We start from the raw sequence: 144179 nt of genomic DNA on the forward strand, positions 1-144179 counted from the left end.
TTTCCCTTTTTTCTGTTCCTTTGAAGGTTTTGTCCTACCCCATGTTTGAGAATTACATTGACCTTGTTGAGTTTTAATGCCTTTTTTAGGGCACACAGCTTTAGGAAACTGAGGAGTAAAAGAATTTATGAAAGTTGTGCAGGCAAATTTTGCTGAAACTAGAGCTTTGGGACCAGGAGTTTGTTTGCTTATCTCATTTGGGATTTTCTGAGGATTTGATGGTGAAATATACTTTCCTTCTACTCCTAACCTGATTGCTAGAGTGTCTTACATTATTTAGCATTTGAACAATGCCCCATAGCCTCCTTCCCTCCTCCCTTTTCTCCTTTCTTCTTCACTCTATCCTTCACTTTCTTCCTTTTCTCTTGACTATTTGCTTCACATTTGTCTATAACATTTTGGTAATTTAACCTCAACCCTTTCTTAAAATCCCTTCTTGACTTTCAACTGTGCAGAAAGGATTTTAGTCATGAACATTTAAAAATGAAAAAAAATATATGTACACACACGCACATACACATGTATATACATATACATATGTACATATGTTTGTTTGTGTGTTTCAAGACAGGGTAAGTCTGTGTAATTCTAGCTGACCTAAAACTCACTCCGTAGACCAGATCTCAAACTCAGAGATCCCCCGGCCTCTTCCTCCACAGTGCTAGGATTAAATGCATGCACCATCACTGCCCAGCCTAATAATAATTATGAATATAATTTGTATTGATAGGGAGCTAAAAGGTTTAAAAGCTACAGCACTGTCATATCTTTTATGACATATCTACATTCCTCCAGTTCAAAATTTCTATTCCTTCCCTGTGGTTGTTTGAATGAGAATACCTTATAGGCTCACATATTTGAATACTTTTTCCCAGTCAGTGAAACTGTTTGGGAAGGATTAGGAGGTATGGCCTTGTTGCAGGAGGTGAGTCATTAGGGTGGGCTTTGAGATTTTAAAAGACTCATGTATTTGCAGTATGCTCTCTCTCAGCCTCCAGCTGTTCTTGCTGCCGTGCTTGCCTTCTGCCATCATGGACTCCAACCCTGGAACCAAAAGAACAATTAAATGTCTTTGTTTGTTTGTTATGTTTTTCTTTAAATAAGTTCATAAGTCACTTTTGGTCATAGTGCTTTATTCAGCAATAGAAAAGTAACTAAGACACTCCCTTAACTATTGCTTATAGGTAAAATTTCCAACCACCCTAGGGTGTGTCACTTCACAAATACTTTTGGAGTAAAAGTGAAACAAAGTGAACGCATGAGTTGATACTAATGTAGTACAGACTTTCTCCTGACCATAGGGCGTCTCTATGCTCCATGCGAATAGACACATTCAGTAGGCAGAAAGTCCATCCTCTGTGCACTGTAGAATAGACTGCAGGTGAGTCTACTTGCTGTGACATCACATGAAGACATACTACTGTTGGATTAAAAGATGGTAGGAGTATAATAGATTGGCTGAGCTAGCTGTAAAACAGGTGTGACCTCATCACATATTTTGTTCTCACTGAAACCTATGCATATAACTCATTCTTGTCCCTTGGAATCCTCATTGGTGCTTCACTTGTGTTAAGGCTCATTAGATTATCATCTCTCCTGAGAAGGAAGGGCGGTTGTTTCCAAGAGAAGATGTGGCCATTGCTGAGACACACTTAGCATTTCTAGATGTCTATGTAATGGGTCTTCACTTCTCTGGACACTTTCTGTGTTGAATGTAGAACTTCCTTGTCTTTGTGTCTCTTGTTTCATAATGATAACCAATTCCAGATACTGGTCAGCCCATAAAGGAATGTCTGTTGAGACAGCCTCTCCTAAGATAGCCTGTCTTGCCTTGGACAAACAATTTCAGGAAGGAGAAATTGCAGGCGAGACACGTAGTGCCCTACGCTTGCAACAATTTTCTTATTCTCAAGCCTTTCGCCCTGCCCGTATACAAGTTTATAACCAAAATTTCCCCCTTGCGGATCCCTTCATTTCTCGAGAGAGAGAGACTGCCCTCACTGTGTATGCTAATAAACCTGGTTCAATCTGTTGAAGTCAGACTCTAGTCTCCTTCCTGCCTTCTGTCTTTTTATTCTGCACTCAGAAATCTCAGCAGACATATAAGCTGGGCATAGAGGCATCATTTTCCTTCAATCCTAGTGCAGAGTAAGGAGGGTGCTTGGGATTTTGCTGGCCATCTGGTTTAGCTGAATCAGTAAGCTCTAGCTTCATTGAGAGACCTTGTCTCAAAAAGTAAGGTAGCAAGCCACTGAGGAAGATATCCAATGTTGACATCTGAACTCTGCATCCATGTTCCCCCGCAACGAGAGAGAGAGAGAGAGAGAGAGAGAGAGAGAGAGAGAGAGAGAGAGAGAAGGAAACTATTTGAGACATTTCAGCTATGGTTGCCACTACAAAGCATCTGGTCTCTACTTACTTTCTTCTTTCATTAACTAAAAATCTCACAGATTGGAACTGACAGTGGCTTTACTTAGGAGAACGATGTCTTTGTGTTCTTCACAATCATTGGAAGTAAAGCACTGATGAAAATGAGGAGGGTTATAAGTGAGAAAGGACAGTGATACACACACACACACACACACACACACACACACACACAGTATAGGGTGGGTGCCAACAGGCTCAGGGGTAGGTAGTTACAAGTACTTGCCCCACCCAGTGAGGATTACAGATCTTGAACCTGAGCTGCTCCTGATCTGGGCTCCAGTGTGTTCATACCACACTTCTCTTTCTTCCTGTCTAACTTGCTCTGGGAAGAGAAGTTACCAAAGGTTGTCTGCCCACACTGGGATGAATAGACACTAGGTAGTCAGGGTCAACATTTCTAAACAATGCTTCTGGTTCTCAATCTCAACCCTATTTTCATTTCATATTTTCTTTTTAAAGGCGAAATAGTACATAAATGGTTCAAATGCTTTTCTGCAAGATTTCAGACCATTGGCTGAAAGCATTTAGAGAAGTTGGTTGTAGGTGACATTTTAAGTAGAAGAAAATAATTTAGAGCAGCAAAGAGAACAGTGGTGCACACTGTTATCCCAGCACCAGGGTGCTGAAGCAGGAGAAAGAATTGTGAGTTTGAGGCTTACTGATTTCCATAGTGGCTGTTCTAGTTTACACCACACCCTCTTACAGCATTTGTCATCTTTTGTTGTCTTGATGATAGCCATTCTGACTCTCAATGTAGTTTTAATCTGTGTTTCCTATATAGTTAATGATGTTGAAAACTTAAAAAAAAAATCTATTAGCCTTCACATTTCTTCCTTTTGAGAATTTCATTCAGTTCTTTTTCCTGGTTTTGGATTTTTTTTTTCTTCTCCTTCTTGTGGCCCTGGCACATTTGGACTATCAAAGCTTTGACTATCTGAACGAGATCTGCACAAAAGTGTGCCGTCAACATTCTGATATAGGACAGAGAGAAGGGTTCACAAGTTGTTGCTGCTCTCTGAAGGTTTATAGGCAGTAAGTGGCTGCTGTGTGTGTGTGTGTGTGTGTGTGTGTGTGTGTGTGTGTGTGTGTGTGACTTTTTGTTATTGGTTAAGTTGCCCATGTTCTTGTAACCCCTTACCTGAGTTCCTGAAAACAACCCCTTAAGTCACTGGGAAACACACAAAGGGACATGAGGGTCAGCAGAAGGGGGTAGACAAACGAGGGTGACAGGTGGTGAATTCGATCGAAGTATGTATGAAATGAAAATGTCATGTATGCAGATGACACGATAACATCCGCTACTACACATAACATACCTTAGCAAAATAACTTTTAAAAGAGAGGGACTAAAGATGGCATTACGCACTCAAGGAAGTGGAAACCACGACTTGGTTAACTAATATTGCCATTTATGTAGAATTTGTAAATCACATATTACATATTATTAAGTTCATATGAATTTAAATGAATTGTTTGATCAAATACGGAGAAGCGATTCTCACGTGCGGCAGAAGGATCGTTTGTTTTAAGTTAGTGTTCACACTTCAGTAAACTGATGCTTCATACTGAACACCCAATGCTTAAAATGGAATCTTCAGGAAAGACTATGGGGTGGGGGGTGAGCAGGAGCCATCTCCCCTTACTGGCTACTTTACCCCGTGCTACTCTCAAACTCCCCCACCTGTGCCCAATGAGGGGATATAACAGAATTTTAGAAACTGAATATTTATACAGTCTGGAGAAAAAGGAGGCACAGACGGTTTGTTGATATACTACAAAGTTGTCTTCCCAATTAAAGATGCTCTCTGCAGTGCCACGAGCTTAACTTTACGCACCTTACCCTTTCAGCCGAAACCTTTCAACTAGATGATGTTCTCCCGAAATTTCACCACAACACTTTGATAGAGAAATGCCTTTGTTTTGCCTAAAGCTGTTTACAAGAAAATGCGTTAGGAAATGTTTATGGAATAAGAGATACAGGCACTTTCTCCAGGTAAATTTTGTAGATGTTTGGTTTGATTTTTTTTCTACTTAACTAAAAAATTATATTTTTTCTTGCACGTGTTCTTGGATGTGCTACACATGTGTGCCTGGTACCCACAGAGGCCAGAATAGTTTCGTGGACCCCATGGAACTGGAGTTCCAAGTGGTTGTGAGCCATTATGTGGATGCTGAGACTCAAACCCGGGCCCTCCAGAAGACCATAGCCAGTGCTCTAAACCGCAGACCACCTCTCCAGCCCCCTTGGTTTGCTTTTGAAAATCTAAAGAGAAGACAGTTAGACAGAACATGTCTGTACTTGAATGTCAGGATTCTAAGTATTGACATTGCAGTAAGAGTCTAGAGCAGGCCAAGAAATGACTGTGTACTCTTCATTCCGCCAAGATCCAAGTGCAAGCAAGGCCGGCAGCGTCAGTGCACCTGCTGGCGCCACTACTAATGCGCGGTTGCTAATTTAAAGTAAGTCGCTCCATTTCTCAGGAGCTCCTGATGAGTCCCCTGCTCCTTGATTCTTCCATTTTGCAGAACGACGATCATATCTGCATTCTGTATTGTGGAGAGTCTGTGAGCCACTACTAGGCAGGTCCTCCCTCTCCGGGCTTTGTCGAGGGCCTGTTGAACCATCTGGAAGAAAATAAGGACCAAGTGACTCCCAGTCTGGGGCAGATCTTTGTAAGCATGCCTAAGCTCAGTCATTATGGTAACCTAATGATGCTCTTTTGCTCTACTGCCTGGGTTCGGGAAATATCCACTCTGCCAGATAGAAATGGGGAAAGAGTACCGAAGTAGAACTGGGTTGAAAGTGCAGGTACGACAATGTGTGTGAATGGAATGGTTAATCAGGTAAGGAGATGGTCCCAAGGTAGAAACCAAGAACCTGGATTTCAATTCCATGTCCCCTCACCAGCTCACTTTGCTCTAGCCACAGGAAAAGTCTAGGAAGGTAGACTACGAGGACGTTCTCCCTGCATCAACTTCCTCCTTCACACGTAAACTCTTCCTTTACTAGATGATTTGGCATCAATGGAAAAGAACAAACTAGAAAATAACATTTCCCTGGGTTTTTCTGACTGGGCAGATACTTTCAGAATTTGGATTCGTTTTTCTAAGATGAATTCAAAGGAGAAATACTTTTCAGAACCTGGCTGCCCGGCTTCAACCCTCTCCCCGCCACCTCTGGGCCTTCATTTCCCCAATCTGATCTTGGTCTTTGTGATACTGCACACTCCCATTTGACTCGAAGGAAGAGGGTGTTTACCTTCTCGCTCTCATTGTCAAGGGCTGAAGTGGCCTCATCCAGCAGTAAAATTTTCGGCTTCCGGAGAAGAGCCCTTGCAATAGCCAGTCTTTGTTTCTGGCCGCCAGAAAGGTGCATGCCTCTTAGTCCCACTTGGGTGCTGTATTTCTGTCTCAGAAACATACAGGTTAACAAAGCACGTCAGCAACTGTAGGAGAGAGACATCTAGAGAGTTCACATTTCAATACTCTTGAAAGGTGTGTCCCGACACACCTGAAATCTATTCTCCTATGAAAGAATATGGTCATTATTCTCCTATGAAAGAATTTCTTCTTTCCCTCCCTCCCTTTCTCTTGTTTTCTCTTTATTGAGAGAGTGAGCCTGGGCTGGGCTTGGACTGATCCTTCTTTCTTACCTCTTGAGTACTGGGATGATTAGCACGTGCCAGCATGCCCCACTTATGTGATGCTAGAGATTGAAACCTGGACATTGTGCACACCAGCAAAGCACCTTACCAACTGAACTACAACGCCTTCAAAGGAAACCTCAGAATTATAGCACAAGGGGAAAGTAATGAAGAAAAGTTGTTAGTAAACACAGGTGAATTCATACTCCCTGCTTCTCAGTTCAAAACAATTAAGAATATTTAAAACCACTAGGCAAAGAATGACGTTTCCACCTCATGCTAACTCTCTGTGATATATATCACCAGAGAGCTGGATGCAGTCTTCACTAGATGCATGTCTTCTTCTCCCTGGTCTAAACACTTATCACTCTGTATCTCTTCTTATTTCAGACATTTTTCTTGAGATGTTGTCCTGCTAAGTACCACGGGGGGCTTCAAACAGTCCCTCTGCTTCACTCTCCTGAGATTACAACTGTGAGTCACCACACTGGGCAGCACTTATTCTGTGAACACATCTATAGTCTCTGTTGCCATATCTTTGCTCACATAATATCCTTGGGCTCATTACATAGAGTGTTCTTTGTAACAATTGTTTCTGTAGGCATGGTATTGCATTTGATTTGTCATAAGCAATAGCTCAGTGGTGTACAAAGAGCAAGGCTGCTGTGTAACTGTGTGTTGAGTAAATAAATTTATCACTGTTTGGATGAGGGTGAGGATAGGAGGTACAGAATCTGAGCCATCAGGACATGGCAGATGGGTGAACCCATAAAGGTAAAATAGGTCACCAGAAACTGACAGGGTGGCAGCCATTAGATTTGCTAAATTGTTCCTGGAGAAATTCAGATTGATACTATCTAGATGTTGGGGAAGACCCTGGGGTGCCTGCTGTATGCGCAGCTAAAATTATGGGCAAATATATCAATTGTTATATTGATAATTATGGGCAAAGCTGACCTCATCTTTCAGAGTTTTACATGAATATTGTACTCTCAGACTGGGACGAATGTCAAGATCAGTTTGTTTGCATTAGAAAATTTATTCTTGTTGGATGATGGTAGGTACAACCTTAATCCCAGAGTATGGGAGGTAGAGGCAGGTAGATCTCTGAGTTTGAGGTCAACCTAGTCTACAGAGTGAGTTCCAGGATAGCCATGGTTTCACAGAGACCCTGTTTTGAAAAACTAAAAAGAAAAAAAGCAAAGAAAATCTATTCCTGGATAGGAATGGTGGTACATACCTTTAATCCCAGCACTTGGCAGAGGCAGAGGCAGAGGCAGAGGCAGAGGCAGAGGCAGAGGCAGAGGCAGAGGCAGAGGCAGAGGCAGAGGCAGAGGCAGAGGCAGAGGAGGCAGAGGCAGAGGAGGCAGAGGCAGAGGCAGAGGCAGAGGCAGAGGCAGAGGCAGAGGCAGAGGAGGCAGAGGCAGAGGCAGAGGCAGAGGCGGCAGAGGAGGCAGAGGCAGAGGCAGAGGCAGAGGCGGCAGAGGAGGCAGAGGCAGAGGCAGAGGCAGAGGCAGAGGCAGAGGCAGAGGCAGAGGCAGAGGCAGAGGCAGAGGCAGAGGCAGAGGCAGAGGCAGAGGAGGCAGAGGCAGAGGCAGAGGCAGAGGCAGAGGCAGAGGCAGAGGAGGCAGAGGCAGAGGCAGAGGCAGAGGCAGAGGCAGAGGCAGAGGCAGAGGCAGAGGCAGAGGCAGAGGCAGAGGAGGCAGAGGCAGAGGCAGAGGCAGAGGCAGAGGCAGAGGCAGAGGCAGAGGCAGAGGCAGAGGCGGCAGAGGAGGCAGAGGCAGAGGCAGAGGCAGAGGCAGAGGCAGAGGCAGAGGCAGAGGCAGAGGCAGAGGCAGAGGCAGAGGCAGAGGCAGAGGCAGAGGCAGAGGCAGAGGCAGAGGCAGAGGCAGAGGCAGAGGCAGGTGGGTCTTTGTGAGTTAGAGGACAGTGCGGTGATCTATATGGTTAGTTCCAGATCTACTAGAACATAGAGAGATCTTGTCTTAAAAAAAAAAAAAATCTATCTGAAAAAAATGCAGTGAACTACAGGGTTCATTTTTACTTCTTCCCCAAATATTTACTTCAGAGTAACACTATATTTTTTTAACATCATTTCTGCACCAAGACAGATGGCAAGCACCTAAAGACATATCATGCCAAAGTTAGTCCAGTGCATTATATACGAATGGCTATCATGCTTGAAAAAAAAATACACGAAAATATCAAGTTTGCTTTTTGCATCTATCTTTATGCGAGACTGCATCAAACTCAGCACTCACTTTGTAGCTCAAGATTTCAGCTAGTTCCTTACCCCGGGGAGCCCTTCAATGAAAGAATGGATGTTGGCTGCATCTGCGACCTCTTTGATCTCCTCTAAGGGCACCATGCGGCTGTTATCACCATAGGCAATGTTCTCAGCAATGCTACAGTTGAAGAGCACAGGCTCTTGGGAGACGATGGCTGTCTGGGAACGCAGCCATTGCACGTTCAATTCTTTCACATCGACGCCGTCAAGCAGCTGCCGGAGCAGAGTGGAGACTAGTTTGTTAACAATCGTGTCATGTTACACTTCATGCTGTTCATCCATACACAAATCATAACGAGCGACCTAGGAATTCAAGCTATTTTTTGAAGTATATGTTGCCAAAGGAAGGATCATAAATCACCTGTTAGATAGGCGCTCCCGGATTACAGCTTACTGAAAGGCTGTTACATATACTTCTAGAAGGGCCACAGGTTCCGGGGATATGCCCAGAGACTAGCGTATACATAGTATTCTGTCTTGAAATCACGTAGAAAAATAATTGACCTCCCCATCAAGTAAAACAACACTTACTGATCCCCAATCCATTACTGATCTCCAGTGAAAGAGTTGGCTGATTGATACAAAAGTCTACATGTAGAGATGGGCACTTGGCTCTGGGCCATATGTATTCATTCACACAGATGCATAGACTTCATCTGCTGTTTGACGAGCTTGCCTGCTATGTGCCTGGGACTCTAGGTACTGGGGAAGTGATACGATGCAAAACTCCTCTTTACCCTAAAAGTTTGCACTAAAGCTGACAGATACATGCACCCCAGCAACTCAGAAAGAGATGGTGACATGAAGACAAGGTAATAGAACAGAGAGGGATCGAGGCAGAGGGTGTCTAGGATGCCATGGGAAAGAACTCTGGAACTAAGCCAGATGATACAGGAACTTGAGTCATAATGAGCAACAAGAAAAAAAAAAAGGCATACAAAAGCTGTGGACATGTATGTTCAGTACACAGTGAGAGGGAGAGAGAGGGGAAGTTTGGAGAGGGAGGCAGAAGCCAGATCACAAAGGGCTTTGGTAGTGTTAAACCATGTTTTTGCTTGGTGGGGAGTCATTCCCCAGTGGTTTCAAGGAGGGAGTGTGTATGCTGCCTGAAAACAGATAGATGCCACCTAGGTCAAGGGAGATTTGTGAACAGCTTTTCCAGATGTTTGTTGAGACTCTATAATGGAGAAAGACTCTACATTATGGGAGAATAAGGTTAACACGACAACCTTTAACTTTTAGGGAACTATAGTTTTTATTGTGTAAGGGAGGGCGTCAAGATACAAGCTTTGTGCACATAAGAAGGGAAGGGAGGAGAGGAGAGGTGCAGTGTTGGGGAGGGTAATAGGAATACAGAACATGAGCATATAAGGTATCAAGATCTAAGATATAAACAAGGTCAAGATGTAATCCTTGGGTTCAAAGGAGGAAGAGACTGTTTCTTTTCAAGATCAGATCAGGACTCTCAGCTTAGTGGAGGTTGATTTGGAGAAAGCCTTAACACCACCCCACCCCACCCCCCAAAAAAAGAGGGCCTCAACAGCTAAGGGTGTGGAAGACCAGTGAAATCAGCTAAGGGGTGGGGGGAGACCATTTGGGTTTTGAGCCAGAACAGGTAGGGGGCAAGAGATAGGTGACTTGTCCCCACATCCATGCTCCAAAAGAATTATACAACTTCTAAGTCAGGAAAGCTCAAGATTCTGGGTCACTGTCAATTTCAAAGTCCTACCCACCAGTTTTGTTGTGGGGCTGCTGTTTCTTTAGGTAAGAGTTGGACAGAGTTGCTTTTTTAAAATTTGTTTGGCTTTGTGTTCACTCTACTAGGCTTACCTGCACGTTTAAGGGTTTGTCATTAACACCGAGCTTAGGTGTTTTAAGTCCAGCTTACCACTTGTCCTTTCATGGGGTCATAAAATCTTTGTAGCAGTTGAACACACGTGCTTTTCCCACAGCCACTGCTCCCAACAAATGCTACTGTCTTCCCTTTCTCAATGCTGAGGGACATGTCTTGAAGGACAGGAACTTCTGGCCGACAAGGATAGAAGAACGAGACTTCTCGAAATTCTAAGTTCCCTTCACAGGCGTCCTGTGAAAGGAAGAAGGCAGTGTTTACAGTGGACTTAGGAAGGCCCCACCCATGGCCAGGCCCTGGGTAAGTGTTCACTGTAAAATGTTCGTGTTCCCACACCATTCTGAGGTCAAACACATTCCTCTCCAGAGAGCCACTGACTCAAGGCTGGCCCTCATCAGCATTCGTATATGTGATTTTTTTATGTGCGCATGTCTGGCTGCCTTCACTGCTGGACTATGTTCCTGCCAAGCCCTAGACACCTTCTGTTTGTCATCGCTGCCTGTTCTGCTGACTAGCTGACCATATTCTCTAAATAAATGTTGTTGTTTTTTAATTTAGTTTGAGCTTTAAAAACCATTTCCTGCTTAATTCAGAAATGTCTTATAAACTCTGCCCACATGTCTTTAAAAATCAGACTTTTACAGTTAATGTACACTGCTTTGAACTATGAGCTGTCTTCATTTTCAGTTAACCATTATTTAGCAGAAAGATTTAGCTGAAAGTTTACTTTTCTGTGTTTTTCAATCCCCTTAGTCATTGGTGGTTTTTATGTAAGTGAATACTTTTCTATGTTAATGATACTCTTTTAAAAGTTTTTTTATAGTTTATTTATTTACTTGTTTGCTTGTTTATTTATTTTTAATTTTATGTGCTTTGGTGTGAGGGTGTCAGATTCCCTGGAACTAGAGTTGCAGACAGTTGCGAGCTGTTATGTGGGTGCTGGGAATCAAACCCAGGTATTTTGGAAGAGCAACCAGTGTTCTTAACTGCTGAGCCATGTTTCCAACCCCAACTAATGATATTCTTTTTAAAAAAGGTTTATTTATTTATTATTTATAAGTACATTGTAGCTGTCTTCAGACACACCAGAAGAGAGTATCAGATCTCATTATATACGGATGGTTGTGAGCCACTACGTGGTTGCTGGGATTTGAACTCAGGACCTTTGGAAGAGCAGTCATTGCTCTTAACTGCTGAGCCATTTCTCCAGCCCAACTAATGACATTCTTAAAAAACTTTCTAGGACTATAACTAAATGATGATTACTTATTTTATTTTATTTATCTTTGGTTCAAATATTTGGGTTCTTTTGAAATTCACAGTTGGTCTTTCTTCTCTCTCCCCCTCTCCTCTTTTTCTCTCTTAGTACCTCTCCTCTGTGGTGTGTGCATGTGTATTTCTGGAAGTCAAGGCCAGAGCTTCATACATGCTACCACTGAATAACATTCTTTAATACATTAAAGTATTTTTTGGCTTTTGTGATCAAGGTAGATGCAGGCTAAAGTTGGACTTTAAATAGACAAAGACCTTAATAGTCATATTTAATAATCATGTGCAGTCTTCTGAGCTTAGGAGAAAAAGTACAAAGCATGTTCGGTGGGGGGTAGGTGTGGAGCTCAGCGGCGGAGCATTTGCTTAGCATTTGAGAAGTTAGTTAGATCCTGAGTACTGTGCATGCTAGGTGGAGTGACCGTGGCATTTGGGAGATGGAGGAATATCCGATCCCCCCATCAGACATTCAGAAATCCCTTTTGGCTACATAATGAGTTTGAGGCCAGCCTGCACAACAGATGTGCATTCTTGTCTCAAACGCGAGCCTACAAATACAAACAAAACATGTTTGAAGCGATCAGATGAGGTTCTAGCAGCAGAATAAAACATCCACCGTGTGATGTGCACCAGATCTAATAGGGGAATAGAAGCCACTTATTTTCGGTTTGTTTATTTTCCCTTTTGCCCCTACAAACATACACTATTGCTTCCGTGTTAAAACAGCAGAAAATGGATAGAGCAATTATTTCTGCACGTGTTCTGGTGCCTTTGGAAAGTCACAGAGAAGTGTCCTAGAAAAATCCTTAGCTCTTAACACATTTCAGAGTTTATTCTTCTTATTTTTAATTACGATATGGAAACTTTCAGCCTTACATAAATGGGGAGAAAAATGTAATCTGTCAGCTAGCTTTAGTCTGAGCTACTAAAACTCAGTAGTTTTGTAGTCTTCATATGAAATATTTGCGTTCTGTGTCACGCATATAGTTTATCCCTTCTTCCCTTTCTCTTCCATTTCCTCAGCTTTTATATGCCCATAGTTCTAAAGGAGACATATCTGTGATATACTCAATTTCTCTTGGAACTTTTAGAGAGGAGCAAAAGTGGCATTATACACTTAGAAATCCCAAGATCTTAAATAGTCTTGTGTTCTTTACTTTCCAATAAGCTTGCTTTTTCTGTGATGTAGCTTTGAGTATTCTACTTTGAGACTTTTAAAATATTTTTTATTTCTGTTACCAAATATTCCCACAAGCAGCTCATTAATTTTATACATCCACTGAAACTTTGTCATCTTAAACTGTCATATAAGCAAATCTACTATTAGGGATAAATAGTGTAGTTTTTAAATGAAAAGTCCATACTTAACGATGATTCTAATTTTTACATATAAGATTCCTAGGAAGGTTTTGATACTGAACATGTACTTAATGTCTATACGTTAAAAGACTGTTACCCAGAAGTGTATTTTCAAATTATTTAGCGCTCTGTTGTTTCTTTTTCAATACTCATGGTTTCTTAAAGTTAAAAGTGTGTACAATAGTAAATGTACTCAGTCCTCCTCTTCCTCTTATGCAAATATGTTTTCCATGAAAAACTGTTTGACACAAAAGGCGCTGTTTGCCTTGAAAATGTGATTAGAAAAAAAAATGGATGAATTCGAGACCAAAACCACCGTTATCTAAATACATTTTGGCTTAGTAGTCAATCTTTCATTGAGCATTCTTATGGTATTAGGCATGTAAACTTAAACATTTCTTTTTTAAAGAACATAAAACATATTTTAGGTGTAGAGGCAAGAATCTGACTGCGATAAGGTACTCCTCCTGGAGAAGCTAAGATTCTTCTAGACGAGCTTCTGGCACCTGATCTTAGCAGAATATTCTATGGTGTGCTTACTGGTTTTTCTCCATTTTGACTGCAGCTGTCTATACTTGGCTTATTTTTCAGCAAAGCAAACAGATGTGCAGCTCCAGCCTTGGCTTTGGAATATTCAGGAGCCCAAACAAGCGTTTCTCCAATGGCCATAGCCCCATATGCAATGGCAGTAAAGACTCTGTTGAAAGATAAGACAGTCAGTGTCTCAGGTCTACAGTAATAGCAGAACTTGCAGAATAGAGGGCATGTGTGAGCAGAAGTCAGACAGCACCACTGATACCGAAGGCTCAACAATGGCATCTCCTTACAGCCTTCTGCCAGGTGATCTGTACAGCAAAACAGTCTTTGGGTTATCTGAAAAATGCCTCTAGTGATTAATGATCAAACATTCCTGCCAGTGAGCATGAAACCTTTGATAAGGGTGAGATTGTGGGAGATTTGACCGGGAGCCCACTAAAAATAGGGAGAACGTGCCTTTAGTGGTGAGATCTGATGCAGGTTCCCTCTGTTTACATGCAATGTAGTTAGAGCAGGTGACTGAAACTGGGTTAGATTAATCCTCTGCCGTAAGCTTTGCACTCTTTGGAGAGCAAAACGTGCACTTACACTTTCTTACCCTTCCTTGTGCTTCAGCCAAGCATAGAGGAGGAACTGTGCTCCTGTAGTTTGTTGCACATTCTGACCTCAGTTTCGACATGTTTATTATAACCTGGCAAGCAGGCCAATGGTGTTTGATAGCACACAGGGCATTCACAGTGTTGTGACCTAACACTCATCTTCTTCCTATTTTTTTGTTCCATTTTATATATACAAATAAAGAATAATTCAGACACAGTGGGACACACTTCACCACAACATTTAAGCACTAGGTGAAAGGGCATTTTGGACCCCAGTACTTGTTTGCCTTGGTCTATCATCAGCATGTCCAGGGGACTGGCAGCATAGTGTACCACTGTAATCCCTGCAGTCAAGAGGCAGAGACAGGCAGATCTTTGTCAGTTCTAAGTCACCAAGGTCTTCACAGTAAACCTTGGCCAGCCAGGGCTATGTAGAGAAACCTTGTCTCAAAAACCAAACCAAACCGAACCAAAACCCAGATATGATTGGATTCCTCGTGAATTTCATTCTTTGTTACCCTGTCACCTCGCAAAGGTTGGGGGCTGTGATCTCTCCAGTGACTTTGACTTGGACACCAACACCCCCCCACCTCCCCACCCCCACCCCCGATCTAGTCCTGCTAGTTTTATAAAGAAAAACAGAAGAAAATACACAAACACACACTTTACAGGGTATTTGTAGCTAAAACTACTGTTGTCAATAGTTCTTTGGTACTTACTAACAAATTTTTATTACTCTTTAAAGAAATTGTTTAATGGCTCAAAATGCCATGTAGAAACTAGATATAAAGCTGTAACAAGAAGAACTGTCAAATTTAGGTAACATGCTAACTTGCTTGTTGTTATTTGATACAATGTCTCTCTATGTCACTTAGGCTATTCTTAAGTTTACTATACAGGCCAGGCGGTCTTGAATTCCAGATCCCTTGCCTCAGTCTACTGAGAACTGGAATAACAGGAGTGTCTCTGCGCCCTGATGTATTTGTTTTAAATGCAAGGGAAATTCAGGCTGGATCAAACTGAGGTCTCAGTCTGACCTAAGATCAGGATTCAGAAGGTGAGATGGGAAGACAGATGTACTAGGAGTGTGGTGACCTGGGACCTCAATTATAAGGTGGAGCTTTACAAGTTCTCAGAAGTCAGCAACTGAGAAAGCCTAGTGTGTTTCTTAGTCACTGCTTTATTGCTGTGAAGAGACACAATTGTATTGGATTTATGTGTCAACTTGACACAAGCTGAAGTTATCACAGAGAAAGGAGCCTCGGTTGAGGAAATGGCTCCATGAGATCCAGCTGTAAGGCATTTTCTCAACTAGTAATCAAGGGGAAAGGACCTTCTGCGTGGTGCCAACCATGGGCTGGTAGTCTTGGGTTCTACAAGCGAGGAAGCTGAGCCAGTAAGTAACATCCCTCCATGGCCTCTGCATCAGCTCCTGCTTCCTGACTTGCTTGGGTTCCAGTCCTGACTTCCTTTGGTGATGAACAGCAATGTGGAAGTGTAAGCTGAATAATCCCTTTCCTCCCCAGCTTGCTTCTTGGTCATGATGTTTGTGCAGGAACAGGAACCCTGACTAAGGCAACCATGGTGACTTTTATGAAAGAGAACATTTAATTGGGGGCCTGATTACAGTTTCGGAAGCTTAGTTCATTATTATCAAGGTGGGGAGCATGATGGCACACTGGCAGAGATGGTACTGAGGAAGTAGCTGAGAGGTTCACATCCTGGTCTACAGACATTAGTGAGAGAGACAGGGCCTGGCATGAGCTTTTGAAACCTCAAATCCCTCCCCCAGTGATACTTTTCTTCCAGTAAGGCCACATTTCCTTATCCTAATCCTTTTGAAAAGTTCCACTCTCTAGGGACTAAGCATTCTAGTATATGAGGCTATGAGGTAATTCTTACTAAATCTACTATGATGTGGTTTAGTATGTGCCTAAATATACTAAAATCCATCCATCTTAAAATTTCTACTTTTAGAGTTCTTTTAAGCATTAGGCACAGATAATCTGAGCTTCCTGCCCTTGCCAGTTTCCTCATTAAAATGGGAATGTTACTCAGAAGGGCTTTCCTTAAAGCCTTGTTCTTGTAGGAGGGCAATGACCTAAAACATGGAGATACCTAGATACCTGGTTTATGATCTCATCTCCCTAGATTGACTTAACTAGCAGTGAGCTGAACTGCAAATCTTTACAACTCAATAGGCATTTAATATACAGCGTCCAGGGCTGAGCTCTACAATACAGTCAAACCAGATCCTTCAAATCCTGCTCAAACTCCTGGGGCATCTAGATGGAGGGTCCAATCAGAGAAATGTACCCTCAAACTCCATGCCAAACTTGGCTTTGGGCATCTCACCCAGGGGTTAGCCATGAGACTAGTCAGATATATTGATAGATACTTAAAGTTACTAAAGTACACTCATGACACTGAACATGAAACACACCACAGGTCGTAAGTGATTCTCCTATTGAACTAACTCTTGATGCACAAATATGTAAAGCAGGAAGTAAATAAGGCTCAAACAAGAGTTCACTGTACAAACTGATTTGAACCGGATTCCTATGTAGCTAGACAAGCATCCCACTCTTGGAGCTCCACTCCCAGACAGTCTTCTCTTTTAAAATTATTTTTTTGAATTGGCACACAAAGTAATGGGGTTTATGATGAGTTTTCATACATTCTCTGTCTTCATATACCTGTGTTGTCCTTGGGAAGAAATTTTAGTACAGCATGTGCCACCGAATCGATCATGAAACCCTTGGTGTTGGCAGAGTGAGCGAGAAGGGTGAGCAGGGAGTTAGGAAGGAGCAGCCTGGCACTCTTAAGCCTTGTATCTTACTTATGTGGGTTCTCTAATGTGGACAGCACTGACATCTTCTTATCACTGCAAATACCAACACCTACTATAGCTGTTAAATAGAAATAAACCCCTAAAGCACAGACATAAGCGATTCCAGTTTTAACCCAGCTGATCCAAAGAGGGGTAAGTAGCAGCTTCACCAATCACGTGTCTCCCCTGAGCCCCGTTCCAGTTTATAAACCCTGAGTGATTGACCTATCCCAAGAGGAGGTTTAATGTTCCTCAAACTGGTTCCCAGGATCACATCTAAATTCGGGCTTATCTGCCCTGCATGTCTGACTCCTAATTGTAAACAGGAGCTGAGAATTTCTACAAGTTCCCTGGTGGTTATCAGAATTAAATGATGTACAGCACCTGGAGTATAAGTGTTAACAAAGGAATCTGTGTGTTGTTTCTTTCATGCAATGAAGAGTTACTGGGAGCTTTCACACTTTTAGAGATATAGTACACAGTAGGTCTCATTATAGGAGTCAATACCCCAGAGTATAAAGTCCTCTTTGGGTAGAAAGTAGAGTAGCTGTCACCCTGGAAGTGTTCATTCAAAGAACTGGCTCATTATCCTCTTCCTTCTTTCATCCAGATACAAGTCAGAGGCCCTCTCTTCCCACTCCACATCCTATTCATGATGGATGAAGGGATACCACAAACCACTGAGATTTACTTGGTTCTCTGAAGCTGGTGAATGTTTTCAAACACATGATACAATCTGACCACCTAGGAGATAATTAGGCCAGGAACTTCCCAGTTCACAAATTAGGAAACCCCAGCTTGTGAAACTTACACAGTTGGCCCAAGATCACACAGAGTGCAAAGTGAGCAAATCCTGCTGACTGTGTTTCCGTCACATGCTGCACTTTCTGGTGGTAAGCATGGTGTCTGCCCTCATGCTATGTTTCATTAGCCCTTGTCTCTCTCCTGGGATCTACACAGGACTTAGACTTCCATTCTATTTTTACTTCTTTCTGCAGATCCCTTCTCTGTTTATCTGATTGACTTATGTGGTCTTTCTTATAACTCCTGGGAAGGAACCAGAAGGAGTGGACAGTTGTCATGCAGGGCCCAAGAAGTCACTCCTGTTTGCTAACTGAGGTGGCTGTCTCAATTACAAAGATCAGTTCTCCTAAGCAAAGATGGCCAGGAAGGCCTACAGAGCTTCTTTCTAGCCCTTAGTTGTTTCAAAGTATCAGTCTGCCATTAGTATTCATTTAAAAAGAAGCTGTGCTGCTATAGTTTTGATAGCTACATTTTATTCCGAAAGTTCAGGGTAGCTGTCTGTTGAGAACTGTATTTAGATTTTGAAGGAGGGAAACACACACACACTCACACATGCATGCATGCACACACACACACACACACACACACACACACACACAATGCATGCATGCATTGACCTTAGGAAGTTTCCAAGCCCTTATTATTACTATAGTGTACTGTCTGGATTTCATTTGGGGGGATGGTGGTACAGGGCTGAGCTTTGTGTACCACAAAGAGGAAGGTGGCTCACAGCTAGAGGAAAGCCTGAAGTAGTCATGGTGGGACGGTCCAGAAGCCTCTGCTGGTTACCAACAGTTTCTGGCTTCTATTGTGAAGACACATGAGCCTAGTGGCACCAGTACCAAACCTCTCAGATTTTGCTCTTGGATAGTCTTGTTATATAGTTCCTGCTGGCCTAGAACTCACTGTGTTTCAATCCTCCTGCCTCAGCCTCGAAAGTGCTAGTATAACAGGATACCTAATTTATTAATGCAGAATGAGACAGGGGAAACTAAATTTATTTTATATCCTCAAATTCTGTACATTCATAGTGAAGTAATCAACTGAGCACTATCAGGCTAACAGTGAGGGGGATATTTTACTACCCTCCTCCCCCAGTTCGAGGAGCCTACACAGGGGGTTTTCTGCAATCCCCAATTGTTGGCATTTTGTCTAGGTTATGCTCCACGTTACCTGACAATAGCCAGGTGTGTCTGACTCACTATAAAAAGGGCTGCTTGCCCCCTCCTGTCTCTCTTGCCTTCTTGCTCTTGCTCTGCCCTCTTGCTCCTGCTCTCTCTCTCCCCATTCCTCTCCCTCCTGTCCACATGCTCATGACCGGCCTCTACTCCTCTTCTCCCTATCTCCCCCCACACCTTTCTCTGTCTCTACCCCCTCAACTCCCATCCCCATGCCCTGAATAAACTCTATTCTATACTATACCGTCTTGTGACTGGTTCCTCAGGGGCGCCCCCTTCCCCTGTACCTGACATTACATCCACCAAACATATTCCTTCTCTATTTTTATAAAACACAGCACTGATCCCTAGCCCAAAGTCAACAGAATAAAAATCTTATTATCCTATTGAAATGCTCACCTCAGGGAAACTTCTACAGCGGTGCAGGTGACACTGGTCAGTTCTTGTCACAGACATGCATGCTCCCTTTATCAAGAGGCTCTTCCCCTCATCAACAGCACGACAGACTCATGTGACTGCATGAGGGGACTGCGCTGTGGTACTGTCTGTACACCTGCACTTCTCAGCACACTGACACGTTTAAAGAGACAGTTTCCCCACACCCGTACTTATAAGTCTTGAAAAAAGCACACTCATATTTTATTGGGCAAAGTATACTATTGTCATTGTCACTATTGTCATTATTTTATTCGTTTTGCTTGTGTGTTACAGGCTGTGGCATGTGATGTAATGGAGAGAGGGACATGTCACAGCATGGATGTGGAGGCCAGGGAAATACTATAGAGTTGTTTTTCTCCTTTCTCTGTATGGGCTCCTTGGATTGAAATTAGATCATCTGGTTCATGCAGCAAGTGCCTCTACCTGCTAAGTCATTTCATGCTCCATACATCATTATTTTAACAATAAGCTAAAACATGACTTCCCCAACTTTTCCATAGTTCTAGGAAAGTTCCTGGTAGTAGACTAAGTAAATGAATAAAAAAATTTATTCTGGTGTGGAGAACAGAGTAGACTATAGTTCTGGTGTTCATGTTTCTTAAAAGCATGTGACCCTGGAAAGTATGTGGGCCTTGGGATAATCTGGGATGTTTAATTAGAATCCATATTTCTGTCTCTATATCAGGTCTGTAAATCAGGGTGTAAATTAGGGTGAGCTCTAAGCACTACCTTTTAAAACCAACTCTGAGATTGCTGACTTGGAAAACCATCCAAGAGACCAGTACAAGAGGATTAGATTTATAGGAGGAGGAGGAGGTTTGTTTCCTTTTTGAACTTTTTCTATTCAATTGGGTGATTAGAAAGAAAGTCCTCTGCCTCTCTAGATTGGGTAAGGTGCATAGTCTCGGTATCCTAAGGGACACTTGAGACACATGGGTATGTTAGACACATGGGTATATAGTAGAGGGTATATTAGCCTCTCTCTCTCTCTCTCTCTCTCTCTCTCTCTCTCTATATATATATATATATATATATATATAAGCTTTAAAACAGTTCTCAGTCTACAAGTCTATATCATGTTATACTACTCTGCCTCTAGCTTAGACGGTTGTTCCTTCCTGGCTCTGGGAAATATCATCACGGCACTATTCAGAATTACTAGTGTGTGTGTGTGTGTGTGTGTGTGTGTGTGTGTGTGTGGAGAGAGAGAGAGAGAGAGAGAGAGAGAGAGAGAACGAGCACTGAGAGAGAGAGAGAGAGAGAACGAGCACTGGTACCACATAGATGTGCTGGTCATATTCTGTGAACTAGAACTAAGAAAGCTGAGCTTACCTGTGACTCTACCTAACTGGTAGGTCTGTGAACTCTACAGCCCTTCCACACACAGAAACCCAGAGCCATGAAGAAAGTAGAGAAACCGGGGCCAATAACTTAGAAAAGCCTAGAGAAACAGCAGGAGGAAATTCTGGAATGAGCTGGTCGTGCTGCAAAGGCCTGGATGAAGGGGCGGGAGAATTGAGGGCTCATGACTGATAGAGGAGGTCAGCGATGACCTTGATAATGCCTTTTTCCTGATGTGGAAAGAGGCTTGGCCTTGGGATAGTTGACAGAATATAGAAACACTGACATGGGTGAGGGGAAGACTCTTTTCTTTTTCTTAGGTGATTAAAAAGCAAAGAAAGTCAGGCATGCCGGTGCATACCTTTGATCCCAGCACTCCAGGGGCAGAGACAGAAGCAGGCAGATGTCTCTAAGTTCAAAGCCAGTCTGGTCCACACAGCAAGTTCCAGCCAAACAAGGCTATGAAAGAGGTGGAGAATTTGAAAGAGAGGGGAAAAAGAGCACACGGGAGAGTTTAGAAAGAAGTAGTAGAGAGAAATGATGTAATTATATTCTAATCTCAAAAAAATAAAAGAAACAATTAAAAACACAAAACAAATCAAAAAGCAAAGAAGAGTAGTGATAAAAAAACAAAACAAAACAAAACAAAACAAAAACCAATGAGAGGATGAACTGTCTGCTGTGAGAGTTAAGGATCATTCCCGACTGTGTTCAGTAGGCTTGCCAGATATCCTTCAGGCACAGTGCCCTGGGCATTTACAGGGCTTGGAGGGTTACAGAGGGCAGCAGCTCTAAGTTTCTAGTATTTGTTTGAAAATCAAACTTTGAAAGACAATGAACTTTAAATCCTGGGAGTGGCCACATGACCCCAGAACCAGAGCAAAGAGTTAATTTAACCAAACCAGTTAAATGAATCCATGTGATTCTGGGTTTTGTTTCTTGTTAATTTGACAAACTGGTCTAAGCAATCAGAATGAAGCCCAAGGCAATATGCCTTAATTGTGTTTTTACAGATTCGCACTAACAGCAATGGCCTCTATCTCACAGAGATCTGCCTGCTGGGATTAAAGTCCTGCGCCATCAAGCCCTGCTCTGTTGTAGTTTTAAATGCAGATATTTGTTTGAAAGGAACCCATCTTTAGGGACAACTTGTGAAGCACAGTTCTTGTGGACCCACTGTTTACAGTTGGCTGGTAAGATTCAGAAATGCTGATTTGGTGACTTGCATATTGTTTCTTACTGGCCTTGAGCAAAGAATTGTCCCGAGACATTTATAAACAAAGATATTTTTGTGTGAGTGGAAAATAAAAATTATTTAAAACTATCTCAACATTACAGAACATCGAATGAGTTTCGATCATTTCTTTTAGTTGAACATGTCCTCAAACTACAAAGAAGTCCCAGGGAGGAAGGAACAGGGACTATCGAGCTGTAGGAGGCCAAGACCCTAGGAGGAGCCCTAGTATTTCCCAAACAGCCCCAGGCTTAGAACAAAGCCATTATCATTAGGGACTGAGCCTTGCTTTAATGTGCAGGCAGAGGTGGGAGTGGTGGGGGGAGCACCCTCTTAGAGGCAGGCTCCTGGAGGGGGTACTGGAAAGGGGGGAATAACATTTGAAATGTAAATAAATAAAATAATAAAAAAATATGACTTTTCTGTAGCTGTAAATAGCTAACAATGAGAATTGCAATATAAATAGCAACTTTCCTGACACTTTAGGTTGGGGCAACTGAAAAATAACATTCAAAGCTTTTCTAGTTGCAACAGTTAGTTGTTCCTATCCAGTGAAGAAGGTCCTCGCAGTATAAATAGGATCTGACTGCAGAAGCTGCCACAAACCACTTTGGGAGGAAGCTGTAACAATGGCTAATTCCTCATTCCTGACTTGTGCTCTAACTGGTGAAAGCCATCTTCTCTACATGGGGAAACTCCATGACACCTCCGAGTTCCCCACGAAATGAGATTTGCTCCTGTAACCCATACTGTGATGGACTGAAGCTGAGAATAATTTATTTGGGCGTTCACTACAGATCATTTGCACTGCATCAGTGTGTACGTGGTGCATTTAGAGTTACCACACCAAGTTTAGTTACACTATGCTTCTTACAGCTAACAAGTACCACCAACAAAAGAATCGACCTTGATTTAATCATTACACAGTGTAAGCATCTGTCAAACCATCGTAGTTTGCCCTGTAAATAGACACAAATGTTATTTATCGATCAAAAGCAAAACGACATACACGTTATAGATACACTTAAATGTTTCAAGAAGCCCTCTTCCACGTGGGATCTAGGTGAGAATCCTCCATAAACTAGATATGTGTGCATAACCCACTTTCAGTCTTTAAGTATTTGCACAACTTACATGAACATGCCTTCGGGCGTCATCCGTCCAGCTTGAATCAAATAGGCTCCAAACCGGAAACCTGCTGCGTGGGCGAAATGCACAAAAGCATGGCTGACCGCATAACAGCTTCCAGTGATATGTGCTCTCTTCAAGGCATTTCTGAAATACACAATTACCAAATGACAGGGCATGGATGGTAAAAGGTCAATAGACTAAACTCAGAGTGATAAACGTTGAGACCTTTGAAAAGCTATAATTCTGTGGATATACATTTTTCTAAGGATTTCAAAGTTATTGCAGAGAAGACAGGCGATTCTCTCTATTTCTGCAGATGGCTTACTGTACCATGCTTGCCTTTACTTTCAAATGCGTGAGCAGGTGTCGGGAAAGAATAACTAACGTAAAAGTTAAGGAGAGGTGCTCAGTAGTTAGAAGTATTCTTTAATTTCCATCACGGCCTTACATTAGTAGAATACATAGTGGCAATCAGTGGAAGGTGCAGACCACAGACATCAGCTCAAATGAGAACAAAACTATCTCTGATTAATACAGAGCCAGAGGCTGTGTGATAAGGGCTGTTAAAAAAGCTCGGTACACACATCTGTTTCACATTTAAGTTCTCTTAGAGATCTAATGTAAAAGGATGAGCCATCCTATTTTTTTTTCCTTCCACTCAACTTTCTTTCAGAAATAAGTTGACATTGTGCCCTCACAGAGGATCGGGTGATTATGTGGGGACCTACACTTTCTTGTCCTGCTAGCACTTGATTTCCTCTTGGTGAAGTCACATGAGAAGTTAGGATGTGTTGGTTTTGGGAAAGATTAGCATGGAAATAGATAAGTGAGCAAACCACAAGGGTCACCCTGAGCATGAAAGCCAGTAGAGTGGGCTTGAGTTATAGTCACCTGTGTTGGGTCCGTAGCGTCTCCTCATACATGTGCTCAAAGGCTTTCTCTCTTGTTAATGACACTACCGTACGTATGTTCTCCACAGCTTCTGTTGCTATCTTATAAGGTGGGAAAATAAAGTACAGACATAATGTTAGTGATGTTAACCTCCCTGGTAGTGAACCAGTCTAGGGAATACAGTATTTCAAGTCAATCATTTTTTTTTTCTGGCAATTACTCCTGCCAATCACCCCAGAGGATGAAAATGTCTTTGGAAAGATTTAATACATCTAGTTTAGGGCCCTTAAGTCTTTACCAAATATCAGTTTTGATTGTTTCCCCAGCAGAGAAATCAAACATTGGAGAGCGTGTTCACTTGCAAATAAGCTCTTATAAATTATGAAACAATTTTTTTTATCAAAGATAGCAGGCAAAATCAAATAAGTAATTATTCTGTCACAGAATTGCAAATCATAGCCAAACAGGACAAGGCACCACACAGAGTGACTGTAAAATTCTTTGTAAGACAAAACCATTTCTCATGTTGAAGTCTGGAAACTTAAAAAGGTATGTAACTAAAATATGACCAATGTTTCTTTATGTTGAAATACTCTTCAAAAAGAATACAGTTATGTGAGTTTCAGAATGTGGGAGGCTTCTGGCTAACATCTGAAGCTGAGAATGCACTTTAGCTTGAAAGATAAACAATAAAGTGTTGTAACATTTTGCTTCAGACTGCCTCCGTGGAAGGTCATACAGGAGACCCAGGTGGAACCCCTCACATTTATTAGAGGACAAATTTAGGCCTCAGACTCTGCTCTCAGTGTTCATGTTCTCTTTAACTTTATAACTTCGTTAATCTCAAAGAACCCCTCACTTTTTACAACAGTTGTTTACAAGGAAAATAGATCAGACTGCTGGAGTCTTGTTTTAGGGGAAAAAAAGGAAATGAGCATCATTAAGAAACTTTTTTAAAATTATTTTTCACGATGGAGAGAGGAACATCACTAAAGAAATCTGGAAAAGACTCCAGTCTCTTAAACATGTATATATATTTTTTCATATGCACATCTTGCCTGCATGCACGTCTGCGTACCATATGCATGCCAGTGCTTACAGAGGTCAGAAGACATTGGATCCCCTGTAACTGGAGTTAGCCACTGTGTGGGTGCTGGGAATTGAGCTCAGGTGCTTTGGAAGAGCAGCAAGGGCTCTTAATTATTGGAGCCACCTTCGAAGCCCCAAAAAATACTACAAGCAAAACTAATAAAGCCATTTTACATTAAAAACCCAAACATTTGATGATTTCTTCTAGTTACATAAGCAACTAAAAGGAAGATGTACTGCCTGGCTTTGTGTGTCAACTTGACACAAGCTGGAGTCATCACAGTGAAAGGAGCCTCCCTTGAGGAAATGCCTCCATGAGATCCAGCTGTAAAGCATTTTTTCAATTAGTGATCAAGGAGGGAGGATCCATTGTGGGTGGTGCCACCCCTTGGCTGGTAGTCTTGGGTTCTGTAAGAGACCAAGCTTAACAAACCAGGGGAAGCAAGCCAGTAAGCAGCAACCCTCCATGGCCTCTGAATCAGTTCCTACCTCCAAGTTCCTGCCCTGTGTGAGTTCCCGTCCTGACTTCCTTTGGTGATGAATAGCAATGTGGAAGTGTAAGCTGAATAAACCCTTTCCTCCTCAACTTACTTCTTGGTCATGATGTTTTGTGCAGGAATAGAAACCCTAAGACAGAAGGCCAGCATCTTTTATTATTAAAACTCTAAATTTACATTGATTGATTGATTGTGTATGTGTTTGTAGATGGGAGATGGTGGGGTGTGCTTTTACATCCATGGGGAAGGCAGAGAACAACTTTGTGTGATAGTTTTTTCCTTCACTGTGCAGGGTTCCAGAATAAAATTCCAGTCATTAGGTGTGGTAGCAAGTGCCTTTATCTGCCGAGCCATCTCACTGGCTGCTAAATTGATTTGTTAAAAGCTACAGGTACAGACTCGGATTGCCTAATTTAAAGGCAATTACTAATTGTACAGTGTCAGGTTAATCTTATGACAAAAAAATGAGATAAATATCTAATTAATGTCTTAATAATTTAGAAAATTTCCAAATTATCACCATTTTAAAAGCATACGGGGAGGGTGAACACTATCCCTGAGACAAATATTTGCTAAGTAGTTCAGTTTACCTAGCATAAGCAGACATTCCAAGGATCCATATTCATTTAAGAAAGGTGGAATGGTCCAAGGGTCGGGTGAACTGGATCACTAAGAAACTGTCTGCACTTAAGAGTATTTGTGATGTGTATGCTATGCTAGCTCTAACCCAGTTACTGTACTGTGGACTTGACATTAAAGTCATTTTCATACTTAGAGGAAGGCCATCAATGTGGCAGTGCTCAGAGCCATGTGAAGAGAGCAAAAGCCTAAGGCCGGGAATGGGTATCTCCCATTTGCAGGCTGCATCTTCTAAAATGTTGTCCTGATAAAAAGGAATGTGGTATACAAAGTTACCTAAACCAAACCAAACCCAGAATATCTCCTTCTCCCCAGACCTAGCATTAAAACACAATGTAACAGTAGGCACCCTGAGATAACAATGCTTTGCTAGCCACTAAAGGAACAGGTAGGTAGAAGATGGACAAATGCTTGACACCACAGCACTATACAGGGAGGATGCCTGCATGAAGTCAGTCATTAGGTCACATGACCCTCTTTCATCACAGATGGTTAACTTTATGGAAGGGTTTTCCTAAACCTCAAAAACCGTGTTCATTGTTTTTCTTTTACTGTGGTTGATCCTGAGGAACTCCAATGAGTCAAAGAAGATATAGTTGCATGAATTGTTCATTTCAAATATTGATGATTAAAAATAGAGTTATTTAGATGTCAATATCAATGCACTCAATATCTTGTACTCAGTAACTGTTAGACTTCCTGACATTATGAAAAATAAAATGCCCATAATTATTATTTGAGACTTTTTTAAATTAACTTGAGTATTTCTTATTTACATTTCGAGTGTTATTCCCTTTCCCGGTTTACTGGCCAACATCCCCCTAACCCCTCCCCCTCTCCTTCCTTATGGGTGTTCCCCTCCCCATCCTCCCCCCATTGCCGCCCTCCCCCCAACAATCACCTTCACTGGGGGTTCAGTCTTAGCAGGACCCAGGGCTTCCCCTTACACTGGTGATCTTACTAGGATATTCAATGCTACCTATGAGGTCAGAGTCCAGGGTCAGTCCATGTATATAGTCTTTAGTAGTGGCTTAGTCCCTGGAAGCTCTGGTTGCTTGGCATTGTTGTTCATATGGGATCTCGAGCCCCTTCAAGCTTTCCAGTTCTTTCTCTGATTCCTTCAACGGGGGTCCTGTTCTCAGTTCAGTGCTTTGCTGCTGGCATTCGCCTCTATATTTGCTGTATTCTGGCTGTGTCTCTCAGGAGAGATCTACATCTGGCTCCTGTCTGCCTGCACTTCTTTGCTTCATCCATCTTGTCTAATTGGGTGGCTGTATATGTATGGGCCACATGTGGGGCAGGCTCTGAATGGGTGTTCCTTCATTCTCTGTTTTAATCTTTGCCTCTCTATTCCCTGCCAAGGGTATTCTTGGTCCCCTTTTAAAGAAGGAGTGAAGCATTCACATTTTGATCATCCGTCTTGAGTTTCATGTGTTCTAGGCATCTAGGGTAATTCAAGCATTTGGGCTAATAGCCACTTATCAATGAGTGCATACCATGTGTGTTTTTCTGTGATTGGGTTACCTCACTCAGGATGATATTTTCCAGTTCCATCCATTTGCCTACGAATTTCATAAAGTCATTGTTTTTGATAGCTGAGTAATATTCCATTGTGTAGATGTATATTTGAGACATTTTAATTACTCAGTAAATAGAAGATGGGGATTCATGGCTTTAGAAACCTCCCCTTGACAGTAACAGTATTAATGAAGGACATGTTATAGGTGCTTGCTATCTTCTGGTTGCCATTCCAAATGTTTTGTGTAACAGGGATGTTTTGTTTAATGCACAGTTCTGTAAGTAGATACTCTTATTGCCATCGCAAGAGTGGAAACAAGAACCTGTTCCTTACCTTCCCGGCACGCTTAAGCTCTTGCTTATCCTTGTTGGCGAAGCCAGCCATTGCTGCAGTTTGAATCATTCCTGTCACTGCAAGTATAGGTGCAAAGCTGAGAATCAGGAGTGTCATCTCCCATCCATAGACGAAGGAGATAAGGATGGACAAACTCATGTTGGTCACATCTTGTGTTATGATACCAAGCCTTGAAGTTGCTGCCTAGAATCAGACATATTTGGAGTGGGGAGTTAAATATAGAAGAATTTTTCTCATGGTTTCCTATAAAACAAGGTGCTTTTAAACTTTCAGTTGGATTTGGTCTCTAAGACTATTTTTAAAAATTAATGAGGACACTTATTTCTTGAAAACCTGGCTAAGGAATCCTTTCTTTTTTTTCCAACCATACATCCAGTATTGAGACATCCATATGAAATGTCTATTTTAACACTGTATGTAAAATGTAGACGTATGGTAGATGTTTTATACTATTTGAAATTAAATGTAACCTGTTTCGTTTGTTTGTTTTGTTTATCTTTTGTTTTTCGAGACAGGGTCTCTCTTCATGGTCTTGGTTGTCCTAAAGCTCACTGTGTAGACCAGGCTGGCCTTGAACTCCCACAGGTCCACCTGCCTCTGCCTGTTGAGTGCTGGGATTGAAGTTGTATACAAGACCTGCAAATGTAACCTGTTAAAAGGTCACTACAAAAGTTCTTTTTAGCTGTATGTGATTTCACATTCTGATAAAAATTAAGTGTATTGAGAGTTGAAGTAACAGAACTTCTTTGTCTCCTTAAAGATGTTCTGTGTTTGCTTACACACACATTAATTCATGTGCATAACCTATCTCAACCCAAACTTATAAATTACTGCTACACTGTGTCTGTCTGTGCGTGTGTGTGTGTGTATGTGTGTGTATGTGTGTGTGTATGTGTGTGTGTGTATGTGTGTGTATGTGTGTGTGTATGTGTGTGGGTATGTGTGGGTGTGTATGTGTGGGTGTGTATGTGTGGGTGTGTATGTGTGTATGTGTGTATGTGTGGGTGTGTGTATGTGTGGGTGTGTGTGTATGTGTGTGTGTATGTGTGTATGTGTGTGCGCATGCACATGTAGCCTATATGGAGGGGTCAGAGGAAAGCTCTGTGAGTTATTTCTTTCCGTCTACTTTATGTGGGCTCTGAGAATCATTCAAGTTCTGGCCAGGCTGAGTGATCTCACCAGCACCCTAACTCAGAAACTTGTGAAAAAAACCCAGTAGCTTGAAAGATTAGCAGAATAGTGAGTACTATGAGCAAGAACAACAAAACAAAAAGTAAGAGTGAGTTAGTCTTTTGTGAAGCATTTTTCAGTGTTTGCTGTTATCAAATTGTTGTTACATTCAGTGGGAAAATAAATCTTAATGTTTAATGCCACTAAAGTGCCACCTTTACAGACTTGCATAATGTCATGCACTTAAAATTGAAGTGCCTGGAAAACATATTTATATGAACTTTCACAAAGCTTTCATGTATTATATTTGCATAAAAAAGAATCCTGTGCCATAGCTTACATGTTTATTAAAATCCACTCTTCATCTCTAAAAAGATCCCAAGGTGAATTGTCAATTTCTATTTTAACAATATTTCCTTATGAAACCTGCAAACCTTTTCGCATAGATTTACAGTTAACCTGTCACACAACTTCCATCAGTCACTCTTGCTCATCTCATAGCCGTACTGAGCACTAGGCACCTCTGTGAGTCCTACACTACACGTGACGGAGCATGGAGAGACAAGAGCTCTTGTAGGAAAGTAGATTGCTACACAGATGTGTGCCAGTTGTGCTCATTGTGCTTGGACTACCAGTGAGCAGAACTGGGTGGCAGTGTGAGTGTGAATGTGTGTGTGTGTATTTGTGTGTATATACATATATGTGTGTGAATATATACATGTGTGTGTACACAAATATGTGTGTGTGAGTCTATGTTCCTGTGTGTGTGCACGTATGTGTGTGTATGTGTGAGTGTGTGTATGTGTATATGTGTGTGAGTATGTGTCTGTGTATGTATGTGAGTGTATGTGTGTCTGTGCATGTGTGTGCATGTATGTGTGTGAATGTGTGCATGTGTGTGTATGTGTGTACATTTATGTATTTATCTCTGCATTTACTTAGCCAAAATTTCTTGACATCTAAGAGTCTCTGCAGTTTTTCCAATTCCCATTCAAGGCTACAAGGTTGGTTTCAGTTTTCTCCTTTCCTTATTTGCTCTCTTTCTTTCCATTCTTCCATCTTCCTCCCCTCCCCTCCCCTCCCCTCCCCTCCCCTCCCCTCCCCTCCCCTCTCCTCTCCTCCCCTCTCCTCTCCCCTCTCCTCTCCTCCCCTCTCCTCTCTTCTCTCCTCTCCTCTCTCCTCTCCTCCCCTCCCCTCCCCTCCCCTCTCCTCTCCTCCCCTCCCTCCCCTCCCCTCCCCTCCCCTCTCCTCTCCTCTCCTCTCTTCTCCTCCCCTCCCCTCTCCTCCCCTCCCCTCCCCTCCCCTCCCCTCCCCTCCCCTCCCCTCCCCTCCCCTCCCCTCTCCTCTCATCTCCTTGTTCATCTGCTCCCCTCCCTAATCCACTTTACCCTACCCTACCCTATCCGTCCCTACCCCAACCTCCTCTCCCTTTACCTATCTGTGTTTTTAGATGAGGTTTCACACTTATTCTGACTGGCTTGACACTTGTGGAAATTCTCCCGCCTCTGTCTCCCAGGTGCCGAGATTACTGGCATGTGCTGCCACATTTGACTTCTAATTTTTCTTAATAGGTTTATCTTTCCATATACAATTCATTTGTTCTCACAGTGACTACCTTTCCATGCATGGCACCGTTCTCATCTTGCTCTGGCTGCTCCCCTCAACTTTTTTGACATAATGCCTGCATGCCTGATTCATCATATCTAGTCTCTAACACCTGGCCCTGTTCCTTCTTCCCCAGTGATAGAAGACCAAAGCTTGGCGGAAAGACCAATAGAAAGATTGAAGGTTCTCTTTCATTCAAGTGTGTGCTTCAATATGATATTTATCATTTTCTTTTTTACACTTAACAGATTGTGTCACATGCCTTTAATCTTAGTCCCTGAGAGACAGAGGTAGGAGGATCTTTTGAGTTTATCTATCTATATTGAGAGTTTCATACCAGCCAAGGCGACTCATTGAGAATTTCTCATTATTTTTCTTCATAGCACTAAAGACAGTTAACATTTTAGTGCATTGCCTAAGTATCGAGCTTTGCACCAAAGGAAGATTCATAAGACCTGTATCTCTTTGTTTATGCATTTTATTTGGGGAAGGGGGTCTGAGACAGAGTCTCACGTAGGCTGGCCTTGAACCCATGACATAGACTAATCTGGCTTTGAATTCACAGAGAACCACCTGCCTCTTCTTCGTGAGTGCTGTGTCTGAAAGCTTTAGTACCATGCCCTCTGTAGGCAAGTAGTACTTATATAATAATTGTAAAGTCAGTTCTACTTTTTCAAAGATCACTCTTGGAATATTTTCTGGCTTTGGACTACAATGTCTCCTCCTTTCCTGGCTTGATATTGCCACTTACACCTTCAGTTAATGAGACCAATTTGTTAACTTGTTTTCTCTAGCAGTGTGCTTTTCGTGGAAAAGCATAGAATTGACCATGAGTTTATCATAGATTTGGATGTCAGATTTTGGTACACACTTGATAACCATTCTTAATAAACTTAGCCTAAAACCCCAAGGCAGGATTATAATTATATGTCAGCTTATACTGTGCTAAATAAAGTCATTTCAATAACTGCTAATGTTGCCTTGGCTCAAAAGGACTATCAAGTTGTTTTATATACTTCCCATGTCAGAAATCAAGAAATGAGATCATCATTGCCCAAGTTAATATACTAGCACCAACTGATCAGCTCGATGGCTCTGAAATTAATAAATGATGTAAGCATTTATGATTTCTCCAGGCAGCATAATTATAGCTTCAATGAGCAGAGATCTTGGCATTAGCATTGGGTCTGCTGGTGGCATAGAATGTGCCCCATGGTGACGGTAGGATTTTCTTGTGTGAAAATGAAGTAAGAGCTCTGGTTGATGACAGCATTATTAGAATATACAGAAAGAACAATAACTTGTAATCTTGTGGAGTCTAGACTCCAAAAGAATCTAAAGTGGACTTGTACTTTTATTAAAACTACTTATTATATGAGAGTCTGCTGACAGACAGGCGGGCAGTAAGCCATTACTCTGGGCTAAAACAATACCAGTTAAAGAGGCTATGCTATTCAACTTTTTAAAGAAAGGTGTTGTGACTGCACTTCCCCAGTGTGTTTTGATCATAGTTCTCCAAGTATCCTAGCTTCTAAAAGTGGCAGTGAGAATATTTGTTATCAGAAAAAGAATTTGTTGGACAAACTCACAAGAGCTGACTGTGTATGTACACATATAATATAGAAGATTATATATTTTGGGCCATTAGTTAAAGGTTTCTAACTAAGACATTATTATTAAGGGTTTGTCTTGTGAACATTCACACTCACATACTTGACAAACTATAATTGAAACTGTATAATACAGGAACTGGAATATGGTTCATAGGGTAGAGATACGACACTAAATTATTTCTAGACTTTTCTCTAATACCTTTTCTTGAGACCGGGATTAGCAGGCAAATAAGACTGGCAAGTCATTCGTTGTCTGACATGAAGATTACTCGTCACACCAGGTGTGACATCACCCTATGTGGCCAAGCAATCATTTATGTGAACTTCCATTAGAAGAGTAGCAGACTCCCTCACACTTAGAAGTCTTTTCTTACTTTACATCTTAAAGTCATCGAGTTCAGAGTTCAAAGTATATATGACTTGAAATTTATTTTATAGATGTTGCTTTTTGAAAAAGGATTTATTTATTTGAATTTTACAGGTATGGGAGTTTTGCCTACATGTAATGTCTGTGTACCTTGGGCATGCTTGGTGTCCTTGGGGACCAGAAGAGGACATTAGATCCTCTGGGATTGACATTACAGTTAATCCTAAGATGCCATGTGGGTGCTGGAAACTCAACCCAGGTCCTTTACAAGAATAATAAGTGTCCTTAGCCACTGAGCCATCTTTCCAGCCCATCACAATTACTTATGATTGAGGTTAAATGTTTCAGCTCATTCAAAAGCTGTTGTAAGAGCAGCATTTTCAGTTACAATAGGGGAGTTTTGTATGATTGCCGGCACTAATCAAGTACTTATAAAGTGTCAAGCTGGACAATGTTATATTTTTCAATTTTATGTTTTATTTGTGTACGTGTGTGTTTCTCTGTGTGTGCATACACATGCTTGTATAAAGGTCAACTGTGGAGTCAGCCGTTTGCCTTGACCTGGGGCTTCTGGGGGTTGGAACTCAGGTCACCACACTGTTCAGCAAATGCTTTTACCTGCTGAGCTCTCCAGGACCATTTTCTTTCTTTCTTTCTTTCTTTTTTCTTTCTTTCTTTCTTTTTTCTTTCTTTCTTTTTTCTTTCTTTCTTTCTTTCTTTCTTTCTTTCTTTCTTTCTTTCTTTCTTTCTTTCTTCCTTCCTTCCTTCCTTCCTTCCTCCTCCTCCTCCCCCTTCTTCTCTCTCTCTCTTCCTCTTCTTTCTCTTCTTCCTCCCTCCCTCCCTCTCTCTTATTGACACAGTAAAGGAAAAAAATACCACTTTTTGGGAGTTGGGGGGTTTCCATGGATTACCAGGACTGACATTTTCTGCTTAAGGTTGTAATTAGCATTTCAAATGTACTGTCTGTTCACACCAACCTATTGCCTATTAGATGAACACCGTGTTCGATGCGTTTTACATATTTTTTTAACCCATGTATGCTCGTAAGATGAGGTCTTTGGCCCTATTTTCGAATTGAAGTCCTACCTAATAAAATCTTAGAGATTCTCAACTCTTCTACAGTTCATATTCCAACAGAACTTTAAAATTCTATCTTGGAATGGAAAGGTGACTCAGTGGATAAAAGCACTTGCTTTGAGAGCATGAAGTTCTCTAAGTTCTGGTCCTTAGTAACCACATAACTTACGCTTAGCCATATTCCCCTGTAACTGTAGCACCGTAGGAGACAGTAGATTGCTGGGGTGTTCTGGTACCAGCCTAGTTCCATGTTCATCCTTGTTTCAAAGGAATAAGGAAGACAGTGACAGAGCAGGATGCCTCATGTCCTCCTCTGGCCTCTGGCCAAATATGTATGGGCCCACCCATCCACATGTGTGCATGCACACACCCACATCCACATTAACAAAAACAATCTCACCTAAATTAAGGAGAAGACAATTTGCTGTGTGCTCATTTTCTCAACTAGATTAAAATCTTAATTGTTTTATAAAGGTTAATTTTTTTATTTATATGAGTACACTGTATCTGTCTTCAGATACACCAGAAGAGGGCATTGGATCTCATTGCAGATGGTTATAAGCCACCATGTGGTTGCTGGAAATTGAACTCAGGGCCTTGGAAGAACAGTGATCTTAACCACTGAGCCATCTCTCTAACACTGAAAATTAATTTTAATAAAATAATTAGAAGAAAATTGATATTTGTCCCACCATCTATCTGTCATCAATCTATCATGTATCTAATATCTATTTTATCTATCTATCTATCTATCTATCTATCTATCTATCTATCTATCTATCTATCTATCATCCATCCATCCAATCTCACCAAATAGCCCAGGCTGGCCTTCAATTCATTATGTGAAATGAGCTACGCTGGAACTTGGAGCAATTCTCTTGTCCCAGTTTTCCAAGTCCTGAGATTGCAGACATAAACTACTACACCTGGCTGGCAAGTTGTTCTTTTCCTCCTGCACACAACCCTATTCCTACTCTTATTCAAGCATCACGTTCAGTGTGCTGCTACTCTACCAATAACCTGCATATGATGAACAATTGTCTTATTTACTTGCGATATGACAGGCCATGGTTATATACACAGCCTAACATGATCTTTAGAGAGCACACCACTGAGTATGCCTCAATAGATACCCATTTAAGCGAGATCTTGGTTTCTGAGGAAATTAAAATTAAACTCTTCCCTTCATTGACATTTCTGGAGCTTGGTGAAGCTCAGGTCTTTAAGTCTAGCATTTGGAAGCTGAGAAAGGAGCCTTATGGGTTCAAGACCAGCCTGGGCTACTTATTGATGCTCTGCCTCAAAACAAAGCAACGGAAAAATCTGTGCTGGGTGTGTTTTCTTTCCTCTTGCTTTTTTTTTTTTTTTTTTTGCTCCACTATTTCCTCATGAACTCTTGTCTCTAATTCTTAGAATCCTTTTTAGTTTTAGATTTATTCTAATATATGTACCAAAACTTCTTTATTTTAGGCAAAAAATAGCCCGATCTCAAAGATATCCTTGCATCTTTCCTTAAGAATTCCTTGCGGGTCATGATACTACTTAATGCTTAATACTTAATGCTAGGCCATCTCAGCATAAGCCACAGATAGGCACAGACACTTATGTGTAGGTACACATGCATACCAGACAGAGTGCTGTTTAATAAAAAAACAACAGATGCGGTAAGATGAGGTAAGATGGTTCAGTGGGAAAAGTCACCTCCCACCAAGCCTGGTGCCTGAGTTCGATCCCTAGACCCCATGTAGTGGGTGGACAGAACCAACTTCAGGAAGCTGTCCTCTGCCCACTGCATGTGGGCTGCGGCTCAAGCTCACTCACCACCCACTGAATACATAAATGTAGAAACAAATTTTAAAATCACAATATACATACACCCCGGATCTGTGCTACGTCCACAGCTAACGTTGTGGTCAGGGCTCCAGTGCTGTTGTCTTTCTCATCATACCAGGCCATATCCTAGGGAGGAGGGAGTTGACAAATGGTTAGAGAGACATTCTCCCTAGGTTGAAGAATGTAAGACTGACTCGTAGACTCCTTACCATATTATAATATGTAGAGTGTAGAACTACAACTGTAGAATGGTCATTGCTAAAGTGGCTATTGTGAAGAGTCACTTGCAGTTTTGTTCCACAAGTATTCTGTGAGGAGAAGACTACTCATTTATTTATTCATTTGCCTAAGGTTTTGGTACTGGGGATTGACTCTAGCTCTCAATGCATGTTACATAGCCATTAGCAGTGAGCTGTATATCTAGAACATTCTATTTGCACACTGGAGTAATGTGCAGTACAACTTAGAAATATCTTCAAATCTTTTTACCTAAACAGATCAGTGACAGAACAAAACAAAAACCAAACCAAACCAAACCAAAAAAAAAAAAAAAAAAACCCAAAAAACAAAAAATAAACAAACAAACAAAAAAAAAACAAAAACAAAAAACCAAAACCAAAACCAAAAAACAACCTATTTTCTCTCCTTTAGGATTCACACAGGCAAGATTTTACCTGGCACCTTTTATTACTCCCTCAGTTTGGTAACTTGTTGGCACTGTGAGGTAAGAGGTGGAGTGTTGGACAGCTGTTGCCTAGAAGCACAGAGTCTAAAGAGGACAGGTAAAAAACAGGAGCGATTAAAGGTAAGAACTGGTAAGAACTGGTTCATTTTCAGCAGCTGATAGAGACAGCTCTTCTGAGCACTTAGCCTGAGGAAATGATCTCCTTTTATTGAGTGTTTCCATCCACTTACTCTGACCACACTTGTGGACTAAAACCCAGTAGAGACACCGATGAACATGGTTTCTATAATAATTAATAATTGATAATAATAATAATAATAATAATAATAATAAAAACAGCTGGCTTGAGCTTTGAGGCCCAGGTTACACAGTGCTGTCAAGGAAACAGAAATTAAACAGAAGCAGAGCATGAATCATGCAGCATGTGAGAAGAAAGATCTGTGGAGGAGTGTGGAGGAGGTGGGTGTAGCTTTGTAGAGCCATGTTCTGTGAGCCACTACCATGGGAGGCTTTCCCAAAGGAGTCAGGGTTTTAGGTAACCAAAGCTGAGATGACCCTCTTTGCGTGAAGCAAGGAGAATGTTCGGGAGTGATAGCTACAGTTAGGATTACAGCACTGGAACCAGAAGCCAAGCACTTGTTATTCTGCGGCACTTGTCCTCAAATTAAGAAACTCCAGCTCCTAACCCAATCACAGAAAGACATACATGGTATGCACTCATTGATAAGTGGCTATTAGCCCAAATGCTTGAATTACCCTAGATCCCTAGAACAAATGAAACTCAAGACGGATGATCAAAATGTGAATGCTTCACTCCTTCTTTAAATGAGGAAAAAGAATACCCTTGGCAGGGAAGGGAGAGGCAAAGATTAAAACAGAGAATGAAGGAACACCCATTCAGAGCCTGCCCCACATGTGGCCCATACATATACAGCCACCCAATTAGACAAGATGGATGAAGCAAAGAAGTGCAGATCGACAGGAGCCGGATGTAGATCGCTCCTGAGAGACACAGCCAGAATACAGCAAATACAGAGGCGAATGCCAGCAGCAAACCACTGAACTGAGAATAGGTCCCCCGTTGAAGGAATCAGAGAAAGAACTGGAAGAGCTTGAAGGGGCTCGAGACCCCAAAAGTACAACAATGTCAAGCAACCAGAGCTTCCAGGGACTAAGCCACTACCTAAAGACTATACATGGACTGACCCTGGACTCTGACCCCATAGGTAGCATTGAATATCCTAGTAAGATCACCAGTGTAAGGGGAAGCCCTGGGTCCTGCTAAGACTGAACCCCCAGTGAAGGTGATTGTTGGGGAGAGGGCGGCAATGGGGGGAGGATGGGGAGGGGAACACCCATAAGGAAGGGGAGGGGGGAGGGGGATGTTTGCCCGGAAACCGGGAATGGGAATAACACTTGAAATGTATATAAGAAATACTCAAGTTAATAAAAAAAAAAAAAAAAAAAAAAGAAACTCCAGCTCCTTCCTAGTTGTTTCTAGACTTTGACATAACATGGGACACTTGAGGAAACTTCAGGTGTGCTATGACAAATATAGAAAAGTGAAATCTGAGTCTTATGTACCAGATTCTGTAGTACTCACTGTACCACACAATGAACCGTCTTAGTCACCCGTCTCTAATCAGCAGTAAGGCAGAAACTGCTTTCTACAAGTCAGCAGCTGTACAACCCTAGAGACTGTCTTCTTGAGTATTCAATAGATGCCAAAATGTTTAGCAGATTTTTCTGGAGTTTGGCTGGTCCTGAGTGAAAATTGACTTGCACTCTGTCCTCCCAGAGGTAAAGTAATTTATAGGTAGAGTCTATCAGGAATTTTCATATACCCTTCTCCTATCAACCGTTTTACTAGAAATAAAGGTAAAATCACACTTGAAGACGAGTGTGGCAGGTGTTTTTCCTGTAGTTATTACAACAGCTCCATGAGGTAATCTACGTTTGTAGATTGGGGAAATAGACGCATTGAGGGAGGAATGGAGGGAGTAAGCCCAGGACGCACAGTTGGCAAGTGCTAAGGCCAGGATGTGAGCTTCTTAAGAAGCCGTCTTGTGGGGTTGGGGATTTAGCTCAGTGGTAGAGCGCTTGCCTAGCAAGCGCAAGGCCCTGGGTTCGGTCCCCAGCTCCGAAAAAAAAAAAAAGAAAAAAAAAAAAAAAAAAAAAAAAGAAGCCGTCTTGTTCTGCCTCTCATCTGGCAGAGGCATCTAGCTGAATTTTATTTCTTGCTTCTCAAGCTCTGGGATTTGTTACCTCACAACCTTTTGGAAAAAGTTCCAGTTCTTCTAAGTGGCTGCTGTCGCTGTTACTATCTAATGGCTGAAAGATTTCTTTTTACCTAGACTCCCCCAACAAACAGTTGAGAGGGGAAATTGGGGGGGGGGCATCCAACCCCACCTTCCCCCAGTTCTGTATATCAATATTGACCACTAAAAAAATGCGACAAACAATAGTTTCAATCGTGGAATTTAGCAACAATCAGAATAATTATTTAGCTGAAAGGCTCTTAGGTAATCACATAAAAGATAGATTGTATATCTACAGAAAACCACACCCAATTCTATAAACATGTCTACTTCAGTGAGATTCCAAAATGGTTGTAAAAAGGCACTGCAAGCCTCAGCATGCTTTCTAAGGCTTCGAAGTTTTATCTTAGCACAGAAACCCAGGCAATAAAAGTTAGGTAAAAGTCTCACATTAGCTGTCTCCCTTGCCACAGACAAAGCAACACTGTGAAGGCACTTACAAAGGAAAGACTAAAAATGCTATACCCACCCACCCCCATCCAAAAGAGCAAATATAAGATGCAAGAATTCTGAAGAACAATCAGGAATAAGAAAAACAAAAGAAAAATCTGCTGAAAGGGACCGAGTGAAACTATAGCGGAAATGAATGAAGTTGATTAAGCAGTACTTGAATTCTTTATTTATCTTTCATGGCTTTTGGCCTGGAGAGTAGCAAGTCCTTGTTTAAAAGTGTTACTGTGCTGGTGGTCTTCACATAGTTAAAGCTAGAGAAGCATATTCGTGGCAGCAATCACCAGAGCACTTGATAGCTGTTCTGTACACAAAAGCAGTTCAGTTCTTCTGCGGGACAGGGAAAGGCACCCTGGTTCCCAGTTGTGGAGGCTCAAACCCCAGAGACCCTGAAGGGATGGTAGGCGTTTCACCTGACTCCCAGGAAACCAGGCGGGTCATTAGCCCCCAGCCCTCCATAGGTTTGTGACCATCAGTCATGTAAGGGCAATGCCCAAAGCCCCTTCACAGGTAGAGGAGGTGACCATAGGTCACATATGTTCAAGACAGATCTCCATTATAATGAAGTACCCAAAGGCCTGGAGGCTTAGCCAATAACCTTTCCTTCCCAGACACTCCTCCCTGCAAAAGGTATTTAATTTCAGGCCCACTCTGAGAAGTGGCATATGGTTTTACTCACCCACTTTCCACCAGGACAATAAACCCCTTGAAATCATGGACTGTCTCTTTTCATGGGGATTCCCGACTTCTTTGCAGGCCCTGGCTGCGTTCCCTACCTCAGATTGTGCTTCCCCACTTCTGGAGCACCATCCGCATTTCCCACAGCCTGACATCTGTCCAGCGGTGGCACTGGTTGGTGTGGGGTAAGCATGGTCAGCTTCCCAGGAGCGGACTCGGGACCTGACCATCAACCTACATTCTTCCTCTTTAAAATTTTGTGAACAGGGTCTGGAGAGATGACTCAGTGGTTAAGAATACTTTTGCTCTTCCAGAGGACTTAAGTTAGGTTCCTAGCACATAAGTCAGACAGCTCAATGGTCTCTAACTCTAGTTCTAGGAGACCTGAAGCCTTTAGCTTCCTTTATTACCTGCATTCATGTGCACACACCCGCATGGACATACATGCATACTAATGATTAAAAATAAAATAAATTGGGGTTGGGGATTTAGCTCAGTGGTAGAGCGCTTGCCTAGGAAGCGCAAGGCCCTGGGTTCGGTCCCCAGCTCCGAAAAAAAGAACCAAAAAAAAAAAAAATACATTTTTAAAAAGAATATTCTGTGAACAGGAGGGAGATCCAAAGTAAACATAAAAATTGACTTTTTTTTCTGTGTTAAATATTAAGATATCCAGGAAGCAGTTAAAAATTCTATGGACATAAATAGATCTGAACTAGGGAAACAATGAATTCATGAAGAGAGAAACGGTGAGTTCAGTAGGTGTGAAATATAGTTTTAGTTAATTACAGTCTCACATTAATTAAGATTCGAGGTGGAGACATAAGGTGTTAATAAGTAAAGAAATAGAATTTACCAAGTTACATGCAGGGGTTAGATCTATTTTCTTTTAAACTATCTAAGATTAGAGGATGTTTCTATTGTGGGGAAAGCTCTGGGCTAGGACCTTTCTGTACAGAAAGCATGATGGCACCCACTGCTGGAAGCTGCATGCTGCAGTACAAGGGCTGTGGAATTCATTGGATGGCAGCCCCAAGACTGCTAAGATGTAAAAACTGATTTTGACAATTGCTGGAATGACAACAACTCCATTTCTGAAAAGCAATGGCAGAACGATTTCCCCATGAGCTCTGCTGACAGAAGGTAAATCAAGTCTTCAATGATTATGGGCTCTTAGGGGGACACCATCACCTCAGATGCCAGACTTCCTTCTGGCAGGAGATTAGAACTTGATCCACCTAGCTCAGCTATTTCCAAGAGTGATTGGTCATCTGCATAGTGTGGCCTGCCAGGCACACAAATGTCATCTGAATAGATGGCTTTCTCCACAACAGCTGAGAGCCTGGGGGACTTTTGAATGGGGAGAGAAAAGCCTTCTCTGGCTCAAGGATGAGACCTTAGGACATCAGGGAGTCCTACAAGGGTATTCTGAGGTGCCTGAGTTCGCATCTCTTCTTTTCAGTTTTAACATGTGGTCTTCCTTTCTCATCCCGACATAACTTTGTGCATCAAAGGGACGCTGAACACAATGAATACTAGCCTCAGAATTTGGGTTTTTAAATTTTTAATTGTGTGTATGTGTGTGTGACTGTGCATGGTTACATGCATGTGAGTGCAGTTCCCTCAGAAACCAGAGATGGTCACGTTCTCCAGTCAGAATTACAGGTGGTTGTGAGCCACCTGGTGGAGATTCTGGGAACTGAACTCAGGTTTACTAGAAGAGCAGTATGCCTCCTTGATTGCTGAACCATTTCTCCAGACCCAGGATAGGCTTTTATTAGAAGAATATGCCCATAAGAATTCTAATGGTAGATTTTGCTGCCTAGAGCAAATAACAAAAAGCATGCTTTTCAATGATCTGATATGAAGATTATGTCAAGAAATGAGAAAGAATTAAAGGTTAGAATGTTTGACAACAAATCTAAATTAAAAGAAGAAAAATTTTTCTCTGTTCACTGACCTGATAGAGCATGGCTTTGAATGCTGAGTGTCTTAACCTCATGGCTAAAATTTCTTCTGCTCTGCCATAAAACAACCCCTAGGAAACGAACAAAAAGTTCTACATTTATTCTTAATTCTCTTTGTAATGTTTCGGTTATTATGTTTTAAACCGGAACGGGGAAGATAATGTGAACACGTGATCCTGCTCAGGGCTGTTTAGTCAGTTAAAGATTTACCTGCATCAAGTAGGTGACAAGAGCCACTATGCCCAAGACGACTAACATCATAGAGTAGAGCTCTGCATCCTGCTTTAATGTAGTTTTATTTTTATCTTCGAACATCTGAGAAGGAGCAGAGTTTCCTTCAGAAGCTTGGAGGAAAGTGTAAACAGAAAACAAAACCAACCTCGCTTAAAACATCTATATACATCAGGGTTTTCTACAGGAATTACAATGTAAAGAAAAAGCTATATGCATTTCTGAGCAAAAGAAAAGAAAACAAAACAAACAAAAAACAAACCAAACCACTATTATTACTCTCTCCTCTACTTTTAATACACATGATAAAAGCAGCTTACTTTTAATTTGCCTGCATTTGCTTGGTAAATATATCAGACAAATGGGTCTTGTATTACAGTATGTCTTCCTTTTTTTATTATTATTTGAATTTTCTTTCCTTCCTTCCCTTCTTCCCTCTTTCCCTTCCTTCTTTGTACATGTTTGTGTGAATCTTTGGGGTATTCGTGTATAGGTCAGGGTTCAACTTTGGCAATAGATTCTTTCTTGCTTTGCAAATTGTTAAGACAGAGCACATCCTGTTTCTGATGCACTGCACGTTCTAGTCTGCCATCCATACACTTCCTGCCTACGCTCTGTCTGTCTGCCACCTTGCCATAGAGCACAGACGTACATGACCACATTTGGCTTTTTATGTGTGTTCTGGGGATCAAACTCAGGTTGTCAAACTTGTGTGGCAAGTACTTCTAGCCACAGAGACAGCTTTCTGACCTTATAGTATTTTTTTCAATTAGTTCAGCAGTTTGAATCATTGTTTCTAATAACTTTTAATAACTCACATTTCTTAATGTTTTTCTAAAGTGAGGCATTTGTATGTGTCCCTAGACGTCGTTCACAGAGCTAGGCCTTAGACCTACACATTGGCACGGAATGCATCTGTGCACAGGGGGTGCTGAAAGCAGTGTTGGTCTAGTGAGATCCTGAACTAGTCAGCTCTCAAGGGCTCTGGCACAATCCCAAACTCTATTCCCTCTCCCTGAGCTGGCTGGTAATAAAAGTCTGTCATTGTTTGGACAGGTTGGGAAGAGAGAAGCTGTACCTGTCTCTTTTATTGTTTCAGTGCTTAGGAATGCTGATACAACACTGGAGTCAGAATTAAAAAGCAAAGCAATTTCTTTACAGATCACTCAGACACCAACAGGAGCTACCTTTCCAACAGGGACTCTGTCCTGGGGTTGACCCACTGAAAGTTCTGGTTCCCATTTGGCTGGTCAATACACTACAGCTCTGTGCTCTCAGATTATGTTCAATTTAAGTTGTTGAAGGCATAAACACGTGAGTTTTACTTACAGTGACCAATTTTCCAAAGATGATGGAAAATGCTGGGTGAACAGACCCATTTAAAGCAGAAGCCAAAGTTCCCAGAACCACAAAAGGCCACTCGGACTTGCTTAATTTAAATATTTTTAATAGTGAAACTTCAGGAAGAGTTGTCTAAAAAATAAAACAAGTTGGTTAAGAACAACATCAGTCTGAGGGCATCATGGAGCCCAGAGAAGTGAGGCAGGACACGCAGAGGCGCACTGGAACTATCATATATAACAAATGTCAGTGTACAATTGTATTTTTCTTAGAAAAAAATTTACCACTATCATTACTAATAATGAGTCTCAAACATAAAAGAATCTTACATCAAAGTGACGATTTGTATGACATTAGTTTTTGGAATTTTACTTAGTTGTACTAAGAAAGTACAAAATTGGACTCAAGAGATGGCTCAGTGGTTGAGAACCAGGATTTGATTCCCAGCACCTATATGGGAAGCACATAACCTGTAACTCCAGTCCCAGGGCATCTGATGCCCTCCTCTGACTTCTCAAGCATCATACACATGAGATGCACAAACAAGAAAAAACAGTCATATACATAAAGCATAAAATAATAAAAAATTTAAAAAGAAAGCACACGGTAGGTCACTTGTTTAGGTACCTAAGGTCACAAGAAATAAGAGACTTGATTTTTCTTACTCTTGTCAGATTAAATTCCATAATCTAGGCAGGGGTTAGGCAGGAAGTCAGCAGAGAAAGTACAGGAGGTCAGTGCTTTACTAGAATTTTAGCCCTGGAAGTGTTCCAGTTCGTTTGTGTGGTGTGGTTTGAGGGCACACATCCTGTAAGGTGCACAGGCTGTGTGCTCACAGACTACAGGAATGGTGTCCCATGCAGTACAGGAGAGACAACCAGGAACACTGCTATGTTCACCGAGTGATTGATACTGAGTTAACGGTCAGCCATCACACATTCAGGAACATTTAACTGTTGTCAGTTCTTTTACTTTTGTGATGCCAGCATTCAGTTGTGACGCCCATGTATGCAGTTGTGAGTCACAGTTTTAAAAGACGTGGTTTTATTTTATTTTATTTTATTTTATTTTATTTGGTCCCTATGGATTTAAAAAGCCCAGATTTTTTTTTAAAAGGAGTACTGCTTAAATAGTGTTAACAAGACAGAAAAGCAAAACATAAAATAAAGCAAAATAAAAATGAAAAAAATCTCTGTAAAATCGTGGGCAATGTCATGAGACATTAATCAAATGCAACGTTACCTTATATTACAGATTAAAGAATGTTTAGAGTCAACCTGATGTAGAAATATGAAAAGGGCATTTTCTATACAGGCACAAACCAATCTGATGAAGTTAGAAATCTCCTAAAGAGTTTCAAATTTCCTCTGATTATTTTAGACATTTATTAAGTTGTGATTTGTACAGAGCCAACTGAACATGCATGAGTAATTTGGGGGTTTGGAAGCCTCTAGTTATTCATGAGACCACTAACATAGTGCCATAGTTAGTACGACTGCTTCCCCAGAAGGTTCCTCTTGCGTTTTGCAAACCCTCTCCCTCCAGTTTCCAGGCCAGCTCCTTCAACCTTTGCTCATCCCTGAAACTCACATTATTTATGGTTTTTTTGTTTTGTTTTGTTTTGTTTTTCAGTGTCAGGACATAGTTTATTTTCCATAATCTCTCCAGTGTTTACTTGCTTTTTTAGATTTTTCTTTCTCCCTTCCTGGTCTACTCATCCATCTACACATTTTTTTTCAAGTCAGTACTATTGTTTTTTATTATATAATTATAATCAAGTAATGAATAACAATAAACAGTTCTTTATACAGAATTCATAAAGTCAAAATATTTTATCATATCTATTTACATCTCTGTTTAATATATTTTCCTTTTTAAACATTTTTTATTAATCTCTTTACATGCATTTCTTTTTTTAAATTTTTTATTAGATATAGTTCTTTATTTACATTTCAAATGTTATTCCCCTTCCCGGTTTCCTGTCCATAAGCTCCCACTCCCCTCCCTTCCCCCTCCCCCATACGGATATTCCCCCAATACATCCCCCTCACAGCCCCCCATATTCCCCTGCACTGGGGGTCCAACCTTGGCAGGACCAAGGGCTTCCCCTTCCCCTGGTGCCCCAACAAGGCTATTCTCTGCTACATATGCAGTTGGAGCCCTGGGTCAGTCCATGTATAATCTTTGGGTAGTGGTTTAGTCCCTGGAAGCTCTGGTTGGTTGGCATTGTTGTTCTTATGGGGTTGCAAGCTCCTTCAGCTCTTTCAGTCCTTCCTCTAATTCCCCCCAAGGGGGTCCTGCTCTCAGTTCAGTGATTTGCTGCTAGTATTGACCTCTATATTGGACACAGTCTGGATATGTCTCTCAGGAGAGATCTATATCCAGTTCCTGTCAGCATGCATTTTTAAGCTTCATCAATCTTATCTAGTTTTGGTGGCTGTATATATATAGGCCACATGTGGGTCAGGCTCTGAATGTTTCTGTCTATTTTTTTTCCTCTTTTCCCCCACTTTGTAGTTTGGGCGCTGCTAATTTTTTTTAATGCTTTGTTTGGAAGTTTTTAATATAGCCTGATTCAAGTACTACATCAGATATGAGGTTTACAAATACTTTCAGTTTATGGTTTATTCTGTTGCTTAAATCTGTTTTATAAATGGCAATGTTCTTCACTCTGGTAATACCGCATTTGTTGTTATTCTTTTCTTATCAGTATGTTTTTGGTATTACAGTTAGGAAACCTTAAGGTTGCAAAGATTTCCTATTAGGTATTCTCACATAAATTCAACGTTTTTACATTAATTAAGAGTGTGTGTGTGTGTGTGTGTGTGTGTGTGTGTGTGTGTGTGTGTGTGTTGTGTATCTATGCACATGCCACTGGATATATGTATAGGTCAGAGGAAAATTGTAGAAGTCTAGTATTCTACCATGCGGGTGTGGGAATTGAACTCAGGTTACCAGAAATCTTCTCAGTCGTTTTATATTTTGTTTTGTTTTACTATTAATTTTTTATTAAATGCTAGATGTCATAAATTTTACTCTATTGGTTACTTGAAATAAATGAAAATCCCTATGATACCCACTGATGACATCTATAGTTACCAACAAGTGGCAGTGTTGGATAGGGTAGCAGAAGGGTAATTCAGAGCCCAGGCAGATAACTGGCAAAGCACAAGTACAAAGTATCACACAGGGGTCAGGAATGTGGGGCTGGGGAGAAGGAGAGCTCTGGAACTCAGGGAACAGGGAAGATGGTGAGTGGTGCTCATGACAAGGCATGCTGGGCTTTGTTCTTTGTCAACTTGACACAAACCATAGCCTTTAGGGAAGAAGGATCCTCCATTGAGAAAATGCCTCAACATGGCCTGTTAGGTAAATCTGTGGGGCATTTTCTTGATTAATGACTCACGAGGGCAGTCCCAGATCCTGTGGGCACTGCTACTCCTGGGCAGGAAGTTATATAGAAAACCAACCTAAGTGAACCATGGGGAGCAAGTTGGTAAGCAACCTCCATGGCCTCTGCTTCAGTTACTGCCTCTAGGCTCCTGCTCCCTTCATGATGGACTACAATTGTACGCTGAAATAAACCCTTTCCTCTCCAAGCTGCTTTTGAGTATGGTGATTATCATGGCAATAGAAACCTGGCCAGGAATGGTACTGAGAACATTCAGTTGTAGGTCAAGAGCCCAAGTTATGTTAGAGGAAGGAGTTTCATTGTGATACAGAAGTGAGACAGGGTAGAATGGTGTGACTGAAGAGAGTACTGAATAGTATCAGGGGCACAGAGGGATAAAGCGAGTGACCTTTGTGTTAGAAGCAGAGAACATACTTGGGGACAAGAATCCCTGTTCATGGGAGCAGAGGGTACTAAAGGGCTGAACTGTGCAGGTGGCTTGTCTGCATCCAGGCTGTTGTAGCAGCAGTGGCAGGCGAAAGAGACATTGAGATGAACTAGAAACCCCTCTCTACATGTAGGGAAAGCAGGGAGTATGTAAATGACCAATAGGGTCAAGATACTATGGCCTGGGATTTAAGAATCTTGAGTTGGTTGTGACTTCCAGGCTCACCTCCATTCTTAGAAAAGCACCTTTTCCTTCTTTAATAGTTGGTTTGGATTTCATGACTATTCACTTGTTGTTCATCCAATTCTTTATTTAAGACACGAGGAAGTCCCATTGGATGCCCTCCAGACTCAGATCCACAACATCTTAAACCAAATTAAGCTGGTGGTAGCCATGGGGTGGCATGGAGTGGCTGCTGTTTTAACCCATAGTTTTCCTTGTAGGAAGGAACACCATGTTTTCATGAAAATTATTTTCCTTCCCAACAAGGGACTGTTTTGGCAAAAATGCAGTTCATTGGATGCCCTCCCCCACCCTTAGCATCACAGGGAAATGAGAGCAAATGTTTGTGATTTATCAGCACTGTACTATTTTATTGTAAGTCTATTCTAAATTTCACAAGGATCAATTGGACTCTGGAGAACATGTACGCAAGCATGTTGATAGGTGAACCATTACCTTTTGATGGGGTACAGCTTCCTCAAACTGGTCAGTGCAGGGGGACTTGGCGCTATTCACATTGCACAGAGAACCATTGCTGGCATTCCCTGCAGCGGAGCATGTCCTTGACTCCATTTGTTCATCGACCTTTTTAATATCCTTCAAGGAAGAATGCACAGACTGTAATAATGATGCCTTCGATGAAGAACAGACATGCTGATGACTTAAAAGTAAAAAGGCAGGGATAGGGAGACAGCCCAGCTGCCAAAGTGCTTGCCCAGCAAACACAAGGACCCGAGTTTGGTTCCCAGGACACAAGTTTTTAAAAAGCTGGGCATGGTGGACTATACTTAGCATCCTAGTGCTGGAGAAGAAGGGAAGAGGTGGGAGATGGGGCCAGGGAGCAGCTGGAGGGTAAGGATATGGACAGATAGAGGTAGATCGATCCTTTTGACTTGCTGGCTACCAAGGTTAGCATAATTGGTGAGATATAAGCTACTTAGATTCTTACATAAAAAAGCAAGCATACAAGGTGGATGGTGCTTTCATGCACACACATGAATACACACATACACACATACACATTCATGCACACATACATTTGCACACACCCATGCACATACATGCACTCATGCATGCACACACAGAATATATACACACACATGCACACACACATACACACACACACCAATACACACAAAGGGAAAGAATACAAAGGTATTTTATTGTTGTCACTTTAAAGTTTATGTGTGTGTGGTGTGTGGCCTGTACCTGAGACAGAACTTAGGAGACAGTAATACTTTCCTGGACTGAGATTTCAAAGCAAAGTGGGTGTTTATTGGTGCTCCCTAAGAATAAAGTGATATATATATATATATATATATATATATATATATCTGTTAAATTCTAAATTCTAATCTAGATTGCACTGTACCTAGTTTTTTTTTTACCTTTTCTTTTTTTTTGTAATTCAGAAAGATGAGGGCAATTTTATTGAGACACCCAAGCAGTATTCTCCATTGATCCAGGAGTGAGAGAGTAGATTTGTGATTTTACCAGACGTCCCTTCTAGTACAGAGAGTTTACACAAGATGATGGGAGCCCAGATAGGGTAGCAGCTGAGAGAAGGGCAGGTGGACAATGAGGGTGTGCACAAAGACCACATTCCAGGGATGTTTGGATTCTTCAATAATCTGAAGAATAGCCAATGAATCACAGAGGTACAGTGAATTTTAACCAGGCTGACTTGTTATCATCTGTAATCAGACACTCCTATGCTATCCTCTTTCTTTCTGTTATTTTTCTACCATGGAAGAAATCTTTTATTGGCTATCATTCTCTTTCCTTCAGGAGTTACTCTGTGGAAAATTTAAAATAGAATCTGACCAGCTCTCATAGTACAGTTTTCTGAGAAAGAGTTCTATTATTGGTCAAAGACAATCCATTTTCCTAAGGAGCTTGCTAGACAAAAGAGAATGAGAATGGAGGGAGTATTAAGTGTTTTAAGTAGAGATGAGGAAAGGACCAACCAAAACTAAGGATGGATGAAAAGTTTTTATGGAAAACTATTTACTTTGTAAACTAACTAAAAAAAGTATAATTTGAACATAGGTACCCTGCACGAGTAAATGCAAACCCTATTGCCAGGCCTCGGATACCTTACAACTTAAGGAGGCCCCAGAGGCCTCCAACACAAGACAGGCTGTTGTCATTGCTGTTAGCTGCTCACCAGAACTAGAGAGAATGTAGGATCCTATTGTTGAAGAGAAAACACAGTTTGGTTGTAAGACATAGAGAAACCAAGCTGAGATTGACCTGAGAACTTCTTTCTTTCCAAGTGCTGGGAGACTATAAGGGAAGCTGGGGGAGTAAAAGCAGAGTAGTCTTACCTAGCACTGGTCCCCGAGTACAACAACACTGATCTACAACACACCTGCAAGGTGATACCATAGTTGCATGAAGGTTACTGGGATAACTGCTTTCTTATTAAATCTGATGCCTGGACACAGGAAGAAATTGATGTCTAACTGTAAGTTTTACATGACTCTAAACATTGTCAAAGCTCATGGATTTTCAGAAGGTCATAAGTCCTGGGAGGGAACATACGTTGTATTGTTAAATGAACGTGTCAAATTGTCTTCTAATTATTTACGCTTATATTCATAAATTAGTGTTACTCTTCAATCTTGTCCAGAGAAGCTACTTTCTGCAGTGAGCAGCAGTTAGTACAGAGACTGAGAGCTCCATAAGTGCTGAGAATAAGTGACTTGTTACCAACCTGGACACCTCAAGGCTCAAGGAACATAGTGGGGGGAAAGGCCAAGGATGGGAAAGAAGAGTGCTGTGAAGTACTGTCTTCTGGACACAACATGGTCACTGTATCCACTGACTCACCACAGCCATGATTACCTGAGCAAGATCAACTCACACAGTCATGATCACCTGAACAAGATCAAGCCAAGAAGATCAGTCTCCCAGCAGACAACACTGATTGGACTCAGTGAGTTACAAAAACAGAAAGATAGAAAAGACGACAAAAAGAATAGTCCGTGAAGGTGGAAGGGGGATGTTGTAGGGTAGGTTGGAGAAGTTGGGAGTAGGTCGGAGATCAAGATGCATTGTATACGTGTATAAGTTTGTCAAGGTACAAATATAAGATATACTAGGAAAATGCATCTGTACTTGGTTGATTTTTTAGATTTATTTATTTATTGGTTTCTTTGACTGAATGTATGTATTTGTATGCCTGGTGCCATGAAGGTCATGAGAGGGTATCAGATTCCATGGAACTGGAGAGGATTTTTTGGTTTTGTTTTTTGTTTTGTTGTTTTGTTTTGCGATATGGCTTCTCTGTGTAGCCCTGGCTCTCCTGGAACTCACTATGTGCATCAGGATGGCCTACGATCCACAAATCCACCTGCCTCTGCCTCCCAAGTACTGTGATTAAAGGTATGTGACACCACTGCCTGGTGAAATTAGGGTTATGGATGGTTATTAACTATTATGTGAGTACTGGGAGCTGAACCTTGGTCCTTTGGTGGTGGTGGTGGTGGGGTTACCACAACATGAGGAACTGTATTAAAGGGTGGAAGCATTACAAAGATTGAGAACCAGTGGTCTAAGGAATGAAAAGTCATGCAAATTCAGTTGTCAAATAACATCTCCCTTTAATTTTAAAGGAAACACAGACTGTAGACAAATATGAAATAAAATCAAGTAGTTAATCAAGTAGGTTGTACTTCCTTTTCTTCTTTTCATTTTTTAGTGTGTATATGTGTTGTTATACATAAGTACGTGTGTGTGTGTGTGTGTGTGTGTGTGTGTGTGTGTGTGTGTGTAGGACAGAGGTTAAAATTGAGTGTCTTCCTCCATTGCCCACCATCTTACTTTTTGAGGTAGGGTCTTTCGTTGAAGCTGGGATCATGATTTTGTCTAGATTGGCTGGCCAATGAGCTCCAGAGATCTACCTGCCTCTGCCCATCTCAGAGCTGGAGTTTCATGGTGTTCCACAACAGTTCCACAGTTCCTGGCTTTTACGTGTGTTGGGGATCTGAACTTAAGTGCTCATGCTTATATGGCAGGCATGTTATTGACTGAGACATCTTCCCAGAAACTTCCCCACTTTAAAAACAAACAAACAAACAAACAAACAAACAAGCCAACAACAAAAGCAACCTTACTCTCATTATTTGTCTGGAACTCACAAGAATCCTTATGCTTCTGCCTCCTGAGTGCTGGGAATACAGGCCTGAGTCACCATGCTCTGTTGAAAAGGATCTAATCCACATGCAGTCACCAAACCCAGTTACTATTGGGGATGCCAAGAGGTGCATGCTGACAGGAGCCTAATATGGCTGTCTCCTAAAAGGTTCTGCCAGAGCCTGACAAATATGGTCAATGCTTACAGCCAACCATTGGTCTGAGAACAGGGTCCCCAGTGAAGGAGTTAGAGAAAGGACTGAGGAGGTAGCTAAGGGGGTTTGCAACCCCACAGGAAGATAACAATATCAACCAACGAGAAACCCCAGAACTCCCAGGGACTAAACCACCAACCATTGAGTACACACGGAGGAACTCATAGCTCCAGCTGCATACATAGCAGACATCAATAGGAGGAGAAGCCCTTGATCCTGTCAAGGCTCATGCCCCATTGTAGGGAAATGCCAGGGCAGGGAGTGGGTGGGTGGGTGGGTAGGGGGAGCACCCTCATGGATACAAGGGGTGGGGGGATAGGATGGGGGGGTTTCTGGAGGGGAAACCAGGAAAGGGGATAACATTTGAAATGTAAATAAAGAAAATATCCAATAAAAGAAAAGAAAAAGAAGAAAAGTGTATTTCAACTTTCTGTTTTGTTATCATTACCCTTAGGTTATGCTAAATAACACTAACTTAGTGGAGTGGACAAAGTTAGAACTCGCAGTTTTATTACCAACTTGGTGAGGGGATGGAGACTCACAGCTCTCTCTACTTCTTAACTTGTAAAACAATAATGTGAACATTGGAGATAGGACCAGACAGTTGAAGTAAAATAAACAGAAAAAGACTAAAGCTATTTACCGATATAAGAGCCCTTAGGAAGACGTTGGTTCTCTAGAGTAGGAGAAAGAAGCAGGAGTAGAATGAAGGCGATGATGAGGGTTAATTTCGTCTTCTTCTACTCATGTGTTTAAGGAAAGAGTCGTGTAAAATCCAGCAGGCTGGATCTCAGCACAGGCAGATATGAGTCCTGAAAACTGGGAGGTGGTAACTTTATCCCCACCCTTTTGACTACCCAGTAGGAGCTCTGCATTCCACCTATGAGGATGCATATGTATGGAGCAGAGTTTGCGTGTGTGTGTTCATGCCACAGATATTTAGTAAGTTCCACTGCATGCCATGCACACTGTCTGCTGCACTGCACATTTTGACACCTGCCCCTGGCCCTTCTAACAGGCTTCTAAAAATGGCTGATATCTTTTTCTCACTGTCTCTCCCAGCATTCATTTTTCTTCATGAAAGGCTAACTTTTATCCTGAAGGGCACAACCAATTTTTTTTTGTTTGTCTTTTTAATCTATATTGCTGTCTTATCCCTCTGACTTTCTTCTCGGCATTATCCCCCACCTTGTAGTCTTTGAAACCCTTCTGTGGGGAATGTAACCCTGCCCTGCCCTGTCCTGCTTCTTGCTTTACAAAGAAGTATACGCATGGAACACGCAGTAGTCTACCTGTGCCACAGCGAGGGAGTAGTACAGTCCCTGCTTTGCCATTAGTTCAGCATGGGTCCCTTTCTCCACCACCTCGCCATCCTTCATCGTCACAATCAGGTCTGCCCCACGAATAGTGGAGAGCCGGTGTGCTACCACAAGTGTAGTCCGGCCTTTGCTTGCCTACGAACAAAAGACACGGAAAATAAACAGGAGAGTGTTAGCAGTAACTTCTGCGATAGTCAGGGCTACTTATTTTCACAACTATTTTATAAAGAACTCACCCTGGGATACAGAAACTCAGAATACTTAGCAGATTAGAAGGGCTAGTAGAAATTAGGATATAAAAAAGTAATATGTTCCAAATTGTTTTTTTAAATAAAAACTATATATCCATAGTATCTTAGATCTAGAAAGAAACCTAACAAGAGTTTTTGGACTATCTAACCATTACAGCAAAAGAGATCTAAGGTTTAAACTATTGTCACCTCTCAAATGAGCATATTCTTTGACAAGTTATGTGCCGACTCAAGGTTAAATATGTTTTAATCTGACTTACGACAATCATTAGTACTTAGATGGGTACACATAAGGGCGTTGATACATTTCAAACTGAATCTATCCAGCTCACATGGGCATGTCATTACTAGCATTTAGAAACCAATACTTGCCCTGTCTTGTGACTGCCAATGCTCACCCATCAAAGGGACCACCTTATTCCCAGTAACGTGTGTGTGTGTGTGTGTGTGTGTGTGTGTGTGTGTGTGTGTGTGTGTGTGCTTATATACATGGAATCTGCACTCTATATCCTTGATTGTCCAAGCATCAAGCTTTATGGCTTTGAGACTAACCATTTTGTTTCCTACACCTACAAAGTATTTTACTGTATGACTATAATTTATCCATTCTATTACTAAATATTACTAACTAGGTTTGAGTTGCCTTTAGTTTTTGTTCTTGTTTGTTTGTTTTTTTTTTTATAATAGATAGATTCTTTCATGTGTTTATTTGGTGAACAAATTTATAGATACCTATCATTTGTACAGTTCAAAAGGGGTTGCTAAGACATAGGGTGTCCCAGTCTATAAAGGCCCAAAGAGAAGGACAAACCAGATAGCATTCTATTTACACCAACAAGGTAGAACCCTTTTGGTCTGATAGATGAGTGTTATTATATTGAAGCTTCCATTTACATTTTCCTAAAGAAAAATGAAGATGAATGACTTTTCAACTGGTTAGTGAAAACGTGAAACTCTGTTTTGTGAATGGCCCAGATCTTTTGCCCCTTTTGGTGTGGGAGCCATCTTTCTTTGGCTATTATCAGGAACTGTTTTCAGAGCCCGGTATCGGGACTTCATGAGAAGCTGATCTTCCATGTATGTGGTTGTCTTCTCACTCTCTGCTGTTTTCCAATGGATAGAAACTTCAAAATTTAATGATGTTCTGTTTAGTGACTCATCTCTTTTCTAATATGCCTTTCGGGCCCTGTTTCAGAAATCCTACCAACCCCCGACCCCTCTGTTCTCACAGATATTTTTCTGTTTTTTTCCTTCAGGTTTTACTATTACGCTTTCGAGTTTACGCCTTTAATTCATCTGAAATCGATTTCTGTGCGTTATGTCATTGTTAGTTTTAATTAAATGGGTGTTCTAGCGGCCCTTCCATATGTAAGGTGATATTATTTCAGGCCTCTCTTTGTATTGTGCATTATTCTGTTGGTCAGGGAACCTGTCCTACACTGGCGATGCTCTGTGCTAACCAGGATAAAGCTGAAATCGTTTTGTGATCTAGTAGTTTGAGCCTACCAGCTTTGTTTTCCTCCATGTGCATTTGCCAACCTTGGACGAATTCGCTTTGCAGCTCGGTAACAGGCACTGGGCAGGCACCCGACTGAATGTCAGCACCACATGCTACCACTGTATCACAGCTGTTTAATTTCTTATTCTTAATTCTATTCTTATCTGTTTCAGAGAAGGAAATTGGAACTCTGAACACTAAGAAGCTTGCTTGTTTCAGGCCGCTGGAAGAGCCAGTCACTGGAAGGGCACCGCTAAGGGCGGGGCTATAAATGTCTCTTTATCTCAATGGATGTGCTTACTGAAACGAATGTGGGTTTCTTTCAAAGTCTTGCATCTCCAATCTATAAGAGAAGGAAAGGCTTCAAAACACTAGTTATTGAGAATCGAAACAAATAAAATTATGATATAACCTTATATGGAAAATGCAGGGGAAACTGATGCATCCTACTACGACTATGCTTAAAAAGTATTACTGTTCAGGAATGTAAAGCAGAGTGTGAAAAGCCTTCAACAGGCCTGCGAGTTATTATGTGAAAGAAACCAGCGTGCAGAGATGAAGACTGGAAACATCTACCAAGGCTGAAATGCAAAAGGACGCAACTGAGAAAGGCTGGGATATGCAAATGAACAAGCTAGACTATAAACAAACAAGGTGGGGTATGCAAATGAGCAAGAAAGCCCAGGGGGTTTGCCCTCTGAGTGTGGGGCCATTTTGCAAACTTTTCTCTGAGCTCTGGCTTATATCCTCCCTGAGAATTTTTTTTCTTCCCTTCCCTTCCCTTCTCCCTTTCCCTTCCCTTTCCCTTTCCTTTTCCCTTTCTTTTCCCTTCCTTTCCCTTTTCCCTTCCCTTCCCTTCCCTTCTTTCTGCCTTCCTTCCCTCCTTCCCTCCTTCCCTCCTTCCTTCCTTCCTTCCTTCCTTCCTTCCTTCCTTCCTTTTTTTATAATAAACTATCTCTGTTTCTACTATTCTCCACATATCCCTGTCCAACCTCTTGTTCCAGGGCACAGGAACCTGGAAATCCCAGAGGCTATTCACTGAACCCAATATCTGCTGACATCCGCAGGATATTCTAAAGTGAGGAAAAGGGGGATACTAGAACTTTCTTAGGATAGCAGGAAGCTATAACTTAAGCTAGGGTCTGGAACATTAAAGAGCAGTAATGATTAACATCAATATCTCAGATGATGACAGGGTATTCTTCCTGGATTTGATTTTTACAGTTACATAAGAAATTAAAACTGGACATGAGATACCAATGAAAGCTAGCCTTTTACAGTAAGCAGATCCTTTCTACTAGTTTTAATTCTAGAATATGTTAAAATATCTGTGAATGTCACATACATACCTGCTTATATATTCAGACACACACCACACACATAGACACATTGTGTATATATATATATATATATATATATATATATATATATATATCTGTATGAATGTGTATGTATGTGTGCTCATATCATAATGTATACACAGAAGTTAGAGGACAACTTCCTGGGATCAAACTCAGATCTTCAGTCTTGGGAGCTTGGCCTTTACTAGCTGAGCCATCTCATTGGCTTCATATTTCCACATTTGGTAGGAATGTATACACATATAAATAGTCCATATACATACATGCATATATATGTATACACACATATGATTGTATCTATCTATCTATCTATCTATCTATCTATCTATCTATCTATCTATCTATCATCTCTCTGTGTGTGTGTGTATATGTGTGTGTGTGTGTGTGTGTGTGTGTGTGTGCGTGTGTGTGTGTGCATACATATTTTATACCAGCCAACCTATCTAGGAAAGCAGTAATAGAATAATTTGGTTCAGTAGTGAGGAATGAAGTGTGCCATTCAGAAGTGACGTCTAAGTTATTCTAAAGTCTCTCACATTCATGACAGTGGCCAATACCATTTGAGGAAGATAACTAGAAGTCAAGGCTTCTCTCTTTGATGTGAAATTGTGTTAATGTATATACCCGTGGGAGACATTAAAAAAGAAAAACGAAGGATGCCCACTGCTGTTTCTGTGATCAGGGTGTTGTTGCTATTGGCAGAAGAGGCCTGCTGGAATGGACCGGTGTATAGATTGATGGCTTGTATATATGGTGTGTGTGTGTGTGTGTGTGTGTGTGTGTGTGTGTGTGTGTGTGTGTGCATACGGGCGCACTCTAGGAACTCTGAAAACTACTATCTGGTATCCAAAGAATCCCAAATCTGTACTTTTTTGTACTTTGGAACTCAGAAGTGATTCTACCCACTTACCTTCTCCAGTGCGGCTTGAACAAGTGACTCACTCTCTGTGTCGAGGGCAGATGTAGCCTCATCTAGGATTAGAATTTTGGGGTTTCGAACTAGCGCTCGAGCAATGGCGATTCTCTGTTTCTGGCCTCCACTCATCTGAGCTCCTTTTTCCCCTACTAGTGTATTAAATTTCTAATGACATATAGAGAGGGAAAAAAAGCACAAGAACAGAAAGGTGATTAAATGACTTAGAGGAGGAAATGGCAGGCACATGTGTGCTTTGATACCAGCTTAATGGTCACTTTATTATGGCTGTTCAGAGTCCTAGATTTGATCATTGTGAAAACAAACACCTCTGAGGAAAAGTCCTAGCAAAGAGAACAAGGAAAGGTGACTTAGGACCAAACCAGATAAACAGAAAGAAGGATTCTTAGAAAAATTCTTAACTGGAGTGAGTTTTCAAATCTCTTTTAGATGACCTCAGAGTATTTAAAAAAAAAATCTGAGAAGCATTCACTGCTGTAGTGTTTGTTGGCCATTTGATATGTTGTCTATACTTTTCCTTTGGAGACTCTGAAAAATAGTAAGACAAAAATGAATTCTACTTAACAGGGTATGGTGATGCCCGCCTCTAAGCCTGGTGTGGAGGAGACACAGGCAGGATGGTCAGGAGTTCAACTGCACATCAAATCCAAAGTCAGCCTGGCCTACAGGAGACTGTGCCTCAAAAACAAAACCAAAAGACGGTGTGGTAGTGCACCACTTTCATCCCACCATTCAGGAGGCAGAGGCACATAGGTTTCTGTGAGTTCAGACCCATTTGGTCTACGTCCAGAGTTCAAGGACGAGCAGGGCTCTGTAGAGAGACACTGTCTCGAAAACATAAGATAAACACACAAAACGCAAACAGACTGAACTGAACTTATCACAACTCTTTTTTTAAAGGCTTCATTTTTTTTCCCTAGACCATTTTCAGTCTTGGGAAACATTTAAGACCCTCTCTATTCATTTGTTTCTTGATAAACACATTTTTAACAAATTGGATATTATTATATTATGTGGTAATTTCTTGACCCTGTGTTCTGTATTAGTCACATTCTATTTGGTTAGGCACACATCTCATCAAGGAGAGAAGTTCAACTATTCTTTCTAAACCTTTCATTTCTAGAGACCCCCCCCCCCATTCCCTTTTAAAAAAGTCACTCTCGGGACTGGAGTGACGGCTCAGCGGTTGAGAGCACTGGCTGCTTCTGCAGAGGATCCACCTTTGGTTCCTACAATCCACCTGTTGCTCATAATCCCCTGGAACTCCAATTCTTAAGAATCTGATGACCTCCGTGGACACTGCACACATGTAGTGTGCAGACAAACATGCAGGCAAACTCATACACATCAAAAAAATTTTTTTAAAAAGGATGAAATATTTTAAAAAATCAGTCTTATTGTAGAATAATTATGCACAATAATCGGACATATTTTATGGATATAGCCCTGTTATTTTTTTGGCAAATAAATTAGTTCTACAGTGACCTTGAAAATCTTCTCAGGGTCCTTTTCAGCCCAAACCTGATCTTGCTTCAAAATAGCTAAATTTGATTCTGACAGTGCAAATTTAATTATTATTTTTTTAAAGACAGCTTCACGTGAAGCTCTGGATAGCCTCGGATTTGCTATGCAGACCAGAACGACTTTGAACTGTTCTTGGGCCATCTTCCCGCTTACCCTTTCCAGGTGCTGGGATTACAAGTGTGAGCCATCCAGTCTGGATTTATGTGGTGTTGGGACTTGAACCCGGGGCTTCTCGCTTGCTAGACAAACTCTCTACGGAGTCGTACCCTTGATCCATGTAGTGGTGTTTGGGTTTTCGTTTTTGTTTGTTTTTTTTTCCTTAAATGATTTCATACAAATATGCAATGTATTTAGATTCTGTCTACCCCCTAGAACCCCATCCCACCCAAAGGCCAAATCCTCCTGCCCTTGTGGCTTCTGCTTCCAACGTCAAGCTCTGACCCACTGAGTCCAGTGTTCTTACTTGAGTGAAGGGCACTGCTGGAGCAAGTGTCCCCTCCGACAGCCCACATCCCTGTAGTAGCCTGACCTTCCCTTCCTCAGTATAATTTGAAATCTGCTCACGATTTGACAGTGGTTTACACTGTTGTGTTGTGTGTTTGTATAACCCCCCAATGTCATATCTGCCTTGGGTTCCCAAGTTCAGCCTCACCAAACAAAAATACCCCCAAACACTGCTGAGGTCAGTTAAATTTGAATTTGAGAAAATGGCTGACATATCAAAGCTTAAAAATTCACTGTTTCTCTGACATCTAAAATTTAACGGAGAACCCTGTGTTTCACCTGGTAGTAACTTGTTAACTCACTCAGGTCCTTATTTCCAAGTTTCGATTATTATGAATAAAGCTTCCAGGAGTATTTGTGGAAAAGACGATTTTGTGATTGTGTTTTCCTTTCTAGCAGAAGTTGATACACAGGAAGAGTGAGCTGTCCTGATCACATGTCCAACAGTCCAGCAGGCAAACTGCTTTATCCACTGCCGCTCTTCTTAGATGGGAGGGGTGGTTCAAGTGCTTATATTAGCACTCAAGTTACTTAAGCAAGTCTTTTTCATTTTGGCCATTCTAGCGAGCGTGAAATCACATCTGATTGTAGCTTTATTTCAGTTTTTCTTGATGACCAATAAAAATGTGCAGTTTTTATATATACATTGCTCTTAGTTCATCTTTTGCCAAACCTGGGGTTCTTTTTATTTTATTTTAATTTATCTTAGCTTTACTTTGTTTCTGGTTGTAACAATTTTTATTTTTATTTGTATTTATTTATTTTTTTAAAGATTTGTTTATTTCATGTCTGTGGATACACTGTCGCTATCTTCAGACACACCAGAAGAGGGCATCAAATCCCATTACAGATGGTTGTGAGCCACCATGTGGTTGCTGGGAATTGAACTCAGGACCTCAGTTAAGAGCTGTTAGTGCTCTTAACCTCTGAGCCATCTCTCCAGCCCCCTGTAACAATTTTTAAATAGTTAGATGTATGCCCTGGTCAGGGAGAGAGATATTCGGAACATTTTCTTGCTTGGTAAATCTAACATCTTCATTTTCTAAATATTGTTCTTTGAAAGAAGGTTTTAATTTAATTTAACTTAATCCAGTTTGTAACTTTCTTTTTGTTACTGTTTCTTTCCCCTTCTTGGGGAACTAACCCAGGGCCTTGTGCATCCCAGGCAAACACTCTGCACCAAATTACATCCTCAGCCTGTAGTCTCAGTTCCTTTTGTAATATTTTTCAGGAAAATTTATACTTGTATATAATGTATCTTGACCATATCCCAACCCCTCTTTTGAGAAATGATCTTATTATCCAGCGAAGGCTCTTCTCAAACTTGGCATTCGCCCGTCACTGCCTCTGTCTCTTGAATACCGGGATCACAAGTGCACACATACTTGTACAGTTTACACTTTTTTAAAAAAATAAATATCTTTTAAAAGAGATTTCTTCCTTCCTTCCTTCCTTCCTTCCCTCCTTCCTTCCTTCCTTCCGTCCTTCCTTTTCTTTTCATGAGTACACTGTAGCTGTCTTCAGACACACTGAAATAGGGCATCAGATCCCATTTCAGATGGTTGTGAGCCACCCTGTGGTTGATGGGAATTGAACTCAGGATCTCTGGAAGAGCAGTCAGTGCTCTTAATCACTGAGCCATCTTTCTAGCCCCTTACAATTTTTTTTAAGTTTTTTTTTTTTTAACTTTTGCCTGTGTCTAGATGCCTGGGGAGGCCAGAAGACAGTTGTGGTTCCCTGGTACTGGAGTTATGATATGTGTGCTAGGAGCTAAACTTGAGACTTCTGGAAGAGCAGCAAATGCCATTAACTCCCAAATTATCTCAGTAGCCTCTGTGATACCACTTTAGAATGCAGTACATAGCTTCCTAAGAGTTCTTTAATTACCTCAACATCATGATTCTCTTCTTTCTGCTACTGTATTAACTCTATCAATTAATCATTATCTTGAGACTGTCTTACCAAATAGTTCAGACTGGTTCTGTACTTGTTATGTAGTGTGGGCTGGCCTCCAAAGGGTGATTCTCCTGCCTCAGCTCTCTGCTCTTCTACATTTTTGAAACACAAGCTAATGTTTTGCTTTAAGATATATATTGAATTAACTTTTATGTGTGGCGTGATGCAAAAGCCACAGCTCATTGGATGTCTGGTTCCAGTACCATTTGCTTAAATTTTTTTCTTTCACCTACTTAGTTCTATTAGCCTTGCTAAAACTTAATTGATATATGGTCCCGCTTTGAGCCTTTGCCCTACTGTTCTACATATCCACAGATGTTCCTCCACTACTGTGTTGGTTTCTGTCTTGAACCAGGTGTTGGCACTGTGTACTAGCATTGTTCTGTTTTAGAAGCTGTTTTCTCTATATTCACATTTTGATTTTGTAAATACAAAAGTATTTTGGAGTCTATGCATCACTTTCTACACATATACAGAACAGTCATGGAATTCTCTAATTGGCAAAGAATCACATTTAGAGTTTAACTTGGGAAGAACACATAACCTTAAAAACAACTGACTCTTTAATAAATAAGGCACAATTTATTTAGGACTTCTTTTATTGTTTTGGCCAACCTTTGATTAAATGTATTCTTAAGAAATTTATTTTGAAGACTCGTGAGGGCTTTACATTTTTAAATAACTTTTGCTACTATTTAAAATTTTAGTTATTTGTAAGAAAGTTTGGGCTCGTTAATTATTTGCCTTTTCTTGAATTTGCTTGGCAGTTTGTGTCTTTAAAGGGGTTGACCTCTTCCAAGCTGTTAAATACACAAGGACAAAGGGAATCATAGTTCCCTTTAAGTACAATCCTCCAGTGACTGTGATATTAGTGATCAAGAATGCTCTCTCTCTCTCTCTCTCTCTCTCTCTCTCTCCCTCTCTCTCGTTAATATGACTGTGAACATTGGTATTCACCATACTAATCTTTAGTTTCTTCTGTTATCCTTTGGAGCACAGAATGTGGTTTACTATTAGATTTACAGCAAAGGGCATTTTTGTTTATGTGCATTCTTTAGTAAAGTAAATACTAACTTGCAGAGTTGGGTTAAAGAGTACATGGAAATGCTCTCGAATTCTAAGTGGGAGGCAGGAGAGCACTGTGCATTATGAAGAAATTCATTGAAAGGAGAAAATTACCAACCAAAGGCAATGTACTGCTTCCCAACCAAGGAAAGGAACATTCAAGCCCTCAGCGATCTTGCTGGCCTGCGTGCTATGTTAATCATTATGTTAAATCACTGCATAATGAACATTATTTTTTAAAAAGAGTTAGTTTGCTACAATGCACACGGTGTGGTTTTAAGTATGTTCTTCAAAGTTAATGCTTTTGTTATTGTGACCCTCCGGAATGATGGGTTGTAGATGTAATTTAATTTCAAGTGTAAGTTTTGTATATCTTACTGGGTACACGCAACAATTATCAGGTGGTTCGAATGTACTTAAACTGGAGGAAACGTAGACAAATGGTTTAAAAACTATCGCAGGATGTTCATTAATACTCGTCTTGCTGCCAAGAATTTCAAAGTTATCATATCTTTCTTACAGTTCTACACTTTCAAGAATTTCAAAGTTATCATATCTTTTTTACAGTTCTACATTTTTTATACGGTGTTCATTCCTTGAATTTTTTTTTTTTTTTGCTCTTTTTTTCGGAGCTGGGTACCGAACCCAGGGCCTTGCGCTTCCTAGGTAAGCGCTCTACCACTGAGCTAAATCCCCAGCCCCCATTCCTTGAATTTTTAGAAGGAGCCTGGTCCCTTCATCTTAGCTCACCAGACCTGACAGTGTGTGAGCACGCCATTTCTACTACGGGCCACTAGATGGAGCTACAAACCAACGTTTGTTCTCAGCTTGTGCTCATGCTTTTTCTCAAATTTCTTTGTCCTACTTTAACATTGATATTATTTTCTCTTTCCCGTGTACAGTGACATGAAGAAAAATTAAAATTAACTCTCGAGATCGGCCTTTCACTGACGTCTTTCTTCTTTTGGACTTTAGCACGTTCCACTCTCTGCAGATGCTGCACTCTAAAATTCTTTCACATATTAACCCACTGTGTAATGAGAATTAGCCTACCCTAGGCACAACGCTCACCTTAGGAAAGGCCATTATGAAGTCGTAGGCGTTTGCCTCCCTCGCTGCCTGCTCCATTTCTTCTTCACTCACGCCTTCACGGCCAAACTTAATATTGTTACCGATGGTGGTACCAAACAAAACCGGCTCTTGGCTGACCACTCCAATTTGCTCTCGGTAATGTCGCACGTTTTGGGTTCGGATGTCATTCTCATCTACCGTGATCTGCCATACCAAAGAACCAAGCAGGCTATGATGCTGCCCAAGGTCTTGGCTTTCAACTGTCTTCTTAATCCAAAGAATAAACTGAGAAGTAGTATCTCAACAAAGACTGTCTGTATTTTGGTAAACATATTTGAGGTATGGATAACACCAATAGATTTTTTTTTCTCTGGTAGATTGGAACAGGTCTTCAAAAAAAAAATTAACTTAAAATCCCATGAAATCACAAACAAAGTATTAGTAAGGTCTTTAGTAATACACACAACACACACACACACACACACACACACACACACACACACACACACGCACGCACACACACACACACATTGTAGGTGCTACAATGTTATATAGACAGATACCATCAACTTTGTTGTTCTAAGAGTGATGGTGTCTATAGGATTCTAGCCTTTATTTCTCAATGCCTTATTCAATCACAAAAGGTAAAGTTCTTTCTCATAATTTTTTAAATTAAGAGTAAATAAACTGTCTTCGTAGGTAGTATAATCACCTCAAAACATTCCAGGGACAGAGTTGGATGTGGCCATCAGAGATTCCATTCCTCGCAGCCCTGGCATTTGTGTGAGAATGGGCACTGCTTCACACTGATCCAGTAATTTATTTAGTCAATATTAACATGAACTCAGGCCTACAAAGTTCTAAACAAGTTTTCTTCTAAAGATAATAATCACTGTTAAGTAGAAGCATTAAGAATTAGCTTTTTAATTTTTGTGTATATGTTCATGTGTATGCATTCCGTGTGAGTGTAGAAAGCAGTGTTAGGGTATGTGGGAATATGTGCATAGGGACCTGTGTTTGCATATGGGCACATGTGTGCATAAGGACCAGTGTTTGGGTATGGGCACATGTGTGCATAGGGGCCAGTGTTTGGATATGTGCAAATGTGTGCATAGAAACCAGTGTTTGGGTATGTGAAAATGTGTGCATAGAGACCAGTGTTTGGGTATGTGCAAATGTGTGCATAGAGACCAGGGTTTGGGTATGTGCACATGTGTGCATAGGGGCCAGTATTTGGGTATGTACACATGTGTGCATAGGGGCCAGTATTTGGGTATGTGCACATGTGTCCATAAGGACCAGTGGTTGGGTATGTGCAAATGTGTGCATAGGACCAGTGTTTGGGTATGTGCACATGTGTGCTTAGGGGCCAGTGTTTGGGAATGTACACATGTGTGCATAGGTACCAATGGTTGGGTCTCTTACTGGATCACTTTATCTCCTAGTTTTTGAGATAGGGTTTCTTAGGGTACCTGGAGCTCACCAATTCATCCACACTTGGTGGCCAGCAAGTCTCAGAGATCCACTTGCTTGTCACTGGGATTGCAGATGTGCAAGCCACAAGCTTTATGTGGGTGCTGGGAATACAGCATCTCTTGACTTCACTGCAAGCCCTGAGATCCTGAGCCATCTCCCCAGTCCCTCCTACATGACTTTTAAAAAGAAGTCTGCACTTACACAGCCCTCTTCTGGGTCATACAGCCTCTGCAGAAGCTGGACTGTGGTAGTCTTGCCACTGCCACTGGGACCAACCAAAGCTACTGTCTCTCCAGACTTAATCTTGAGATTGAAGCCTTTCAGAATCTGTCATGTGCACAGGAAATGATACAGTTAGAAATGATAGACAATTATTTACAAACAGTCAGAAAATTAATCTGTAATTGTAGACAGAAAAAATTCTTATGTGGCACTGAAAACAATTCAGATCTTATATTTATTTGTATAATAACATCATTTATACCTATATTAATATACAATTTGGAAGTATAGTATTTAAACATTTCTTTATAAGTAGAAGATATACAATTTAAGAGCTAGCTAGCCACAGCAAACTCTTCACATATTTTTATTAGCATATTTTAATTGCACAAATTATAATGTGTTTCACTAAGACATTGTCATATGTATGTGTCATATATCTTGATCACATTCATCCTTCGTTGTTTTCTCTTTCCCTCTTTTCTCTTCCTTGCTCCCTTCCTCTTTCCAAATAAACTTTATGATTTTTTCCTAGACATGTATGGCTGGTATGTGCACATGATTCATTTTTGCATGTGTGCAGGTATGCACACATGTATATATGTGTGCATGCACACAGAGGCTCCATGTTAACAGCAGGAGTCTTCTTCAATTTTTCTCCACCTTATATATTGAGGCAGGGTCTCTGCGCCTGGGTTTTTAGTGAGTCTGGATTGGTTAGCATTTGGGGAGGGGATTCCATCTCTGCCTCCCATATACTGGGATTCTGACTGGGCTGCCATACCAGGTTTTAAGTGAGTGCTGGGGGACCCCGAGACTCATGTTTGAGCAGTGAGTACCTTACCTGCTCACTACCAAGTAAACCATCTACCAAGCCTGCAAACTTCACATTTTTAACTGAAATAACTTACATGAATCTTATGACAACTAAATTAACATTTTATCTCTTAATTTGTAATGAATGGAATCTTGACAAGCAATTGGGTTCCTTAAGAAAGTTCCCCCTTGGAATAGGTCTAATATTTTTACAAGGTACATTCAAAATAGCAAGTGGCAAACCCACTAGGACACAGGTGAGACCTTGGCATTCTGGACACTTGCCTGGATCTAAGGACACATCTCAGCATGATGGGAATATTCTTTGCTTGCAACTGTAGGCTTGCAGCTCTTTAGAATCTTTCATTTTGATTTCATCATTTATAAAAAATGTATGTGTGTATATATATATGTACATATATACATATGCCCAGTGTCAGCCAACCAGAAAAGCATTTTTGTTTTTGTTTTTGTTTTTTTGTTTTTTTTTTGAATTGAGCATTCTGGACTAATAAGGAATATTTTTCCCACTGTCACTTTCACACCCAAGTTGGTTTCTCTTCATCCCATGAAAGAGTGTGTTCTCTCCTTAACGTGGGTAGGTCTTCAAAATTAGTTAGTTTAACAGAAAGGGTTATGTTCAAAAGTTCATTTAAAGGCTGGGAAGATGGTTCAGCAGGTAAAAATGCTATTCACTTAAGACAGATGACCTTAGCTCAATTCTTGGAACCCACGTTTAAAAAAACAAAACAAAACAGTGCTGTAGCTTTCACATAGGAAGACCGCTGGCATAGAGTGTTCATCAAATCAGCAGAGACAGGAGAGGAACCTGCCTCAACAAGTTGGAAGTGGAGAATCAAGTTCTGAAAGCAAGGCCGTTCTTGACCTACACCTGTGTAAAATGGCATGCTCCTCCCCGCCTGTTCTCACACAGACGCACAAATTAAAGACAATTGTTTACCCATGTGAGACAGTGAAAGGCACCCTGGTTCCTGGTTGAAGAGAGGCTTGAAACCCCGGTGACTCTGAAAAGGATAGTAGGCATTTCGCCTGACTCCCAGAAAACCAGATCGGTCACTAGCCACAGCCCTCCATAGATTTGTGGCCATCAGTCACATAAGGGCAATGCCTCAAGCTCCTCCACAGGTGGTGGAGGTGACCACAGGTCACATAAGCTCAAGACAGATCTCCATTATAATGAGGTCTGGAGACTCAGTCAATAACCTTTCCTTCCCAGACACTCCTCCCTGCAAAATCTCAGTCTCACTCTGAGAAGTGGGGTACAGTTTTACCCACCTACTTTCCGCCATGATGATAAACGCCTTAAAACAATGGACTCTCTCTTTTCATCAGGGTCAACCTTGGGGAGCCACAGAGGTCTTTGCCTACAGAGCTGCAGTCTAATCTCCTGTAGAAGGCCTTCCTGCACTCCCAGACACCACCACCACTAAGCCTGTAGCCCACAACCATCAAGCCAAGGACTAACCCTGCGGGACCAGCCAGAGCTCCCCTTCTTTCCCCCTCGGCCCCCGGCTAGAACCAGCCTGTGGGCCTCCACTCCATTCTCAGCTCTTCTGCAGCATTCCACTTGAATGCCCTGAGTACCAGATGGCCCCAGCCTCCTTGCAGGCCCAGGGACCGCTCCCTCCCAACCCCCATCCAACTCCCACCTCTCCACCCTGGAGCAGTGTCCCGGGGCTTCCCACAGTCTGACACCTGCCCGGCAGCGGTATGGGGTAAGTGTGGTCAAATTTCCTGCATCCTACCTCCCTGAGTGGCCTAGCCCTGTGGTGGAGCAGACCCCAATAACCCTACAACTGGTGCCAGTTATAAACCTACATACACAGATTTGGTAGCACATACTAGTAAGAAGTTTGCCTGGGGTAAAAATCCAGCTTCAAAACAAAGAAACAAGAATTGTTTAGAACCCAGAGAACGTGGTACACAACACTTGATGGTTGGAAATTCCCAGACTCAAACGAATTATTGAAGTGCAGCTGGATAATATCCCGGGCACCACCAATAGGTGGCAGCATCAACCCAAGACATTTTGGTGTGCTTAGCGGTGGAGAGTGGAGGAAACATAGGTAGTTAAAAAATGTCAATGGGTCAAGTACAGGAGAGAGGAAGGAAAATATAAATCACTGTTCCAGATGTTGGGATAGCCCACATCCACACGTGTTATAAGGTATGTTCGTGTATTCTCAATTGTTAATTGCTGGGTCTAACAGTATATGTAAAAGTTTGTTGCTTCTTCACCTGACCCAAAAGGAAGGCAAGCTGTGATGGTGAAGGAGCTTTTTGCATAATAAAGAGCTGGCAGCTGTTGCCAGGACAGAAGGGCTGTGTGGGTGACAGAGAGAGAGAGAGAGAGAGAGAGAGAGAGAGAGAGAGAGAGAGAGAGAGAGAGAGAGAGAGAGAGAGAGACAAGGACGGAGGGACTGAGGGAGGGAGGGAGGGGGAGCACGCGCCAAATGGCGAGACACTATGTATGGCCAAACAGCTCAGCAAACAGGCCAACACCATAACACTATACAGATGTCTCCCCATGTTTATTATTAAACCACAAGTGGGTCGCCCCAAAGCCCCGTAATATCCAGAGATACTTGTTTACTGCTTGTTAGTCTGCCTAGATATTGATCTATTTGTATCTTTAAGCAAGTGGACAAAATCATCCCAAAGATGGCTCACTGGGCAAGTACTTGGCATGCAAGTGTGAGGACTGTAATTCAACTCCTGAGCACTCATACCAGTTCTGGAGGGGGTGGGGGCAGCCCATCTGTAATCCTAGTGTGGGAAGCAGCAACAGGGGATCCCTGTAGCAAACTGGCTGAACTGGTGATCTTCCGTTCAAATGAAAGACACTTCCTTAATATGTAATGTGGAGATTGGTTATAGAGGACACCAAAAGTTGATCTCTCCACAGGTGCACGCACACAGGAACATGCACACCCCCCAAAGGTGAACATGCATATATTCACATACCACACAAACAGAAACAAAAGGATCTTTAAAAAAAGAAAGAAAGAAAGAAAGAAAGAGAGAGAGAGAGAAAGAAAGAAAGAAAGTTCCCCACAACAGAAGATTCTGGCCTGAAGACAGTGTCAGAAAGTGGAAGAATTAACATACCTTGGCAGAAGGTCTTGATGGATAGCTGAAAGAAACGTTTTTAAATTCTATGTTTCCTTCTATAGATTCAGGTTTATATCCAGCTGTTGAAAAGTTATCTATATTGGGTTTCTTGGGGAAAAAAAAGAGATTGTTACACATCTTTAAAGGGTTAAGCTGGCAACTTATCCAAGAACAGTATAGAGATGGACCTTAAAATTCTTTTAAAGTATCTTTCCTGTTTTAGAAGTACATGAAGCTAGACATGAAGTTTTGTCTTTTTCCTCTTTTTCTTTTTTCTTCCTCCTCCTCTTTTTTTTTCTTTTTGGTTTTTTGAGACAGGGTTTCTCTGTGTAGCCTTGGCTGGAACTTGTTCTGAAGACCAGGCTAGCCTCGACCTCACAGAGATTCATCTGCTTCTGCCTCCTGAGTGCTGGGATAAAGGTGTATGCCACCACTGCCAGGCATACACAAAGTTTTTAGTAAAAAACATTCCCCCTCAAAAGATCTCCCATGCTCATGGATTGGCAGGATTAATATAGTAAAAATGGCCATTTTACCAAAAGCAATCTACAGATTCAATGCAATCCCCATCAAAATACCAATCCAATTCTTCAAAGAGTTAGACAGAACAATTTGCAAATTCATCTGGAATAACAAAAAACCCAGGATAGCTAAAGCTATCCTCAACAATAAAAGGACTTCAGGGGGAATCACTATCCCTGAACTCAAGCAGTATTACAGAGCAATAGTGATAAAAACTGCATGGTATTGGTACAGAGACAGACAGATAGACCAATGGAATAGAATTGAAGACCCAGAAATGAACCCACACACCTATGGTCACTTGATTTTTGACAAAGGAGCCAAAACCATCCAATGGAAAAAAGATAGCATTTTCAGCAAATGGTGCTGGTTCAACTGGAGGGCAACATGTAGAAGAATGCAGATCGATCCATGCTTATCACCCTGTACAAAGCTTAAGTCCAAGTGGATCAAGGACCTCCACATCAAACCAGACACACTCAAACTAATAGAAGAAAAACTAGGGAAGCATCTGGAACACATGGGCACTGGAAAAAATTTCCTGAACAAAACACCAATGGCTTATGCTCTAAGATCAAGAATCGACAAATGGGATCTCATAAAACTGCAAAGCTTCTGTAAGGCAAAGGACACTGTGGTTAGGACAAAACAGCAACCAACAGATTGGGAAAAGATCTTTACCAATCCTACAACAGATAGAGGCCTTATATCCAAAATATACAAAGAACTCAAGAAGTTAGACCGCAGGGAAACAAATAACCCTATTAAAAAATGGGGTTCAGAGCTAAACAAAGAATTCACAGCTGAGGAATGCCGAATGGCTGAGAAACACCTAAAGAAATGTTCAACATCTTTAGTCATAAGGGAAATGCAAATCAAAACAACCCTGAGATTTCACCTCACACCAGTGAGAATGGCTAAGATCAAAAACTCAGGTGACAGCAGATGCTGGCGAGGATGTGGAGAAAGAGGAACACTCCTCCATTGTTGGTGGGATTGCAGACTGGTAAAACCATTCTGGAAATCAGTCTGGAGGTTCCTCAGAAAATTGGACATTGAACTGCCTGAGGATCCAGCTATACCTCTCTTGGGCATATACCCAAAAGATGCCTCAACATATAAAAGAGACACGTGCTCCACTATGTTCATCGCAGCCTTATTTATAATAGCCAGAAACTGGAAAGAACCCAGATGCCCTTCAACAGAGGAATGGATACAGAAAATGTGGTACATCTACACAATGGAATATTACTCAGCTATCAAAAACAACGACTTTATGAAATTCGTAGGCAAATGGTTGGAACTGGAAAATATCATCCTGAGTGAGCTAACCCAATCACAGAAAGACATACATGGTATGCACTCATTGATAAGTGGCTATTAGCCCAAATGCTTGAATTACCCTAGATCCCTAGAACAAACGAAACTCAAGACGGATGATCAAAATGTGAATGCTTCACTCCTTCTTTAAATGAGGAAAAAGAATACCCTTGGCAGGGAAGGGAGAGGCAAAGATTAAAACAGAGACTGAAGGAACACCCATTCAGAGCCTGCCCCACATGTGGCCCATACATATACAGCCACCCAATTAGACAAGATGGATGAAGCAAAGAAGTGCAGACCAACAGGAGCCGGATGTAGATCGCTCCTGAGAGACACAGCCAGAATACAGCAAATACAGAGGCGAATGCCAGCAGCAAACCACTGAACTGAGAATAGGTCCCCTATTGAAGGAATCAGAGAAAGAACTGGAAGAGCTTGAAGGGGCTCGAGACCCCAAAAGTACAACAATGCCAAGCAACCAGAGCTTCCAGGGACTAAGCCACTACCTAAAGACTATACATGGACTGACCCTGGACTCTGACCCCATAGGTAGCAATGAATATCCTAGTAAGAGCACCAGTGGAAGGGGAAGCCCTGGGCCCTGCTAAGACTGAACCCCCAGTGAGCTAGTCTATGGGGGGAGGGCGGCAATGGGGGGAGGGTTGGGAGGGGAACACCCATAAGGAAGGGGAGGGGGGAGGGGGATGTTTGCCCGGAAACCGGGAAAGGGAATAACACTTGAAATGTATATAAGAAATACTCAAGTTAATAAAAAAAAAAAGTTAACCACAATCTTTCATTCTATAACCAAATGACCAATGTGTAGGTTTTTACCCACCCTGTGGTTTTAGTGAGTTGAATGGGCCTGTTTTTCAGGTTCCTTCTCGCAGTAAGAGACAGGTATCTTTCAATGCAATGAGACCTCCTACCTTATCAATAACATGAAAGATATTAAAAGCGGCTCCTCTGGCTATAGTGAAGGTTTCCAAGTGAGGGGCTACAGACCCGATGCAGTAACTACTGTGGATCACACTGAAGAAAACCTACAGGGGCAAAGTAAACAGTAGTCACCTTGTTGCAGTGATGTAAGAAAGACAATGGGATTGGGAGGCAAGTTTGGTCTGTGTTCCTGGACTATGAGAGGATTCGCATATGAATGTGGGAGACAGGATGAAGCCTGTAAGGAGAACACAGGCTGCCCCAGCAGTCTGACTCTCCACTGCATGAGTTTGTGTCTCTCCAGTTGTAGCAACATTTGAGCTGCCTGAACCATACCAGCCCACAGGAAACTGACCACAGGCTGAGTGTGCTCCTATGGGCTCCTCCCCTCTACTATGATCAACGTTGGGAATTTCAGCAAGAGGGTGACTGAACTGATAGTTCAGAGACATTGTATTGTCTCCATCCTGTTTCTAAAACTGCTCTGTCACCTTCCTTATTTAGGCAAATGCCTCTGCAAGAAAAGGTCAAATAAGGAACAAATTCTAGAAGGTCATGCGCTTTTCTCTGTCATGCCGATGTGGGAACTAAAGGAATAAAGATGTCAGCTTCTAGTTCTTCATATGAGATGAACGAACAATTTAAAGCCTTAACTATGAAAGTCTCAAATTTAAAAGATCAATTTAATTGAAAGAAGAGTCATCTACCTAAGATGGAAAGACCAAACAAAAATGGAAGCAGTGGAGAAGGTCCCTTTGCTCACCATGACGGATCTCTTTAAACCTGAACTGATGTGTCTGATGTAGAGATTGGAGGTTAGTGGAATGATTTGTAATTTCATACACAATTGTAGCAGTTCAAAAGACTCTGGATGGCAAGATTGGAAAGGGTTACATGAAGCTTTATTTCCTTCCTTCCTTTTTCATTTTTTTTAAATTGGATATTTTATGTATTTACATTTCAAATGTTATTCCCTTTCCCAGTTTCCTCTCCAGACCCCTCCATCACACCCCTCCCCCTGCTTCTATGAGGCTGTTCTTCCTCCCACTCACCCACTCACCCACTCACCCTGACATTTCCCTACACTGGGAAATTGAGCCTTCACAGGACCAAGGGCCTCTCCTCTTATTGATGCCAGACAATGGCATCCTCTGATACATGTATGGCTGGAGCCATGAGTCCCTCCATGTGTATTCTTTGGTTAGTGGTTTAGTCCCTGGGAGCTCTAGGGGGTCTGGTTGGTTGATATTGATGCTCTTCCTATGGGGCTGCAAACCCCTTCAGTCCTTTCTCTAACTCCTCCATTGGGTTTCCTGTGCTCAATGTCAGTTCAATGGTTGGCTGTGACAATCCACCTCTGTATTTTTCAGGCTCTAGCAAAGCCTCTCAGGAGACAGCTATAACAAGTACTGTCAACAAGTACTTCTTGGCATCAGCAATAGTGTATGCGTTTGGTGTCTGTATATGGGGATGGATCCCCAGGTGGGGGAGTCTCTGGATGGCTTTTCCTTCAGTCTCTGCTCCACACTTTGTCCCTGAATTTATTTTAGATAGGGGCCTTTCTGGGTTGAAAATTTGGAGATGGTCTGGGAGAAAATTCTGAATATGATCTCTACAGGTTCTCTCTCCCCTTTGTTGGGCATTTCAACTAGTCTCATTTCTGTTGGGTACTGGTAGCCTCTTGTATAGACCCAAAATATGCTCCAACATATAACATGGACACATGCTCCACTGTGTTCATAGCAGCCTTTTATATAATAGCCAGAAGCTGGAAACAGCCCAAGATGTTGCTCAACAGAGGAATGGATACAGAAAATGTAGTACATTTACACAGTGGAGTACTACTCAGCTATTAAAAATGATGGTGTCATAAAATTCTTAGGCAAATGGATGGAACTAGAAAATATCATCCTGAGTGAGGTAACCCAATCACAAAAGAGCACACATGCTATGCACTCACTGATAAGTGCACATTAGCTCCAAAGCTTGGAATACTATATTTTTAAAAACAATATTTCTGTGTATGTGTCTCTGCATGGGAGATTTTGCACACCAATGCTGAAGTCAGAGGAGGCCAAAGTGCATGGGGACCCCTGGAGTTGGAGCTGAAGATAAAGGCAATTGTGAACCAACCCCATCCGTCATTGGTGGTGGAACTGAACTTGGGTCTTCTGCAAAAGCAGTGTGTACTTGACCACTTAGCCACCTCTCCAGCCTACACTCAGCTACATGGAGGAAAGGATAGAGGTACAAGAGATGGATCCAACTATTGGAGGACTTTTCAGTTAGCAGCATCTCTGCGGGTCATGACTGAATCCCAGGAAACCTGAGAGGAAATGTTTCACTACAGATTGGCCATTTTCAGTGTTAGACTAAGAAAACTGTGTGTATTAGTGGGGAATTCAATTATGATTCCCCTGAAAGCACAATGCTTGCCACAATGAGGACACAAAACATGTCAGATGAATAAATCTTGATATATATATATATATAAAAGTAAATGCAAATCATGAGAAGGTGATCATCTTCATTCAAAGTAAAGTTTTTAAAACTAAACTCTAGGTAAGGAAAGATGATCTAAGCCTACCATCTTTGTTTGCAAGCAAAACTTACAGCAAGAATAGTCCCGACGGTGTAACCAGGTTCTCCACCAAAAATCAAGGAGGTTCCATACCAAAAAGCCAGTCCGTAGGCTCCATTCATAAAGAAGTAGACGGCTCCAAGAGACAGCTTTGAAGCTATAGCCCTCTTTATGCCAGCGTCCTTGGCGTCCTTTAGATTCTGTGTATACCTTGCAAAGCAAAACACCAAATAGTAGCCTTTGGAGAAAACAGGACCAAGTGTCTTTTGTCATAATTAAAGGGACAGACCTTTGAATTTCTTTCTCTTGGGCTCCAAAGGCTGTGACTGTTCGGATTGATGACAAAGCTTCTTCAGCTACAGCCCCAGCTTTGGAATAGGCATCCAGCTCCTTACTGGTCAATGAGATGACCATCTGTAATAAGCACAGCCACTGTTAGGCAAAGAATGAATCTGCTATGATTTCAAATGTTCCCCAGAGGGTCAGCTGGTGGCATCATTTTGGGGGAGTCTATGGGACCTTCAGGAATGGGGTCTAGCTGATGTACAGGTGGGTTATAATCCACTTCTGGCTTTACTCTCTTTCTCTACTTTCTGGTTCTTGGAGGTAGGAAAGGGTCCTTAGCCACACCCTTCATCCATTACTGGCTCACCCTCTAACTTTTCTGTCATGGTGGATTAAATTTATGAACTCAAAATTGCCAGATGTCATCAGTTTGTGGTCCCCAGAACAGTAAGATAGAGTTAAAAGCCAGGACTCATCAGCCTTTGGCCTCTGTCTGACATTGTGTCCTACCTCAGCATCTCAGTACCCAACCCAGTCAGGACAGGACTAAAATAAAACTTTATTCTTTCTTGCTATTTGTACTACAGCAACACAAAACTGACTCTCATGGTTAGTTTTAATTGTCAGCTCAGCAGATCTAGAATTAGATCAGCCTGGTCTGAGAATGTTTGTTGAGCATTATCTTGATTATAGTACTTGAAGTGGGGTGACCAACCCATTACAGGTGGACTGATTCCCTTGGCAGGTGATCCAGAGTTGTATAGGACAGAAGGGAGCTGAGTACAAGCAGGCACACGTTTATTCTCTCTCTGCCCTTGACTTCTCTGCTGTGATGGACCGTATCCTGGAACTCTAAGCTAAAACAAACCTTTCCTTTCCCACGTTGCCCTTATCAGAGTAGATTTTCACAGCAGCAGGAAGGGAAGCTAGGGCATTAACCAATAGAGAACCAGAGAGAGTGAGACTTTACAAAGCACTTAACTCTCACACAATTTCAGTAGCTTCTCATTACCCAGCATCGAAATCCTTGTCTGACTTTTTCTTCTACCAGTGAAGCTTCACTGAATTCTCTGTGTTTTAAAAGCTTCTTTCGGATGTGGGTAGTTTCACTGGTACAACGGGGAGTATTTGACTTAGCAAAGGACATTGGAAACATTATTTGTCTCATGGACACTGAAAATTAGTGAGCCTGACTTGAATTGGTTTGTTATTATGCACAAAAGAAAGGATTCAGGGCGGGTTAGGTCACAAGATTATGGCAGGAAGAGGAAACTTCACTTCTCTTATATGTGGAGAATGGTCCTGAAACCATTGCTATTCATATATGCTGGAGTATATTCAGTAAATGTTGTATCTCTCAACACTAGGATTAAAAAGAAAAATGGAGATCATTAGTATTTCGGACAGTAGGTGGGTTTATCTGATGTCTTAAAAATCTGAAATAGCAGGTACCCCTTCCTTTATGATCATCCACTTGTCAATCCTTTGTAGTTTTATTAGTAAAACAGTTCAGTGAGAGCAAAGAGAACACTATCATGTCAAAGCTGGGAGTTTTGTCTTGCCCACTTCTGTAACAAACTACTTGTTTCCAAAATACGAGAGTACCTTCCATACAACTGGAGTTGATTTGGTGTAGAAGAAGCTTTTGTGGCTGGTAAAGTCATGGGATGACATAAATGAAATACTAATTAACGTATTCGTTAGGGTTCTTATTGCTGGGATGAAATACCATGGCCAAAAACAAGTTGGGGAGGAAAGGGCTTATTTTGTTCATACTTCTGTCTAACACTTTATTACCAAAAGCAGCGAGGGCAGGAACTGACACAAGGCAGGAACCTGGGGTCAGGAACTCATGCAGAGCCCATGGAAGGGTGCTGCTTACTGGCTCATCAGCCCACTTTGTTATAGAACTGAGGACAATCAGCACAATGTTATGGCCTTCCCCATTGATCACTAATTAAGAAAATGCCTTAAAGCCAGATCTAATGAAACATTTTCCCAATTGAGGCTCCTTCCTCTCTGATGACTCTAACGTGTGTCAAGCTGATATAAAACTAGTCAGAATAGCTTATCATTTTCTGAGTTTAATTAACAAAGACAGCTCCACAGTAGATCACTGGAGGGTAACACTACATCGTGCTAAGCCTTGTACACATTGAATATTCAGTAAATACTTGCCAAATTAACCTGAATTGAGGGAACTTATGCACCCTAGTCATTTGGGGGAACTTTGACTCTCACTTGCTTTCTCTTCAGTTAATATAGTAGTAGAACTTAGATCCCTTCTGCTGTTTCTTTATAACTTCTGTCCACTTTTCTCATGAGAGGATAAGGTTCTGCTCTTAGTAACACATTCTGGGTTTTTTCCTATTGGGTGATCCTCATTTCATGCAAGCCTGAGATAAAGATGAGGGTTACAAGGTCAACACGAGAAGCCAGAAGATCAGAGACCTGCTGTCTAATGCTCTTCAGTGGGATAGACATGGGTACACTGTCCATGTTCCTTTAAGCAACTACTCACTCACATGCCCATGAACAACCCATTGAAACACAGACACAGAAGATATGAAAGGGGACAGGTGATTAGTCAGGAAGAGGAAGCAAAGGAGTGAGAGTGACAGGGGTGGGGCAACAAGAAAGACAATGCAGAGAATGTGACAAACTACATTTTAAACATGCATGAATGAAACCCATTGCTATGTACAATTAATAAATGCTAGTAGAAAACTTTAAAAAGATCTGTTGTCTAAACACCCAAGCTTCCTTTTAAGAAAACAGTCAACTACAGAATATTTTTATTATTAGAAATCCTGATTAAACTTGTATTATCCTGATAGCAAGTGAGCCAGGAAATTTTATGGATTTGGTTTTTGAAAACTGAGTATTACAAAGCAAAGAGCACAGTGCCTTTGATGTGATGGACACAGGCACTGGACAACAACTGTGGAGATATGATTTTGAGAGATATTAGGGATACTTGGGCTGCTGGAGGATGAACACACACACACACACACACACACACACGCACACACACACACACACACACACACACACACAAACACACACACACTTCACCAGATTGTAAACAACATTATTATCTTCCAGTATGTGCATTAGAATCCTGCTCAGAATGCCACTGAGAATGCAAATACAAATTTGTTTAAAGAGCTGAGTCATGTTTCCTTAGATGTTGACATATTTTCTAAACCATTTAAAGGCATGTACAATGTAAACTGGAGGAGATTGCTATCAAACAGCACTTTAAGGGTGTTACTTGAGGATCTTTCCCTTCAGCTGTACCCAGTACAATGAACCTCAATGCATTCATTGGGGGGATTTAGAATATACAAGACTCCCCCTGCAACAGCTAAATGTCCAGTGTGTAATGTCGTCATCCTCTCTCTGTGCTATCACTTGAAGCAGTACTAGGCTATGTTTTTTCTGTTAGTAAGATATTAATGAAAAATCATATCTTAGCCATTTAATTTAAAGGCATAAAGATGATTATTGATTAAAAGATCAGAGGTCAATAAACACTCTTACACTCTAGGGCAGAATAGACAGGCAGAATAAACACCTCTCTCTTTTGCAGATTTGGTAAGCATTGTGCTGCTTCTTCTGCTGCCAGGACCAGGACTAGCTTGCTTACCCTAGAGCACAGTGCTGATGCAGCCATTATGAGAGGAGACGTGGACAGAATCGCCAGCGAGAGTTTCCAGCTCTTTATCAAGCTTATCACGAGGCCAATAGAAAACCCAGATATATTCTGAAACATCAGAGGGATCTTATCTCCAATACCATCACAGAGTTTGCTGATGTCACTGCAACAGAGAAGTCCCCGTGGCTCAGTTACACACAGTCCGTACGTTAACACCACGGCCACACAGACCCTTCTTCCCGTACCCATTCATGCGGGTGTTAAGTTCACAGATGTCAGTGCCATCAAACCAGCTGATGTCTTGTGCCAAAATCGAATGAAAAAACTGTTTTCGGATTCTTGTGGTTTGCCGGGCTGCGGTTATGACCCAAAAGGAAATCTGCACGTAGCCCAAAACGAGGGCAGCTGCTCCTATCCCAACATAATAGAGAGTCAACCTGAGGGAAGATGACTGAATGTTAGCTGGGAGCACAGCTTTCCCCCAAGTAAGACAAAGCAAAATCCGTCACCAACAACACTACTCAAAATAGAGAAGAAATCTAATATTTGGTAAAGTTTTTTCTGGAATGTAGAAATCACCCGTAACAGAGTGAACAAATATTGAATAGTATTGTAAATTTTCCCTTAAGACATCTAGATCATATCTTTGTGCTTATTAGTAGAAATTAGTACTTTGAAACATGGTTGTTCTATCTTCTTTCAGTATTTAGAATACCTTCAGGGGGAAAAATTACATTGAGGTAATTAAGATAGGTGCAAGTGAATAGGAGTGGAAAGAAAATGTTCCTATTCAAAAATAACTGACAGGAATAAAATTCTAAAATCTAATGTACGGAATTTATGTTAAGCTAATATGCATTAAAGTTAAACTTTGTGGATGGCCATTTTAGAATTCATAATAATACAGAAGAATTGAAAGTAGTTTTAATACCCGACTAGGAGGACAGGTAAGAAACAGGGTCATTTAATAACCACATATGGGGAGCACAGTATATGAAATTCTAAAGAAACATTCTGATGGAAAGACAGACAAGACACAGAGAAAGAATTTCAGGTGTACTTGAACAGAGTGAACAGGGCACAGGCCTCAGAATAATTGGTGGTCAAGCATAAGTTGGAAGAACTAATACAGATAATAAAATGCTTAAGAAAAGTTTCCTTGAGGAATTAATACTATTGTTGGGATCTAAGCTGTGAAGCAGAATTAATCATTAAAACCGAAGAGAGGAGCTAGCAAGATGAATTAGTGGGTAGTCACTTGTCACTTAGCTGACAACCTGAGTTTGACCCCTTGGGCCCATATGGTAGAAGGAGAGAAATGATTCCCGTGAACTGACCTCTGACCTCCATTCATGTGGCATGGAAAACAAACGATCCCATCATGCTAAATACATAAATGTAAATATATTTGCATATAAATGCAAATGTATATGAATATGTAAATGGACACAACTACAAATAGCATGTATATATACACAATCACACATACATATACATATTACGAAAAGCATTCTAGGGAGAGAGAAGTTCTTTCCTGGGATGGTCCAAGAACATCTTTAGTTGATAAGGCAGGAGAATGTGGCACAGCGCAGGCCTGTAGAGACCACGTACTCTTTCCGTTTTATTCCAAGGGAAACGAAAGATCATCAGAACAACCATGCGTAGGATGGTGAACGGTGTAAAAGACCATTCTGGCCTCTTTGTGGAGAACTGGTAGACATGATGATAGCAATGGAATCAGGAAGTCACTTTAATGCACCACAGGAAAAGGATAAAGGCTTAGATGAGAACTGTGGCACCCAAACTATGAAGATGCAGAGAAATGGTAAAGGTGCTGAGTCTGATGACCTGAGCTGGATTCCTGGAGCTCACATTATAGAAGGAGAGAACTGATCACAAGATATCCTGTGACCTGAACATATGCACAGTGACACATGTGTACACACACAAAGAGAAAAATTCACTCACACATCAAATAAATAAATATAAATAAGTAAACAGGTAATATATATTTTTTAAAAAGTCCACACACTCTAGATATATTTTGGAAATCCAACTTGTCAGACGAATGGGACCTTCAGGCAAATGGTCTTCTTTGTTATAAAGACTACCGTAAGCCTGTAAAGAAGAACAACTCCCTCCCCACTCTGTTCCTACCATAATTAAATTCTATATACCTTGAGAGTATGTCCTGTCTTTTGATTGCTAGCCTGCACACTCACTCTTGAGCTCAGTGCCTCTCATGATCCCTAACGGGGAGGGAGAATTTGCTCTCCCTGGTGGGCCTCCGGTACCTATGGTGAAGCTCCCATCTGTAGCTCTCTTTCTGAACCAGATTGATCCTCCTTACTCTGACACAGTTGTTTTGATTTCTCAGTGCTTTTTACTTCTTTGTATTTTGCGTGTATAATAATAAGGCAATTCTTCCTTTAATATACCCTTCCTAATGAAGTTACCAACAGAACATGATGCAAGGAACAAAAGCAGGGGAGACACCAAGGGTGACTTCCTGGCTTTTGGCTGACCAATGGGGTCAGCAGAATGCTCTTCAGAGACATGGGGGGGGGGGCTGGGAATAGGACAGCTTTTTAGACATTACCAAGGGTTCTGGTTTGGGCATATTAAATATGCTGAAATGGTAGCTGAAAAATTGAAGGGTTACCGAAGTCACTAAGTTGGAGATGTAACTTTGAAAGTTATAGATAGCTTCCAGGCAGTAACTCCAGCAAACAGGTTGAGCAAGACCACTGTGGGAGACAAACTATTAAAATGTAGATCAAGAAAAGAGGGACAAGGATGAAGCTCAGAAATTCTGCAGACAGGTGGATTTGGCCTGAAGAGAAAAGAGACTGCAAAGGAAGCAGAGAGGTGGTTGGAAATCAAGGGACTTAAGTACTTTGTAAATTTAAAGAAGAAAACAAAACTGGCATTAACTCAATGTTAGCTATAAGTTTGTCTAGCACTCAACTTTGATTTTGGCTCCAACGTGAAATAATTAATTTCTCTGACGCAACAGTTCCAGCTGAGGTTTGAAACTTAGTTCAGCTCTCTGAACAAAGCAAATCAAAGCAAAGCAAAACAAAACGAAAACCTTGTCATCCTGGTGGTCGAATTTTGTGATTCTGTTGATTCTTTGCTGCCTATGCAAGCATCAGGCTGAAATGGTATCTTTCAGAATGGTGGCATGTGCCTTTAACTCCACTAGGAGGCATAGGCAGGCAGACTGTTGTGAATTAAGGCTAGCCTGCCATGCACAGCAATTTCTATGCTGGCCAGTGATACATAGTCAGACAAACAAACAAACAAACAAACAAATCCAATATCTTCCTTTAAAAAATTAGCAGACATCCTAAAATGTATGTAGGAGGGAAGGACTCAGAGTAGCCAGGCTAATTTAAAAAAGGAAATTGTTCTGTGACTTAATTTCTAATTTTATTTACTTATTAACTAAAAAGATACTGTAGTTAAAAAGGTGTGGTGCTAGCATAAAGATAGATGCATTGATAATTCAGAAGCTAGAAATTAATCCTTACAGTTACAGAGAGTTGGCTTTTAGCCAAAGTGCCAAGCAGTGTGGTGGAGAAAGTACAGTCTTGTCTTTCACAGTGTGCTGGGACAACATGTGAGAAAGATGAGGTTAGACCCTTCCTTAGTCTAAATTAACCCGAAATGGACACAGGGCTACAGGGAAGGGCTAAAACACGAAAACTTATCGAAGAAAGTAGTAACCCTCGGTTGCTCAAAAAATTCTTAAATTCAAAATCACAGTCCTTAAGAAAATTGATAAATTTAAATTCATCAAAATGTAAAACATTTTCACTTCAAAAGAACCATTTAAGTAAACGAAGACTAGCCACGTGGTGCAAGAAACCAGTTGTCTATTAAATCTGGGAAAGAATGTATATCCAGAATTTATAAGATCTCCTTCAGCTCAATCATAAGGCAATGCTACAGTTTTAAAAATGTGTACTTCACAGGACATCAGTGGGGGGTGTACCCGCAGATGGATGTACTCACGGAGTCCATGAACAGTGACACAGAGTGAGGAAGTGAATTTAGAATTTACTTAACTGCAATTACTTAGTATCTCTGTAGATACACGTGGCTGTGGCTAACATATTAGACAGTGCATAGTGTCATATTCTCATAGTGGCCCTTGGATAGAGGTTAGAGAAGGAGGATCATGAGTTCAAGGCCAGTTTGAGCTCCATGGAGAGTTCCAAGTCTCAGTCATACAGATCCTGTTTTAACCAAAGCAGGCAAACAAAGCTAAGGCGTAGAAGAAAAGACTAGGTGTCGCTCTGGTCTGTTTGAAGATTGAAACTTTTAGTGAGAAGAATATGAAGAGACCAGAAAAGACAAAACATTTAACTCAGCATCTGGTAGATAAATAAAGTCAAGTCTACTATTTACCTCATAATTTACAAAACAGAACGCCTTTATAATTTCTTTATTATTCAGACTTTGAGATTATTAATCTGGATGGGATTTATTCTCAATCTTTATTATTATTTTGAGTTATTTTATTTTCAAAATTATTTGCTTCACTGTATTCATTTAATTCATGTTCCTTCTCTTCTTTCTTTCTAACTCCTTCCTTTTTTTCTTTTTATGATGCTGAGGATCAATCCAAGGCCTTACACATGCTCTTCTAGTAAATGCTATCTTTAGCACACCTTTTCAAATTTAAAATCTATTTAGGTAGCATTTTCCTATGATGGTTGGAAAGAAGAACAATTTTTAGAAAAGGAAAAAGAATCCTTTATCCTCTAAGTGATGTTCTTTCGGTTCTAGGAACAAAACTGGCATAAAATTGCAGATCCTCACAGCTTTTGGGTTGGTGACAATTTTGTCAAATATAACTCAGAGAAGATGACTACACACCTTTTATTTTTCCAGTCTTTATGTGTGTAAAACATGTATATGTTCACACATATTTGGGCAAAGCTCAGCATTAGTTTTTTTTTCTTTTTTAAAATTGGATAATTTTATTTATTTACATTTCAAATGTCATCCCCTTTCCCGGTTTCCCCTCTGGAACCCCCCCTATCCCATTCCCTCTCCCTCTGCTTCTGTGAGGGTGCTCCCTCCCCACCCACTCCTTCCCCACCCTGGCATTTTCCTATACTGGGGCATTGAGCCTTCCCAGGACCAAAAGCCTTTCCTCTTATTGAGCCAGACAAAGCCATCCTCTGCTAAATATACGGATGGAGCCATGGATATCCCCTATGTAATCTTTGGTTGGTGGTTTAGTCCCTGGGAACTCTGGGGATTCTGGTTGGTTGATAATGTTGTTCTTCCTATGGGTTGCAAATCCCTTCAGCTCCTTCAGTCTTTTCTCTAAATCCTCCACTGGGGACCAATGGTTAGCTGTGAGCATTGGCCTCTGTATGTGTCAGAGCCTCTCAGGAGACAGCTATATCAGACTCCTGTCAGCAAGCACTTCTTGGCATCAGCAATAGTGACTGGGTTTGGTGGCTGCACGTGGGATGGATCCCCAGGTGGGGCAGTCTCTGGGTGGCCTTTCCTTCAGTCTCTGCCCCACACTGCATCTCCTTACTTCCTCCTGTAAGTATTCTGTTCCCTCTTCTTAGAAGGACAACGGTATCCATGCTTTTGTTTTCCCTCTTCTTTCATTGTCCTCTGTTTTATTTTTGAGGCTCCCCTAATCAGGAGCTTGCTGATTTGACTACTGTCTTGCTAATGAGTTCTGGATCATCTGTGTCTTTCTCCAGTGCTGAGTGCCTGGCTTTACCTGGGTGTTGGGGATCTGAACTCAGGTCCTTACATTCGCACAGAAAGCACTTTACTGAACTAACCATCTCCTCAGACTCATACCTTTGAAATAAATGGGAAAATTATGTTCTAATTGTACTATATATGGAATGGAAGAAAAACACAGGCTTACTTTAATCGCTTACATATGATATAAATGATTAAGGTTTTTAGCTCTTTCTTACAAGTATTGGATAAAGCAGCATGCAGGAAGTAGGAACTTATTTCATTTGGACTTACATAATGATATCTTCATTCAACTTTTCTTGAGACTGAGAACAGTTCTGATATTTAGCTGAAAAAAAAGAGATTTGTTTTTTAAATTATAAAGGAAATTAACTAATAGTTGGCCAGAGTGTTTCATAATTATCCCTCCAAACCAAATATATAATTTTTGTTTGTTTGCTTGCTTTTATAGAAAATGGAATCAATGCCTCGGGGTCATGATTCCTTGCTGCCCATGTCTTTTAAAGGAGAATTCGCAAGAACTATCTCTTCTCTCAAAATGTTTCCCCACAGTGAAAGCTAAGAGGCAACACTGACCTCATGGCTCATACCTGGGAAGAGTTCTCTAGGATACCTTTAACAATCAGCTGACAGCAAGGAGAGTTACAGCCATAGTGTCCCATTGTCTGTCCAAGGTTATGCACTTTAGTATTAAATTCAACATGTCCCAGAGAGTGACTTAGAAAGTTCAAGAAATGCAAGTATATGTGGGGAAGTTCTAAAAGTCATGGCAAAAAATGGACACAAATCTCATTGAAATATAGGGGGTTACCACCAAGGGAACCAATAACAAAACTGTTTCAAACGATCTTTGCTTTTGAGTCTTTGATGAAAAATTTTCTCTGTGTCTCTTGGAAAAATATTGCCTACCATTAGCAATACCTGGCTTAACCAACAATATAAAACCATAGACTGTACCCAATATTATAATTTTTTAAATAAACCGTCACAATAAACATTTGGAAAAAACTTCAGACTTTAATGTTCTTCGCTGCATATAACAATGTCTGTGTATTTACTTATACGTGAATAGTTATCCCCCTCATGCCATATATGGAATTGTGATACATAATTTTAATTAGCCCATTTCAAAAATTAGAAGTGATGCAGAAAGAGTACAGATAATAAATCTTAACAGAAATGTTAACTGATATTTAATCCAGCTACTAAAGACAATCAATACTCTTTCTAAAATGTTATCACCGTGACATAGAAATAGTGTAATCTCAATTTTTAGATTATATCAATTTTTAGATTATAGCCAATGCAAAAGTTCAATGTTTACATAGAAAGGAACCTCTAATTAATGATAGTTACTATTTCTATTTTGTTTGTGGGAAATGATTCTTTATTATCCTCCAGAAAATTAGCATCAGTAATTAGTAATTAGCATAACTATCATTAAATGTTAAGAGAATACCCCTTCATATTTATACTTCTCTCTAAACATTTATTTTTATTTTATGTGTATGAGTGTATTGCCCCATTTGTGTATGTAAACACCCCACTTGCATGTCAGGTGCTAATAGAGATCAGAAGAAGGCATCAGATTCCCTGGGACTGTGGTGTGCTTGGATCAAATCCTCTGCATAAACAGCAAGTGCTGTTAACCACTGAGACACCTTTCCAGCCCCTGAGCATCTCTTTAGTAATGTGATATAACAATAATATCCAAGAAACTTACCTAAATCTAAACTGCTCTTATGTTTACCACCGTGATGGTTAATCATGGCTGTCATCTTGATTGGGTTGACAATGCTGGGGAAACTCGTAAAGCACATTCTGTGAGAGTCTGTGAGGGCCTTTTCAGGTACAACTGTAATGGAAACAGCTGAAGGGGAAAGCTACCTCTGAATGCAGGCACTGCCATCCAACAAGCCAGCATGGGACAAAAGCTGAAGAACGAGGTGGCCACCAAGCTCAGGCTTTGTCTCTGCTTTCTTTGTCTCTTATCTACCGGGAGGTAAGCAGGAGGGCTTTGCTCTGATCTCTGCTACACCCATTCTCTATGATTTTCTGCTTTATCACAGGCCCACAGCAGTGAGCCATTGTACCGTGGGCCCAAACCTTGCAAAACAATAGCCAAAGTAAAGCTTTCTTTTAACTTGTTGACAACAAATTTGTTTGCTTGTTTAGTGTGTATGTAGGTCAGAATACAACTCTCAGGAGTTAATTCTTTCCTTCTACTCTGTGGATCTTGGAGATCAAATCTAGGTCATCAGATTCAGCAGCAAGTACCTTGGCCTGCTGAGCTACTTCACTTGCCCTGTGTCAAGCATTTTGCCAACACTGAGAAAATGCACCACAGCAGTATCTATTGCATGTGCACTAACTATTCCTACCCAAAGCAAGAGTCTTACTTACTTTTATTGCTGTGACATGACATCATTACTATGACAACTTATAAGAAAGAAAGCATTTAGTTTAAGATTCATGGTTCCAGAGGGTGAGAATCTATGACCATCATGTTGGAGAGTATGGCAGCAGGCAAGCAGGCATGGTGCTAGAACTGGAGCTGATCACCTCTGATTCACAAGCATGAGTCAGAAAGAGAGATGGTGGAGGGAAGGAAGGAGGGATGGGGAGGGAAGAGAAGAAGGAAAAGAAGTGAGGGAGGGAGGGAGGGAGGGAGGGAGGGAGGGAGAGAGAGAGAGAGAGAGAGAGAGAGAGAGAGAGAGAGAGAGAGAGAGAGAACTGGAAGTGGCATGGGCTTTTGAAAATTCAAAGCCCACCTCCAATGACACACTTCCTTCAATAAGAAAACACCTCCCGATCCTTCTTGAAAAGTTCCACCAACACAGAACCAAGGATTCAAATACATAAGTCTATGGGACAATTCTCATTCAAACCATGATATCAAGTAAGATAATCAGTTATAGAATACCTCAAGAAATTGAATACTCCTAAAAATACTGCCTTAAGCTGCTAGATTTATCACTGCTTCACTGCGACAGAATTGACAATCAGTAAATATCTATTCAGTGAACTTATGAATCAATATGCACAACAATATTTAGTTTATATCACTAAAATATAAATGTTTTTGTGTTAATGGCACAGAGGTCTTTTTGTCCACAGATCACTAGGGAAACCAGGAATGTTAAACATATAGGGGCCTCTCCTCAAGGAGGAGATAAAATACCTGTTTTCCTGCCCAGAAAGCTAGGAGTAGATATTGTAATGACACAGTGACCATTTTGCTATCTTCATCCACCTTTTACTATAGTGGCAAACCTCACTTAACTCCCCCAGACTGTTTATCCCAGACTCTCTCTCCCTAGACCTTTATCCTTAGCCATAGAACCCACCTTCATGGACATATATAATTTGTAAAGGAGTTCCTAATTAGTCACACCTCAAGCTTTATTGTACACCTGTAACTGGAATGATTGTTGCCTGGAAACCTTTTGTTCCAAATATGCTGACATTGAGCTGCCTGGCATTAGACCCCCTGAAGTCCGAACTGAGTTTTCATTTTCAACTCTTTGCAGGCTCACTTCCATACCTGGACAACGAAAGGGTCTCCTCATTTTTTTTTTTTACGTACACATTTTGTGGTGTATTTGTGTATGTGTGTTGTATCCATACATATGTTTATAGGTGTATGTGCCTGCATACATGAAACATGTCAGATGTCCTGCTTGATCACTCTCTACACTGTTTCCTTTAAGACATGTTCTCTCACTGAAGGAGCTAGGCTGTTAATACTAGCTAGGCTGTTTCTACTCCTGCAGCATTGGGGTTACAGGTGTTGTATGTACACACACACACACACACACACACACACACACACACACACACACACACACACACACCACATTTGCATCATGTCCTTTCTGGCTAAACTCTCTCCAGCCCCTATAAAGAACAAACTTTTAATTTTACTCACATATTTAGTTTTGTTTTGTTTATATCATTAAAATGACAAAAATCGCATAGCTGTTTAGGGAGGAAACAATCACTCGGGAAGGCACAGAGATGGAAGCAATGGATTAGTTCTATTCAGATAAAAGGGAGATACTTGAAATATCAGCCAGGGAGTAGGAAATGAGAAGGCATGATGTATTTAAAGGCAAGTAGGGCACAGAGGGAGTCACACTGCAAAAGCTAGGCAAGTGTCTAAGAGATGGGACAGGTTTTCATTAGACATTTGTCTCAGTTGCAATAAATACGGATACTTAATTATAAGGATGCTGAATTTGGAATACCTGTGTAAAGTTACTATATTTAAAATGTCCATTAAACCACACCAGATTCTTAATACATCCATGCACAGGAGAACCATTGAAACTATACATTAAGTTAAATGCTGCCCTAATGTCTTAAAAGACCACTGGAATTATATACTAAAGTAAAGCCACCTGAAGGACATGGCCTTGAAGCTGTGTGAGGGATGTAATGCTGGGGAGATGCTCACGAACACGAGTGGCGTGAAAGCAGCTTTCGGTTTCTTTGTTAGGGGTCTCCTCCTCTTCCCTATTGTTGGGGCATTTGACTTTAGCAAAAATACTTTTCTGCATGTTCTTTGCTGCCTTCATACTGAATTATGGCTGGTAATATCACATATGTCCATGTCTAGGTAAAGACCACCAAGGAGCTAGTGAACCAACAGATTTGGTCACACCTAACTTTCTGATCTCTTCTTCATAAGGAGACATTATAGGCATTATAGGTGAGTGATGCAAATGGGTCATGCTTTTGATTAAGTCCTGATGCAATGCACCACTATTTTCAGAGCATTATTAAGATTTTGAGAAACAAGATGAACTGCAGAGGTCTCAGATGATATCCCATCAATAAACAGACTTTGGACTTTAGCTACAGCACTGGCTGTTTTCTGCCAGATTCCATAGTCAAATAAACCAGTTCCTTCCCCTCCTCTACCCCCTTTTTATTTCATCCCTTTTTGTCCCCCTCTACTCTCTCTCCTTTTTCTTTTTCTCCCATTCTGTTCCTATTTCCTCTCACCCCCTCTCTCCTCTCGCTCTTCCTTTTCTTTTTTTTCTTTCTCTCCAACAGTGTTTCATATCCAGACACACATTTTGCTGGTGATTTTTCTGAAGATCTCTAATACAGACCTTGGTTATTTAGTATCAAGCAATGTAGATAAATACATTTATACAAATATTGTTTTATAATAATATATAAACCCAATATCCGATTGCCTTATTTAATGTGTTTGAGTCTCCAGTGATACAGGAAGGTCTTGCACTTACTTTTGTTAGTTTGGACTAGGCATCCATTAATAAAATGGTCACTTATTTCTCCTAAAACCAGGGACATTAAAGGAACAGTGGCTCCATTTATCATCGATGCTAGTATTCCCAGAGTCATGAGGACAATGTCCAGATTATCAGCAAAACGGAACTGAGAAAACAAATTGTGAAAATGTTATAAAACACAAGCAAAAACTCCAACCTATAGCTCTACCCATAGCAAATATCACCTAACCAACAGAGCATGAGAGTAAGTCAATCATAAAACCATGGGTATGCCTTTCTCTCCAAAGGAAAAAGCAAGCAAGCACTCAGGCTTAGCTCTTAAAGCTTCACATCAGGGTTTGAGGAGGTGCTGAAAAACAAACTAGCCCAAACAGTTCAAACTGTATGAAAATGTACTTCAGATCCCATGTGGGAGTGATTCCAAAGCTTCCATTTCCACTTATTTTAAAGGTCTTGATGCAAAGTCAATCAACACATGTTTGTTCATGAGCATTATTGATCTCCATCACTAGCTGTAAACACCCATCTGGTAAAACGTGATGGATTATATGTTCCATTTTTTTTATTTATGGTTCCTTATATTAAATTTGCCCTCAAATAATGTCTATCTTGTAAACAAGTGTCAATAATTATTTAATGGGATGCCTGAAAGCCAAACATTGAATGCTCCATCGTATATCAAGTCCCCACAATACCAATCCAAAACCAAACCATGAATGACCCTCGAGAGAGGAGGATTATAATGCAATGTTGCTGGAATGTATTAGATTTGAACAGCATCACACACAGTACATATTTTGTGTATACAAACTGTATTTTTGTTTACTCATTGCAGTAGCTCAGCAGTAGTTATGAAGAATGGCTAGAGTATTTTTCAGCACTACGAATGATACATGGGTGTCTGCCTCCCCCTTTTCACCAGCATAGTGTTTTATCTTGTTTTTTAAATTAAAAAATTTGAGAATTTCATGTATGGATACATTTCATTTACATCATTTTTACCTCTTCCTCTCCCATCCTCAAGTCCTCTCATGTCACCCTAAGTCCCTCTTGAATTCATAATCTCATCTATAATTATCATTGTTACACACACACACACACACACACACACACACACACACACACACATGCACATATCATACCCACAAATTCGAACACTACTAAATAGATTAGTGTTGTCCACATGTGCATATGTTTAGAGGTTTATTGTCCTATTGATAATGTTATGCACATTCTGATACTTCCTAGATTTTAACTTTTGAAACAGATGTGTTTTGTTGTGACAGATAATTTTGATTGTCAGCTTGACACACCTGAGAAGAGAAAACCTCAACTAAAGAATTGTTTTCATCAGATGGGCCTGTGGTCATGTCTATGGGGGCATTTTTTAAATAATTGGTGATCAATGTAGTGAAAGACCAAATCTTTTGGATTCATTCTTTATCTTAGAGAACCTGATCTAAGGTTGAACTCAAGTAACAGCTGGTACCTAGCACCAGTTTCCAGGGGAACCCCCAACAAATCTGCACCTCCAGGTTACAAGCCTGCCCTTGCCTAATAACCAGCAGGAAACCATAGAAGTTAAGTTTATAGTTTGGCTCCCAGAACAGCCAATTATGTTAAAGGCCATAATGACCCCCCCAATCAGATGTGAACCCAGGTAGATACTCATTTCTTGCTTCTATAAATGCTTGCCTGAACCTAGGCTCAGGGCTCCACTTTCCTGCTGTGTCAGACCCTAGAGACCCTAATGTGATTACATCAGATTCAGCTCCTTGGTGGTCTTTTGGGGTTCATGAATCTTTCATGACACAATACTAGGACAGCCCAGTCAACTGTGGGTACTGCCATTCCCAGGCAGATGGGCCTGGGCTCTTAAATAGGTAAGTTGAAATGAGTCAGAGAACGAACCAGTGAGCGATATTCCCCCTTGGTTTTTATTTCAAGCTTCTGCCTTGAGCTCCTGTCCTGGCTTTCTCTGACGATGAACTATAAGATGTAGACTGAAATAAACCCTTTCCTCTCCAGTTGCTTTTCCTCATCATGTTTATCACATCAACAGAAACCAAACCATAACAGTTGCCACATCACTGTCAACTGAGCAAAGAGATTAGTGTTGAAAAGATGTATCAGAGGATATGCATGACAGTGTTCTTTGAACATAATTCTAACATAATTCTAAATATGTGTGTTGGCATGTTTTCTACTATATACAGGCTTTACATAATAATTATTTAAAAACTCTTCGTAGGAACTTGACTTCTCTGTGTCCTATAACTCAAGTATGTGGACTTCGGCAATAGAATTTTAGTATCACATTCTGAAGGGAAACCAAGAGCAGTGCCAATATTTTGTAATGTTTAGGGGGAGGTTTATGGGATCCCAGAAGCCAATAACATTAAAAAAGGCACCACATTCTAGGCACTGGGCTTTTTGTTTGATAGCCTGTGCCACCCCAGCTAGGCATTGTCTCCTTCTTGTAAGGTAATAACTCATTTAAACTCTTTTATACATGCACAATACATGCATTCATACATACATGCTTCTACAGTAGTAAGTATCCATATAATGTTTTAAAAACTTTTTATTTATTTTTTCCATCTTTATTAACTTGAGTATTTCTTATTTACATTTCGATTGTTATTCCCCTTCCCGGTTTCACGGCCAACATCCCCCTAACCTCTCCCCATCCCCTTCTGTATGGGTGTTCCCCTCCCCATCCTACCCCCATTACCACCCTCCTCCCAACAATCCCGTTCACTGGGGGTTCAGTCTTGGCAGAACCAAGGGCTTCCCCTTCCACAGATGCTCTTACTAGGCTATTCATTGCTACCTATGAGGTTGGAGCCCAGGGTCAGTCCATGTATAGTCTTTGGGTAGTGGCTTAGTCCCTGGAAGCTCTGGTTGGTTGGCATTGTTGAAAACTTTTTTTTTATTATAGCCGTGAAAGGTATAATGTATGTTTGAAATCTCAGGAAAAATTGTACAATTTAGGGGAAGCTTACCCATATCTCTGATTACTTTCTTGCAACCAGTTGGCTCTTTCAGAATGTGCCATTCTGAAATTTATCATGTTTATAGTACAATATATAATATTTATAGTACAATAATGGCACAAACATCATGGACATAACCAGCCACTTTCTGATTGGATTTAAGGCCTGTTCTATAAGACATAACTCAGGCATGGTATAGTCAACTGGGAAAAATCTAATAACTTAGTTGGTTGCAGACCTTAGGGTAGAGCCTAATACTATAATTCTGCTCAATGGGTATAGTATTAAACTGTCCCCCAAGTTCTATGTTTATATCTATTGATTAGTGCATTTCTCAACTCTCATCAGAGAAATTTTTTAATAGTAGATATTAATTAAGACAACAACACACCACTGGTAAATATGCTGAGGATAAGAGACTGAAAAGTTTGACTCTAAGTGGAAGTCCTGTATCATAAAGTATCCTCGTTCCAAGGGTCAGGGATCATGGTGGAAGAGGAAGTGGAAAGGTTCCAAAAGGATATTAAACATCCAGAGGGCATGGATGAGTGCACTAAAGTAGTATTTTATAGACATGACAAGGTTATGAAATACATGAGTTCTCAATGGTTGGGACTGCACGCATAAGACTGACACAAGAGTAAACCAGACAAAATCACAGCAGAGTTAGGAGAGGTCCATGAAGTCCCACCCCAGCTCAGGAGCCATTGGCAACTGATGGTTTCCGGGAATGGGAGAGTCAGTTTTCTTTAAGCATGATGCCCCTGGATGACAAATGCTCCAATAGATGGACCCATATCCATGCACATACTGGCAACACCAAGGGATCTTGGTGGATTTTTATAAACGGATATATGAGGAAGGGGGGATAGTGGTGGGATGGAATAGGGAAAAAGCTGAAAGAGAGGGAATTGATGGATTTGATTAAAATTCATTATATGAATATATAAAGTTCTGAAAGAATAAAAATAATCATTAAAGAGGCTACTTGAAAAAAGAAATTTTATGCTATTGACATAAATTAATGTTTATATATTGGAACTTATCCAAGTGGAAACATAGTAAAAGTTGTGCATAACTGTCCATGCTGTTGAGCACTCTTAGGTAGCATTTGTGCCCAGCACATCTAGAACTTTATGCTGCTGAAAGCTGATATCGCGGACCTTGAAGTTTCAAAAGGCTCAGTGTCTCTTCCTCTCTCTTCCTGTGGATCAGGACATAGCTCTGAACTACTTCTGCAGAACCACATCTACCTGTCACTATGATCCCTGCTGTCATGCTCCCTGCCGTGAAGATAATGGACTGACCCTCTAAAACTGTAAGCAAGTCCCAGTCAAATTCCTTCTTTTAGAAGAGTTGCTTTGGTCATAGTGTTTCTTCACTGCAATAGAACAATGTCTGTGGCAGACACTATGATGAATCCATTTCTTTGGTTTGTTTGTTTGTTTGTTTTTGGCACATAGAGAATGTAAACTAGCAAACAAATGAGAACATTCTATGTACTACCATCAATTCCCACAATTTTCTAATTCATACACTTGTGCCCTGGTTTTACTTACTATCTCAATAGGTCCGACAGCTTGATTTCCTGCTTTAGGCAGTTGTTCTTGCAGAGATCTGAAAAATAAGTATGAAGACAGAAAATGTACAATGTGAATAAAATTTGTATAATTTTCCAATTAATGTTTTGCCAAACTGTGCTGGAGAAATACCACCTTTGGCAGCAAGTTCATACAAATTGCTAAATCTGAAGAGCATATTTAATGACAGGAAGTACAAACTTTTGAAGTTGCCTGTGGGGCTGGAGAGATGGCTCATTGGTTAAGAGCACCGAGTGCTTTTCCAGAGGTCTTGAGTTCAAATCCCAGCAACCACATGGTGGCTCACAACCATCTGTAATGAGATCTGATGCTCTCTTCTGCTGTGTCTGAGGACAGCTACAGTTGTACTCATATAAATAAAATAAATAAATCTTTTAAAAAAAGTCACCTGTGGCTGTCTGTATAGAACTGAATACATACATCTGGAGTGAAAATGGTTAAATTGTGTTAAAATATACATAGCAGATGCCATCTTCATAACCACTGTAAGTGTGGAGGTCACCAAATGCATCTTTCACGCCGTCCACAGAACTCTTTTCATCACAAAACTTATTCCTTGTGCCTATTGTCCTATTTCCTCAGCCACATTCTGTGTCTTTTCTCTAAGAATCTGACAACCGTAGGTGACTCAGCTGAGTGAAATCATACAGAACTTCCCCTTTTGTGGTTGGCATAACGTCTTCAAGGCTCATCTTGGAATTACTCACTTAGCAGGATAGTTTCCTCCATTCTGCAGAGTCCCTCTCTAATATTTAAGGTGGACGACTATTCTCACTGGACTGTGTGTCTTCCTCACATACTAAGTCAGCACATACTAAGATCTCTTCCAAGCTTTGGCAATTGCTACCAATGCATCTATGATCATGAGTGTACACTCTGCTTTCAATCTTTTTGGATATATACCCAGAAATAGTTTCTTGGTATAATGAATATACCAATTACCTGGTGGGACTGCCCGGATTTTCAGGACAGAGCCAACCTTCATATTCAGGAATCCGGCTTTTCAAAACCATTCGACCTAGCCTTTAGTTCTCCTCACTGGCTGATTTCCACCATCCTTCTTTATTTAGTGTTGTCTCCTCTAAGACAAGCCAGCTTTGTAGCTTCTCAGTCCCACCAGGTATGCAGGTTTTTAAATTATGTTTAAAAGGTTTTATTTGCACGTGTGTGTGTGTGTGTGTGTGTGTGTGTGTGTGTGTCTGTGTGTGTGTGTCTGTGTGTGTGTGTCTGTGTGTGTGTGTCTGTGTGTGTGTGCGTGTGTGTCTGTGTGTGTGTGTTTGTGTGTGTGTCTGTGTGTGTGTGTCTGTGTGTGTGTGTCTGTGTGTGTGTCTGTGTGTGTGTGCCACAGAACATGAATGAAGGGGCAGAGGATAACTCTTGGGACTTCTTCCCTTCCAAAGTGGGATTCAGGGATTGAACTGAGGGCATCCGTTTTGCTCAGCAAGAAGTTTTACCCATATAACCACCGTGCTAGCCCTGTTTTTAATTTTACAAGGAAGGCTGTGCAGTTTCCAGCACTTTCCTATCACAGTGCATGAGGGGTCTGCTGCTTCACACCTGCACCAGCACCTGTTCCTGTGTCCTTAGGACAGCAGCAGCCTACCAAGCATGAAGAGTGGAATTAAAACACAAAAAACACAAAAAACACAAAAATGGTCTTCTCTGACAAAACGCTGAAGAGCAGCTGTGATCTGTACAGGAACCAAATTCTGTCAAGGGCGTTGCACGGGATACTCTGAATTTTGTCATCCCTTTGAAAATCCCTTAGCTCACATTTCAAGGAAACTGAAATGTAGCATGTGACTTTGTGCATTGAGTTTATATCAAATACACACAATTCGGAAACACTTAACACATTAAAGACAAGAAGGAAAAGCTGTAACTTGTGGCAAACTTGCCCTTCCATGTCTTTTCTCTAGCTTTGAAATGTGCAATTCTTTTCACCATGATGAAGTCCTTGCTGTGCTCCATCTCCTGCCTCAGGTTAATAGTTAATTTATGTACAGGCTGATGTCTAGGAGGAGGCATAGGTGGAAAAAACCAAACCAAACAAAAACAAACAAGCAAGAAAACAAACAAAAATCACTGTGCTTGGAAACTGTAAACTCCTTTCCTGTGGCTAACCTCAGCTTTTGCCACCTGATAAATTTCATTTGCAGGAGAACATTTCCTTGCCCCTGACCTTTAGAAGGTTTGTGTCACCTTGCAGTAATTGACTCCTCTCTATCAGAAGCAAGAGGGGAGACACAGGCTGGCTCTCAGTCAGAGGCCAGGTTGCCAATGTGCAGGTGCATAGTTTGAGCACAGGGAGGTTGTCTGAATCTTTGCTCATGAGCCTTTTGTGTTCTCTGCTTGGCTGCAAGCTGAGATAAGTTAATGACTGAGTAACTAAGATTATATGGCCCAAAACGTCCAAATTTCTGTTCCTATCACCAACTGAGCATTCCTCACCTCGTCAGAATCTTGCCCAGATTTTTAGAACAGAGCCAACCTTCATATTCAGGAATCTGGCCTTTCAAAACCATTCGACCTAGCCTTTAATTCTCCTCACTGGCTGATTTCTAGCATCCTCCCTTATTTAGTTTTGTCTCTAAGGCAAGTGAGCTGTGTAACTCCTCAGTCCTACCAGGTAACCAGCAAAACTAGCCACATCCTTACTTCAGTTTTTCCGAGGTGTTCCTTACCTGCTCTGTGGTCTACGGCTGTAGTAGGCCCACAAGGTCAATAGTGCCATGACCATTTCAGAGAAGACTAAATTGAACTAAAGTGAACAAAGTGTTCACTAAAGTGAACAGTCCTAGTTTACACCACTAGGGATTAACCTTGATCATAATCCAAAACTTGAATTTCATCTATGAAGTCATTATGATGCTGATAAATGTGAGCTGAAGATATGGTTTATTTGGTTCACAGGTAATGCTTAAATGCACAAACAAAATCTAAAACAGATTTGTCTCCTCATCACTCCCTTATGCTGACATCGATTGCATAGAAATCAGAGAAGGGACATTTAGTTTATAAGAAAACAGCTCAACAATATGGGAAAATAGCAACCACATCAAAAGATTAAAGGCCTTCGCACATTCAGTTGTGGGATGCAACTCTTGACTTTCAAAGTGTTCCCAATATTTTTTTTTAAATTTTTAGTAATAGCCACAAAGTTCAGCCATGTGAAAAATAGTACAGGAATGTCTCAAATTGGCAAATAAGGCCAGAGCTCATGTCTCTAATCCTTCCTTCCTTCCTTCCTTCTTTATTTCTTCCTTTCTTTTAATAATGGCTCACTATTCAGCCTAGGCTGCTTTCAGATCCCCCTCTTTTATCCTTCCAAGTATTGTGAAAATAGATGTGTCCCATCCCTCTCAGCATTGGAAAGAAAAGAATTATATCATATATGAAAACATGTAAGAATCTAGAGCATTATACCATGTAAAAAACCACAGAAAGACAAATATTGCATGGTCTAACTTTTATATGAAATAAAAGTTACACCCACAGTCAAGATTGTGATTGTGCATGTTGTAGGCTGAGTAGGGCAGCTGGTGATTGAATGTTGAATGCTTAAAAATTGTTAAAATGGTAGGAGATCCTTTTCTGGATATTTCCTGTTATAAACCATTTGGGCTAGGGAGTTGCTCTCTAGCTATACAGAATGTGTATCCAAATATAGCCTGTGCTTAATGGCAAATGTGAAAATAGGATTTAAAACTCTTTCTATTTTGTATCTCTACATGAATGCATTCTGAATGTAGAAAACAGTATACTGTACATAGGCACAAAGACATATATTTAGTGAAAATACATGTACCATGTGGAACCAAGAGTCTATCAATGTGAAGTGAAATTATGCAACCATCTTTCCTTTACTCGATATACTGCCACAAGAATTTCAAAAGAGGTGATATCGGAATTCCTAACAACACTTTCTGTAGCAATTAGCTATCCTGGAACCAACATGGAAGCAATTGTAATAACAACTGCATTAGTGGTAATAACAATTAAAGTACACCTAATACAAACATTGCTACTTTTGAAAAAGAAAACTGTTTTTTTCTATCTTTATTAAATTGGATATTTCTTATTTACATTACAATTGTTATTCCCTTTCCCGGTTTCCAGGCCAACATCCCCCAACCCCTCCCCTTATGTATGGGTGTTCCCCTCCCCATTCTCCCCCCATTACTACCCTCCCCCCAACAATCCCGTTCACTGGGGGTTCAGTCTTGACAGGACCAAGGGCTTCCCCTTCCACTGGTGCTCTTACTAGGCTATTCACTGCTACCTATGCAGTTGGAGCCCAGGGTCAGTCCATGTATAGTCTTTGGGTAGTGGCTTAGTCCCTGGAAGCTCTGGTTGGTTGGCATTGTTGAAAACTTTTTTTTAATTACAGCTGTGAAAGGTATAATGCATGTTTGAAATCTCAGGAAAAATTGTACAATTTAGGGGAAGCTTACCCATATCTCTGATTACTTTCTTGCAACCCGTTGGCTCTTTCAGAATGTGCCATATTATTTATAGTTTAATTCTCCTAAAATAAAAAAATAACAACAATATAGCATGGGCAGGTGAAGTTTTCACTTGGTTGTCATACAACAGAATGCTGCATCTTTAACAGTCTGCCACAGAAGGTCCTCAGAATGCACCCTGCCTGCATTCCCTTGCATGCGAAGCTTCTTGTGATCTTCAAAATATGATCTTGTTCATATTTTGTTATTGAATTTGTGACTTCTTTACCTCATTTTTAGCTGAGGATTGGAGTTAACCGAAATTTTAGAATTGGAATAAAACAAGGAAAGTAAAGTGAGAAATGTTTGCCCAGATATTAAATTTTATTTCTACTCTAACCCTGATTGGATATTAGCATGGGAAGCCTTGAGGTTACCTGGTGCTTGGGACTCTCTATAAAATGTGGAATATTATTATTCTTTCTATCCAGCATTCTGAGGGGGTAGTTTTCTGTTTTGCCAAGTACAGAGTTAGATAACCCACCATAAGTAGATTTGTAGTATTAGAGCTTAGAGTATTTTGGAGACCTATTTGTCATTAGAGCTGCATTAAGCACAATCCTTCCTTTAGGTTATGCTTGTCCTAAGCCCATCATTGGGTGCACAAGTTCTTATTTCCATACTGGTAAAATATGCCCACGCCAGTCTCATTTGTTAAAGCATACAGCATATCGCCCTGTACTGAGGTGATACTAAAGATACTGGTATAACTTGTAGAGTGGGATTACTAATTAATTAATTAAATAGTACCAAAGCATATGGACTGATAATAGGCTTTCAGGTAATGATGTCCCTGATGAATTATTGTGTCCCAAATGGGTCAGAAAGGAATGCAACACCAAGAAAGAAAACAATGCAGTCATTCACCATAGTGAGTATAATAGATATTGACACGTTCCATAGCAATTTTGTAACACCTCTAATTTCATACATACATAAGAAAAGAAAAGTGTTAAAATAAGAAAGTCATGAAATAGTTGGTAAGTATCATTAACATATTATAAAACTAATGATTATATAATAAAATTATATGAAACCCCACATTCATAACATGAAGGGGCATTAAATCTCACCTCAGTAAGAACATGATCTGTTGTCCATGTACGCAAGACTCATGTGTGGCTTTTCTCCTCAACAAATAACTTTCCTCTAATGCTGGTGCTTAGCCAACCTTGCGTTCTGCTCAGACAGCTGTACTATCTGATATAATCATCGATGAAGTCCCATGTATAAAGCACATGGTGTTCTTCATATGATGTTGCCGTTGGAAATGAGAGCAAAGTGAATCCACTGATTAGAATAAATTACTCTTTGAAAACAGTCTGCAATGAGTGCACACATAGTTTCTGCTGTTTAGCTCCAGCCTTTTATAATAGCTGAATAAAACAAAAATTTTTAGTACATCAGCAGCACACTGATATGCAACAGCCTGTGTGAGGCTCTGATTATACTGCTCCATACAGCTCCCTAGGATGTCCTCTGTGTTTGCTGTTTGGTAATATCTGTATTATGGTCAACATTTGGCTCACCTTACAAATATATTACCTCGGTATATTATATGTCTTACAAATTCCTTTACAAATTACACTCAAAACACTGAGTTTATATATGAGCCAATTATTAGTTACAAGAATCTAAAAGATAATCCATTTCCTAAGGAACTTACAACATTACCTTCCCCACCATACTGAAGTCTTATAACTCATTGTCTCCAAACCAGCAACTAAGTGTTATGTGAGACATTAGTAGAAATGCAGAATTTTAAAGTCACTTGATTGTGTCAAAATATAGGTAATATAACAATAATAATATCACATTTTTAAAGGGCAGAGTTAAGGTCAGTGACATTAGGCTCCTATGTAGTGTTGACAACCAGCATAACTAGTCATCTGCAAACAAGGTTCATTCCCCCAAAGTGAGTTGTGTTTACATTAAATAAAACTCTTTCACTGTCCAATTTTAATAAATTCTAGTACACACTCTGATCCTTTGACTTTTTCTTTAAGTCTATGACTGATTCCTCTTGTGTCTGGCTTTTTTCACTTAGCATGTTTCAAGATTCAAATGTTTATCAGAATTGAATTCCTTTTGTGACTGAAATATTACTCTGTGTGCATATTCCACCTCTGGGAGTTTTATGAATAAAACCACTGTGGACATTTTCACCCAAGTTTCTGTTTGAGTGATCTTTCACTTTTTAAAAATAACTATACATGCATTTCTTTTTTAAAAAAGATTTATTTATTTGTTTTATGTAAGTACACTGTACACTGTCATTGTCTTAAGACATACCAGAAGAGGGCGTTGGATTCCATTACAGATGATTGTGAGCCTTGGTTGCTGAGAATTGAACTCAGGACCTCTGGGAGAGCAGTCAGTGCTCTTGACCACTGAGCCAGCTCTCCAGCTGATCTTTCCCTTTGTGTCACGAATCTGGAAGCATGGTTTATAACCTTGAAGGAATCACTGGGACTCTGGTCACTTCATCCTTGACCTTTCCCTGTTCTTTCTCCTTCATCCTCCCTCCCCTTTCCCCATTCCTGCCATCAACCCCCTTGCTGCCTCCTCTCTCTCCTTTCTCAAAATTCAGGGGAAAACAGGTCTGAAATCAAAATAGTCAACTGATCAAAGGCTGCATAATAACTGGACCACATTCTGTGCTTCCGTTCTTGAAGACTTGCTATTCTTGTTCTTGTGGAGATTGCATCACTTTTTATGTGCAGAAGCAACACACAGGTTCCCATTTCTTTATATCCTCATCAAAACCTGTTGTGCTTTGTTACTAGTAAAGGTAGTCCTAAAAGGTGTGAAGTGGTGTCTCACAGTGATTCTGAGAACTGTTAGACACTTACTAGATATTGCATGACTTTTTTGGAGAAATACCTTTACTCTAAGTTCATTGACTTGTCTTTTTTTTTAATTTATTTATTTTTTTATTAACTTGAGTATTTCTTATATACATTTCAAGTGTTATTCCCTTTCCCGGTATCCGGGCAAACCTCCCCCTCCCCCCTCCCCTTCCTTATGGGTGTTCCCCTCCCAACCCTCCCCCCATTGCCGCCCTCCCCCCACCAGTCTAGTTCACTGGGGGTTCAGTCTTAGCAGGACCCAGGGCTTCCCCTTCCACTGGTGCTCTTACTAGGATATTCATTGCTACCTATGGGGTCAGAGTCCAGGCTCAGTCCATGTATAGTCTTTAGGTAGTGGCTTAGTCCCTGGAAGCTCTGGTTGCTTGGCATTGTTGTACTTTTGGGGTCTCGAGCCCCTTCAAGCTCTTCCAGTTCTTTCTCTGATTCCTTCAACGGGGGACCTATTCTCAGTTCAGTGGTTTGCTGCTGGCATTCGCCTCTGTATTTGCTGTATTCTGGCTGTGTCTCTCAGGAGCGATCTACATCCGGCTCCTGTCGGTCTGCACTTCTTTGCTTCATCCATCTTGTCTAATTGGGTGGCTGTATATGTATGGGCCACCTGTGGGGCAGGCTCTGAATGGGTGTTCCTTCAGTCTCTGTTTTAATCTTTGCCTCTCCCTTCCCAGCCAAGGGTATTCTTTTTCCTCATTTAAAGAAGGAGTGAAGCATTCACATTTTGATCATCCGCATTGACTTGTCTTTAAACTTACAAAATGGTGTTGAACTTTACTAAGTACTATATTGACTAATATATTTATTTGTTTCTTGATTAATTCTGTATCACACTGATTGATTTCTGTGTTGAAGTATGTTTATAATCTAGGCATGAATATCACTGACAGTATTTAATCACTTTCATATGTTGATTACATTTTGCTATTATTTGGAGACATTTTTTTGCATAAATGCTGCATTAGCTTTCAATAGATATGACATAAGTGATTTCTAAGAACAGAAGATATATACTATTTTAAATTTCAGAAGCTGCAGCCTTTGATCAGTTGACTATTTTGATTTCAGACCTGTTTTCCCCTGAATTTTGAGAAAGGAGAGAGAGGAGGCAGCAAGGGGGTTGATGGCAGGAATGGGGAAAGGGGAGGGAGGATGAAGGAGAAAGAACAGGGAAAGGTCAAGGATGAAGTGACCAGAGTCCCAGTGATTCCTTCAAGGTTATAAACCATTTGACCTAATTTACTTCCACTAACATCTGACTCTTAATGGTCCTTTACCCATACCTTGGTGGTCAGCAGGTGTTTGACACATGGCTTCTGGGGAACCTCAGATCCAAACTACAGCAAGTATTCATAAGGAATATGGACTTGGTTTTTTTTTTGTGTGTGTGTGTTATTACTGGTTTTGACATTAGAGGATACCTGTCTTATGGAACAAATTAGGAAGTATAATAGCTTCAATTTTTAGAAGAATTAAAAGAGAATTGCTGTTATTATGTAAGTGATTGGTGGGATTTACCAGCAATGCCACCTGGTTCAACAGGTTTAACAGGGAGGTTTATAGCAAGCCAAGTCTGGTCTACAATGTTCTAGGCCAGCTTGGACTGCAGTGTGACCCTATTTCAACTCCTACCTAAGACAACTAATAACCTAACCCAACTTCCTTCTACACACACACACACACACACACACACACACACACACACACACACACACACACACCTTTTCTTTTTTTTTCTAGAGAATCCTACTAATACATCTGGTAGGAGAGTGCCCTCCTACATGATGAATAGTATAAATGGTAACTAATCTAGCATATGAGAACTCTAAGAAAGAACAGCATGACCCCAAATGCTTTCTTTCACTTGTGGATAAGAATGATCTGAGGTAACTGTGGGGAAGGTGACTAATATTTCACCAAGAAGAGATGCCTGGAGGAAGAACAGGAGCAGTTTCAGGAATGCAAGGTGAACTGTTGGTCAGTAAAGCGATGAGTTCAGTTGTTAAATAGATAAGGTTGTTCTAGGCATTGAACCAAATCTTTATGGCAACTATTATAATTTTCTGAGAACAAGAGAGAACCAGCCTTCTGTCACAGAATTAATCTGATGCTATGGTAGCCTGGGACTTGGACAAAACAGAGATAGGTAGACTCAGTCTGATTGAGTTTGCAGTGTCAAGACATCTTTTAAACAAGACAGGTAAAGGGAAAATTGACAAGACAAGGAAAGAGTAAAAGATAAAAATTCAATAATCAAAACATACGAACTGTTATACAAAGTGACTGTGAGAGTCTGGAGAGAGATAGCTTGTGGTCACGGAAGGTGACATTTAGCATTGTCTTAGTATGAACATCACACGGAACTATTTGTCTTAAAGATTGAGATGTAACCATCAGAAGGTGTGAGATATAACCCCCAACAGTCATGTGTCTTCTATAAAGACACAGGGAAGAGGTAACACAGCTAAGTGTGTCACTCCTAGGGGCATCTACTTGTGCAACATATTTTCTGTAATCCTGGAGGCAATTTCTTCCTCCTCCAGTATCACAGCCATTGGATGTGTGCACCTGTTAACCATGTGCAGTGAATGCTGTGAAGGAGCAAGGGTCTAGTTTTACTTAATACACGATGCATGCATTTAAAGGGCACACTGCAATGCATATAGAATAGATATATTGATACTCATGATAAAACCAGGGCAATTAGGATTTCTTTGTGTTGGGAACCCTCTGACTTGTAGTTGTTTCAAGATGTATAATAACTTGTAAGTTACATCCAACTATCTCTGAGTCTGGACTCCTAGAACTTAGTCTTCCTTTACGTATTTGTGTTTGTCACTTATCCTCTCTTCCCCACCCCTGTTGGGGCTTCTCTAGCATCTAATGACCATTAGTCTGTTCTATTTGTGGGGCATTGAATTTTTAAATTTCCATCTGTGTCAGACTCTTCAGTTTTTTGTCTTTGAATTCCTCACTTCACAAACCTAAATGAGTTTATTTACAATTTCCAGCTTTATTGTAATATAATTGGCAAATACAATTATATAACTTAGCAAGGTGGTTAGATGATATGTACATTGTGAAGCACCTGCAATAACCCATCTGTCACTTGTGTGTGTGTGTGTGTGTGTGTGTGTATGTGTGTGTGTGTGTGTATATGTGTGTGTGTGTGTGTGTGTGTGTGTGTGTATGTATTCATGGTGTCATAATAACAATTGGAGATATGCTCTTTGGAAACAGTAGAATCATCAGACCCTCAGGTGTGATTTCTGGATCATATGATTTCTTCTTATACTTTTTTTTCTAAGTTGCTTTGTAAATTATTGCATGAGAAATGTAAAGGGCCAACAAGATGACTCTGCAGCAAAAGAGCTTCCTGACAATGTGAATTTGATCTTTAGATCCCACAGTGGAAGGAAAGAACCAACTTCCGAAAGTCATCCTCTGACTTCCGTGCTTTTACCATGGTATGCGAGTTACACACACACACACACACACACACACACACACACACACACAACTCACACATGTAGTTTAAGGGTACAATGTCTTTTTATTGTTGTTCTCGAGACATAGTTTCTTTATGTAGTTCAGTCTGGCTTTGATTTCCCAAGTCTTCCTGCTTCAGTCACCCAAGTGCTAGGATTGCAGATGTGTGTCATCATGCCTGGCTCCATGGGATGTTTTGATACATGTGTCTACTATGTAGTGTTTAAATCAAGGCAAATATGTTTATCTTCTCAAAAATGTATTTCTTTCTGATGAAAATATTCAGTTTCCTTTGCTCCATCTTTATAAGATACAAAGCAAATTATCATTACCTATAGTTACTTACCATGCAACAGAAAACAAGAATTTCTTACTCATACCTAATTAACTTTGTACCCATTGTCCACCCTCTCTGTGTCTTCCTCACTCTTCCTCAGCCTTGCTAATCATTTCTATTCCTGTGAGTTTGAGTTTTCATATTCCATGTATAAATAGTGTTAGGTTTTATCTTTCTTTGCCTGGCTTATTTTACTCAGCACAATGTTTCTCAGGTTCGTTCATGTCACTAGAAAATGACAAGCTCCTTTCTTTTGAAATAATTAGTCATGCACAAATGCACTAAGACTAATGTGCCTCATTTTTATTCACCCGTCTATTGACATTGGTTGACCATGTCCTGACTGTTGTGAATAACACAGCAGTGAACATGGAACTGTGATATTTTACCTCACTTGTTTCTAGTCCTTAAGATACATATTCCCAGAGGGGAGATTTCTATATCAGATGGAGGTTATCCTTTTAGCATTTTGAAAGAATTTCCATATTATTTCCAGTATTGGCACCCTAATTTATATTTCCATTAGCAGTGCTTAAAGTTCCCTTTCTCCACTCTCCTATTATCCACATCGTACAGTAACCCAACTGTTTTTTTTCAGTTGGTAGAGATTCAGGATCATTAAAACTAATTTTAAGTATACATTTACAGGTCATTGACTGGTGACAATGGGCACATCTGAGGGAATTTTCTGTAAAGTGGCTTCAAGCTGTCACTTTTCAGAGGCTAGGGCTCCCTTGAGTGGTCAGTGGTATGAGTTCTGTAGGTTCACTAGTGTAGTCAAATGGATAACAAACACAGACTTTTTACAGTTTATACAATATTTGAATACACACAATTGTTGATTCAAATTCTTTTTTTTTTTTTTTGTAGGAGCGATCTTTTTGCGGGGAGGGTTCATCAATCATTCTTGGCTGCCATCTTCCTCATGGCTGCCAGCACGTTGCTCAGCTCCTCCAAATTTCTCTTGGCATGGATGTGTATGCCCACCTCTTCTTGATGAACTTGAGTGCGTGCTTGTCCTTGGACACTTTGAGCAACTCCATGGCATGCTGCTTGAAGGGCACGAAACTGTACACCTCCCAGATCATGTCCCGCAAGAACCTGGTGTGTTTGGTGAGGTGCCTGTGGTGCAGGCTGTGTCTCACCTTGTGGCCCTTGTTGAGGTCCATGGCCAAGGCTGCTGCTCTCCGATGGCGGCCAGGACAGGAAAGCGTTGATTCAAATTCATATTAACTTAAGCAAATTCCCTTATATAGCAATTAAATAGTTTATCTTTCAAGTAAAATTTAAGATTCAAGGATTCAAACAGTCAGCGTGTGCGCTGTCAGCTGTCAGTGGTGCTCTGCCATTGCCAATATTCTTGGGAAAGGATCTGCATCAACACTCCTAACCTCTTCCTCCTAGCTCTACCCTTCTCAGCCTGTTTCCTGATCAACACACCCAGTCTCCTCTTTCTGCTCTTCTCCCCTGAGCCTGGAGGCTGAGCCATCCTTCCATTTAATGATCCCTTACTTCTACGTGTTCTCTGAAAAGGAGACTCTAAGGTCCTCACAGAGGTCACTCACTGAGAATTGCAAGTGTGGTTCACCAGATTTCTTTGGAAAGGAAGAGCTCCCAGGAGAAGGCATTTGTTTCTCAGGAAGATGAGTCAGGCAAGTAAACAGGAACCAGGAGTTTCAGGAGTTATTATTCAGTCTGGTGAAGACCACTGTGAATGGTTGGCCTAGAACATGACTGGATTAATAGGTGATAGGACTCAGCGCATGGCTAGGCAGAATTCAGATGAGCTGTGTTATAGGGTGGCTATTGCTCAATGTTGGGAGCCTGAGATAGAATATTCCTGGTCATTTGGGATGACTGTTTTGGTCAAAGACTACTGGTAGTGTAAGACATCTCTACAGTCTAGAGAGCCTTCAAATTGTAGGGTTGTTGGCCCGTGTCTGCTTTGCTACTGGGCAGGGCTGCCTGGGGAGGTGGAATGCTGGGAGTTTGACTGTACTTATCACTTATAGCATGCCTCCACTGGAGCGGGTGCTGGGCCATAGGGAAGCGCCGAGGCGAGGCAAGGCGAGGGACTGCTCCATGGGTGTGAAAGCACAGCCTTAGACAGTGGAAAGTCCGAGCTGGTTCAGGGGTTCCTGGGCTTGTGACAAGGCTGGAGCTGTGGGCTTCTGAGGACTCTTGAACATCCAAGTATCACTGAGAGCTGCCTAAGAGTAGAGAATGGAGGGGTGGTGGCTCTGCCTGCAGACAGCATCTAGCCAGGAGGAGAAGGGGAGCTCCAGCTTGTCCTGTCTGGGATGATTGTCCTTAGCTTGGTGGAGGCAGGCTTGGTGGAGATTGTGGCTGAGAGCGCAGGGAAGCCTTCTACGGAAGATTAGGTTGCAGCTCTGTAGGTGAGGGCCTTCTTCATGCCTCCCCACGGTGGATCTTGGTGAAAAGAAACTCCATGGTTCTACACAGTTTATTGTTATGGCCAAACAATTTATTGTCATGGTCAAAAGTGGATGTGTAAAACCATAACCCACTTCTCAGGGTGGGCCTGAGATTAAATACCTTTTGCAGGGAGGAATATCTGGGAAGGGAAGCTTATTGGCTAAGCCTCCAGGGTTCTAGGTACCTCATTAGCACGGAGAACTCTGTTTTGAGCATACATGACCATAGGACACATTTCTTTTATGTGAGAAGCATGGCATGTGTTCCAAGTCAGGAGTCTGGCAGGGAGCTGGGAGTCACCTGTCTCAGGTGTGTGCCCATCAAGTCTCCGGGTCTTGACCTGCTCTATCTTACCAAACTTCCTGGCATCCTACATCAAACTATGCCTTCTAATGTTTCCCTCAGGGATTTTGAATAAGCTCAGTTTCTGTTTCTTTGGGTCATTCTGTGAACAGCTTGTGGGGAAGCTAGAAATGTGTCTTATCTAGTGCCTAGAAGCTGCATTTAGGGACTTTATATTTGTAGGTAGCACAATATATAGGTAGAATATTTTTCTTTCACCGGGTACTGAGCTGGTAACTGAAGGTTGAACACTTCAACCACACTAAGTGTTCTGGAGGCAGCATTGATAACTTGATGAAGTGACCCTTTTGACATTGATATATTGGGCTTTCAACAGCCAGGATTTGGTCATAGTACTCTCATAGGTGACTTGAAGACACCAATGTCAACCATATTCTGAATTTCATATGGCCATGGAGATGAGGAGTGGGATCAGGGAGCTGAATATGTGGTATTGCAGGGAACATGGACCAGATTTCCCGATGGGTAGAAGACTAGTTTGAGTACAGTCTAGAACAATCTTTTTATTTATGTAAATGAACAGTGACTAGCCCGGATGATCCAGATAATCAGAGTTTCAGCCACGTTCTTGTGGCTCTACTGTTCTGTTTTTGGGTGTTAGGAAAAGTCTTGCACTGTTCTTATTTTCCTTATCTCTATTCTGTCTGTCTTACTACTTGTCTTTTATCTATGTCACTACCTGATTTATGAAGTCTGAGTTGGGGAGACTCTGGATCTTCTGTGAGTCTGGAGTTTCCTTCTTTGTCTCAGAAAATGTTCTATGCCAGTACTTGCTTGGATAATTCTTTCTTTCAGTGCAGTCAAAGGCCCCAGTCTCTGCATTTCACTCTGGAGATCTCTTCTGCTGGGGAAGCCGTCTGCCCAGTTAGTGCCCCAGCCCTTTCGGTACACAGTGAGCTTTAGCAGGTTAGTGGTATAATGATCTATCCCCTGCCTCTTATTTCAGGTTGAGCCTTCTTCAGTCCTTGATTTGGAAGTTCCCAAATTCATACTGTCTTTCATCATGTTCTCTAAGATGTGGTTGCTGGACATACAGCACAAGGAAGGATGTTGCTTTTAGGACTTTGGTGGAAAGAGAAATCTAGAACAATTGATTTTGAAGGTTAACATATCCCTTTGTTCTTTACATTATTCTATTTTAAACTGATCAATTTGATCTGGGATTATTTTATCTAGAATCTTAGCATCTGTATGAATGAAGGATATTTTTCTATACTTAACTTAATTTTTTTTAGTCAAAGTATGCCAGACTTATAAAAAGAATTTGGCATTCCCTGTTTTCCAGAATAAGTGTTTAGAAACTTCCTTAGAAAGTTTATAGAAAAGCAGTGTTATTTATTTTTAAAATATTTGAATAACCACCTGCTAGGCAAGATGTTCCTACTGGTGCAAGAGTGGTATCACTATTTTGGGGATAACAAATTACTTTATTGCTTGGATTTGAGATCCACTCCATAGGAGAAGACTCATGTCTGGTCCTGCAAAGTTAGTTAAAAACAGCAGCAGCAGCAGCAGCAGCAGCAGCAGCAGCAGCAGCAGCAGCAGCAGCAGCAGCAGCAGCAACAACAACAACAACAACAACAACAACAACAACAACAACAACAACACAACAAAACAGTGGTCCTTAGCACAACCAGACACAATGTTTTTGGCAAACCTGCCTTCTAAATCTTTATGTTTATGTCTATAGGTTAGCGCTGCTGGAGCTTTTGTCATAGAGGTGTGTCTTTCGGTAGTGAATGGCAGTTATTGCAGAGACTCTTGGCTGACCAAACTTCTGACAATACTGATTGTTGAATGCTCAGCTGTAAATAAGACATTGATATTATTAAGGCTAGAGGAACATCCTGGAAGATGGGCTGAAAAAAATGTAAGATCTAGAGAAAGGGGCAGAGTGCTATAGAATGCTTTCTCCTGGGCACGGCCTGGCCATGGCCTTTTTGATTTCATGGCAGTTGTAGGACATACAAGCCTAGGTAGACTGTAGACTTGTATAAGATTGGACCTGTCAGCATTTTATCATCAGGGAATTTGCTGCTGTGGAGGAGGGTCTTATGAAGCCTATACATCCCTGAGGATCTATAGGTTGTTGGTGCAGGAAGAGACATTTTCTTTATTGATGTAGCCACTGGCAAGGTGCTCCTGAAAATAATCTCTCACTCATACACTCATGAACAACCCCACTGAAATTCACTAGGTCACAGTAAACACATAATAAATAAATAAGGACATGAAAATAGAACGGAGCTCTTTGAGAAGTGGAAGGGTTTTCATGGGGTAGATGAGAGAGAGTAATGGGGCAAACATGATCAAAGTACATTCTATATACCTATGAAAATGTCACAATAAGACCCATTACTATATATTCTTAATTATACAAGTAAAAATCTTTAAAAATGTTTCTCCAAATGTTTTTGTTTAGCTGCTGAGTCACTAAATGTTATTCTCTTTCTTTTTATCTTAAGCTGATAAGTATTTGTAGGTGTTTTTGAGGTGTAATGTGATGTTTTGGTACACAAATTATTTAATTATAATCAACACAGGTAATTACCATATCTGTCTCCTAAAACTTTGATAATTTCTTTAAGTATACTCTTAAATATCTTTTGCCTATTTGGAGATAGCAAAATGAATTACTGTTAATTATATTCACTTTGTTATGTCATAGAACCTCAGGACTTACTCTTCCTATCAAATAATCTTATACCCACTGGACAATCTACTATCTCCACTGCTCTGGTTTTTAGTAGCTGATGTTCTATTTCAACTTCTATGCAATATTTTATCCCACATATGAGTGAGATCATGTTGTTGGTGTCCTCCTGTCTTTGACTTATTTCACATAATGTATTTTTCAGGTTCACTTAACATAATTTTCTATGTTGTAATTGACAATTTTATATTTTTATGTCTAAATAGTATTCTATGATATGTATACCTCATCTTCATCTGTTTGTACATTAAGAGATAATTAGGTTGAGTTCCATAATGCAGCTTTTATGAGTGATGCTGCAGGAGACCTGTGGGTCTGAGTATGTGGCTCTCATTTCTCCTGGATAAATAACTTAAAGGACAACCAACCTATGTTCTGAGGTAGTACCACTTTAATTTTAGTTAAAATAGTGGTCTATCTATCTATCTATCTATCTATCATCTATCTATCTCTCATCACCATCTATAATTTATCTATCTATCTACCTACCTATCTATCATCTATCTACCTATTATCTACCTATTATCTACCTATTATCTATCTGTTATCTATCATGGTAATAGCAAAAGCTAAAATATTTGATGATAAATATCAGCAATTCTGAAGACAAAGCAAACATTAAACAATTTAAAATAGTTAAAATATATTTGACCTGGTCTTAATATAAATACTGCTACTTTAAGAAAAATTTAAAAACATTTGTAGTTTGATTAAACTTAAAATATCTGCTTGAGTTTTATAGAATTATTGGTTTATAATATCAAATAATCTTATTAATGTAAAACATTTTATTTTTTATTTTTAAACTATATTTGAATCATGAGTTCATTCACGGAAAAGTCTCTTTTGGATTCTTCCTTTTAAGTATTTATGAGAAGGAATTAAAAGCAGAATATCAGTTTCTTATAATTCAGAGGATGAAAAGCTGCCAAACTATGTACATTTTCAGACACAAATAACATCAAAACTGTGAAGAAGAGGAATAAGCATCAGAGAAAAACATTATCTTCTACAACCTCAGGAAGATGTTTGTCTAGTAAGACAAGGATCCTAGGTAGGACCTGGAGGGCCTTTTAGCAGGGAGCAATGGTTAGAAAATATCATTATTCATTCTGTTAAGAGTTTTAATTTGCACTGCCATTTCCAAAAAACTGTAAAGCTGTCTGTCCTATTAGATGTCCATTTTATGATTTCATGTTCCTAGGATTCGTTTCGACCACAATGACCTTTAAACATTGTACAGATGCAGGCAGGTTCATGCATGGGTTGCTTTAAAAAGATTTTTTTTTTTTGTGAGAAAACCTCTTTAACAACTCCGTAGATTTGCAGTCTCATGGCCTGCAGAATCAGTTCTGTTCTCAGCAGGCTCCGCTTACGACATTTCTCCTGAAGCCTAACCCTTGTCTCTAAAGTCCATGGGAATAGAATGGTTAGTTTACTTTGGTTTGAGCCTAAATGAACTCTTTAAAGAATCTCTTTAAAGAAACCCATTAAGAATCCTCCCACCCTGAAAGTGTTCTGCCAAGACTAACTGAAAGCCGCAAAAGATTTAGGGTTGGTTCTAAATTGGAACCTGTGTGGGCCTTAAATTCAACAAAAATCCATCTTTATCAGAGGCTCGGAATATTAAACATAGGAACACAAAGTCATTTTCTAGACCCAAGAGAATATGGGACAAAACCATGAAATTCTACAAGGGAATTCCTCAAATGGAAGATTTTTCTCTTTGCCTTTTTCCCTTTTAAGTGAAATGAAAGAACCACAGAAATTTCTCTAGAGAAGGGTTGGGTCTTAGGGAAGAAATCCAACACCTCCATTGAGTTCTTTGTGATCTGGGCCCAGCCTCTGCATGCCTTCTGTTTCCTTAAGTGAGTGTAGTATTGATTACCCCTGTATCTGCTTATATTAGGGGTAAAAACATTGCTTTATTTTGTTCTCAAAGTCTGCAATGGTAGAAATAGCTTCCATGATAAGCACTTATTCTCTGAAGTACGAGAATAATTATATAGAATTTCAATAAACATTCAATATGATGATACAAGTAATATCATTAATCACTGAGTTACTAGACTGTTTTTTTATGAGTCTATTGATGATTAGAAGATGTGTTATTGTCTAGATAACGCAGCTATGCAAGTGGAATAGCTAAGTTGCCTACTTCAAAATCTATGTTCTGAACTGCATTCTGCTGTCTTTCTATACATTCGAGATTCACCATTACTGTCACAGTATAAAGGTGCTTATGTGGACATGCCTTGCTTATCTCAGAGGGAGGAGAATCCCCCCACATTCTCCCAGTTCAGTGGTTGCTCAGGTTTATTCGTTGACTCTGTGAGTAGATGTCCAGGCTGAGGCTGAACCCCAGGTCAAGTTGGACTGATATTCTGTGTCATTTACCACAAAGGTATACCATCTGTAAAGGGCTAGTGGAGTTCTGTATGAAAGAGTTCTGGAAACCAGGCAGCAATGTAAAAATTGCCCCAAATCACTGGGCTTCTCTGCCCTCACTCCAGCCTCCAGTCTTTGCTAGGTGCTAAGTAGATTTAGACAATTGCTCTTAGCTTCTTACCAAAATTCCATAAAAATGGTACTATAGCTTCATCTTAAAGATGAGGAAGATTCCAATGCTTACTTTGTTATTTGTCATTGTCTAACCTGAGTTTTATTCAATTGTGTCTGAGTCTGAAAAGAGAGGTCTTAAATTAGATAGATACAGGCCTGTGTGTGTGTGTGTGTGTGCTTTCATGTACATGGGACTATACATGATTGTATACATAGCCATTCACATGTTAATATGAAGTTAATTTAAACAAGTCAATGTTTAGGATCCAGCTTGGGCTACATGTAATAACAAAGGAAAAGAAAAGACACAAAACTAATTTCCTCGGGACAAGGAAATCACAGTCAGTTATGAGAGGGATCACATGTGCTAGTAGCATTTTCTACAATGTTAAGCTTGAACCACTGGATATCAATGAAAAATTAAGTTCCAGAAGAAGTGATGTTCCATTTGAGTTCATAAAGGTCCCTGAAATAATTTCTAATCTAAGGAGGGAAAATCATTTTCCTTTAGATAAGTTGTGATATTTAGACTTTTAGAGATTTTGTAGTTTATTTCAAAGTGCTTTCAAAGAATTATCTTATCATTATGCTCTGAAAAATGTTTTTAATTCTTTTGGACCATATAAAATTGTTAATAACACTTGAATAATAATATGTGAACTAGTAAAATATTTTTAAAGCTAAATAGTTATAGATGGGTTGCTTTAAGATGAGCTCAGATGTGGTCCAGATAGCTCCGTCAGTAGAGTGTCAAACTTTTCCAGATGATCTAGGTGTAGTTAGATACACAGACCTGGAAGGAACTGTCGTGAAGGAAGATGTTTAACCTAATAGGTTTACCAAATGGGGTCTTAGCACTTGGCTTAGTCAGGACAGTGTGAATATAGGAAAACCAGGCAATCCCCTTTATCACTGTTTCATTAGAAGGGTTAGGTAAGCCTGCTCACAGTTGGCTCTTCTGCCTAACCCTGATAAGCTCTGGGGTCTAGTTGTCTGGTACTTGGCCCTATGGTGATTAGGCCTAGAGATAGTGTGAGAACCTGGCAACGAAGCAAGACAAGGTTCTGACTCTGAGCCTGTGTTCAGGGGTGTGTGGTTGCTGTCTGTCTTAAGTAAGAACTAGAGCAATCCTCTTAAAGTCAGTAAATTTTCTGTATCTCAAGGCATCAGAAAACAGAACACTACAACAGGACTACTACAAGGGGAGATTTTTGTGCTATTGCTACAAAACAGGATAGCTGTTTGAATTCACATCTAAGGCATTTGTGCCGTGTGTGAGGGTTTCTTAAACACTAGGTCTCTTCTGCTGCAGTGTGTTAATGTTCTGTCAGGGATTCTAGCTAATAGCTGGGTCCTTAATAGATAGGAGGCTTTGGAATGTAGATCTACTAAAGGAGGCAGAGTGGTGTTAGGTAGAAGGAGTTAAAATGTAGAAAGATGGGTGGAGGCATTGAAGGAGGAGTTATCCCGTTTTCCAAATGGTTTCGTACAATCTTCCTAAAATACCTGTGATAGATTTTGTGCTTTTCTGTTTTCAAGAACCACAAAATTTTTCTTAGGGCACTGAAGGGCCTCAGTAGGAAGGGTTGCAGTGGTATGGAAGGAAAAGCTTTTGTTTAACCAAGATCATCTACTTGCTTTACCCTTCAACCTCTGAATGTTTTAAACAATAGCATTGTGTATTCCGAAGACAGGGTGTGGTTAGAACCATTGAGCTGTAAACCATTGAGTTCAGCATGAATGTTCATAAAATGAAATATGACCTCTGGTAAAGTCAGACATAGAAACTAGTTAAATCTCGACATGTGTCACCCCACCCAGTAAAACATGTGTAGCACTGTTGAGAAAAAGCGCTCCTGCTACCCACTTGGGGTACTTCAGAGCCTCTCTTCAGAACATCAGGTTCTCTTGAGTGAACGAAAAGCAGACTTTTGAAAGATGACACTGGGATCCTGAAAGTTAGTTAGAAATCCCTAAATCCCCTGCTTTGGCTGTTAATAAATACTTACTGGCCACTTAGTTTGTTATTTACTGATGGTATAGTCTTGAGAAAATTCTGGGTTTAATTTGATAATAACCATGTTATATTAGCTATTAAAATGGTAAAATCATATAACTCATCTCAGTATTAGCAAAGAGCCAAAAATGATTTCAAACATATGGCGTGGATGGATGTTCTCCTATGGGAGGTATTCTGGAAGCTTGGCAGTGACAATGGGGAAAATGATAATGTCTGGTGTTAGCTCTTCATGGAGATTTGCTTTCCTTCAGAATGATACCGACCTCTCCACTGTGAGAATTTGTGTGTTCATGGCCTGATAGAGATCCCTGTATTGTGCAAAGAGAGGATTATTTTGGTAGGTTTGTCTTGTTTTGTTTTCTTTACTATGATATGGTCTGTTTAGCAAATGATTAAAAACAACTTAGTTTAAGAAGGTTCATTTCTAAGATGTGTGGCATTAGGTCATTATTCTAATTTAACATCAGGCAAGGATACTATAGACTCTACCGGAAGCTAAAGCCAGATTGAGAAATGGGGTGGGTAAAAAGGACTAGATTTAAAATCTGTTTTGGGAGTGTGTTTTTGGGAGACATGATGGCAAAAGATGTGACCACAGATGTGGTGAGCCCATGTCATGTGCTTTGTATCAGTGACAACTTTTCACAGCAATCATTTTTTTAAGTTGAAAATAGGTTTATTTTCATATGATATATTCGGATTATGTTTTTCTCTCCTCTAACTCCTCCCAGACCTCCCACTACCTCCCTACCCACCCAATTTCACACCCTATCTTCCTTTACAAACTGCAAAATCAACAAACAAAATAAACAGAAAAAAGATCAGAGATAAAGCACAAGAAACAGATACAGACACAGGGACACACCTTCATACATGCAGAAACTCCATAAAAACAAAATCAAAAACCATAATACATAGACAAAGGCCTCTAAGGTTAAAAAAAAATGCCTTGACAAAGCATTATGAGACAAAACATCCAAACAAAACAAAAATAAAACATATCAAAAACACAGCCACAGCAACAACAATAATCACCACCATCACCACCACCTTCAAAAATACCATTGAGTTCATCTCGTGTTGGCCATCTACAGCTGGGCATGAGGCCTGCCCTTAAGTATGTTTTTTATACTCAATAAGACTCCATGGAGGAAAATTAATTTTTCCTTTGAAAGCAGTAGTCAGTTGGTGATCGCTTGTATGTTAGAGATGGAGGTTGTGTCTACTTTCCCTTTCAACACCAGGGCCCTTCTGGCTCGGACCTGTGCAGGCCCTGTGCATGTTACCACAGTCTCTGTGAAAATTCATATGTGGTTAGTCCTATCCTGTCTAGAAGGGCTTGTTTCCTTGGTGTCCTTCATCCCGACCGGCTTTTACATTCTTCCCACCTCCTTCTCCACAGTGCTTCTAAGACCTGAGGGTAGAGATTTGAGGATGAGATTCATTTAGGAATGAATATTCCAAGATCTCTTACTCTCTGTACGTTGCCCACTTGTAGGTCCCTCCTCATTCCTATCTTCTGCAAGAGGAAACTTTTCTGATGATGACCAAGTAAGATACTGGTCTAGAGTATAATAGAGTATTATTAGGAGTCATTTTATTGCCCCTCTTCTCCTGTTTTGACCAGTGTTTTTAGTTTTATCCTAAGTCTCTGGGCTATCTAGTCTCTGGTTCTTGGTCATTCAGGTAGTATTGTGTATAGGTTCTATCTAGTGTAGTGGGCTTTAAGTCAAATGAGACATTGGTTGGTTACTCCCACAGGTTTTGTGTCACGATTGTACCATCATATCACGCAGGCAGGTCATCATTTTAGATCACAGGGTTTGTGGTTCATTTGGTGTTTACCTTTATCCTCTGGTATCATGCAGTACCATGAATATTAGTCAGTAGGGATGAAGGCTTTAGGTAGGCACCAGCTCAACTTCTCTGTGTTTCCTGAGTTATGTAGGTGTTGTCTTTGGCAATAGGGTCTTGAGTATCAATTTGCAGAGAGCCACCAATAGCCTTGGCAATAGCCTGGGTAGTTTGGGGATTTCCATGAGGTCCCTTTGTCCAACAACATACTTAGATGCAACCAATTCCTGCTACTGAAGGTTTCATTTGGTGGTAAGAGATGTCTAGAGTTGTCTTCCTCCTAGTGGTTTCCTCTTTGGCAGGGTCCTAGGAAGAAAATGACTTGAGACAGAACCTGCAGTTAACTTGCAGTGCCCATCATATATGTAGGAAATAAACCTCTCTTAGTTTAACACCCTGAAATTCAAGGTTGCTTAAGCCCAAGGAAACAAATGAGAAAGTAAGAAATACAGATTTTTACAAGTACTATGCTGAACTAATCTGAGGAGCAGAGGAGATTGTTTGCCAACTTTGTCTGGGCTGCCATTCAGAGAAGGCATGTGTTCATTGTCCTCAATCTACACTTAGCACAGAGAATTCAAAAGCCACCAGCCTAGCAATTTAGATGCTCTTTGATAGTCTTAAAGATGTATTACAGGCATTGCTTCTAGTTTCTTCTCTAAAAATACCTTAGGGGAGGAAAGGATGTATCTGACTTACACATCTAGATCAAAGTTCATCATTTAATAAAGTTGATCAGAAACTCAGTTAGGAACCAGAAACTGAAAGTGTGGAGGAACACTGCTTGGTGGCCCACTCAGGCTCATGTTCCGAAAGTTTTCTTACACAGCAGAGACCTGCTGCCTAGGGAGTGGTGCCACCCACAGTAGGCTGGATCCTCCTACATCAATTCACAATCAAGATAAACCCCTATTTAGATGCCTAGAAGTCAGTCTAATCTGAGAAGTCCCTCAATTTAGACTTCCTTTGAAGGTGAGTCTAGCCTGTGTCAAGTTGACGGTAAAACACAACTAGGATGCTCCTTACTGTAGACAATCCGTGGAGTTATAAAGTTGAGATTTACTTATGGTCTCATTTGTGAGAACAATGGAAAAGAAAAACCCATTACATACAGTATTCTTTATGTAAAAAAAGTTGGTTGGTAATGTCTTCCAAACAAAACACATTTTAAAGGGGGCAACTGTTATTCACACTCATCCCACAGGGAGCAAGAAAAATCTGCACAGTACTTCCCCATTTTTAATTTCCTCAGATTCAGGTTCCCTGAGTATGCTGGATAATTTCATGTCAACTTGACACAAGCTAGAGTCATCAGGGAGGAGGAAACCTCAGTTGAGAAAATGTTGCTGGGCTGTAGGCAAGCCTGTAGGACATTTTCTTAGTGACTGATATTAGAGGGCCCAGTTCAGTAAGGATGGTGCTATTTTGTGGTTGGTGGTCCTGGGTTCTATAAAGAAAGCAGGCTTAGCAAGCCATGTAGAACAAGCCAGTACACAGCACTCCTCCATGGCCTTGGTATCAGCTCCTGTCTACACGTTACTGCTCTGATTTACTGCAATGATGGATTACAAGCTGGAACTGTAAGCCAAGTAGCCCCTCCCAACTCACTTTTGTGTATGGTGTTCCATCATAGCAACAGTAAACCTAATTAGGCGTGAGTTAAATATATTATTTTTCAAAGTGCTACTTTTAGAAATAATTCTTTTGAGATTGTTTTTATTGGATATTTTATGTATTTACATTTCAAATGTTATTCTCTTTCCCGGTTACCCCTCTTACATTCCCCCTCCTCCCGCTTCTATGAGGATGTTCCCTCTACCATGCACCCACTCCCACCTCACCATCCTGGCATTCCCCTACACTGGGGAATCGAGCCTTCACAGGACCAATGGCTTCTCCTCCCATTGATGCTAGATAAGACCATCCTCTGTTACATATGTGGCTGGAGCCATGGGTCCCTCCAGGTGTACTTTTTGGTTGGTGGTTTAGTCCCTGGGAGCTCTGGGGGGATCTGGTTGGTTAATATTGTTGTTAGTCCTATGGGGTTGGAAATCCCTTCAGCTCCTTCAGTCCTTTCTTTAACTCCTCACTGGGGTGCCCATGCTCAATTCGATGGTTAGCTGCAAGTATCCTCATCTTACAGAAATAACTGTCGCTCTTCTCATCTTAATACTCCTCCTTCCACATTTTGAGTTCTAGGGATTAGAATTCCTGTCTCATTTTCAGACATTTTAAGTAGTATTTGCAAATTCATTATTTTGTAGCAGTAAGTAAAACCAGGAGACATGAGGTAATTTAATTAGTATTAAAATTATTTTGTGACAATTCCAACTTTAAAAACCAAGAATTTGGTTTTTTAAAATGTCAGATTGGAAAGAAGAGGGCTTAACCCTAGTAAAGTATAGAGCAGTAATAATAGTTGTCTATCATTTATTGACTGTCTGCTCCAGATCAGGACTTTATTATATAGGATTCTATTACACCTACCCCTACCCCTCAGTGTCTTGGGAAGATGTCTGTCATCCTTGTTTGGGATGAGGAAATTGAGCCCCAGAGATGTCAAGCTGTCACAACAACCACATGGCTTCAGTGGGAAAAGTTGACATTTGATCCCATGTCCCTCAGATGCCACAGTCTACCAGCTTTGCTTTGTGCACACAGTCATTCTCACACTGAGCTTTGAAGCAAGTTTGTCTTTTGCCTATCATAGTTCCCATCTCAAGTTTCTTCCTCAATTACATATTTTATATCCAAAATAAATATTTTTTTCACATTAACCTCTATCTGTACAGGAAGCAGAAAGTTAAAAAAGTTGCATAATTGTCACAAAAACTTCTGGTGATCTTCCACAGGAAAAGGAAGTTGTGGTTTGTAAGAAGCAGTCAGGGAAACTTCAGCATGTCTTTGGGCCATTGGTTTACAGGAGAGGGAAAAAGCAACCAGGCAAAGCAGAACATGTAAATCTGTGTTTGAAGTCATTTCATAAGCATTCATGATTAATGGGGATAATTTGGCTCCATAAAATATCTGCAATATTTTTTTATTCATCTCTCACTGCCTTCATCTGAAGATGTTATGCAGCATTCTGACCACCAGATATCACTGTTGCATATAAAATAGAGTTGTGCCTTCTACGGACAAACTGTCAGCGCAGTCTTGACATTGTCCCTGATGTTTATCCTTTTGCTAAATGGCATTCAAGATCTAAAACACATGTTTTCTGCCCACAGGGAACTTGTGTTTGGCCCCAAAGAAGCAAGCTGAACTGATGTAAATAATTACAGAACATCACAGACTCGTACATTCATTACAACTGATTGTGGATACTTAAGGAATAGGAAACGAGTTCTGAAGTCACAGGGAGAAATGCATGGAAACTGAATGGAAACTATGGAAATCCACAGAGTGGGACATAGGTGAGGTTCTAATGGAGGAGTAGGAATAGGGTAGGAGTACTAGACTAAAGATAAAGTTGGACAAGGGAAATTGATCAAAAAAAAAATGGGAGTGGAAAGACAGATTACATTGGATCACAAAAAAACAGAGGCCTTAAACTCATTTTCTATTGACCCCATTTCTAAAATGAAGTGATGTGATTGAGGTTACATTTTTAAGAAGATTGACTCTACATAGCCAAGTGGAAGACTCTAGGGAGGGGCTCTAAGGAACACAAGCATTGCTAAGGAGGTAAGAGAACATCAACTATAGTCTCAAAGAAGTGTGGTGTGGCAGGAGGTGTGGAAGGACAAACCAAGCAACTACTGACTGCTTGCTTTCTTTCGATTATGCATTCTGCAACGGATAGATGGAGTTTACAACTCTACAGCCTGATAACTTGTATGGCTCTTGATGCTTTTCAGGATAAGGTCCCTCTGGGTCACCTGAACCACACACCATCCTGTGAACTTGGTCCTTCTTTAAGTCCCTTGACCTTCCTGTCTTTTTTCATTTCTTCTTCTTATGTTCACCCTTTAACTTCAGTTCAGTTGTCACCCCACAAATGCCTTCCCATTGTACCTGCCAGCCTCTTAGTAATATGACATATACGGAGTGTTTCATAAAGTCTGTTCCAATATAATATACACTTTATAATATGCACTATTAGTTTTTTGTCCCTATAATGTAATATCTAAAGAGTAATTTTTTTAACAGAGAAAAGAGGTTTATTTAGTTCTTACAGCTTTGGAGGCTCAAGAACAAGGTGCTGGCGTTGGGACCTTCAGATGTATCACATCACGAAGGGTAGAAATGATAAGGACACATGTATGAGGAAGTGATCATACCTCAGATAGTAAGTGAGAGGAACAAGTGAGGCATGACTTAGGCTTTTATAATAATCCTCATTCCAGAGAAAGTAGCACTCCCAGTTCATCTAAAGACCTTGGTATTAATCCTCAGTGTTACCTCTTTTTTTTCTCCTCCATCTTTATTAAATTGGGTATTTCTTATTTGCACTTCTTTTTTTTTTTTTTTTCCACGGGCTTATAATTTTTTATTAACTTGAGTATTTCTTATATACATTTCGAGTGTTATTCCCTTTCCCGGTTTCCGGGCAAACATCCCCCTCCCCCCTCCCCTTCCTTATGGGTGTTCCCCTCCCAACCCTCCCCCCATTGCCGCCCTCCCCCCATAGACTAGTTCACTGGGGGTTCAGTCTTAGCAGGACCCAGGGCTTCCCCTTCCACTGGTGCTCTTACTAGGATATTCATTGCTACCTATGGGGTCAGAGTCCAGGGTCAGTCCATGTATAGTCTTTAGGTAGTGGCTTAGTCCCTGGAAGCTCTGGTTGCTTGGCATTGCTGTACTTTTGGGGTCTCGAGCCCCTTCAAGCTCTTCCGGTTCTTTCTCTGATTCCTTCAATAGGGGACCTATTCTCAGTTCAGTGGTTTGCTGCTGGCATTCGCCTCTATATTTGCTGTATTCTGGCTGTGTCTCTCAGGAGCGATCTACATCCGGCTCCTGTCGGTCTGCACTTCTTTGCTTCATCCATCTTGTCTAATTGGGTGGCTGTATATGTATGGGCCACATGTGGGGCAGGCTCTGAATGGGTGTTCCTTCAGTCTCTGTTTTAATCTTTGCCTCTCCCTTCCCTGCCAAGAGTATTCTTTTTCCTCATTTAAAGAAGGAGTGAAGCATTCACATTTTGATCATCCGTCTTGAGTTTCGTTTGTTCTAGGGATCTAGGGTAATTCAAGCATTTGGGCTAATAGCCACTTATCAATGAGTGCATACCATGTATGTCTTTCTGTGATTGGGTTAGCTCACTCAGGATGATATTTTCCAGTTCCAACCATTTGCCTACGAATTTCATAAACTCGTTGTTTTTGATAGCTGAGTAATATTCCATTGTGTAGATGTACCACATTTTCTGTATCCATTCCTCTGTTGAAGGGCATCTGGGTTCTTTCCATTTTCTGGCTATTATAAATAAGGCTGCGATGAACATAGTGGAGCACGTGTCTCTTTTATATGTTGAGGCATCTTTTGGGTATATGCCCAAGAGAGGTATAGCTGGATCCTCAGGCAGTTCAATGTCCAATTTTCTGAGGAACCTCCAGACTGATTTCCAGAATGGTTTTACCAGTCTGCAATCCCACCAACAATGGAGGAGTGTTCCTCTTTCTCCACATCCTCGCCAGCATCTGCTGTCACCTGAGTTTTTGATCTTAGCCAATCGCACTGGTGTGAGGTGAAATCTCAGGGTTGTTTTGATTTGCATTTCCCTTATGACTAAAGATGTTGAACATTTCTTTAGGTGTTTCTCAGCCATTCGGCATTCCTCAGCTGTGAATTCTTTGTTTAGCTCTGAACCCCATTTTTTAATAGGGTTATTTGTTTCCCTGCGGTCTAACTTCTTGAGTTCTTTGTATATTTTGGAAATAAGGCCTCTATCTGTTGTAGGATTGGTAAAGATCTTTTCCCAATCTGTTGGTTGCCGTTTTGTCCTAACCACAGTGTCCTTTGCCTTACAGAAGCTTTGCAGTTTTATGAGATCCCATTTGTCGATTCTTGATCTTAGAGCATAAGCCATTGGTGTTTTGTTCAGGAAATTTTTTCCAGTGCCCATGTGTTCCAGATGTTTCCCTAGTTTTTCTTCTATTAGTTTGAGTGTGTCTGGTTTGATGTGGAGGTCCTTGATCCACTTGGACTTAAGCTTTGTACAGGGTGATAAGGATGGATCGATCTGCATTCTTCTACATGTTGCCCTCCAGTTGAACCAGCACCATTTGCTGAAAATGCTATCTTTTTTCCATTGGATGGTTTTGGCTCCTTTGTCAAAAATCAAGTGACCATAGGTGTGTGTGTTCATTTCTGGGTCTTCAATTCTATTCCATTGGTCTATCTGTCTGTCTCTGTACCAATACCATGCAGTTTTTATCACTATTGCTCTGTAATACTGCTTGAGTTCAGGGATAGTGATTCCCCCTGAAGTCCTTTTATTGTTGAGGATAGCTTTAGCTATCCTGGGTTTTTTGTTATTCCAGATGAATTTGCAAATTGTTCTGTCTAACTCTTTGAAGAATTGGATTGGTATTTTGATGGGGATTGCATTGAATCTGTAGATTGCTTTTGGTAAAATGGCCATTTTTACCATATTAATCCTGCCAATCCATGAGCATGGGAGATCTTTCCATCTTCTGAGGTCTTCTTCAATTTCTTTCCTCAGTGTCTTGAAGTTCTTATTGTACAGATCTTTTACTTGCTTGGTTAAAGTCACACCGAGGTACTTTATATTATTTGGGTCTATTATGAAGGGTGTCGTTTCCCTAATTTCTTTCTCGGCTTGTTTCTCTTTTGTATAGAGGAAGGCAACTGATTTATTTGAGTTAATTTTATACCCAGCCACTTTGCTGAAGTTGTTTATCAGCTTTAGTAGTTCTCTGGTGGAACTTTTGGGATCACTTAAATATACTATCATGTCATCTGCAAATAGTGATATTTTGACCTCTTCTTTTCCGATCTGTATCCCTTTGATCTCCTTTTGTTGTCTGATTGCTCTGGCTAGAACTTCAAGAACTATATTGAATAAGTAGGGAGAGAGTGGGCAGCCTTGTCTAGTCCCTGATTTTAGTGGGATTGCTTCAAGTTTCTCTCCATTTAGTTTAATGTTAGCAACTGGTTTGCTGTATATGGCTTTTACTATGTTTAGGTATGGGCCTTGAATTCCTATTCTTTCCAGGACTTTTATCATGAAGGGGTGTTGAATTTTGTCAAATGCTTTCTCAGCATCTAATGAAATGATCATGTGGTTCTGTTCTTTCAGTTTGTTTATATAATGGATCACGTTGATGGTTTTCCGTATATTAAACCATCCCTGCATGCCTGGGATGAAGCCTACTTGATCATGGTGGATGATTGTTTTGATGTGCTCTTGAATTCGGTTTGCCAGAATTTTATTGAGTATTTTTGCGTCGATATTCATAAGGGAAATTGGTCTGAAGTTCTCTTTCTTTGTTGTGTCTTTGTGTGGTTTAGGTATAAGAGTAATTGTGGCTTCGTAGAAGGAATTCGGTAGGGCTCCATCTGTTTCAATTTTGTGGAATAGTTTGGATAATATTGGTATGAGGTCTTCTATGAAGGTTTGATAGAATTCTGCACTAAACCCGTCTGGACCTGGGCTCTTTTTGGTTGGGAGACCTTTAATGACTGCTTCTATTTCCTTAGGAGTTATGGGGTTGTTTAACTGGTTTATCTGTTCCTGATTTAACTTCGATACCTGGTATCTGTCTAGGAAATTGTCCATTTCCTGAAGATTTTCAAATTTTGTTGAATATAGGTTTTTATAGTAAGATCTGATGATTTTTTGAATTTCCTCCGAATCTGTAGTTATGTCTCCCTTTTCATTTCTGATTTTGTTAATTTGGACACACTCTCTGTGTCCTCTCGTTAGTCTGGCTAAGGGTTTATCTATCTTGTTGATTTTCTCAAAGAACCAACTTTTGGTTCTGTTGATTCTTTCTATGGTCCTTTTTGTTTCTACTTGGTTGATTTCAGCTCTGAGTTTGATTATTTCCTGCCTTCTACTCCTCCTGGGTGTATTTGCTTCTTTTTGTTCTAGAGCTTTTAGGTGTGCTGTCAAGCTGCTGACATATGCTCTTTCCTGTTTCTTTCTGCAGGCACTCAGCGCTATGAGTTTTCCTCTTAGCACAGCTTTCATTGTGTCCCATAAGTTTGAGTATGTTGTATCTTCATTTTCATTAAATTCTAAAAAGTTTTTAATTTCTTTCTTTATTTCTTCCTTGACCAGGTTATCATTGAGTAGAGCATTGTTCAATTTCCACGTATATGTGGGCATTCTTCCCTTATTGTTATTGAAGACCAGTTTTAGGCCGTGGTGGTCCGATAGCACGCATGGGATTATTTCTATCTTTCTGTACCTGTTGAGGCCCGTTTTTTGACCAATTATATGGTCAATTTTGGAGAAAGTACCATGAGGAGCTGAGAAGAAGGTATATCCTTTTGCTTTAGGATAGAATGTTCTATAAATATCCGTTAAGTCCATTTGGCTCATGACTTCTCTTAGTCTGTCTACATCACTGTTTAATTTCTGTTTCCATGATCTGTCCATTGATGAGAGTGGGGTGTTGAAATCTCCCACTATTATTGTGTGAGGTGCAATGTGTGTTTTGAGCTTTAGTAAGGTTTCTTTTACGTATGTAGGTGCCCTTTTATTTGGGGCATAGATATTTAGGATTGAGAGTTCATCTTGGTTGATTTTTCCTTTGATGAATATGAAGTGTCCTTCCTTATCTTTTTTGATGACTTTTAGTTGGAAATTGATTTTATTTGATATTAGAATGGCTACTCCAGCTTGCTTCTTCTGACCATTTGCTTGGAAAGTTGTTTTCCAGCCTTTCACTCTGAGGTAGTGTCTGTCTTTGTCTCTGAGGTGTGTTTCCTGTAGGCAGCAGAATGCAGGGTCCTCGTTGCGTATCCAGTTTGTTAATCTATGTCTTTTTATTGGGGAGTTGAGGCCATTGATATTGAGAGATATTAAGGAATAGTGATTATTGCTTCCCGTTATATTCATATTTGATGTGAGGTTATGTTTGTGTGCTTTCATTCTCTTTGTTTTGTTGCCAAGACGATTAGTTTCTTGCTTCTTCTAGGGTATAGCTTGCCTCCTTATGTTGGGCTTTACCATTTATTATCCTTTGTAGTGCTGGATTTGTAGAAAGATATTGTGTAAATTTGGTTTTGTCATGGAATATCTTGGTTTCTCCATCAATGTTAATTGAGAGTTTTGCTGGATACAGTAATCTGGGCTGGCATTTGTGTTCTCTTAGGGTCTGTATAACATCAGTCCAGGATCTTCTGGCCTTCATAGTTTCTGGCGAGAAGTCTGGTGTGATTCTGATAGGTCTCCCTTTATATGTTACTTGACCTTTTTCCCTTACTGCTTTTAATATTCTTTCTTTATTTTGTGCGTTTGGTGTTTTGACAATTATGTGACGGGAGGTGTTTCTTTTCTGGTCCAATCTATTTGGAGTTCTGTAGGCTTCCTGTATGTCTATGGGTATCTCTTTTTTTAGGTTAGGGAAGTTTTCTTCTATGATTTTGTTGAAGATATTTACTGGTCCTTTGAGCTGGGAGTCTTCACTCTCTTCTATACCTATTATCCTTAGGTTTGATCTTCTCATTGAGTCCTGGATTTCCTGTATGTTTTGGACCAGTAGCTTTTTCCGCTTTACATTATCTTTGACAGTTGAGTCAATGATTTCTATGGAATCTTCTGCTCCTGAGATTCTCTCTTCCATCTCTTGTATTCTGTTGGTGAAGCTTGTATCTACAGCTCCTTGTCTCTTCTTTTGGTTTTCTATATCCAGGGTTGTTTCCATGTGTTCTTTCTTGATTGCTTCTATTTCCATTTTTAATTCCTTCAACTGTTTGATTGTGTTTTCCTGGAATTCTTTCAGGGATTTTTGCGATTCCTCTCTGTAGGCTTTTACTTGTTTATTAATGTTTTCCTGTGCTTCCCTAATTGTGTTCAAGTCTTTCTTGAAGTCCTCCAGCATCATGATCAAATATGATTTTGAAACTAGATCTTGCTTTTCTGGTGTGTTTGGATATTCCATGTTTGTTTTGGTGGGAGAATTGGGCTCCGATGATGGCATGCAGTCTTGGTTTCTGTTGCTTGGGTTCCTGCGCTTGCCTCTCGCCATCAGATTATCTCTAGTGTTACTTTGTTTTGCTATTTCTGACAGTGGCTAGACTGTCCTATAAGCCTGTGTGTCAGGAGTGCTGTAGACCTCTTTTCCTCTCTTTCAGTCAGTTATGGGGACAGAGTGTTCTGCTTTCGGGCGTGTAGTTTTTCCTCTCTACAGGTCTTCAGCTGTTCCTGTGGGCCTGTGTCTTGAGTTCACCAGGCAGCTTTCTTGCAGCAGAAAATTTGGTCTTACCTGTGGTCCCGAGGCTCAAGTTCGCTCGTGGGGTGCTGCCCAGGGGCTCTCTGCAGCGGCAGCAACCAGGAAGACCTGTGCCGCCCCTTCAGGGAGCTTCAGTGCACCAGGGTTCCAGATGGTCTTTGGCTTTTTCCTCTGGCGTCCGAGATGTGTGTGCAGGGAGCAGTCTCTTCTGGTTTCCCAGGCCTGTCTGCCTCTCTGAAGGTTTAGCTCTCCCTCCCACGGGATTTGGGTGCAGAGAACTGTTTATCCGGTCTGTTTCCTTCAGGGTCCGGCGGTGTCTCAGGCGCAGGGGTCCTGCCGATCCTGGGCCCTCCCCCACGGGAGCCCAGAGGCCTTATACAGTTTCCTCTTGGGCCAGGGATGTGGGCAGGGGTGAGCAGTGTTGGTGGTCTCTTCCGCTCTGCAGCCTCAGGAGTGCCCACCTGACCAGGCGGTTGGGTCTCTCTCTCACCGGGTCTGGGAGCAGAGAGCTGCTGCGGGCCGGGATCCGCGGGTGTGGGACTTCCGGTAAACCCAGAACGTGCCCGGTTCTAGAGAAATTCTGCTTCCGTGTGTCCCAAGCTCACCAGGCAGCTTTCTTGCAGCAGAAAATTTGGTCTTACCTGTGGTCCCGAGGCTCAAGTTCGCTCGTGGGGTGCTGCCCAGGGGCTCTCTGCAGCGGCAGCCTCTTATTTGCATTTCAATTGTTATTCCCTTTCCCGGTTTCCAGGCCAACATCCCCCTAGCCCTTCCCCCTGCCCTTCTATATGGGTGTTCCCCTCCCCATCCTCCCCCCATTACCACCCTCCCCCCAAAAATAATGTTCACTGGGGGTTCAGTCTTGGCAAGACTAAGGGCTTCCCCTTCCACTGGTGCTCTTACTAGGCTATTCATTGCTACCTATGCAGTTGGAGTCCAGGGTCAGTCCATGTATAGTCTTTGGGTAGTGGCTTAGTCCCTGGAAGCTCTGGTTGGTTGGCATTGTTGTTCATATGGGGTCTCAAGCCCCTATAAGCTCTTTCAGTCCTTTCTCTGAATCCTTCAACAGGGGTCCTGTTCTCAGTTCAGTGGTTTGCTGCTGGCATTCACCTATGTATTTGCCGTATTCTGGCTGTGTCTCTCAGGAGAGATCTACATCTGGTTCCTGTCAGCCTGCACTTCTTTGCTTCATCCATCTTATCTAATTGGGTGGCTGTATATGTATGGGCCACATGTGGGGCAGGCTCTGAATGGGTGTTCCTTCAGCCTCTGTTCTAAACTTTGCCTTTCTATTCCTTCCCAAGGGTATTCTTGTTCCCCTTTTAAAGAAGGAATGAAGCATTAGCATTTTGGTCATCCTTCTTGAATTTCATGTGTTCTGTGTATTTAGGGTAATTCGAGCATTTGGGCTAATATCCGCTTATCAATGAATGCATTCGGTTTCACCTCTTAACAGCCCCTTATCCTTGCCTTGTATCTTGAAGCTATGACTTCTGACAAATGAGTCTTTCAGGTGTCCTCAAGCTAAGAGTAAACCACAACACTCTCATAGAATCAGGAGCTCTGCCTTCATAGAAGGAATCTCCTTTCCCACAATCTATGTGATTGATTAACCCCAAATCACTCATAAATTCCATAAGAACGAGATCAGTACATGCATTTGCTCATCATTACTTTTGTTGGCATCACTATGAGAGACAAAACAAACAAACAAACAAACCAAAACTTCAGCATTTTCCTGTTCTGTGTCTCTTGTGATCCCGTGAAAGGAAAAGGGGTGGTTAATATGCTGTAAGTTTAAAGTCAGATGACACTGGCTGAGAAGAGCCTAATGTTTCAGCATCACTCTGAGTTGCTCTGAGAAAGAACCATCTATAAGTGTCTTTGGCATGGCAAGCGATAAAATGTTCCAATTGTTGAATTAAACAAATATGATGAAACTGAATGAGTTCAAGCCATTCTAAGTACATTGTCAAAAATAATAAGGGCCTTCCCTAAAATTGTTCTAACAAAAACCATTAGGGATTCTTGGTCAAGTCATCAACATGGCCTTTCATAAAAGAGATCTGTATGGCTGCCTGGGACAAATAATTTGCAGCTCTCTTTCAAAATCAAACATGCCTTTGGATAAAGTTGGTAACTAAGCCCACACTGTAGTCAACTCATGAATATACGTTTGCCATGTGACTGAGTCACAACAATCATTTTGTGTGATAGCAAGACTTCCTCACACCCAGCCTACTGTATGGAAACTCATGCTGATTTCATGTGAATGACATTTTCTTTTCTAAACTGTATGCTGTTAACCTCTCCTTAAAGTGACACCGTGTACCTAATAGTGAGGTTAGATCTGGACAAGGACAGATTCAGTTATAGGGAATTACATTATTTACATTTTATATTTTTATATTTTTAGAGTTTTGTCATGTACTGCATTTAAAATATATTGCAAGTCACACTTCTCATTCCATGTGCTCCTCCATATGCTCCCCAAACACCTTCACACCCCACAGCCCTCATGCTGGTTTTCCCTCTTTGTGTTGAGTTAAGATGGCATTGTGTAGCTATCTTAGCAAGTAGACTATGGGAAATGACTCTGCTTGACTTGAATATTAGATCAAAATGCATTATGTGTGTGGGTCTCTGAAGGATGCTTATCCATGGATAAACACCAAGGACAGGCTATGGGGAGGTCTAGCAGCCCATCGTCCCAGCGTAGGTTTCAACTTGCCTGTTTATGTTGGCTCACATGTAAGTGCATGTTCAAACCTTGCTCCTGTCTTCATTCTGCCTCAGATGATAGGATACTAAGTACAGTTAAGTTGGCCTCTTCATGAGCAATGTGACTGTTACTATAAGGCACCAAGTTTCTGACTCATTTGTAGGTAACTGGCGAAATAGCACAAACTGACAAAAACTACATTTGAGTTTGCCTTTGATCCTTTCAGTTGTTGTTTTATGGACCTGAAATAATCTTTCCACTTAACTTATTCTACTGTCTAAGAGTCAAGCTTAGCCTTTGTGAAGTAATTCAGGCATGAATTTTAGGAGACATTCTTCCAAAATCTTCCATCACGTGCCCTTCTGTATATGTTTATTACAGATCCAGTCAAATGGTTGCCAGGGTACATTTACATGTCTGATGTTTGCCTCAGTCTGCACACTTAGCTATATTTTTGTGCCATAAAACTTTGTAGATCCAGATACTAAAACAGTGCCTGGTTCTACCACTTTTGTGAGTTCCATAAGCTAATGAATATCTCTAAGATTCCCTTTTCTTATCTGTGGAAGAAGTTAAGAGGGCTTGGGGTCTGGAGGATTAAAGAATAAACTCATCCAAGGTGCTGGTACAAGGCAAATGTTGCATCAACTCTGTTGCGATCATTATTAGAGTTACCTCAAAATAGGAGAAAATGTGTGCACTGCAGGAGGCAGGCTGAGCTGATACTGCCCTGAGATCCCTTCTTCAGAATTCTGCACTTCATGTTCCTGCTCCTCAGGAGCTCAGAACTCATTACCTTTTTCACCCCACCATGTAATTTTCTTCACACATTGCTTTCTGCAGGAGGGCAGGTATACCTTAGAAAAGAGATATCTGTTGGATTTATTATTAGTTTAAACTTATAACAAACATATAAAACTTAAGGGCCAAGTGCTTGAGGCAGACAATGTTTTTAAGTTCAAAAGGTTGTTTGTGGTATAGAAATATACAATCTTGAAAGTAATAAGAGATCTGCAGAAACTATTGTAATACTGGGATTCAGAGATTCCTTCAATCACCATCTTTCCCCATCTTACACATAGCAAAGAACTGACTTGTATACTGACTTGTATCTAAGAGTTCCATGGTTTCTCTAGGAGAAACTACAACCTCTAAGAAGCCCTTTGATTATAGTGTGGTTGAAAGAGCAGGCTCATGATGGAATTATCAAAAACCTGAAATAAGATCCCTTAGGGTATTCCTACAGCTTGTGAAAGAAAGGATCTGACAGAGGTACAGAGAGCTGAGGTACTGAACTTGAAGGAACCCGGGGCAAAGTAGAAGACATGGAGTGTGTGTGTGTGTGTGTGTGTGTGTGTGTGTGTGTGTGTGTGTTTATGTGTGCATGTGTGTGTTTTCAGAGCAATGGCTAGAGGGTATTATCAGTATCTGCCAGTCATGAGGACAAGCACTCTTTGAAAAATTTTACAGCTCTTTGGACATCAGATCTTACAATATTTTGTATGATGGTAAAATTCCTGATGCAGGTGAATGAATTCAGTATTGGTCAGAGACTCCTTTTGTCTTCAGCTACTCATCTTCAAAACTTGAAGTGAGTTGTCAGCCTGGCTATATCCAAAGAATGACATCAAGTCTCCTCTTCCAGCTTAGTGGGTTTATGGCCATCTAGTGACCATTTCCTGTTAATAACCCTTCATCAGTGAGAACCTCCTGCGTGTGGTTTTCTGGTAGTCTGAGCCAGCTCTCTCCAAGAAGCCAATGCACAGGCTTCCTTGGAGGCCAGCGGAAGTGGCCTCTCCTGCAGCTGCCTGGTTAACAGGAATTGCAGCTCTCAGCAACAGCACCCATCTTATCACTTTCATCTGGAAGAGCACACGCTGTTCTCGAGGATCTTGGCAACAGGCTTTATGAGAAAATTTTGTGCAAGTTGTCTTTCCAGTTATGACTAAACCACGAGGGTCAAATTCTACTTTGTACTCAAGATTCATGGGTGAATACTGCTGCAGAAACTGTGTCATCCAGAGAAGAAAGCGCCCACAGAAGGGAAGCACAGCAGGAGGAGATCTGAGATCAACCTGGTTGCTTTCTTGCTCCTGCTTTCACATTTGCAGAGGAGCTGTATTCTCTGTTCTTCAGCTTTCTTTGCTCTAAAGCAAGCAAAACGTTCTTGCCTTGGGCTAAACGAGAAAACAGGTGTAAGCAAGCACAACATCTGGCACATTGGGGGTTCTAGTGAATGTTGGTCTTGTTAACCATGTTTATTGTTAATGCTAATAATTCACAATGACAGGAATATTGTGAGTCCTAATTGGACCCACAGAGGCATTTCCTAATGTTCTGTATTCCTTGTAACCAGAGCACTGATTGCACACGACATGGGAATTGCAGTCATTTGGCTTGAACATAGGGGAATGGTACTTTTCAGGATGCCCACAGGTGAACATGTCCATCTTTAGCTGCAAAACATGAGGGGAGCAGCTTGTCACCTCCACACTGGCAGGCCAGACTGTAGAAGTCTTGAGAAAGGAGAGTACATGCAGTCTCCTGCAAACGCAGGCAGAGAGAAGTTGGGGAGGGCTGGTTCACTCTTCCATAACCATTTTGTGTAGCGTTCTTGTGCAAAGGGATATTTTCAGAAGTTATGTTAACCACAGTCATGCGATCTTTTGCTGCAAATTCTGGAGAATATTATTGTTGTTATTACTTTTTGGTGCTGGGGATTGCACTCAGGGCCTTATGTGTGTTAGCCACGTACTTACTGACGAGCAATAGCCCAAGCCTTCCTGAAAAGGACTGACTCACTGTTCATGCTAAGCTGTTTTCGTTCAGCTTTGCCACAGGGAGTTTTCTTTTGTGGATATTCTTTTTTTTTTAACCATACTTAATATATCACATATTACACATCAAAATTTTGATAAAAAGATTAGCTGTGACCTTTTAAGGAATAAAGAAGATTATTGAAGAATGACTTCAAGAGAGGACTGATACAGCCAAAGCCTGGCTCTCTACCGCCTATCGTGTACTTAGAACGGTTGACTCAATCGATCTGTGCTTCACTGCTTGCATCCATAAAAAGAGATGTCTATTTACTTAGATCGAAAGATTTATTTTATACCAGAGTTAATGGGATTTATTTCCCCTAAGCTTTCAGAACGATGCTTAGAACTCCTCATTTGATGTAAGTATTTTTCACAAGAGTTATTTTCTTTTTAATTATGTGTAGGTTATGTGAGGTAAGTACAAGTACCAACAGAAGCTAGAAGATGATGCTGGATCCCCTGAAACTAGAGTATAGGCAGTTGTGAGTTGCCATGTGTGTTCTGGAATCACATTCTCTGGATTCACAGCAAGTGCTTTTAACCGCCAAGCCATCTCTTCCTCTGCCCTTTAGGTATTTTCAAGTGAATGAAGTGACAGGCTTAGCTATTGACTGTTTTATTTTTCATTGTTTTCTTTTTTCCCATTTATTGACTGAATAATTCTTTATTTTAACATTTAATGTTTTACATTTTTACACAGTATAAATATTAATACTTCATTAGGAATACAGTTGGCAAAAATTTCTTTCATTCTGCAGCTTGCCTCTTCACTCTGCTGATGGTTTTATTTCCTTAGGTAGGGAACTTTAATTTCTTTTGTTTTTCACTCTTTTATAAAATGTATTTTTATTAGATATTTTATTTATTTACATTTCAAATGTTATCCTCTTTCCCAGTTTTCCCTCCACAAACCACCTATCCCATCTCCCTCCCCTGCTTCTATGAGGGCTCCCCCTCACCCACATACTCCCACCTCACCATCCTGGGAATCCCCTACACTGGGGCATTGAGCCTTCACAGGACCAAGGGTCTCTCCTCCCATTGAAGTTAGAATAAGACCATCCTCTGTTATATATGCAGCTTGAGTCATGGGTCCCTCCATGTGTACTCTTTGGTTGTGGATTAGTGCCTGGGAGCTTTGGAGAGCCTGGCTGGTTGATATTGTTGTTCTTCTTATGGGGTTGCAAACCCCTTTAGCTCCTTCAGTCCTTTCTCTATCTCCTCCATTATGGTTTCTGTGCTCAGTCCAATGGTTAGCTGTGAGCAACTGCCTCTGTATTTGTCAGGTTCTGGAAAAGACTCTCAGGAGACAGCCATAACAGGTTCCTGTCAGCAAGCACTTGTTGATATCAGCAAATAGTGTCTGGGTTTGGTGTCTGTATATGGGATGGATCCCCAGGTGAGACAGTCTCTGTATGGCCTTTCCTTCTGTCTCTGCTCCACACTTTGTCCCTGTATTTCCTTTAGACAGAATCAATCTGGGTTTAAATTTTGCAGATGAGTGGGTGGCTCCATCCCTAAAATGGGGCCATGCGTAACCTCTGGACATTGTCTCTACAGGTTCTCTTTCCCCTTCGTTGGGTGTTTCAGCTAACGTCATCCCCATTAGGTCCTGGGAGCCTCTTGCGTTCCTAGCCTCTGGAACTTTCTGGTGGCTACCTCCAGTTCCCCATCACCCATTGCTACATACATATGTTCAATTTCCTGACCCTCTGTACTTCTTCTCCCCCATCTCCTCCCATACTTGATCCTGTCCCCCCTTTCCCCTCCCTCTTTCTCTTCCTCCCAAGACCCTCTCACCCTCTACCTCCCATGAGTATTTTGTTTCCCCTTCTAAGTAGGAATGAAGCATCCACACTTTAGTCTTTATTCTTCTTGAGCTTCATATGATCTGTGAATTGAATCATGGGTATTCCGAGCTTTTTGCCTAGTATCCATTTATCAGTGATTACATACCATGTGTGTTCTTTTGTTACTGGGTTACCTCACTCAGGATATTTTCTAGTTCTATCCATTTGCTTGTGAATTTCATGAAGTCAATGTTTCTGATACAGCTATCAGTAGTAATCCATTGTACCACATTGTAAATGCACCATGTGTAAATGTACCACATTTTCTGTATCCATTCCTTTGTTGAAGGGTATCTGGGTTCTTTCCAGCTTCTGGCTATTATAAATAAGGCTGCTATGAACATAGTGGAGCATGTGTCCTTGTTATATGTTGGAGCATCTTTTGGGTATATGCTCAGGAATGGTATAGCTAGGTCCTCAGGTAGTGCTGTGTCCAAGTTTCTGAAAAACCACCAGACTGATTTCCAGAGTGCTTGTACCAGTTTGCAATCCCACCAACAATGGAGGAATGTTCCTCTTTCTCCATATCCTTGCCAGCATCTGTTGTCACCCGAGTTTTTGTTCTTAGCCATTCTGACTGGTGTGAGGTGGGATCTCAGGATCGTTTTGATTTGCATTTCCCTGATAACTAAGGATGTTGAACATTTCTTTAGGTGCTTCTCAGCCATTTGAGATTCCTCAGTTGAGAATTCTTTGTTTAACTCTGTACCCTGTTTTTAATAAGGTTATTTGGTTCTCTGGAGTCTAACTCCTTGTGTTCTTTGTATATATTGGATATTAGCCCTCTATTGGATGTAGGATTGGTAAAGATCTTTTCCCAATCTGTTGGTTGCCGTTTTGTCCTAATGACAGTGTCCTTTGCCTTACAAAGTTTTTTTTTTTTACTGGTTTCTTGTACAAAGTATAATTAGCACTTCTAATTTGTAGTTGTTATATTTTGACAACAAGATGCAAATTTTACTCAGCTTTAAAAGTCTTTGCTATGAGTAGAATATTTATTATACCAGGAGTATCAATCATAAGTTAAAGTATTATCATCAAGGTATATCAAAATCATAAGAAATTGCTGAATAATTTTCTTTAGTTTTTTTCCAGATATGGTGCATACCATGATAATCTAATTTTCATTATTCTCAGAATCACTTTGTATTATGAGTTGTGTCAAAACAAAATGAAAATAGCAGGTCAAATGTCAAGTTAAACATCAGTGGGGACTGTCAGAACATGGTTCTGTATGCTTATGAAAACTCTAAGAAAACAAGACAAGAGTCTTATGACCTGAGTTACTTCCAAATCGCGAAATTGCTCTTGTAATGTGCTTTTGTCTCTGCCCAGATATAGTGGATAAGAATGAATTTACTTTAGATTATTCATTACAATTGGCTATTGTGATTTGTTTAGATGCATCTATGGCTAAACTAAAACAAGACAGAGGCTTGTGTACCAAGTGTGGTCTATCCTTGTGATTGGACAATTTACTCATGTGAATCATACCCTTCCTAGTACAAACTCTCTGGTGCTCTGAATAAAGTTATCTATTATGTTTGACTTTAGTCCTCCTCATTTTTAAGTTCTATTCTCCCAGGCTCCACTGCCTCTAGACTGGTAAATAGGGATAGCAAAGCAGCAGAACAAGTCCTGTCATAATCTTTCTCTTACAGAAATGTTCATCTGCTTTCCATAAGACCTGTTATTTATGTAGCCTGTAGTCAGTCACCCAGCAGATGGCAAGTGTATATTCACCACCTTCTGGGTACAGGAATATAGTGGGGGCATAAAGGGCAAAGTCCTGGCCTCATAGGACTTCTTTCTTAATGGTGGAATAAAAGCAGCCAAAGACATCAATTATATTTAAGTGACAATAACTGTTCGTGGAAATGAAAAGCAGATTGAAGAAGATAACTGTACCTGGGTGGGAAATGAGGAGGCTCCATGGTGATGTGATTGGGTATCTGAAGGGAGAATGGCAGCAGGTTAGCAGCTAGCTACTGCATATTTATCTTATGTAGAGTAGACTCAGATCGAAGAGTGATGGTTTGACTGGGATAATTTGTGATTTGTTGGCCTCAGCAACTTATGGGCCTGTGACTCTCATTCTGTGTCATGGAAAATAATGAATATTCTTGGGTAAAATAATGACCGGACCCTACCTCAGCCTTCTGAGTAGCTAAGATTGAAGGTATGTGCTAACACATTCTGGTATCTAATTTTATAAGAAAGAAGACAGAACAAAAGATAGCAATAGCTTTCCCAAGTCACCAGCTTACAGGACAGGGTATCAGTACTCAATAGAGACAGCACACTCCAGTATCTGTTTACTTGGGTCAGGTCATACATACATACATACATACATACATACATACATACATACATACATATATGTATACATATATATATATTTGCCACATGTTGCCAACTTGCCATACTCTCTATTCTTTCTTTAATTTTAGAGCTACAGGAATCAAATTAAGATGGCTTTGCCAGGGAGAGCATGTTATGAAAGGCATTTTATTTCTTTGCTAGTTAAATATGGATTGTGGGATAGCTAATGACTTGCTAAAAACAGGAAGGGAGGAAGCACTGTACATAGATGATAAACTTGGGACTGGAGCCCAAACATTCTCATGTTATTCTTAAATCAGGTTTCTGACATATTACATGATGTGATTGAGCCAATGGAAGCTCCTCTCCTTGTCTTCTTCTATATCATCATCATAATTAATAATCTAAGTTAAATTATATAGTCATTTTCAAAAAATGATCTGAAATAAAATAGAAAGGAATGTTTTTATTTTCACCTTTCCTAGGGTTGAATATTGTGTCAGTAGGCATGTTAAGGTGTATTTTTTTGTTTTGTTTTGTTTTTGTTTTTGTTTTTGTTTTTTTGCATTGATGTTCACATAATGCTAACTGGTGTCAAATTTGCCTGGAGGAGTGCCAGTGCTGATATGATATCATTTGCTTTTTGGTTTACCTGAAATCCAGGGACACTGGAAAGAGTCTTTTCCCAGCAGACCCTATTTTCAATGGTTTGTAGGCTATCTTACTGTAAAATTTCCCTAATCTGAGTGCAGTGATGATGACATTGATAAGAACTCTTTTTCATATCTCCCTTATGGTTTTCATAACATCTGCATTCTGACAGCTTTTTCTCTCTCTTTCCTCTCATCCATTCTCTGCTATTCTTTGTTTATATTTTTATTATAAAACTATTTTAAAACAAAATAAAGATATCATACCATTTAAATTTCTGCACAGTTCCACATTCCCCAGAAAAGAACACAGAACTTGTATAACTATAATTTTATGCCACAAGTTTTTCCCCCTTGACTCTCTTTTCATTGCACATACTCCATGTAAGAGAAAAGCTTATTAAAGACATCTGTGGATTTTAATAACATAAAGTCTATTAATTTAAGATGGGAACTGTCTATTTTCTTCTTTATTGAAATAGTGATCACTCAAGCTAAGTTTTAATTGCTTTGAGGAGAGGCTACATGTTAACTTGTAAATCTCAAAGCACATATCAATGATTGCATGTGAAGACTAGGCATTCACTGTATCTGTGTAGTCTCATTAGGGTTAGCAGTATTCACTGCCCATATTTATCATCAGGGGATGATATGAGTATGTATGTGTATATGTATACGTGGCCAATTCTGGTTGTCATTCATCATGTTCATAGTTTGATGAAAAGTAATTGAGCACCCTCACAAAGTTTTTGTTTATTTTCTTAATTTCTAGAAACAATGTCCTGTATGTATAGAATATCCTTCTAGAAGCTATAAACACATTTTTTAAAACTCACTCTGTGGCTTTGCATATGTCTTTACTCTATATTAGCTGGCTCACAATATCTGTTTTGCTCCAATTTTAAGTACTACGAATATGTTCACATGCTAAGTAGGTCACTGAGACCTCTCCTTACTTTCCACTAACTACTCCGTGTTATGGTTTCTAATTCAAACACTTGTATATGTTTGGAAACCATAGACTTCTAAAGGTCAAGTCAGTGTCTGGTTTAGAGTGGTATCTTCAGTCTCAAAGAAGCTCTAGGAAACCTCATGTTTTTGAATTATGCACCTGTCAGGAGTGAAAGTACAAGTCACTGTCAAAATCTTACTGGAGAGAGAATCTTGTTAGGTTGAGGGGTGACTGCAGGGACAAAAACAGCTGTATAAAGTTCCATATTGTGAACCTCAAAGTCTCCCAAAAAGGAAGGGAGGCTTCAGTTGGGAGGAGGGAATAAATATCTTAGGAAAACTGTTGAACTCTTTAAAAACCGTGTCAAAAATTCAGATATGGAGAATATTCACAGAAAAAAGTTCCTTAAAACTGATGCTATGTTGTCATTAAAGACAGGAGCTTAGCATGGTTGCCCTCTGAGAGACCCAACAAGCAGCTGAGTCAGATGCAGATACTTACACTCAACCAATGGACAGAAGCCAAAGACCCCTGTGGTTGAATTAGGGAAAAGTTGGAAGAAGCTGAGAAGGAGGGCGACCCCATAGGAAGACCAGCAGTCTCAACTAACCTGGACCCCTGAGATCTCTTAGCCACTGAGCCACAAACCAGACACCAGCTGATATGAGGCCACCTACACATATACAGCAGAGGACTGCCTGGTCTGTCCTCAGTGAGAGAAGATGCACTTAACCCTGGAGAGGCCCCAGGGAGTAGGGGGGGTTGGGTGGGGTGGAGTTGAAGAGATGGGGACATCCTGTCAGAGAGAAGGGAGGAGGTATGGGGTGAGGAACAGTCAGAGGGCAGACCAGGAAGGGGATAACAACTGGACTGAAAAAGTGATTAAAGAATAAAAATTAAAAAATCAAGGTCATTTATAATTTTTTGAGTAAAGCATTTCCTTCCTTTACCTCTTAAGAAATACCTCTGGCTTTCCCAGCACGTCTGTTAAGTGATTAACTGGTGGTTCCTGTTGCATTTTGTTGTTTTCCATTATTCAAGACCGAATCTAGAGTTACAAAAATGCAAGGCAAGTACTCCACTCCAGAGTTCTATCAAACCTCTTTTCACTTTTGAGACTGAGTCTCATTAATTGGCCCAATCTGTCCCTGAACTTACTCTGTATCTTATACAATCTTTGAACTTGTGATCCTTCAGTCTTATCCTGATGAGTAACTGGTATTACAGGCCTGCACCACTAGCTCTGGCTGACCTGTTTTATATTTTCACCGACTTATGCCTCTCCATATACAGGTGACAGTTTCTATAAAGGAGATCTTTTCTTCATGACATGTCTAAGCTTCCTTCCTATAATTTTTATGTAGAGTAATAACCATGTTACTTTTATTTATGAATGGGACCTCTGAATTTTTTTTTATGAATAAGACCATTGAAAACTTTTGAAAAGAGAGAATGGTGCTCCCCAACTCAGTCTCTATGTTGTACTTGACTTGATCTACCTAGGACAGGCCCTTTGCTGTGAGTGACCAGGAAGATCTAAGGTATTTGGCTCAGTAGCAATCCCCTGAGCCACTCATCATTTTATTTCTCATTTTATTGCTATTTAAATGTTTATAATGTAGCCTTCCTGAAATTTGCCAGTTATCTCCAAATAGAAAACAAGCCAATAAAGTACATTTTTCAATGAAGCCTGTCAGTGAACTGAGCAAAATCAACTTGAACGTGTTACCGTAAGTCTGAACTCAGAGTATATTTATGTTTTCCATGAACAGTGTCCAAATGGAAAAAGTTGAAGAGCTATAGTAGAGAATGTTCTAACTTTGAGAGGAACTGCAGTCATTTCCTGTTTTGAGACATATGAACTATGCAGAAAAGTTATACTTTTGTTGACTTTGGTTGAAAAAATCTACTTGATTATAAGGGTCTTTTTAGTGTTTTTGGAGAGTTAGTTTTGAAGTCTGATTTAAGCAAACATTTCAGGAAAAAGTAAGAGAAAGCATTTGGGGACTACTGAGGAGAGGTGAAGCTTACCTCACCCACCCCTGACACTTTCAGTGTCCTCCTCTGTCTTTCCATGTCCATTACTTATTATTATAATTATTATTTAGAGACCTATATTATGAGAGTAATTATTTATTCTAAGCGGCAAGCGGTCTTTGTAAAAACCCCCTTCGGTATTATTATGTTCATGGTATGAGATCATGACTGAATTTTATTTACAGTTAGTCCAAGCCATATGTAGTGCAAGCATTTTGGGAGGGATTTATATCAAAGGTATGTGACCAGATTTGTTGTTGAGACCCTACTTCACACTACTGTCTTTCTGTGCCTAAGATTGGCACTGTTGTCTTCTTAGAGCAGCTACTACTTCATTTTGTAAAGCTTGCGTATTGATAAAGAATAATTGCTTATATTATGGGGCACAGGATAATGCATGTACACATGTGGAATGATTAAATCATATAAATTAGAATATTACAAATAATATGGCCTCAGATTTATTATTCATTCCTTCAGTGTAACAGAAAAGTTGTATTTTTAACCAATATCTCCTGGGTACCCAGACTCACCAGCTCCTGGCAGTCACAATTCTGGGTTTTGATTCCATGTGTTCATTAATTGTTTAAAAAAGAGTCTATGTATAAATAAAGACATCTAGTAGAAGATATTTTTTTCTAACATGTCTTGGGGGTTGTGATATCCTGTTATTACCCCATCAACTTAAAAGCAAAGTAAAAATCAAGGTAAAATTTCTAAGCTTAATTGTTAATGATACCGGTAGCAAATCATCAAATATTATCAAAGGTTTATAATAATTCTAAGGTAATGTCAAGGTTCCCAAGATAACCTAAAGCTAGCACTGCTTTTTGTTACTTGTTGAGAAATTAGAACACTAAATCAATAGTAAAATCACTTTGACAGACTAGCTGTCCAATACCAGGTCGGATCAGGACAATGATGGGGAAGAACAGGGGATGTACCTATTTATTCAATTTGGTGAGGCCCAAGGAAAGTTGGGCTAGAAAATGGCACTCTTGTCTCTCCAGGATTTACAACTCGGATATAGGGTAAAGGCAAGATGAGGGAGCCCACAAGTCCAAGGAAGTTTTTTGTTTTTTGTTTTTGTTTTTTTTTTTGCTACTGAACTGACCCCTAACTCCACAGAAGGTAGATGTCATCAAGGAGACAAATGTATCTTGGCTGTGTTAGCAGGGGCCATTAGTACCACTATCAGTTTCTCATTGTCTGCAGAAAGGAAAGATATGAAAGCCACTTGAAAAATATCACAAGGTGGGGTTGGAGATCCTCTGAGAACTGGGGGTCAGATAAGATCTAGACAGAACACACTGGAGAAAGAAGATCTTTAGGATGGTCATAGCATTTTGACAGCCTGCTAAGTGTAAGACAAACCTCTCTGTCATGAAATCCTGCACACAATCTTGAGTATGATCCTGCCATTTCTGCCTTAAAGAAGGAAGTACCCAGGTTTAAGGACACTGAGCACCTGTCCCAGGGACTCGTAACTGAAAACAGTTCACTTAAGGAGGGATGTGGCAGTTTTAACTGCACATTCAATGGAGAAAAATGAAAGTAAGAGGTGGGGGTGTTTTCAAATCTTTTGTAACTTTAGAGGGCAGGAGAAAGAACAAAGTAGGATATTGGATTTAAAAGTTAGATTTCCAGACACCAAAAGGATATAAGTTTGGAAATAATCCCAAGGGGGAGAAGGGCAGTTTGTGAAAGTGAAATGTGTATCCTGGACTCATTCAGTGGTGAGTAGATGGCTGCATATCAGAAATTCTGTGGGGGAACTCAGCTTGGAGTGGGAATGGGGCAGTAAATCTCTGCAGTTTCACATCCTGTCCTCATTGTCTGGGTGCCAGTGTAGTTGGAGATATGAAAGATAAAAGCTCATTCTTGGGTACCCCTGGTCTTCCTGGAAACCACAAGGATAATGTGTTCTCAATTCATTAAGAGGAAGAAACAGTTTGAAGTGGTGCTAAACGTTTTCGTGCTTGACCACATTTCGGAGGATGGGTGGATACAGAGCTTTGAATTTATGGTTAGGGTTTAGTTAGATGAAGGGAGTGACAGAGAAGAGCTTTAAAGTGATTTTAAAAGTTAACATTGGCATCCTTACTTGCATCTATGACTTTCTGTCATTATCTTCACCTTGGTATCTAAGGTCTAGTGCTTGGCACATGTCTAGGATTCCATGGGCCTGAGAACACATATAGATAACTTTAAAAAATCTCATGTATTTATCTAAAAGTTGTTTCAGTATAGAACGTAGTCGAGGGTTATCACAGAGTATAGAACTCATGCTCAAGATGTGGGACTAGACAGTGCCCAAGAAACCATTCTCAATCACATATTCACACATCAATTCAAACTGAATAAAATATGGTAATGATTTCTAATCATCGGTTTTTACTATTGTTTAACATTTATTATTAATATATATTAGTAATCATATACTGGGTTTCTCACTTAAAGAAATGTTAAACACTCTTTTCTGTCAGGGAAATGCAAATCAAAACAAATCTGAGATTCCATTTTACACCTTTCAGAATGGTTAAGATCAATAACACAAGTGTCGGCTCATATTGGTGAGAAGTGGAACAAGGGGAATAGTCCTTCATTGCTAGTGGGATTACAAACTTGCCAGCAACTATGAAAATCAATTTCAAGAGTTTCTCAGAAAATTAGAATTAATCTACCTTAAGACCCAGCTATACTACTCTTTGGCACATACCCAAAGGATATCCCTCCACAAGGACACTTGCTCTACTATGTTCCTGGTGGCCTTATTCATAATAGCTAGAAACTAGATGTCTCACAATCCAAGAATGGATAAAGAAAATGTGGTACATTTCTACAATGGAGTATTACTCAGCTATTAAATCACCCTGAGTGAGTTAACCAAGACCCACAAAGACAAATATGGAATTTACTCACTTATAAGTGGATATTAGCTGTTAAATGATAATCAAGCTACAATCTAAAGACCCAGAGAGATGAGGTAAAAAGGAAGGCTCTAGTGGGAAACACTTGGATTTCCCTGGGAATGGGAAATAGGATAGATTTTGTGCATGGACTGGAGGTGGGTGGGGAAAGAGCAGGAGGGGTCAGATTGGGGAAGGATGAATGAAAGGAAAGAATATGGGGAGAGATGGCTGAAGTTGAAGAGTAGTGTGGAAACCTAGAGCAGTGGACACTTCCTGGAATCTATGAGGGTGACCCTAGTGAGAAAAGACCATCTTTTGTAGCCAGGCAAGGCTTCCAGTGGTGGGACTGGGTTGCATTTGGTGTTGATGCTAGGGGAGAGGACTGACCTCAGCAAACTGACATTGGGGCTTCCTTGCCAAGGACAACATCCACAGAGCTCATTGAACATAGAGAGATGGAGCTGGTGCCTGCATGGAGCCTTCACCTCTGTGTTCTATGGGAAGGTACTATGCAGAGCTTGGAGAAACCTGAAGAAGAGGAGGAGGAGGAAAGGCTAGGAGTCAGAGGGGCTAGAGGACACCAGGAGAACTGAATCAACTAAGCAGGACACATATGGGCCCACAGAGGCTAAAGTGGCAAGCATGGCTTCTGCAAGGGTCTGCATTAGGTTCTCTCCATATTTGTTAGGGCTGTTAGCTTGGTGTTT

At 40.6% G+C, this 144179-nt stretch overlaps 1 protein-coding gene across 5 annotated transcripts; it reads right to left on the minus strand.

Annotated features, from left to right (window-relative positions):
- Positions 1 to 3818: 3818 nt before the first annotated feature.
- Abcb5 (ATP binding cassette subfamily B member 5) lies at positions 3819 to 99428 on the minus strand. 5 transcript variants are annotated; one of them, XM_087553584.1, is made up of 28 exons: positions 99283 to 99427; positions 98159 to 98232; positions 93663 to 93720; positions 89102 to 89252; positions 84120 to 84174; positions 78350 to 78541; positions 78096 to 78267; positions 74451 to 74575; positions 74194 to 74371; positions 71571 to 71684; positions 68794 to 68904; positions 64828 to 64953; positions 63151 to 63354; positions 57007 to 57177; positions 52960 to 53121; positions 47772 to 47912; positions 43243 to 43386; positions 41893 to 41997; positions 41676 to 41753; positions 35630 to 35713; positions 27902 to 28105; positions 23825 to 23925; positions 22937 to 23077; positions 13382 to 13538; positions 10250 to 10447; positions 8368 to 8574; positions 5690 to 5836; positions 3823 to 5055 (listed from the first exon to the last, which is right to left on the minus strand). In XM_087553584.1, the coding sequence occupies exons 2-28, from the start codon at positions 98209 to 98211 to the stop codon at positions 4867 to 4869; spliced, it is 3768 nt and encodes a 1255-aa protein (XP_087409710.1). In that variant the 5' UTR covers positions 98212 to 98232; positions 99283 to 99427; the 3' UTR covers positions 3823 to 4866.
- Positions 99429 to 144179: the final 44751 nt, after the last annotated feature.

This window comes from Rattus norvegicus, chromosome 6, assembly GCF_021556685.1.
Source record: "Rattus norvegicus strain SHRSP/BbbUtx chromosome 6, alternate assembly SHRSP_T2T, whole genome shotgun sequence".
NCBI lineage: Eukaryota > Metazoa > Chordata > Mammalia > Rodentia > Muridae > Rattus > Rattus norvegicus.

Excerpts from the sequence above, each read along its gene's own strand:
- Abcb5 (XM_087553584.1), bottom strand. The coding sequence starts at position 98,211 with ATGGCACATTCTGAAAGAGCCAACGGGTTGCAAGAAAGTAATCAGAGA. Across the intron at positions 41,998-43,242 it reads TCTTTGGAAAATTGGTCACT|ATGTTCGAAGATAAAAATAA; the intron begins GTAAGTAAAACT and ends GCTCCTTCTCAG. Across the intron at positions 35,714-41,675 it reads TCAAAGCCATGCTCTATCAG|GATATGGCCTGGTATGATGA; the intron begins GTCAGTGAACAG and ends CCTCCTCCCTAG.